General features: G+C 42.3%; 3 protein-coding genes and 3 long non-coding RNA genes across 10 annotated transcripts; 4 read left to right on the forward strand and 2 right to left on the reverse strand.

The window, feature by feature from the left end:
- Nucleotides 1–24,923: 24,923 nt before the first annotated feature.
- Nucleotides 24,924–27,456, reverse strand: LOC144992082 (uncharacterized). The gene is made up of 2 exons (XR_013655865.1): nucleotides 25,944–27,456; nucleotides 24,924–25,227 (listed from the first exon to the last, which is right to left on the reverse strand). It is a non-coding gene; the product is annotated as an uncharacterized LOC144992082 (long non-coding RNA).
- A 710-nt stretch (nucleotides 27,457–28,166) lies between these two features.
- Nucleotides 28,167–28,831, forward strand: LOC144992081 (uncharacterized). Its single transcript, XR_013655864.1, has 3 exons — nucleotides 28,167–28,294; nucleotides 28,422–28,518; nucleotides 28,681–28,831. It is a non-coding gene; the product is annotated as an uncharacterized LOC144992081 (long non-coding RNA).
- Nucleotides 28,832–44,758: 15,927 nt separating this feature from the next.
- camk1a (calcium/calmodulin-dependent protein kinase Ia) lies at nucleotides 44,759–88,342 on the forward strand. Of its 2 annotated transcripts, XM_078946743.1 has the most exons (12): nucleotides 44,759–45,538; nucleotides 53,662–53,770; nucleotides 65,957–66,088; nucleotides 67,380–67,454; nucleotides 69,523–69,661; nucleotides 69,769–69,895; nucleotides 70,113–70,188; nucleotides 70,259–70,371; nucleotides 70,446–70,524; nucleotides 71,148–71,235; nucleotides 71,901–72,066; nucleotides 86,044–88,342. In XM_078946743.1, exons 2-12 carry the CDS (start codon nucleotides 53,685–53,687, stop codon nucleotides 86,145–86,147), a joined length of 1,185 nt encoding a protein of 394 aa, XP_078802869.1. In that variant the 5' UTR covers nucleotides 44,759–45,538; nucleotides 53,662–53,684; the 3' UTR covers nucleotides 86,148–88,342. The 2 variants fall into 2 exon arrangements, with proteins under 2 accessions (XP_078802869.1, XP_078802870.1); XM_078946744.1 differs by lacking the exon at nucleotides 67,380–67,454.
- On the forward strand, nucleotides 54,948–59,185 carry LOC144992083 (uncharacterized). The gene is made up of 3 exons (XR_013655866.1): nucleotides 54,948–57,955; nucleotides 58,035–58,161; nucleotides 58,339–59,185. It is a non-coding gene; the product is annotated as an uncharacterized LOC144992083 (long non-coding RNA).
- On the forward strand, nucleotides 75,979–77,391 carry LOC144992079 (protein FAM200A-like). Its single transcript, XM_078946745.1, has 2 exons — nucleotides 75,979–76,340; nucleotides 76,428–77,391. Exons 1-2 carry the CDS (start codon nucleotides 76,131–76,133, stop codon nucleotides 77,172–77,174), a joined length of 957 nt encoding a protein of 318 aa, XP_078802871.1. The 5' UTR covers nucleotides 75,979–76,130; the 3' UTR covers nucleotides 77,175–77,391.
- An 11,518-nt stretch (nucleotides 88,343–99,860) lies between the features above and the next one.
- LOC144992080 (protein FAM3C-like) lies at nucleotides 99,861–111,636 on the reverse strand. 4 transcript variants are annotated; one of them, XM_078946747.1, is made up of 10 exons: nucleotides 111,439–111,636; nucleotides 111,254–111,364; nucleotides 111,157–111,180; nucleotides 110,931–111,051; nucleotides 110,783–110,841; nucleotides 110,608–110,658; nucleotides 110,439–110,523; nucleotides 110,233–110,359; nucleotides 109,988–110,116; nucleotides 99,861–102,276 (listed from the first exon to the last, which is right to left on the reverse strand). In XM_078946747.1, the coding sequence occupies exons 1-9, from the start codon at nucleotides 111,452–111,454 to the stop codon at nucleotides 110,018–110,020; spliced, it is 693 nt and encodes a 230-aa protein (XP_078802873.1). In that variant the 5' UTR covers nucleotides 111,455–111,636; the 3' UTR covers nucleotides 99,861–102,276; nucleotides 109,988–110,017. The 4 variants fall into 4 exon arrangements, with proteins under 4 accessions (XP_078802873.1, XP_078802874.1, XP_078802872.1 ...); XM_078946748.1 differs by lacking the exon at nucleotides 99,861–102,276 and having other exon boundaries at nucleotides 109,114–110,116; nucleotides 111,263–111,364; XM_078946746.1 differs by lacking the exon at nucleotides 99,861–102,276 and having other exon boundaries at nucleotides 109,114–110,116.
- Nucleotides 111,637–121,896: the final 10,260 nt, after the last annotated feature.

Genomic DNA, 121,896 nt, shown 5'->3' on the forward strand with positions numbered 1-121,896 from the left:
TCACTCTTTACCGTGTGAAAACCATAAAGAATGACCCCACTGACACTTCCAGAATTTGGCATCATCAGATATTGAATGAGACTCCTGTAAAAAACAGAGATCTGAATGAAACTGCTTAGCAAAAAGAAATAAAGCTTTGCGTTTAACATTGTTGCTTAGCCCCCTGGCATTAAAAGAAACAAAAGATAGAGTAAACAGATTAACTAGAACAATAAACAACACACAGAAAAAAGATTTTGTTTTATAAAAACTATAAAGTTATTTAACAAACAGTGCAATATCGAGAACAGCACCAAAATAAAATCTTAGCAGCTTTAGTACGAAAAAGAGAACTTTTTTTTTTTTAACCTCCACTTTCCTTCCCTTTCTGCCCCTTTTTCCCCCTCCCTTTGCACCCCCCCCCCCCCAAAAAAAAAAACAAGAGGGAATCATCTCAAATATAGAATTGAAAAGGGATTCGAGAGGGGGGAAAGTTCCTGAGAATGCAGAGGAGAACACACTGGACTCCTCACATGGTTGGGAAAACAAAGAAAAAAAAATCAAAAAAAGTCTCGTATTTATTTATTTTTCCTTTTTTCTTCCCTTTCTATTTTCATGGGTGAACTTCTGATCCATTAATAAATCCACGGCCTCCCACGAAGTAAGCCGCCTTTCCCTCCTCGCGTGCTTTCTTGATTTTCGGCCACAGCTTCTGCCGATTGATGAGCGACATCAACAGCATCGTGAAACTTTTCTTTTTCTGGGGCAGAACATGCTGGCAAATGTTTATCACCTCCTCGCGCACGTTTTCCTTTTCAGCCTCAGTAAGACCGTAGAGCCTCAGATTCCATCGACGACCATAAGCTTCCATATCTGCAACCCGGGCCAAGCATCTCGATGTAAATTCCTCATTTTTTTCCACACGTTTTTCCATGACCTCAACTTTGTCATTTATGAGTTTAGTTTCGGAACGGACAGTTTCAACCATTTTTTCAAGAGCATCGCTTCTTGAGTTGATTAGTTCGGCGAGCATATTGACTGCTTCATCTGACTTCATGGACCAGGGCATAGTAGGCTTTTTAGCAAGAGGAGGCTTACTTGGGGTCACTGGGAGTGAAGGAAATTCCTCCTCCGAAGTCACGGGAATGTCCATGCTGCTGCCGGAGTAGTCGTGCTCGTCGGCTAACAACAAGCTAGCGGAGCTTTGTTTGTCTTTTGAAGATTCGCTTCTTTTAGGAGGTTTGGGCATTTTGAATGGTGGGAATTTGTAAAAAGTATCCAAAAAGTACAATCCAGAACGTTCCCCGATCGTTTTCAAGAAAAAGCAAAATCTTGCTGCTTCAAAAAAGCTCAATAAAAAAGTTAGGTGCTCGGAGCTCGATAAAAACAAACCGCCATCTTGCCGGCCCCCCAGGATCATAATCTCTGGGTGCTCTGTCTTCTCATCTCTGGGTTTCCTCCTCCCTTTTTGAGCTGATTAGAGCCAAGGCTTTCATATAGGCCTCGAAAAGCTTCTTACAGAAATTCTCTGATGACTCTGTGGTTGGTGGGTGTATAAGCAATGGAGAGGAGGAAGAGTACAGGAGGCTGGTGAACGGATCTGTTGAGTGGGCTGGAGAGAATCACCTGGTGCTCAATGTGGACAAGACCAGGGAGATGGTGACTGACTTCAGAAGGAAGGAGACAGTCTTGCAGCCTCTCTGCATCCTGGGCAGGGATGTGGAAGTGGTGGAGGAGGAAAAATATCTGGGAGTGACTATAAACAGCAGACTGAGCTGGAGGAGCCACAGTACTGCTGTGTACAAGAAGGCCTGCAGCAGACACTACTTCCTAAGGAAGCTGAGGTCCTTTAATGTGTGCAGCAAGATGCTGGAGATCTTCTCCCAGTCTGTGGTGGCCAGCACTTTGTTCTCCTCTGTGGTCTGCTGGGGAAGCAGCATTGCAGTCAGTGGCGCCATCGGACTGAACAAGCTGATCAGAAAGGCGGGTTCTGTCATTGGCTGCAAACTAGAAACGTTTGAAAAGGTGATGAAGAGGAGGTCACTGAACAAGCTCTTATCCATCTTGGACAACCCAGACCATCCTCTCCACCCTGTGCTGGACAAACAGCTCCGCTCCAAAACTGTCCAGCACCGGAAATCCTTCATACCCAGCACAATAACCCTGTACAATAACTCACAATGCAACAGATAACCTTTGCACTTTTTGTTTTTTGTTGCACATCTTTTAACCTTTTTACCACCTTATTGTTTACATTTATGTTACTTTTGTTTTTATATTATTATTTTTTTCTCTTATGTTTACAATGCTGTCATTTGCTATGGTGATGAACAAATTTCCCACGTGTGGCTGAGGGGGCTGTAGAGGGTAGTGTAGTGTGCGGAGGTAGGGGTGGAGCTGTGGTTGCGTCGGTATCTTTGGACTGCTTGGGTCTGGCGCCAGGGCTGGCCTGCGGAGACGAGGATCCAGCTGGGTGGTGGGTGGCCTCGGGCCCTATGGGTCCTGGCTCCATCCTTGGTCCCCGTCTCCGTGTCCGGCACCCAGTGGCCCCAATGGCTGCCGTCCGGTACGGCAGAGCATGCCTGTCCTGTGGCCTGGGGTTCCTGACGCAGGGCTCAACTATGCCTCCCGGTGCCGGAGGGGCCCCTGTAGGGGGGCCTCCTCTGCACCTGGCTGAGTGGATGGGTGGTCCCCCCACCCGGGCTGCGTGGGTCCCGTCATTGGGGGTGTTCCTGGTGCCCTTTTCTCCTGGTCTGGCTGGTTGGGCTGGGGAGGATCTGGTTCCCCTTATGATCACGTGGTGCACTTTGGCAGCGTGCATGCAACTCCACCTCCACGTGCACACTGTCACACTGCTCCCTATCTGCTTCATCTCTCCTCCTAACCCACAGTGTATTGATGGACAGGTAACTTATCTTAGTGTCAGAATTTCATGTTTGGATGTAATATTTGTCTTTCCAGCAGATCTAGCAAAAATGTTTCACAGCTTAAAATAATCTATTCAAATTAGCAACTCGGCACTTGCATCCCCTCACTTTCTCCCCTTCTGTCTTTTTTTAATTTTTATTCTAAACCCCCTCCCCCCCACAAACACACACACACACTTTTCCCCTTTCTTTTCCACTTTCCCTATACACAGTGGTAGACAAAATTGTTTGTACCCCTCAATTAAAGAAAGAAAGTCCACAATGCTCACTGAAATGACTTGAAATGTTCAAAAGTAACAATAAATTAAAATTTATTGAAAATTAAATAATCAAAATCAGCCATTACTTTTTTTTAAAAGTATTTTGTATCGTTTTTTAAGCATAGTTTTTAACAAACACAAACATTTCTCAGCACAACATTGGTCCAGAATCATGTACAGTGTTGCAAAAGTGTATTCCAAATTAAAGTTCCATACCAATGCAGATAAAAATAAACAAAACAAGCAGCAATAACAAATATAAAGTTAGTCCACAATCACGTTGTTTAGTATGGAAGCAGTAGACAGGTCAAGTACTCCAGAGGAAAGAGTTCAATGATAAGTCTCTGCCAGTTTGCTTTGGATGGAGGTTTGTCATTGATCCATGACAGAAAAATATTTTTACGTGCGCCATATGTTAAGATGTCATACAATCTGCCAGACGTAGAGATGACTTTATCGTCCCTATAACCCAGAAGCAACGAGACTGGATTCAGGACAAGGGCTGTCCCAAATATTTTTTCCATGTCCTCCAAAATGTCTCTCCAATATGATAAAATTTTAGGGAAGAACCCAATACAGTGAGAATAAGTTCCCAGTGCTGATTTACATTTTAAGCACATTGGTGATATTTGAGGGTTCATCTGATGTCTTCTGTTTGGAGAGATTTGCAGTCTGTGAATAATTTTATATTGTAAGTGTCAAGGAAAGCCTCCTGCTGCTCAGCTGCACTCCTCCTGGAGGCCCCTCCTCCCCTCCCTGCTCTCAGGTGTTCACAGCTGGTTCTCATATGCTCCTGATTTGTGCCCTTCTTAAGTTGCTCTGAACCCTCTGTCATTGTCGCAGCGTTGTGGTTTGCTGGCTTCTCTAGCTTTGCTCTTGGCATTAAAAGCCCTTTCGAGTTATTTAGTTGTGTGTCTTTCCTGCACCTGGGTTCCTCCTTGGTTCCTCGTCACAGTAAGAGCCTAGCATGATTACAAACGGATATTTGTTTTGACTGGTTCCAAATAACATTCCATGTATCCTCATCAATAATTACACCCAGAACCGTCTGCCATTTCTCTGTTGCTTGTAGTACAGTCAATGAATTGGTCTGATTCAGAACATTACAGAAAATTCCGGGATGGTATGAAGCTGTGACGCGGATCTGTTTGAGACCTGGTGGAAAATAAAATGATGTAATCCTGGGAAACTAAAACAAGCGGTATATCTTTTTCTCCCCCCCTTATTTTTTCTTTTTTGGAATAAACACACCGTCCCAGTGTAACCCCCCCCCCCCCCCCCCCCCCCCCCCCCGGATTTACCGACGGTAAATTCCGACCGACCGGAGAGCAGCAGCAGCAGCGAGGAGGACCTGAACAGCCTGACACGCCATATCGATGAGCAATTCGAGCATTTCGATATGGGAAAAACCCCTCAGTCAGGCAAGCCAGCTGCCCCCACCAAGCGGAGCCGTCCAGAAGAATCACCGGGAGCCTCTCCACGGAAGACGAAGTTCGAATCCAACGCGTGGGATATGCTTCTTAGCATTGATGCTAAGCTATCCAGCTTCGACAGCCGTCTCTCCCTCCTGGAGGTTCTACACCGGGAATTTCAAGAAATCAAGGACGCTTTAGAATTTTCCCAAAAGCAAGTGGAAACCCTGACCGCGGAGAACTCAGCGCTGAGAGAGTCGGTAAGTTCTCTCTCTGATGGAATGAGCCGACTCTCTGAGGAAAATAAGATCAAAGAGTCCATATGGATCTTCAATCAAGATCCATGAGAGATAACCTGGTGGTCATGGAAATACCAGAAACGCCAGAAGAAAACGCAGAGGAAAAAATTGAAAGCTTTATTCAAACCCAGCTAAAGCTTCCAGAGGAAAAAAGTTAAAACCATAAACTTTCACCGTGTGCATCGCATGGGAGCAGCGAGACCGTGGAATCGCAGACCCAGACCCATCGTGGCCAAGTTCGTGCTCCACGAGGAGAAGGAAGAGGTGAAGCGCCGTGGCAGGGAGCTCCGGGGGACCGACTTCAGAATGGATGATCAGTTCCCCAAAGAAATCGTGGATCGCCGTAGGCTCCTGTTCCCCATCAGAAGGAAGTTTCTGAGTGAAGGGGCCCGCGCTGTCATCTCTGTGGACCGGCTCTACGTGAACGGACAGCTCCACCGCGACCCAAACGTCACTCCCTGGCTCTTCTAAATCAGATATGTATCCACACCCTTTACACTCTCTGCACAGGTGTGAGTTTATGCTTATATGTGACACATTGGGCATAACTCACAGGGCATAAAGGTTTTCCACTTTAGATAATATCACCACCAGTCTCCTCAGCAATTGCAAACCTGTTTCTAATAGGTTTGTCCTATTTTTACCCTCCCTGTTTTCTTAATGATCTCCCCCTCTGCACTCCTTTCCCTTTTTTCTTTTTTCGTTTTTCACACACTAGTCCCTTCCCCTCACCTAAGCTGCCACATAACTCAGACACTCTACAATAGTACTGATCTGCACAACACTCAGATACTCAACATGTCCAGCATTACATCACATGCACTGTACTTTACACATAAAGCCTCATGGCTACATTAAGCACACCATTATGTGTACATATATACTCATTTTTGCCTCAATCAATAACATACAGTTTCTAACATTCATCTAAACAGCAGCATGTCCACCCTAAGGTTAGTTACTTGGAATGTGCACGGAGCTGGAACCAGAGAGAAGAGACTGAAAATATTGACCAAATTAAAAGATCTCAAAACTGATTTTGCGTTTCTTCAAGAAACTCACATGTCTAGTTCATCAGTGAATATTCTCGCCACAGTAGATATTCCAGACGTATATTATTATAATTCTATACAGACAGGAGTAGCAATTCTGATAAATAAGGAAGTTAAATTCACAGAGGCCAACAAAGTCATAGACCCAGAAGGAAGATTTATAATAGTCACTCTTTACACTAAAAATATGCAGCTATGTTTAGCTAATGTGTACGCCCCCAATGTAGATGACCCTTCATTCTTTCATTCCTTCTTCTCTGTGCTATCTGAGCATTACCTGACTCCTCCATGCCTGACTCCTCCATGCCTGACTCCTCCATGCCTGACGACTCCAAGCCTGACGACTCCATGCCTGACGACTCCATGCCTGACGACTCCATGCCTGACGACTCCATGCCTGACGACTCCATGCCTGACGACGCCTCCACGCCTCGGCCCCCCAGCCGTCCTCCGGACCTGCCTCGCCGGACCGCTCGGCCCCCCAGCCGTCCTCCGGACCTACCTCGCCGGACCGCTCGGCCCCCCGGCCTTCCTCCGGACCTGCCTCGCCGGACCGCTCGGGATCCCGGCCATCCGCCGGACCTGCCTCGCCGGACCGCTCGGCCCCCCGGCCGTCCTCCGGACTCTTCTCTGCCTCACGGATGTGCCAAGCCTGGCCTCCCTGAACTATGTTGCCCGTCGAAGTTTGTCCTCCGGGCATCCCCCCCTCAAGTGTCTTTTTGGAACCTCGGAGCGGTTCCTTGAGGGGGGGGGTACTGTCATGGTTTTGAGTTTGTTGTCTTGTTTTTCGTCTTAGTTCTTGTTCTGTCTTGTTTTCTGTTTCCTGTTTTATTTTGAAAGGTCCTGTCTTGTCTTGTTTCTTGAGTTTTACTTTCTTTGGTCCCCTTCAGCCCTGATCGTGTCCACCTGTGTCTTGTCTGCCCTGTCTGTATTTAAGTCTTGTCTTTGCCTTCCTCCTGTGCTGGTTCATTACCTCTGTTATGGTGTTCATGTCCTGTCAAGTCCATGGTCCTGTCTCTTGCCTCGTCCACGTTTCATGCCTCGCCAAGTAAGTTTTTGTTTTTGTTTTGTGAACCTGCTCTGCAGCGCTTTTTGTTTGTTTTCTTGTATTAAACCCCCTAGTCCCTGATCCTCGTGCCTCCGCCTCTGCTTCTGGGTCCAACCGGCTCTCGAGCCACCCCCCACACATGACACTTACAGGTTTCCAATGGATTCAGACTTAAGGAAAAAGTGGATCTTAGCAATAAAAAGATCAAATCCAGATGGATAACTGTGGTACCGACTAGCAATACAGTCTGGATATGTTCAGAACATTTGTGGAAACACAGTTTGATAAGAGGCCAGACTGTTTGCTTGAAACCCGACACCATTCCATCTGTGTTATACCAAATTGATCACATGAATCAGTATAAATCTATTGTTTTTCTTTATTGTTGTAGTTGTTGCTGTTTTAGGGTAAATCTATTGTTCACTTTTGGACTTCTTTTGAATATTTATTATTATTATTATTATTATTATTAATAGACTTATTATTATTATTATTATTTATTGACTTATTATTTATTTATTGTTTGTATTGACTTACTATTGATTTGTTATTATTATTGTTATTATTATTGACTCATTGTTGGGGTTTTTCTAAATAATTTAAGTTACATGTCAAAGAGGTCTAAAACTTCTAAATGTTTAGAAATTATTTTTAAAAACTCTTTGAAATTATTTTTTTCTTCGTAAGAAGTCCTGCAACAATGCATTTCCATTAAAGTTTGAGCTTTTAAGGCTGCCTGTTTCTCTTCTTTAACAACAACAAATGATGTATCTATGTATATATTATATATATATAAATATAATATATTTACATATATGTATAAATATATATAAATGTAAAAATATATATAGTGTTATGTGTAGGCCTGACTCCTGCTCAGCTGTCCTGCATCTCTGTTGATTTTCTGTCTGCCTATTTAAGGTGTGTTTGTTTCTGTGCTCAGTGTCAGAGCGTATTCTGTTCTTGAACCTTCAAGCTTGTGTTTCCCTCTGGCATTAAAGCCCTTCTTTTGGAATTCCATCTGGTTTGAGTTGTTCCTGCCTGCGTCTGGGTTTTCTCCTCTACCTGACCGTAACATTACGCTCCGACCCTGAGCACAGAAACAAACACACCTTAAATAGGCAGACAGAAAATCAACAGAGATGCAGGACAGCTGAGCAGGAGTCAGGCCTACACATAACATAAACTACGACATAGGGAACAGAGAACTCCTGGCAGTAAAACTGGCTTTGGAGGAGTGGCGTCATTGGTTGGAGGGGGCTGCGCAGCCGTTCTTGGTCTGGACTGATCATAAGAACTTGGAGTATATCAGGACGGCCAAGCGTCTTAACCCTCGTCAAGCGAGGTGGGCCCTCTTCTTTGACAGGTTCAATTTCTGTCTGTCCTACCGTCCTGGCAGCAGGAACCTCAAGCCGGACGCTCTCTCACGCCAGTTCCAGCAGGAGGAGGAGTCTGGGTCTCCTGCTGTTCCCACCACCATCATCCCTTCCCACCTGGTGTTGGACACCACACGCTGGTCTCTGGAGCGGAGGGTTAAGGCGGCTGTTTCTGACCCCGCCACTGTACCAGCTGGCTGTCCAGATGGATGCCTGTTTGTTCCTCCTTCTCTGCGCACCTTGGTCCTAAAGTGGGGGCACTCCTCCAGACTGGCTTGTCATCCCGGTGTGACCAGGACCGGCTTTCTTGTGGCCCAGCGTTTTTGGTGGCCCTCTATGTCCTCCGACATTAGGGCTTTTGTGGCGGCTTGTCCTGTTTGTGCCAGTGTCAAGATCCCAAGGACCCCGCCTGCTGGTTTACTCCACCCTCTACCTGTGCCGTCTAGACCTTGGTCCCACGTAGCCATGGACTTTGTCACCGGTCTACCCAACTCCAGAGGTAAAACAGTCATACTCACCCTCATTGACCGTTTCTCCAAACTAGTGCATGCCATACCTCTGAGGAAACTCCCATCTGCAAAGGAACTAGCGGTACTAGGTTCCCAGCATTTGTTCCGCCTGCACGGTCTTCCTCAGAACATCACCTCAGATCGTGGGCCTCAATTCGTTGCTGCCTTCTGGAGGGAGTTTTGCTGCCTCCTCGGGATCAAGGTCTGTCTGAGTTCTGGTTTCCATCCTCAGACTAACGGCCAGGTAGAGCGGTACAACCAGGATTTGGAGACAACACTTCGAGCCTTGTGCAGCAAGAACCCCAGAACCTGGTCGTCTCAGCTCCCATGGGCTGAGTATTCCCACAACTCCCTAATCAACACTTCCGGATACTCCCCATTCCAAGCTGCCTATGGTTATCAACCTCCTTTGTTTCCCCACCAGGGACAATTGGCTGCCTCTTCTGGTCCCGCTGCCTTTTTGAGACGCTGTCGTCGCACCTGGAGCAGGTATAGGCTGAAGCTTCTGCAGAACCAGGAGCGGTTCACGGCTGTAGCCAATCGTCGGAGGTCCGCAGCTCCGGAGTACAAGGTGGGGGACAGAGTATGGCTCTCCTCAGCCAATGTTCCTTTGAAGGGAAGGTCCAGAAAGCTGCAACCCCGCTACATCGGTCCCTACACCATCTCCAAGGTCATCAATCCTGTGGCTGTGGAGCTGGAACTGCCTCGCTCCCTGAGGATCCACCAGGTGTTCCACGTTAGCAAGATTAAGCCTGCCAGGGACTCTCCCCTACAGCCTGCTCCAGCTTCTCCTCCTGGCCCTCGTATCATGGATGGTGATCCAGTTTATACGGTCAAGTCCCTCCTCGCTTCCAGACGGGTGGGTCGGGGCCTGCAGTACTTGGTCGATTGGGAGGGGTATGGACTGGCGGATCGTCAGTGGATCCCTGGCCGTTACATCGTTGATCCGTCCCTCATCTCTCGCTTCCATCGTGACTACCCTGATCAGCCTCGCCCTCGTCCGTCTGGTAGCCGGTCTTAGCGGGGGGGGGGGTTATGTTATGTGTAGGCCTGACTCCTGCTCAGCTGTCCTGCATCTCTGTTGATTTTCTGTCTGCCTATTTAAGGTGTGTTTGTTTCTGTGCTCAGTGTCGGAGCGTATTCTGTTCTTGAGCCTTCAAGCTTGTGTTTCCCTCTGGCATTAAAGCCCTTCTTTTGGAATTCCATCTGGTTTGAGTTGTTCCTGCCTGCGTCTGGGTTTTCTCCTCTACCTGACCGTAACAATATAGTATATAAAAGCTACCTAGACACCACTAAAAACAATAGAAATCATTGTCATGTGGGCGTCGTCGACCTCAACAAGATGGCGTCGCGCTCCGCCACCGTCGGCCAGGCTTCCCAAGCGGCCGTGTCTCCTCTAGTGATATAACTCATTGCATATATATACCAGCTCTTAGACCAGCTAATTCAGAATTGACAAAGCCTCTTGGATAAGAGGCGAAACGTCTTCTAACTTTAAAAAAACAAGTCCAGATGACATCCCCTAAACCTACTACAATGGAACCAACCTGGATGAATGAGAGTCTTCCTAGACACATTTCTAGAATATCAGCAATTTAAATCAGTTATAAGCACTAAATACTGCCATACCCAGATAGACCTAGACCTTCCCCTTACAGTAACACATTTCATTGATATTAAAAATCCAAAGCTCACCTCCAAAATTTACAAGTTAATATCTAACATAAATGATGCAATCTACTTACCCATGACAATCAGAATCAGAAATACTTTACTGATCCCACACATGGGAAATTTGTTTGTCACCATAGCAACTGACAGCAGAGGGGGGAAAAAAGACTTAGAATTATATAAAAAAACGAGAACAAAGAAAATGTAGCATAAATGCAAACACGGTAGAATAATTTAAAAAGCTATTTACAGAACAGTGCAGGTAAAAGATGTGCAAAAGAAATGTGCAAAATAGAAAAAAATAAATAAATAGATAATAAAAAATGTGCAAAGGTTATCTTTTGCATTGAGAGTTGTTCTACAGCGTTATTGCATTGGGTATGAATGATTTTTGGTACCGGGCAGTTTTGGAGCGGAGCTGTCTGAGCCTCCTAAAGAAGGAGCTCCGCTGTTTGTACCTGGGGTGAGATGGAGAGGTCTTCTTGGGTACAGGGACCAGACAGGAGGTCTTCCAGAGGAGGCTGACTTTCTTTTACAGTCCAGTTTCATTGTACTTAAGGGGTAAGTACCAAGTAATACTCACGTGAACATACCCAGTATTTAGTAATGAAAGTACCATGTAGTTGAGTGGAAATAGGGCTGACTTTCTTTTACAGTCCAGTTTCATTGTACTTAAGGGGTAGTTTCTGTGGTAAATTCATGGTAAATACCATGAAACATACAATGAGTGTAGACCCAAAGGTCAAGGTACTTTATTTGCACTTACCTTGTTCTTACATGTGGTAAGTTCCACAGAAGACACCTTTGCACAATATGTAAATACCCAATAAGTATATTATAAATACCACATAGGTAGGTATGAACCAAATATTACCACACAAATACACAGTAAGTACCATGTAAGTACAGAGTAGACATAAAGTAGTACCATGTAAGTACCCAGTAAGTCTCATAAAAAGTACCATGTAAATCCCCTGAAAGTACCCAGTAGTTACACAATAAGTACCATGTAAATACCACTTAAGTACACTGTAAGTACTGTACTGTAAAGGAAAGTGTTACCCTTTGGGCGTTGTCGTATTTAAAGGTTTTTCAGAAAAAAAGATTGTTCAGACGTACGGTATTTTCACGACCATAAGGTGCTTTTAAAAGTCTTACATTTTCTCCAAAATGAGCGGAGAGCCCCAAGAGGCGGTGTGCCTAATGTATTGTTGTGGGATTTCGGAAAGGAAGAGGTGTGTGTGTGTAGGTGTGTGTGTGTGGGTGTGTATGTGTGTGTGTGTATACAGTGGTGAACAAAATAGTTGGTACCCCTCAGTTAACGAAAGAAAGTCCACAATACTCACTGAAATGACTTGAAACATTCAAAAGTAACAATAAATTAAAATGTATTGAAAATTAAACATTCAAAATCAGCACTTACTTTTGAGTTGTTGATTAACAGAATTCTTCTCACTTCTTCTCCGGTTCTCGGAGAAGACGCCACGCAGGCATAGAGCAGCTACACTTCTCAACCCTATTTACAGCATAAAAGCGGGAATATTGAGAAAAGCAGTTCCTAAACATGCCACCGGAAAAAAAACTAGTGTCTGAGGAATATGAGGACTTGAGGAAGATGCTTGATTTTGTGCTGGAAGGGATCAAAGCTATGAAGATTGTTCACAGACAAATTCTGGATGCTATCGGAGAGGTGAAAGAGGTCCGGGCTCTGTAGGAGCAGTACTTTGACAGGATGAATATAATAGAAAAACGAATGGATGACCAAGAGCAGATCTCCAGATCACGTAGTGCAAGGACCCTATTGTATTTATAAGGATTATTATTAGGGCCCGAGCACGTAGTGCAAGGACCCTATTGAAATTCGAATGTTTATTATTATTAGGGCCCGAGCACGGAGTGCAAGGAACCTATTGTATCTGTTAGGTTTATTATTAGGGCCCGAGCACGGAGTGCAAGGACCCTATTGTATCTGTTAGGTTTATTATTAGGGTCCGAGCACGGAGTGCAAGGACCCTATTGTATCTGTTAGGTTTATTATTATTAGGGCCCGAGCACGTAGTGCAAGGACCCTATTGTATCTGTTAGGTTTATTATTAGGGCCCGAGCACGGAGTGCAAGGACCCTATTGTTTCTGTTATGTTTATTATTAGGGCCCGAGCACGGAGTGCAAGGACCCTATTGTATCTGTTAGGTTTATTATTAGGGCCCGAGCACGGAGTGCAAGGACCCTATTGTTTTTCGAATGTTTATTATTGTTATTAGGGCCAGAGCACGTAGTGCAAGGACCCTATTGTTTTTCGAATGTTTATCAGGGCCCGAACACGGAGTGCAAGGACCCTATTGTATCTGTAAGGATTATCATTAGGGCCCGAGCACGTAGTGCAAGGACCCTATTGTTTTTCGAATGTTTATCAGGGCCCGAGCACGGAGTGCAAGGACCCTATTGTATCTGTAAGGATTATCATTAGGGCCCGAGCACGTAGTGCAAGGACCCTATTGTTTTTCGAATGTTTATCAGGGCCCGAGCACGGAGTGCAAGGACCCTATTGTATCTGTAAGGATTATCATTAGGGCCCGAGCACGTAGTGCAAGGACCCTATTGTATTTACTCGGATTATTAGGGCCCGAGCATGGAGTGCTCGGGCCCTAATAATCCCTCAACTTCCCTGGGTAATCCGGAAAAATGTGGATGGATTTATCCTTATAGCGAAGAGGGAATTTCTGACGGGCAAGTTGTAGAATCTTTTCCTTTATGTGAAGATGGCGAATTTGCACCAGAATCGCGCGCGGGCGGCCATCCGCCGCAGGGACGCGGGCGCCCACACGGAAAGCATGATCCACTTCCACTGGCCCGCTGAGGTTATCCGCGCCCAGGAGTTCAGGTAGAAATTTGGAAACAAATTCCGCTGCGCGCCCGTTTTCGATCTTCTCCACCAGGCCAACGATTCTGATATTATGTCGTCTGGAGCGAGCTTCCAGCTCTTGTATTTTCTGATGGAGAGTCTCATTCTCTGTGCGAAGCATGGTGAGCGTTTTCTCAGCCAGTGAAAGGCGATGGTCATGATCAGAGCTAGCCTCTTCAACCTCTTGTATCCGAGCCCCGAGATTCGCAAGAGATGCTTGGGTTGCAGCAAATGACGCCTCGAGCTTGTTAAATCGTTCATTCATTGTCTTATTCATGCTCCGAATTGCTGAGAGGACGTCTGTAGGCTCTGGGTCCGGGCAGTCCGGTCCGCTAGCTGAGTCAGAGGCTAGCTCGGCGTGGTCGGCTAGCTCAGGTGGATTAGCCTCCACTCCTGGAGGTTTTAATGGCTTCTTCCATTTTTCGTTTTTAGGTTTTGTCATTTTAACAAAGAAAGTAAAAAGCTCGCTGCTGCAGCTGTAAAAAATTAGTAAAAAAAATCTGTAAATTGCAAGAATGTTCGGAGAGAGTGGAGAGCTCGGTGAAAACACGTCTACTCCATAGGCGTTCCCATTCGCCTCCCCGAAATGACATGTTTTACTTGGAGCATCACTGCTCCAAGTAGGATTAGCCGACACACCTCAAAAGGATGTCCACCTGTTAAAAACCCATTGAAGTCTACTCTGATAAAAAGCCATAACTTTCAATGCGGGGGTGTGGTCGCTCAAGATGGGCGTCTCGCCATGCACACAAAAGTTGCTCTCACGTGCACATTCCTTGTCCAATCTCACTGAAATTCGATGGAGGTGATGAGGCTTCCATTCTGAACCCATGGGTATGACAATCTTGGACGGCGCTTTCTGGCTCCTCTCTCTCTGTGTGGGGTAGGTGGTGCTGGGCCTGGGGTGTCGGCGCCTTGCGGGATGGGGTCCCTTGGCTGCGGTGGCCTGGCCCCTATGCTGGGGGGGGCTGGGGGATGGCTGTTTGACCACCGGGGGGACAGTCTACCAGCTGTCCCCAACCTACCCCCTTCCTCATATAACCTCATATTAGTGTAGCCTGGAGAAATGATGTTGCCTCACAGGACACAATGACTGGGGTTTTATACAGCAATTTATTCTTGTAAAAAAATAAGAAATGCCAGACTTGCTCTCTAGACAACACAAAAAAAACAGGTGGTTCTGTGGCAACTGGATTTGTCAAAAGATTTATACAAAACTTTTAAATGGCAACAAATAAAATACGGCAGTGGACTAGTTCTTAGCTGTACTTCACATTTAGGAACACTGAAAATGGCGCCGCCCTCTCACACGGTACACAGGTGTAATGGTGCCCTCAATACCACGACTCTCGTTCTCTTACAACATCACAGATAACTTTCTTTCTTGAAGCGCTTTTCATTCATGCAGAAAAAACAACGGAGTCAGAACGCTAAAACAGGAAGACAGGAAGCCTTGTGTTTCTTCAAAATAAATGTTCAACGGTGACTCCCGCGACACTGCCCTCTACTGGCTAAACACGTAATGGCACATGACAGCTAAGTTGCAAAAACAGTCAATAGTCACACACAAAAAACCGTTACAATATTTTAAAACTATAACAAATAGAACAACCAGAGGGAATTGGCTGGCCAACTACCACTCTACTACATTCTCCCCTGCAAATAGTCAGTGCCCACAATGACTACACAACCTCAACAGAATCAAATGCACCTTGCAATGCTTTCTCATACAACGCTGTTCCCAAACTAGTTAATACCTGCGCTATCATGTCCGTACTCACTGTAATAGCATTACAGGCTGACTTTGGCAAATGAAAAGGGTTCGAATGAGACCCTGCAGTTGTTCGCTTGCTTTTCCTAATGGCAGGAATTGGTGCTGGGCTGGCATTAGCATCCACACTATCACTCTGTCTCAGCTCCGGTTCTGGCACCCGGTTCATGGCAAGCGACTCATTGTTCTCCACAAGAAAGTCAACCCATTCAGATCTTCTTGAATGACTTTCATCTGGATTTTCTGAAACAACAGAAGCTGACCCCTCTATATCAGCACATTCCTGTGGCTGGCTGAAGCGAGGGAGAGGGTAGATATCCTCTACAACAAATTCAGGATCTTGGACCCTTGGTTCATTTTCAAACCCTGGCTGAAGACAGCTTTGCCACTCTTTCCTGGTTCTGGGTTTGGGCGCCGGCGGCACACAAGGTCTCAACTCTGACCTATGAATCCGTTTAGTGGGACCTCCCTCAACAGGTTCCACCGTGTGCGTTGTGCCTTGTATGTCCACTACCTTATAAACAGTTGGCCCCCAAGCATCTTGAATTTTGTGTCTTCCCAAAGGTCGGTGGCGCAACAGCACTAACTGACCAGTGTTTATCGCGGGACAATATACCTTCTTGTTAAGGTAAGAAATTCTTTCAGCTGCTTTTTGCTCTGTGTATTCTTTCGCCCTCACATGAGCCTGTTTAAGCCTTTCACGGTGAATGGACAACCAGTCCTGTTTGTGGTCGGTCACATGCTCACTTCCTAGTAGTGCGTCAACAGGAAGGTAGGGCTCAACTCCAAAAAGGAGGAAATAAGGTGAATAACCCGTTGTGGAATGAGGGGTGACATTATAAGCATGCACGACCTCCGGCAGGAACTCTGTCCATCGCCGTTTTTTCTCTGGTGGCAGTGTTCTCAGTAAATCATGAAGTGTTCGGTTGTATCTTTCACACTGAGCATTTCCTTGTGGCCTGTAAGGGGTAGTCCTGGATTTTTTTCACACCATACAACTTGCACAGTTCTGCAATGATCTGACTTTCAAAATTTCTTCCTTGGTCAGAATGCAGTCTTTGAGGCACACCATACTTCATAAACCACTCTCTTAAAAGAATTTTGGCTGTGGTGTCAGCTTTCTGATCCTTTGTGGGAAAGGCCTGTGTAAACTTTGTAAAAACATCAGTCACAACCAAAACGTTTTCACGGCCATCTGAAGCTGGTTCCAAGACGGTGAAATCAACAGCAATCACCTCCAACGGTCGAGATGCCATGAATGCCTTTACTGGTGCATTGATCTTTGGCTGGGGCATTTTTGACAAAAGACATCTTTCACAGTTACTGATCCATTTATCCACATCTTCATAGAGGCCAACCCAGAAACATCTGTCCTTTAACAGTTTGACAGTCCGTTCTCTACCTTGATGGCCCATATTATTATGAACACTCTCAAGAACCTGGTCCTTGAGACAAGAAGGGAGGAGCAACTGCCATACTTCTCCATGGCAAGGCTCTGACACTACCCTGTAGAACAGGCCTTCTCGCTGCTGAATGAAACTCCATTGTTTCAACAACCTTTTTACAGGTTTTGACAGTCCTGCCCTCTCTTTTGGTGTTGGTTTCCGTTTTTTATCCCAAAAGACTTTGAACTCCTGGAGGGTGAGGTCATTTCTCTGAAACTCCATTAACTGAGCTGTGGGAGTGTTGCCTTGTTCTTTTGTTCCACCAGGCCCGAGCTCCATTGCACGGATTTGCCTTATTCTGCAACACTCAAGACCTTTTTCAACCACATCCAATTCTAGTGGTGACCCTCCCCTGATCAGGTTACACAGAGGAATACAATCATCCAGGTCGGAATCAGGATCTGTTTCAGACTCCCCTGCAAACTCTTGTCTTGAAAGGGCATCTGCTGCTGCATTACCACATCCAGGGCGATATTTAACCTCAAAGTCAAAAATTGACAGTTGGGCCATCCACCTCTGCTCTATTGCACCCAACTTCGCAGTTTTGAGATGACATAATGGGTTATTGTCAGTCAGCACAACAAACTTGGAACCAAGTAAGTAGCTACTGGCTAAACACGTAATGGCACATGACAGCTAAGTTGCAAAAACAGTCAATAGTCACACACAAAAAACCGTTACAATATTTTAAAACTATAACAAATAGAACAACCAGAGGGAATTGGCTGGCCAACTACCACTCTACTACATTAGGGTGAAGGGGTGGGAGGTTTAGCCTGCGATGCGCCTTGGGGGGGGAGCTACTTGGCAGTGGTACCCCTCCCATGGTTGCCGTTTGGAGTGGGCCCCCCCTCTTTCGGTTTTATTTGCACCTTATACATGTAGGGCCCTTGGTAGGGGGGGTGCTTGGACATCACTGCCAGCAAGCAGCGGATGTCCTCCTGGTACCCTACCTGCCAATTTTAATCGCACCTTAGACATTTAGGGCCCCTTGGTGGGGAGGGTGAAGGGACATCACTGTGAGTAATCAGGAGATGTCCCCTCAGTGCCCTACCCGCCAATTTTAACTGCACCCCCCTTAGTACACACACCCCTCCCCCTCGAAATACACACTCCAACATAAAACACACACACATGCACACACACACCCTCACAAACACACATGCACACACACACATTTTGCAAGGAAGGTGGGACCTAGGACCATCTGTCCCCTACCCCTTCCCTGGTAGGGGGTACGGGTCCCTTGGCGACGGCTGCCGCGTTGCCGTGTCCCCTGGGTGCCGGTCTCCTGGGCCCGGCGGTGATCTCTCCGCGCGGGGAGGGGGTTCATATCACACCTGAGCCGGGGGTGTCCGTGTCCCTGGGGGGTGGTTTCTGGTCCTTGCCCCTGAGCGCTCGGCCCTGCCTCCCATCTCTCTGGCTCTGGGGGCCTCGCGGCGGTCCTGCTGGCCCTGGCCTGGGTGGTGGATGTGGTCGCCTGGGGGGGCGGTTGTTCCCTGCCTGCTCCCGTGTGGCGTTGGGGGGTCCCGGCTGCCACTGCTGCTGCGGCGGGGGTCTTGGTGTGGGGATGGCTGGGCACTCTCCTTCCTTCTTTACACATTCCACCATCCATTTTAGAAGAACATAAACACTCACCTGAGCACAGGTGTTAGCTCACCTTTGCACTAATAGTTTGCATGATTGAATGAATAAAATATTTCACACTAGTTGGTTTAAAGGCATAAGTATGCGTGTGTGAACATTTACTGTTTTGTGTACATGTTGACGTGTGGACATTTTTGCAGCTAGCAGGTGTGTTGATAATATTTGAGTGTGTGTGTGGACAGGCCCCGCCCTTTTTGTACTACATTTGAACCTTACCGTAATGATAAACAGCCAGTAAACTTGCTGCTCTATGCTCTTACCCCCCCCCCCCCCCTTCTTCCCTTCTTTCCTTTTCCGGCCGGTCCAACACCAAAGATTTTCAAACATGGTTGAAATTAAAGTTTGGCCTCAATTACAAAAGGGGTTTATCCAGACATACCTCTGGTTTGTCTGAAGATTAATAACCCCTCTTGTTAAAGTAAAATATGTCCAACACAAGAGGCCCCTCAGCTCTCATCTGCCTGCCCAGCTGTTGGACAGGACAAAGAGAAAAAAAAACAATATTTTCTGGTCTATTGGATGATACCACCCTGAATAAGACATTTTTTGCATGTAAATGAACTGGCATTGCACTTTTGGAAGAATACCAAAAGCAGAACTCTTACCAGAATGTTTTTATTGTCATGATCTGAACAAGGCAGACCCAGATGCTGCAACCCAGAAGGAAGAGGCAGTTAGGTGAAAGGTAAGAAATTGGTTTTGTTTTGAAGGAGCCAGAGGATCCAGGAGAAGGACGGGGCGTGGAGCTTGACGAAGATTCTTCGACCAACGGTGAGTGTGGGAATCAGTGGCGGTTCTACACTAACTTACTCCCCGGGCGAGTAACCCCACCAGCGCCCCCCCCCCCCCCCCCCCCCACACACACATACAAAATTTGACAACATCCTGCTGTGTTCCCTATCTTCTATTTAGCCATTTTACTCAAAATATGCATGAATTTTCTAGACTCGTATTACAGGGGGGTCAAACTCAGTCACACAGGGGCCTAAGTTAAAAACACGCTTAAGGTTTTGGGCCGAAGAAGATAAATGTTTACTGAACACACTAAAGCTAAACTTTTAAACCTTTTAAACTGAACTTTTTGAACATAAATATGAATAAAAACAGGAACACAAGTTAAACCTTAAATAAGTTGTAATATTTTGTTCTCCATATAAATATATTCTGTCAAAATTATACAAATATGAACATGCTGCAGGACAAAAAGCAAAGAAAGCCTGGAAATATTAATAAGAAATTATATCAAATAATTCCATTTTTTTGCTCTTTCATCATTTTTTAGAGAAATTTTTTTAGAGCTGGACTCCTGCTTCATTTTTAGCAATAATTTCTTAATGTGTGACGTCCTGTGTGTGTCTTTGTGAAGCATATCAGAGGGATTAGATCTAAAAAATAAAACTTATTGTGATTAATATGTTTAGGTCTTATAAAACATTAAAGACTAAATCTTAGAACTCATCAGTGGGATTACTCCAAAAATATTTGGCATTTCCCTAAATTTGTGCAACACCAACAGCAGAAATCCTCCAAAAAACCTCAATCCATAAAAAATGGTCTGATCTCATCCCCCCTCCCCCTCCCCCTCCCCTTCCCTCTGACACACGCGGCTCCGTCTCTATGACGGGAGGCGCAGCTGCGGCTCAGAGTTGATTGTTAGATAGAAAATGACTCCCAATCACCTGTTAGTGTGATTCAGCCAGCCACCGGCGAGCTGCGCTCCCCTCTCGAGTTTTTTTACTTATGTTCCAAAGACTACCGCAAAGAGGTGTGGCCGCAAGCGTCTTGCAGCAGAGGGCGGTGGTCACGTGCGCATCGGGTCTGCTGTGTCGGAGCAAAGAATTGTGGGAAATAATCTCCATTGCCTGCTTTTTTCGAAATTGGGTTGAGCACGGGTGTTTGTTCTGCCTATTTCCTTTTCATGTGCCTGTTTTACGTTGTTTCACTCTGAGGTATTCTTTTTTTTTTTTTTTTTTTTTTTTTTGCAGCATAAGTGTGAAGAGCAAATAGGAGGAAGACATTCTTAAGAGTCTGATGTGTCAAACTTATAGCATTAAGTGTCGGCTGCTGAAGCAATTTCAAATTAAAAGCTCCAAGCTTCCTCTTTGAATATAGTATGTAGCACATTACGTGTAACGCCTCAGGCACGGCAAATGCCGCCCCCTATGAAGTGCCGCCCTGGGCGACCGCCCACATCGCCCATATCAAAAACCGCCACTGGTGGGAACTTTACTGCGGCGTGGCTGGAGTATAAGGCTGAGGAGGGGCAGGAGTTCTTGGCGGTGGCGTGGAGGGTTTCAGCTTTTGCTCGAGGTGGAATGCGGATTCGGGTTTCTCTCGTGGAAAAAGGCAGACCTGAAGCACAGCAAAAACAAGGTAAGCGAGGCAAAAACTTGGCATAGAGGGCCAGACATGGCATAAGGTGAGGTAAGCACCATCAGGTTTAACGAACTGGCGAAGACTGCTTGTGGAGGTCCTCCTTAAATGACAGGTGAGAAGATGAGATGAGTAGAAACAGCTGTGAGTCAGGAGCAGAGCTGGGAGGGGGAGGAGTCTGACAGGCCACCATGACATTTATGACTCCACAGATAAAGAATAAATGACCCACAGTCTTAATGTGAATTAAACAAAAACTGCAATCATTCTCTTCAAATCCAAAACGAAGTCTGAAAATTTTCTTGGATGGGTAAACATCACTAATTATTTTAAATGGATGTCTTTTCCTTTTGGTAAAATACAAAGTTTTAAGAAATGCGACCTTAATTCAATCACCTCTTCTTTAGAGAAGTGTTTAGAAATGCTTCTTTTCTGATGAGATGTTTGGAAGAGTTCTTTGAAAAACAATCTGCGTATGAAGTTGTTTGGTAATTCTGTCTTTGTAACCAGCTGCCCGTCCAAAAGGAAGTTTTAATTGAACTTTGTTTGACAATAGATTTTGTGATAATTGGATCAACGACCGAGGAAGAGCTTTGATCACAGCATCATATTGTTTCCGATCAAATAATTGAAATTTACAACAAAAATTTTCAAACGACAAAATATTTCCAGAATGATCCAGTATGCAGAACAGACCATATCCCTTTAGTCAGCCAGTTATTGTAAAACCAGGATTTGTTTCTTCATAAGACATAACGGCAGTTCCAGAGAGGCTGGTGTGTGGACTAAAGTTATGCTTATAAATTAGTTTCCAGTGCAATAAAACTTGTTGATGAAAGGCAGAAAGTTTGATTGGCAGTTTTTTAGATCATAGTCACATTTAAGCACAAAGTTAATTCCACCAACATCCCTTAATATTTTAGAGAGGAATTGAAACCAGAAACCTTTTTTGTTCTTAAGAAGGATGTCAGCAAGTTGATTTTAATCGTTCCATCTAAACATTCAACATCAATAGCTTTAAGTCCTCCCTCCTCATAAACTGTTAACATCACACTTTTTCTAAAATAATGAGTTTTGTATTTCCAAATAAACTTAAAATTAATCTGATTTATGTCTTTACTTGCAGATTTAGGGAAGGATAAAGAATATGCTGGGTAGATTAATCTTGATAGAGATTCCATCTTTACTAGAAAAACTCTACCCAAAATAGAAACATCTCGATTGGACCACAAATTTAGGTTTAATTTATAATTATCTAGAGTTTTCCAAAAGTTTAGATCCTCCAATGATTTGGAGTCTTTGGTAAGGTGAATACCCAGATATTTTACTTGGGATTTAACAGGAATGTTTTGAATTGTTGTTAAAGTGGAATCTTTAATTGGCAATAATTCACATTTTTTCAGATTGAGTGTGAGAACAGAAGCTTTGGAGAAAACATTTATTAATTGTAGAATCACAGAAATCTGACTGCCGTCCTTCATAAAAATAGCTGTGTTGTCAGCAAACTGAGTGATTGCTGTTTGCTGGCCTAAAGCATTAAGTTTCTCAAATTTTGAGTTTTTTTATCCAAATGGATAACATTTCATCTGCTATGATGAAAAGTAAAGGAGAGATGGGACAGCCTTGTTTAACTCCTTTGTTAATGGACCTTTGTCAATGCTGACCTCTAGATATGGAAATTTGTCTTACTTTAGATTTAAAAAACTCCCATCTATCTCTATAAGATGTGAATTGAGCCTCCCTATTAATATTATTAGTTGTCTTAATAATGTTTTGACAGTATGTTTCATCATCAAGAAGATTAGAGTTAAATTTCCAATAGCTTTTGTTTCTGGACTGAGAATTCTGAGGTTGGATGGAAAGTCTGCCCACACTGTGATCTGTTAAAGGAGCAGCTGAAATGTTTACTTTCAGGATTTGAAATGGTTTATTTCAAGCAATCAAATAGGAATAATACACAAAAACAATACAATCATCAGTTACACATTCATACAGTAACTAATCAAACTTAGGATAATTAGACATATTAATAAATATTGCTTGAAAGGGAGTGGAAGGAAGCAAATTTATATAATCCCACCCTGTTATACCATAACCATTTTATTACATGATTTATCATTATCCGGTTCTGAACTTTTATCAGACAGAATTAAGAATCTTGCAATATCAATAAAGCACACGACAAAGCTGCAAGGCCAGCTCTGAAAATTGAAAAATTTGTTTTATTATTATTATTTTTGTATTTTTATTTATTTATTTATTTTATGATAAAGTAATGCTGTGAAGTAAAATAAGAAGGGTCCATATTCTGTCGATTGTCCAAGGTTGGCATTTCTTCTTCTGCTGATTAACAGCCGTTCTTCTGGTTTAAACAGTTTATAGTTCTCTTCGATGTTATGTCTGCAGACATTAGATATAGGTCCATATCCTTCTTCAGCTGATATCAGCGGCGCCTAAGAGTTGAGGTCAAGTTGTCTGCAGTTCAGATCTTTGCTGTTAATCAGGTCACTTCAGACTTTTGGAGAAAGTGATGAATCCAGGCGTCATATTTCTTGAAATTATTTGGGTTTTTGATTTATTATTGCATGTTGTTTCAGACGTCCGTGATGAAACACTTCTCAAAATCCTTCATGGTTTTCACAACCAGAACCTTTGACCGGACTGGTGGACCGAGTGGTTTGACGTAAATCCTGCAGCCTTTAACCCAAGTGTTCTCAATTTGCTTACGTTTCCTGAGAAACCTGGCATGTTTTGCGATTTCAGCATTCCTTCTGGTCAGATGGTCGTTCAGATAAGCAGCAGATCCCTTCAGATTCCTCCTTTGATTCATCAGAGCTAGCTTGTGTTTTTGATTCACAAACCTGATGAGGATCGCTGGTTTATCCGTCTCCTTTCTCCTGGGGAGCGGGTGGCAGGTCTCCATGGTGTTGAGATCCAGGGAAATCCCTTTAGACGTGAGAAATGATTCCACTTGGTGTTCCAGAGTCACTCCATTGCTCCCCGTTTCAGGACTACTACCGCTATTAGCATTAGCAATGCTAACTCCAGCTGCATTTAGCTTTGCCCGAGGTTTGATCGGTAATCCAGTGAGAATGACATTATTCATCCTTACTTATTGTTCCACATCGTCCAGTCTTTTCTCCAGAATGCCGACCCGGTTTTCTCATTGCTTGTTTTGAGCTCGGAATCTTTGGAAGTCTTCCATTAGATCCAAGATCGGTGTTAGCTTAGTATTCACTTGTTCCATAAAGGGATACAAAGCAGCTTGGAGATCATCAATAGACTTTTTAAGGTCTTCATAGTCAGTGTTTTTCTTTGGGGCCATGGTCAGCTCTCTTTTTTAGAGAAAATGAACTTTTTAAGTCATTTGATAGCTGTATAGCCGCAGCAAGCCACACACCCGTCCACGCTGCAACCCGGAACCGGAAGCATCATCAGAGGATGAAACTCTGATGATCTTCTGAGATTAGCCAAAAGTCTAGTCTAGATTTGGCTGTACCATCCGGTTAAGAACAGGTAAAGGCATCAGGGTTATCTCTACGCCATACATCTATTAGATGCAGCTCTGTGCAGAAATGAAGGAGTATTGGATTGTGATGGTAATTCAGAAATGCAGATGGAGATCTGTCCAGCCAATCATCTTCCACCATGTTAAAATCCCCACCAATTATTTGTATTTGAATAGGATATCTCTGTCTAAATGTGTCAATCAGCTGGGAAAACATTAATTTATTTTGAGCATTAGAATTATAGCTGTAAACATGACCTAGAGCCAAAAAAAATCCATCAAGATGAAAAACGCAAATAATTCACCGACCTGAGTCATCCCTCTTCACTGTTAACAATTTCCCTGGAAAGTTATTCAGTAGTATAGCGACCCCTGCTGACCTGTTACTGCCATGACTGAAGTAGACACTTTCACTGGAATGAGTTTCCTGCAGAAGGAAACAGAATTTCTCAGACCCCTAGTATTTGGTGTAACATAAGAACATAATGACTGTGACAAAGACAAAAAACAACAAAAATACGGATAACACAAAAGGATAGAGCTAAAGAAGCTGGAACTAGAAGTGTTGAATACGCCCCTAAAACTGCATAATCTTTGAGGACCGAAGTTTTAACCCCAAGAGAAATTTTGTCAGAACCATTACAGTAGATATGAATTATCATTAACTAGCATGAAAAATACAGATGAAGAAAAAACATTAATAAACTGAACTATTTTGAAAAATATAACCATTTTCCAGAACCTTTTTTCATCCTTTGGATTTTTTATTGAACCAGATCAGTCCACACGGACCCTGATACCATTGATGTAGCCCACTGGTCCTCTGTAGTACACGTGTTTCCACGCTGCTCTGGCTTCTTCCATTTTCAGCCAGGCTGCTGCGGATTTCATGTCAAAATGAATCAACTGGAGGCAGAATTAGGAAAAAGTACTTTTTCTGTCCGTCTGCTCCCCTTCAGTAAATCTCTCTTTGTTTTCTCAGCAGGTTTAAATCTTCCAGCTGGTTCAGAGAACAGACTGAAAGCTTTCTTCTCATGAGGCATTTCTCTGCAGGAAGACACAAACAACTCATTTAGGATGGAAAACCAAATTTTTCATAGATGGCATAAAAATGCAGAAACACAGACTGATTAGAAATCAAAAAAGCAATTCCTTAGAAAAAACTGTTGTTTTTATCTGATGTTTTCATGATGTTGTGACTTCCTCTCTGTCTGCATCTAAGCCAATATCAGTTTTAAAATAACACCAATAGTTTTTCTTTGTCAAATAATGGAATCATTTGGTTGGCATTTGATTTTATCTACCAGTCATCTCATCTGGTGTGTCAATAAGGAGATTTTGGTCTCTGGTTGTGACTTCAAACTTGGAGCATCAAACCAAATGCAGTTAAATCCATTTCAAGGCTGCTACTCCCAGAAATGTTCTGCCGAGTCGTTCTAGTATTTCTCTTTATAAGATGGTCAAGCTAGCCGTAGGTCCCAAAACATCTGCTGCTTTGGTCTGCAAAACTTTTTTACAGTTTTTATTTGAATTTACTTTGTGTTGGAGACAATTTCCAAAGTAGATGTTAAAATAAAAGAGTTTTTGTTAAATATATTCCATCATTTGACTTTTTTTTTTTAGAAAAAGTAAAAGCAGGGAGAAAAAACTAAATAATTAAAATCAAAAACCAAATTTGGAATGAAAAAAATCAGAAATGTTCTTTTCTGGCCATATCTTCCAGTTCCACTGTTGCAAAGAAATATACAATTATAAAAACGTACCACTTTAGAAGGCAGTTTCTGGAAAAGCTCGCTGACAAGTCGCCCTGAGGAATCGGTGTGGGACACGATCACTTCCAAAAGCTGCTCAAGAACCTCCTTCAGATTGCTGCCTGATGTCTAAAGTACTTTAATGCATTCCGTAGCATAATGTGCATGACCTTTTTTCTTCTTCTTCTTTTTCAACAAACTTTATTGTACATTTTTCAATTTACAGAAATTCACAGTCACTTGCACAATAAACAATTGTTAATATCAAACACACATATAAGACCGAAAAAACAAAAGAACAGTAATATTTTTAACAATGTGTGTACCTATTTTTTTTTTTTAAATGCTCATATACAAACCAAGTTAGGGTGAAGAAACGTTAAAAATGCCATATAGAAAAAAAGAAATAAAATTAAAATAATAGGCAAAGGCAAGGCAAAAACAATTCAAAATAATAATACTTTTGATATATTTTGATAAATTACAGTAGTTTTCTTGTTTTTGTTAGGAATGCATTTAAGACACTTATAATAATCAGAAAAATAATTTTAAAAAACACTAAACAAAGGGCATGTATTTTTCCATTTACATAAATGAATGAAATGTTTGCATAAAATAACAACAACATTAATGACATCAGACATTCCTGGGTCCAGATTTTCCATATAGAAAAGAACATCACATAAGGAAAAAAAGGGAATATTTAAAATTTTGAGTGACAACCAATTGTGAATATCAGACCAAAATATTTTAACCTGGTTGCAACTGTAAAAAAGATGTTCTAATGTTTCAGTTTCAGATGAACAGAATATGCATGGTTCCGAATCAAATTTGAATCTTTTATGTAAAAAATCTCCAGCAGGGTAAATTTTAGATATTATTTTAAAATGCGTTTCTTTCATTTTAGGTGGAAGTGGGTACTTTGTGTATAAAGAAAAAGATTTGTTCATTCCTAGCTTAGCCACGGTTAGACCTGCACGAGGCTGCAGCGTTCTCTCTCTTAGAATGAGCGTCACTAGAACAGATCGGTGGGTAGAACATGCAAACACATCTAGTGATAAAAATACCCACAAACTTGTCTTCATTTTTTTAAATCTGAGCAGTAAATTAGGAAATTTTCTGGATGGAATTTGCGGCCCAAACCACTCGTCAGCTTTCTAGAGAAGTTAGTTGGTGTCTAATTTAGATACTAGACGATTTTTGTTGTTGTATTCTCCACATCCTGCAAATTTCACGAGAAAATACCAGTTAGCAGGTCCAAGCAGTGAATGCTGGGACATGTTGTCATGTGACCTGTTTTGAGGAAGCTTATCCTAGTTTATTTACCGCTTTCCTAAATAGCTCGCCATAAATAGTCACATCGTGTTTAAACATTTGAGTGCAAGCACAGACACAGAAATACTAACGCTTAAAACATTTTTAAAGATAACTTACTAACGCAGCAAAATGAACAGTAAATCCCTGAGCAGCTAGCTGCTGACCGGAAGTTGATCCTGCTTTGAGTTCGTTAGGGGAGAAAGGAGCCACTAACGGAAGTGCTGCCCCCTTCAGGTTAGGGGGTCTAATACAAAAGTTTATCCACCATTACCAAGGTAAGCTTCAGCTAGCTTTAGCCATAGCCGCATCACCGGTAACTCTGTGTGTTTACGTCAACTGTAAATCCTGGTGTTATTAATTTGTAATATGAGGTATAACACATCGCAGTGAATATATTGTGTGTATGTTTAAGTGAAAAGGCACGAGATTAACATAACAACCAAAAATTTGGTGAAGCTGTACTAGTAGGTAAATAAGATAGAAATGTTAAGTTGCCCGTTTGCGTGTTCATTCTTTTTGCTGCGGTTGCGGCACTTTCTTTACTTATTAGTATTATTTTTCTGAAAGTATGGTGAGCAGAAGTCCTCTTTTCCTGGACGTGTCCTCTTTTTTATACATATATAATAAAATAACATTGAACATAGATGAAATGTAATCATATTTGCTTTATGTACGCAGCTCTGCACACCAATTACTCTCGATGAAATATCTCACAAACTCACTTCACTCCTTTTTTTTACAAACTCAAATCTGGTCACCTACTGAAAGTTATAGTTTCGTGTTACATTGATGTAGCAACATAAGTATGTCTTAATTGTAACCTATTTAATTTATTGTGTCTAGATATCACTGGATGCAGAAAGTGCCAACCTGAAAGCTTTCTTCTGCAGTTGTGCTGCTGGTAAAGGATTCTGCAATCACATAGTTGCCATCCTGTTCCAGACCGCACATTATTCACAGCTGGGTCTGCAGGCTGCTCCCCCCCCCCCCCCCCCCCCCCGGCCTGCACAAGTGGCTTGCAAAGATGGCACAGAACAAGAGCACAGGTGGGTTTGTGATCATATTGTCATTATTTTTTAAGAACGGATGTGTATCCATAACAACTCTAAATTATTATAAAAACACCCCCAGTAGTGACTACAGACTAATTGCTTTTTGCCTTTTACTTATAAGGGAATCCATCCTGAACCGGTTAGTGAGCTGGTGGTGCAAAAGCCCAAAACAGTTGGCAGAGACGGTCTGAGGTCCACACTGTACAAGACATATACAAGTGATTAACTTAACTTTTTGTTGCTTTGTGAGAGCAAGTTAAAATGTTTTTTTCTAATCTTATGACTAACCAAATTATGGTTACAGCAGATAGAATGAATTAAATTTAAATGTAGTTCTGCACTTATGTCTAACTTTTGTGTGTTGTGTTTCTGTTGTGTAGGACCACAGCCAGATCCATATATGATGGCATCTGGAAGCAAATTATGCCAGGTGCAGCCCCAACCTCTCATGGCTATGTTGGATGGGGTTTCTGAGATGGAATGAAAGAGAACTTGGATATATATTTTGGCAAATGCATACCTTAAATTACACTTATCTTGTCTTTAACAATCAGTTCAGCCTTCTGTCATTCTGTCAGATCATCAACAGTAAGTTGATGATCTGTAATGTTATTTTTTATTGTAAATCTTTGATGTTATTTGTGTTGCGATTAATCAGTTGTTCTTACGCATACCAAAAAATTAAATGAGGCAGAAATTGTTTTATTTGTTCATCTAATTTTTTTGTGAAGTCAAAGTCACATTTCAACAGAAAAATATTACGAATATAACAATTATATTTAATTAGATTTTAAGAATATGTGGAAACACTAAATTTTTCCATACTATTTGCACATTATACATTATTTACATACCAAACATTAATTCACTCTTCAAAACAAAAAAGTCCTTGATAATTTGCCAAAACACGGCAGTTAAGCCAGATCTGATTCACACTGCCCATCAGTGTGAGCGGCACGGGAGAGTCCCTGATGTGAAAGGACTTTATCCTACCGATCACTCTTTCCACTATAATTCTGAGGCGGGCAATGGCTGCGGTTTGTTCTGTTTCCTCCTTGCTGATGGAGCTGAAAGCTTAAAAGGTGGAATGATGATCTTAGATCCATTGTCAGTAAGGAGGTCTTGAACGAGGACCTCTTTGTCCGCCATGACATCGTCTCCTGGGGCTCCAGCAAAGGAACTTGGCTTCTAAGTCATGGATGTAATCCAAAGCCTCATCCAGAGCACCTGTGAAGATAAAGAAATTAAAAACTAGTCTTAACATATTTATGCTACCTTTCAACACAACACAGTAATCATGTTTCGAAAAGTGTTTTAAGTATTTAATTACAAATACATTTCATTTATTTTTGTTAAGGAAATACAAAATGACAAAATACTCAAAAGTAATTAAATACATGTAATTAAATTGGGGAGAGCGTGATCAGCTTTTATTATAAACATTCATTTGTTCAGGTAGAAATGCATTTATCCAATAACGGTACACATAGTTGACTAACGTTAACCAAACACATTATGAACAACCTTACCTGCAGGTGTGTCACGTAGTCGTGATCCATCTTTACTGCCTTAGTTTAGCCACCATGTCGCTATCTTCACAGCATAGCTGCATAGCCTGACGTTTGAGGTTCTGTCATATACTGACTCCCTTATCAAAGGAGCAGTAAAGTTGTTCCAAGGGAAAAGGCTCGGGACAACACCACTGTTCAGGCGACGAACGACGCAGCCGCACCACAATCCGGAGCGAAATGCCGGCTGCAGCAGACGGTGCTACCTGTGTTTACATTAAAACTATGCCCTTCATCTCTTCAGACTGCCTGTATCCATTTGGGTTTCAGGTTTGGATCCACAGGAAAATAATGCAATGAAAGGTAGGGCTGTTTTTGGTTAGGAGGACGAACAGCCTGGAACATAACAGAAACTGCAACTCTTCGACTCTGCCATTCTTCATATCTGCCGCTATGCTAACAGGAAGTTGTTTTACACGTCAGTGACGTATTTCCGGTCGAAAAATACGGAAGTGTGAAAAAGGTCTATTAGTTACTTAATATCATATTAAGCTGGCTTCTTCGCCTAAAGCACTTACCTTTAGCTCGTAGCATGACAACAATAGCTGTATGTCACGTTTCCCAGCATGCTTAGCGGCCAATCATTGGTCTTGTTGTTGAACCTTGGTCACAGGGACACGGTGATTGGACAATGATTGGCCGCTAAGCATGCTGGGAAACGTGACGTACTGCTATTGTTGTTATGCTACGTACAGGTCTGAACCTAGAGCACAGAACAACAGTCGTACGCCATGGAAAAATAGTGAAAAAGAAAATATTTTCATCAAATAGACTTCCATGTGCTTCCCCTGCAGAAGAGGATTAGGGCCATGGAGAAAGAAAAAGAGGGCATAGAAAATTCTGACTTTAATCTCAGAATTATGTCTTAAATCTCAGAATTCTGATTTTAATCTCAGAACTACGGAGGCCTGTGAGCTACTTCCTTCAGTTTGCTTTAGCAGCACTGTGGAGTCATACATGGCGAGTGCAAACATTTAATGAATCGTTAAACAATGTTTAACATTGTTTGTGTTGTATATTGATTGTATGTTGTAAACTGCATTGATTGTTCTTCATGTTGTATACTTGCATTTGTTCAATAAAGTTATATAAAAATAAAAATAAAAAAAAAGAGTGGAACTACCGAAAAGTTTCCTGTTGCGTGCTTGAAGTTTACCAGAGGAGGCCACTGTGTTAACAGCACAACACAAGTTGAGTAAAAAGAGATTTATATATTTGTAATTAGTTAATGAAAGGGCGACAGACTATGCTAGCATTTTGTAAAACGTCTAAACGTACGTACTGTTGAAATATTAAGGTAAGCATCTTGTGACTGACAGTCTCATGGAGTTTCATTTCAAGTTGTGCATTTCTGCACACTGACTGCATGCAGCCTGTTTTACATTCAACTACCTGATCATCTCATTTCTGGAGATTTAAAGACGCTTTTTACGTTCTGAAAATACTACTGGACTTGTTTTTATCTGGGTGACTGAATGGCCACCGATCATCTTTATTTTGACTTCACAATATTTAGCTCTCAGGGCAGGCGTCCTGTCACCTCACTTTATATCTTTTTATTGTCTTATTGGCCGACATGCAGGACGGTGTCCCGTTTAATAAGAATCTATGTCATGTTATGAGCGGAAAGATGAGACCAACTGTCGTTCTTAACACTGCTTTAATCTTTTTTTTTTTTTTTTTTTTTGGAACACTTTCTCTCTTACGTGTTTTTTTTTATTGAACGATTGCAACATACAAAACAAGAAAATACAACAATTATGCACATATAATGTACAATAGAATTCTGAATACAGAACAAACATCTTACATTCTTTAAAAAATACTAATTATTAATAACAGACACAAAAGGGAATAAAAAATAAAAAGAAACAAAAAAATAAAAAGAGAAAAGAGAAAATGCGAGAGTAAATCTATGTCAGCAGTCCAAAAGTATTACAGATGCTAATTGTTTTTTGAGCTTTTGTATTTTTTGAAGCAAAAATTAAGTTAAAATAACGCTGCAGTTCCAGTTTGAACACAAAGAAATCAGGTTTTTTATTGGCTGCTTTAATCTTAACGGCAGCTTAACCGTGTGCAGCAGGTACAGACACAATCAATGAGTTATATCACTAGAGGAGACACGCCCGCTTTAGAAGCCTGGCCGACGGTGGCGGAGCGCGACGCCATCTTGGTGAGGTCGACGACGCCCACATGACATTGATTTCTATTGATTTTAGTGGTGTCTAAGTAGCTTTTATAAACTGTATATATTTTTAGATTTAAATATATGTATACCTATATATAAATATATTATATTTTATGTATATAATATATATATATACATCATTTGTTGTTGTTAAAGAAGAGAAACAGTCAGCCTTAAAAGTTCAAACTTGAATGAAAATGCATTGTTGCAGGACTTCTTACAAATAAAAAATTATTAGAAAGAATTTTTTAAATTAATTTCTAAACATTTAGAAGTTTTAGACCTCTTTGACATGTAATTTAAATTATTTAGAAAAACCCAACAATAAGTCAATAATAATAATAATAATAATAAATCAATAGTAAGTCAATACAAACAATAAATAACAATAAATAAATAAGTCAATAAATAATAATAAAAATAATGTTATTATTATTATTATTATTATTATTATTATTATTATTATTATTATTATTATTATTATTATTATTATTATTAATAATAATAATAATATTCAAAAGAAGTCCAAAAGTGAACAACAGATTTACCCTAAAAAAAAACAGTCTGGCCTCTCATCAAAATCTGTTTCCACAAATGTTTTGAACAGCCAGACTGTGTTGCTAGTTGGTAACCACAGTGATCCATCTGGGTTAACTCTTTTGATAGATAAGGCCCACTTTTTCCCTAAGTCTGAATCCATTGGATACCTGCAAGAAAAGTTCAGTCACTGAGTCAGAAATGTATAAATCTTTATTACTATATTAGCCTAGTATGCTGTATACAGGTTTAGCAAAATAAAATGTACATTTATATTGACAGCAAAATAAATGTACATCATGCAGCATGTTGATAATAGCCCTGCAGCATCATTCATGTCAACATGTGTTCTATTAATGAAGCCCCTGCAGCCTTAAAAGAAAAAAAATTAAAATACTTACCTTTGAAATGATACACCTACCTCCTTATTGGACTCATTTATCTGATTTTGGCAGTTGAAACCAGCACAATGAACTGGCATTATGCAAAAAATGTGTTCAAATGCATTCACTGCAGCAGTAACTTCACCTCACCAAGATGGCGGTGCTCTCCTCCCATGAGGAACCACGTGATGTCTCCTCTAGTGATATAACTCATTGGACACAATAGCCTACGTGCACGATAGAACTTCCGGTTAACTTCCGTGTTTCGAGTGTGAGGCCGACAACTTCCTGTTGGTTGTGTTATTGTTGTGGGGAGTTTTGTTGAGTTGCTAGTTTTGAGTAAATAGGAGCGGATTTCGGGTAAAAGAAAGGCGTTTGTTGTTTCAACGCGTGACAAAGACATCACAACATTGTTGTGTACCCGTGTGCGAATTTGTCAAAGTACAACAGTACTAATATAAGCTTTCATAGCTTTCCAGTATATGTGTCGGTGAGAGCCGAATGGATGGTGAACACGGCGGGAGGACTTCACCCCAAGCAAGACGAGTCGTGTTTCGTATTTGCAGCAATCGGAAGGAAAATGCGTCATGTAAACACGCCGTTCGGAATACTTTGCCCCGGTCAGACTCGTTCGGATCAAAATTTCTTTCCGATCGAGATAGCTGGGTTATGCCGATCGTTGTTCATGTAAACGGTCATTCCGATCGTGTGTCACTGCTGCTCTGGTTTACGTCATGCATAGACGGTGTTTCGCTGAGAGAAAGCTAGTGAGCTCATACGGGACCGACCAGCGGCTCTGCGGACGCCCCGCGTAAAGCCCCACTCCGCTCTCGCCCCGCTGGGTCTCCCCTCTCTTTCACCCCTCACGAGGGAGATGCGGGGATGCGTGTCCACTGAGGTCTGGACCCGGCATCCGAGCTCTGCGTTCGGGCTCCGGTGCCAGTGGACCGAGTGAACCTCTCTGAGCAGAGCAGCCGGATTTATTAATGTGTTTGAGGGGAGGGTGCTTTGTTACGTGTGAGTTTTGTTATGTGTGAGAATTCGGACTGCGAGCCGAACCGCCGCTCTGGGTTAGCGGCTGCCGGACTCGCGAGGACAGAGCAGAGCACACAGTGTGTGCGAGCTTTTCAGAGCAGAAATGCCGCTCAGTCCTTAGAAACTGTTCAAAAAATCACGACACATGGAATTGTGTTTCTAATTGTGCCCCGACAAATAAAGGCTGATCATTTACGTGCAGCCAGGATGCAGATTGCAGCGTTTCCCACATGGTTTGTCCTGGATTTTGTCTCCATCAAAAGGCTAATGTTGTTAGCCCATGTTGTTAGCCTATCCTAACACTGGGTTGTTCTTCAGTTCTGTTCTTCTTCCACAAAAAAAGCACTGACCACAAGGATTCAATATAAAATGATGAGCGAACAGGCACTTCATAATATTCATAAAATTAATAAAAGCACGTTTGGAAGATCGCCTCGTGTATTACCGAGCTGCTGCATAAATATGTGACAGCACAGGTTTGTTTACAACGGGACACATTTCCTTTCGGTATTTTCGACACTATATATTTTCGACACGATATTTTGCCCATGTAACCACGCACTGGTCGACAATCCTGTAGATGTCGTTCACGTCGATTTTCAGGAGACCTTGTAGAAAACGGGTGAAATATGCCATCTTTCGCAATCAAAATCTGCCGTGTCGCTGCTATAGAAGTCGCAAGCCGGAAATGGTCGGCCTCACACTCAAGGCGGCGGAAGTAGAACTCCTTACTTTCGTGCACGGAGCCTATTCTTCTGCATAAAACATTCAACGTCTGACCCCTAGTGGTCAGTCCTCCACAGGTATGGTAAGTGCAGGGGATCAAATCTCACTACATCTCCCCTCTTAGAAAATAGAACATTTTGCACTATCTTGGCAATAACAATAATGGCTTTAGGTTCTAGCTTCTTTCTTTTCCATATGCAAATATAAAATAAACTATTTTTTTTCTTCATGCATTGCACAATAACCATATAAAATAAACATTTTCTATTCTTCTTTTCCTTGTACATGTACACCTTAGTAACCTGTTTTTTTTTTTACAACGTGGATCATAAGAGGACATCACAGGGGTAGACTGCCCTCCCTCCTAAAAGGGGTTTATTTTGCCCTTTTAATACTAGTCTCTAAATCTCTGAGGCACTTTGATCTCACGGCCCCTGTAGGTCATCTTCACTGGAGTAGCAGGCTGGATGGAAGGACCTGGAGAAAGACTGATTGAAGGTTGGCTCTGCAGCAACTCTGGTGGAACCGCTACAGCACTGCTGTTGTCCTTCTGTGGTGCAGTAGGGTCGATCTGAGGTTGATCCACAGAGTTTTCTGTCACTGGAACAGCCTGGAGATGTCGTCTGTTCCGACGGGCTATGTTTCCGTTGTCCATCTCCACGATGTAAGATCTCGGCTCCTTGGACTTACTGATGACCTTAGCAGGAGTTGTCCATCCTTTCTCCCCATCAAGCTTCACTCTAACATCTTGACCTGGGTGAAGTTCTGAAAGTGGTTGGGCTGAGTGTCTGCGGTTGTAGAAGAATTGATAGGAATCTTTGGGTGTTATGTCCTTCAGGCGGACAGGATTTGGATTTATTGGGCTTGGCAGTAAAGTCTTTTCCAACACAGGAACGGTGGTTCGGATTTGTCTACCAGTCATGAGCTGTGCTGGACTGCACCAGTCGCTGCGATTGGAGTAGACTGGTAACGCATGAGTGCTAAGCAAGGATCTGGCTGTTTTAAAATGTACTTCGCAGTTTGAACAGCCCTCTCCGCACTCTCTTGGACTGTGGGTAATGGGGGCTCGCTCACATGAGCGAACCCATACCTCTGTTTGAAGTCTTGGAACTCAGAGGACGTAAACTGCGTCCCATTGTCACTTACTAGTTCTAACGGAATCCCCCATCTCACAAATATGTGCTTGAGCTTGTTGATTACTTGCTTACTGGTGATAGAGGTGAGAGAACTAATCTCGATGTCTCTGGAAAAATAATCAACTGCAACCAGATACATTTTATCTTCTAGCTCAAACAGGTCGACTGCAATCCTCTGCCATGGACCACTGGGGAGGGGAGTCGTAATCAGTGGTTCACGTCTCTGTGTAGGCCTATGTTCTCTGCAAAAGTTACATGACTTTACTTTGCTGGTGATTTGTGCTCCGATGTTAGGCCACCACACCATTAGTTTGGCTCGCTCTCGACATTTAGTAAGGCCCAGACTGATGCAAGACACTCCTTCTCTATCTGTGAGTTCTCCGCATCAGTGAGAGTGCGCGAAGCAAAGGCAACAGGCATTAACTCTCCATTGTGGTCCTGTAACAACGTAGCGCCCAGACCATAGCTGCTGGCATCAGTGCTGACCACTGAAGGCTTGTTAACATCATAGTAGTGGAGTGCAGGTGCAGCCACCAACATTGTCTTTGCTTTCTTAAATGCTCGTTCCTATGGACCCATGCAGTCCCTTTTCTGAGCAGAGAGGTGAGTGGATGTAACACTGTCGACAGGCCAGGTAGGAATTTTCCAACATAGTTTATGAGTCCGAGCACCTGACGCAGCTGCTCCACGTTTGATGGGCTGGACATCTTCGCGATGGCTTCCACTTTGCCCTCATCTGGCTTCACACCATCCGCTCCAATGATGTGGCCAAAGAACTGCAGTTCAGTTTTTCCAAAGTGGCACTTAGCCCTGTTAAGTTTGAGTCCAGATGCTTTGACTGTTTGTAGGACAGCTTTGAGACGGTTGTCATGCTCCTCCTTGTTCGATCCGTAAACCAGAATGTCATCCATGACAACAACTGTCCCCTCCAAGTCTCTCAATAAGTTGCTCATGAGCCGCTGGAAAATTTCAGGGGTGGAGGTTATGCCAAATGGCAGGCGTCTGAAACAAAACCTGCCCATAGGAGTGATGAAAGTGGTTAATTTTTGGCAACTTGGGTCCAGTGGAATTTGCCAAAATCCACTGGAAGCGTCCAGAGTGGAGAAGACTTTGGCACCGGCCAGTTTGGGTGTTATGTCATCCAGTGTGGGCAAAATGTAACGTTCGCGCTTTATTCCCTTGTTCAAGCGTTTCAGGTCGACACACACTCTGACCTCGTCTTTGTTGCGTTTTGGTGAAGGCACCATTGGGACACACCAGTCTGTTGGTTCCGTAACCTCCTCTATGATCCTGAGGTTCAGCATGCGTTTTTTCCACCTTTGGAAGGAGTGGAAATGGGACTGGTCGTGGCGTACTGACACTGTAAGGCACTGCATCATCAGTCAGCTCTATTTTGACAGGCTCACAGTTCAGCAATCCTATTTCCCCAAACACGCCATCTGGAGGATCGCTTTTCACCTCATTGACTCTTGTGACTAGTCCCATGCGCTTTGCCACCAACCTGCCCAGTAAATTACTGGCATATTGTCATTTTATGACTGTAATCCAATACTTGTATTTTTGTTTTTTATAAGTGGTAGTGGCGAGGAATTTACCAATGCATCTGACCTGTAACAGATTCCTCATCGGAATCTGTTACAGCCTCTGCTCTAACTTCCTTCAGCATCTTTGTTTTGCACACTCCAGCAAAATGTCCCATCTTGTTGCATTTTCGACATCTTTTATCACGAGCAGGGCAATTTCCTCCTTTCCCGTGATCCCTGTCGCATCTTTGACACTTGCTTGTTGTCACCGTGTTTTTGTGCATAAACATGTGCTTTCTGTTTGTCATAGCTCCGCCTTGCGCTGTAATATCTTCTCTGCTTCACCTCGTTCACTGCTGTTTCCCCGTGCTCCGTGCTTTGCTGTTTCACCTGCTCACTTTGGCGGGCGAGTTGAATGGCTCTCTCTAGCGTCAGGTCTGCCTCGAGCTGCAGCTTCTGCGACACATCTTTATGCAGCAGACCAATAACTATCCGGTCCCGGATCTGCTCGTCCCCGGCCCTTTAGCTCCTCTTGTGAAAACAGGCGCGATCGTGAATAACGTTCCTTTTTGGAATAAAATGCTCATCAAACTTCGCCATTACGAGTGAAAAGTCAAATTCTGGATGTGGCCTGGCCTCAGAAGCAGCAGGAAACACAAACGAGCCGTAGATTGGTTCAGAATCCCTCCCCATCGGGTACAAAAGCGAGTTAACTTGCACCTCACCGGTCTCTTTATCCAGCTTTGAGGCAATTCTGAACCGGGAGAACCTCTGCCGCCATGTGGGCCACTCCGTCGGTGGGAAAAATCAAACTGCTCCGGAGGTCCAAACTTTGCCATTTTTCTTTTCAAAGTTGGCGTGAAGTCCTTAATTCTGACACCATGTCATGTTATGAGCGGAAAAATGAGACCAACTGTCGTTCATAACACTGCTTTAATCTTAACGGCAGCTTAACCGTGTGCAGCAGGTACAGACACAATTCTTCTGCATAAAACATTCAACGTCTGACCCCTAGTGGTCAGTCCTCCACAGGTATGGTAAGTGCAGGGGATCAAATCTCACAACAATCTATTTTCACATTATTTAATACCAGACCACACAGATGTGCTTTCTTTACATTTGCGTGAGTGTAAAGGAGGCGCAGGTGGCAGAAGTCACATGACACTTCGGAGTGGCGTTGCGTATCCAAAGCAACCGTCATCTCTTCCTCGGAGAGTACAGACAGAAAAAACAGCCGTGTGTTGATTATTTTTAACACCCACATTTACGGAGCTAACATCACGTCTATCAATTCTGCTACAATGTTTACAGAGAATATGCTTTCATTTTTTGACAGGTGTATTTTTGACAGTTAGGGACAGTTTCAATGTGACGTCATCAGGTAGTTCTCCAAAATAAATCAGATAATTGGCTCAATGTAGATCAGGATTTTCTAAGAATGCATTTTCAGTCTATTTGGATGCACCTGATTTCTCCCAGGTGTCAAATGTTGTCAAAGGTTTACACACAGACATATGGAAGCTCCATGTTGGTGAAAGTTCTCGTTTATCCAGGTGATTTCTTGGCATCTGGATTTCAAATCTTTCATAAAAAAAAGATGGAACTCCACATGCCAAGACTTAATTTGAAGACAAAGAAGATCGTTATTTTCTTGTATTTTCACTGTGACATCAAATAAAACACATTCACTTTTTAAAATTATTATTATTATTAATTAATTTTTCTCTTGTGCAGATTGACCTTGATGCCATCAGTTTGGAGGATGATGCCGCTCTGGGACAGAGACAACACACACAATCACCAGTCACACACTTTACATTAATCAACTATAATGATGACGTTCTTTGGACTGATGGAAGAAGCTGCAGAAAACCCACTCATGCATGCAGGAGAACATGCTAACTCCACGCAGAAAGGAGCCTTTTGGGATTTGGACCAGAGCCCTCTTGCTATGAGGCACGCCTGCTAACCAGTACGTCATTATGCAGCTGTGAGAAGTTTATTTTGAAAATAAGACCATTCTCAGTTAAAAAACATTATTAGAAACATTATTAATTTGAGTTTATTGTTTCAGCATTGGAACATACTTCCTTCAACACAGGAACAGCACATATATAAAGAAACAAAAATAAGTCACAATCTGTGAGTATACATCCTTGTATCTTACTTTTCATCATACAAACTAAACAGTTAATGCTTGGAATGGGAAGGGAAGATGCAAACTTATTTAATCCCTTCCCTATTATAATATGCATAACTTAACAATGATAAATGGCTGCTATGTTATAAATTATAAACTGTAATGTTTCTGTAAAAATGTACGAATAAAGTTTTTTCTTCTGAAATTTTTTTTGTATGAATTTATGGAACCATAACACCTTTTTTACCATATGGGGGGGGGGTTAAATAAGAGTTGCCAACATTATTAACAAGGTCAAAACAAACACATGTAATGCAAGTGACTGAATGTTTCAAAAGGATTTAAATAAATCATAATGAAAATTTAGTTGATTTAATACTTTTGATCTTAGGTTACTATCATTTGATGCATCTGTTATGGAAATACTGAAAATGAAAAGTAAGTAACAAAATAATGAGAAAAACTGTGTTTAATTATACATATTTCTTTAAATTTCACAGAAGAAAATAAGAGGCAGGGATAGGCTCCAGCAGCCCCGTGAACCCAAAAGGGACAAAACGGGTTCAGAAGTTGAATTAAAAAACAAAAAAACAAAGTCAAATTAGAAGGAAAATGTATGTCAGTTATCTGCAGGTATTCTCAGATATGTACTATCGCACATATAAATAAGAAAAAAAACGAAATTAAATAAATAAGATGACTTGATAGCAGTTATAGCAACAAAAAAAACAAACAAAGTTAGATCAAATGTATAAAACAGAACAGAATGAAATAAAACTTGATTGATTCCATAACAGTTAAATTATCTTGTTACCATAGCTCCAATAAAAACGACAGATAAATAAATGTGCTAAAAAATAATACCAAGAACAAGTGTCCAGTGTCTAAGAGACAATGTGGAGTCTTGCATCTGATGGGAAGAAATCCCAGCAAAAGGAATTCTTTTCTGCAATGATGTGTTGCAGACTCCCCTGGAAGGGATGTGAAGTGTCATTTCTGGATCCTCCAAAGCGATGACATCACTGTCAATCTGCACAAAAGAAAAATAAATGAGTTTTAAAAAGTAATAAATGAGTTTTATTTGATGTCACGGGGAACATATAGGAAAAAAAACAAGTCCAGTATTATTTTCAGAAGCGTAAATAATAAAAAAGTGATAAATGGAGCTTCTTTCTTTCTTGTTGTGTGCAAACATTTGACATACATGTACTTGGTGGCCATTTATAAGCCCACTAATACTGGACAAACGTGGTTAATCAGGTGAATCCGAACGGACTATGCAGCTGAGAGAAAAAATGCTAGATAAAAAGTCAATCCTCTGAATCGGCAGTACATAATGACGTAACGTTCAAGCTTCCCGGTGTTTCAAAAAAACCCGCCCTGTTATAAAAGAATAAACTGTACCCTGTAAAGTTTGTAACGGTGCCGATAGCTTCGCTAATGTGCTTTGAAAATAGTAAACACATTGCTGCAGTTCTCTGTTCCACGAAGAAGAAACGGTGGTTGCCGTGGATACGCAACGCTACTCTGACGTGACTTCCACCTCCAGAGCTTTATTTAAACTCGCGCAGATACAAAATAACACATTTGTGTTGTATTAAATGTAATGAAAGGTTATGATTCAGTAACGGGGGACCGTCGTATGCAGAGTGTGTGTTTGACAATGACATAATAAAAAGAGAGAAGGTGTCACGTAGAAATAAAATAGAATCGACAAAATATCGCGATATTTCATTTGGCGAGACTCACATAGATTCAGAATGCTGTCAGGACCAATGAGTTATATCTGTATTTTCTTGTTTTGTATGTTGCAATTGTTTAATTAAAAAAAAACAAAAAAAAGCAATGAGTTATATCACTAAAGGAGACATCACGTGGTTCCCCATGGGAGGAGAGAACCGCTATCTTGGTGAGGTGAAGTTACTACTGCAGTGCATGCATGTGAACACATTTTTTGCATAATACCAGTTCATTGCGCGGGTTTCAACTGCCAAAATCAGAGAACTGAGTCCATGAAGTAGGAAGGTATATCATTTCACAGGTAAGTGCTATAATTTTTTTTCTTTTGATGCTGCAGGGGCTTCATTAATCATTCACATGTTGACATGCATGATGCTGCAGGGCTGTTATCAACATGCTGCATGATGTACGGATAATTTGTTTTCGACATAAATATACATTTTATTTTGCTAAACCTGTATAAAACATACTAGGCTATTATAGTAATCTAGATTTATACATTTCTGACTCAGTGACTGAACATTTCTTGCAGGTTTCCAATGGATTCAGACTTAAGGAAAAAGTGGGCCTTAGCAATTAAAAGATCTAACCCAGATGGATCACTGTGGTACCAACATTTTGTGGAAACGGATTTTGATGAGAGGCCAGACTGTTCCATTGAAACCCGGCACCATACCATCTGTGTTACACAAATTGATCACTCACATGAATCAGTAGGGTAAATCTATAGTTTTTTTTAAGGGTAAATCTGTTGTTAACTTTTGGACTTCTTGTTGACTTATTATTGATTTATTATTATTATTTATTATCATTGACTTATAATTGATTTATTGTTATGATTTATTATTATTTTTGACTTACTATTGATTTATTATTATTTTTATTGATTCATTAGTATTATTATTATTATTGACTTACTATTGACTTATCATTGGGCTTTTCTAAATAATTTAAATTACATGTCAAAGAGGTCTAAAACTTCGACATGTTTAAAAATTATTCTTAAAAATTCTTTGTAATTTTTATTTTATTGGTAAGAAGTCCTGCAACAATTAATTTTTCATTAAAGTTTGAGCTTTAAAGGTTGACTGTTTCTATTATTTAACAACAACAACAAATGATGTATATATATATATATATATATATATAAAATGATAGGACGTGTTTTACTGTGTATTTTAGTGTTTAGGACATGGACTAAGGTAGATGTTCAGAAAAAAGCTATAGAAAGTATCATTTCTTACAAAGCAGCCGTGGATCCGTTTGTGCAGGACAGACCTCCCACTTGTATAAACATGATCAGACTCGGATGGCTGGTGCAGGCAGCCTTTCCTTTTTTTTTTTTTGTTCACTCTCCCTGCTCATAAAAAGTTTGATTGCAGCCTTCTGACCCCACTTATCAGGTCCCTGCATTTCTGCTTGTAAATCAGGATTGACCCCTTAAAAGCATTCCTGAGGATCTCTGGTTCCCTAACTCGCCTCTTTCGAAGTTTCAACTCTCAGGGCAATAAGTGCGGTAAAACTAAACTCCAGCTGGCCCAAGCAAAGGTTAAAATTTTGGGACATTTAGTTTCTGTTTCTAGCAAAATTATTTCTCTCCCTGGACCTCACCACCTTATCTGATCACCCCCCCACCTCTACTCATTTGCGCGGATGATAGTTGAAACAATGTCACCTGTGATTCTCTTGTGCGAATTCTCCAGAATCACATGCAGTATGCTCCACTCCCTTCCATCCAAACTTTCCCATTACTCAAACTGTTATCAGCCTGTTCATGCTGCTGTTAAAATGAGATGCAGTTCTTGTCTGTTTCACTTTCAATGTGTTTTTTCACAATTTTTATTTTTTAATTTTTATTTTATTTATTTATTTTTTCCTGATTTTTTTCTACTCTCATGCCTGGCTCTACTGACACCATTGATGATTTACATGATTGTTTGAAGAAAGCTGTGAGAACAAAGGAAACATTGAGTCTGCCTCCAGCTCTCTCCTCCCCACAGACTCTGCGTCCCGACCAGAAGGCCTCTGTCGGTGACCTGCTTTACCTGCAGACATTTAACTGATTTATCACACCCGAGGTGGACAGGACCCTTCAAGGTTCTCCTCGCTATGCCAACTGCAGTACACATTGCTGACTGACCCTCCTGGATTCACGTAAGCCACTGTAAATTGCTGAGAGCCTATCAGACTGACATTTTGAGACACATCCCTGGTTGACGTCCAACTACGAAGCCGCTGCAGTGTGACACTACTCCTGGCGAGGGGCGCTCCCTGGTGTGTTTCCTCTAGCACTGCTCTCTTCCAGCTACAGTGAGCTTCGAACCAGCTGACATGGGTCCAGCTGTTGCTCGTGGTTTCTTCTTGTACTTTTATTCCCTCTTCCTCTGGAGATCTCACTCACATCATCAGTGAGGTCAAGGCCCTTAAATCACACATTTCTTCTTAGATGACTGACGCCTACTGGTCTGGGTCCCCACTTTATTGGTTTACTTCTGGTGGAGTGTACTGATAAAACTAGTCACTCCGGTCCTCTGTGTGTTGTTTTTCTTTTTTCTTTTCGTCACCTGTTTGATTCCATGTGTCAAATGAATGATGCTGTCAGGCCTCTACCGACTCTATCAGCATTATGCCAACAATTAACCTAATTCGCATCCGCTCGTGGTTGAACCTGGTCTTTACAGATTTATTTTATTGTTTTTCTTTTGTTTGAGTTGATTTTTTTTATTTTTTTTATTTTCTTTATTTATTAATTTGTTTCTTGTTCTATGTAACTTTAATTAAGGATTTTGTGCCGAGGTTTGGACTGGTGATGCATGCGTATCCTTAGTGGTGGCTGCTGAGGGGCACAGAGTCGTTGATGAGTTTTGCCCTCCCTGATCGCTCACTGAATGTTTCACACAGATGGTATAAGTTTAGCCCTGGAGGTTTTCGCATCAACACTCATGTATCACCTACCACCTCTGATATACTCATTTATTCACGTTGATTTTATGTTTTCTGTTGTGTTTGTATTTACATGTACCTATTCACTTTTTTTTTTTCGATGCAGAGCCAATATGCTGCCTATACTGACAATATTCGTGAAATGGTATATGGTTGATGATGACAGGAGTTCTGCTGACTATCCATGTATAATTTTGATATGACAAACAGGGGGGTATGTGAAGAATAGTTAGAAACTGCCTTTAACTTTTATTACACTAATGGTTTAAACTTAATTCACTGAGCATGTATTGTCATCTCAAAATTATATTACATTTGAAGAAAGCACAGCCAAACTATTGTTCTAACAGTTTCTTCCCATACTCCCTCTTTTCTGTGCATGTTTTCTGCTGAGCAGGCCTCAGACTTATCTTCACTTTAGCCTTGGAGCTTCTCTCCACCAGTAACCTGTGGGCGTGTTTTTCACACGAGGTCCATCGGACGATCTTCTGAATATGCAAATGCAGGGTTTTTATACCAAGCCCATCCCTGAACTCTTTGGTTCGGACTTTGAATGTACCATGTTCATGTCTGTCCCCTTCGTGTTTGTGCGAAGTAAAACCTCCACAAAAGCTAAGTTTTGTCTCTGAGTCGTTATTCATTATTTCTGTGTGTAAGAAACTGACGGGGTTACGAACTAAAATTTAATACAGTCCTTTCTAGAAATTCCAGTTTCTTCACACTTTGTTTGTCCTGTATTATCATAAAAAGTGAGACTATCTCCTGATAACTCCATCTGAAGAAAGAAGCTATGCTTCTATAAGCTTTGGAGCAAAATGGAGCTTTCAAGTTAAAAAGTGAGGTTTTAAATTGGGCATTCTCATCAAATGTCTGTTGTCTTTTCTATTGTGATTGCCCCATCATGTCATGATGCAACCACAATGCAATCAAATGCCGGCATTTGTCCCCAGTAAACATTTTATAATATGATGTTCTATGCAAAGTGGCATTTTGTTCCACTCTGAAAATGTCCGGAAAGACGCTGCGCGCGCGCACGCGGCATTTTTTCCTCCTTTTCGCTTGAAGGAGCTGCTAGAAAACTAGAGGCAGCTAGAGAATTCACCTGGTTTGTTTCAAAAGAAATTAGCTGGACCAGCTGATTCTTTGGTCACGCTGTCGAGTGAACAGTGGTTGATTTTTCTGCTACACTCTGTCTGCATATATCTGCTTGTCTTGACGTCAGGAGAGGTCTGAGCGCACCCAGCGCTGCGCACCAGCACAGCAACCACATCACTCCCAGAGGAAAGCCAAGCAGAGCGCAGCTACAGACCGCCATTTAGGTACGTTCCTTTTAAATGACATCTTTATTCAATCCAACCATAGCAAATAACAGCATTGATCTGCTGCGAGCTCCTATCGCCGTTCGGCTGCCCGGTGATTGAAACGATAGATGCTGCCGTTCGGCTGCCATTCACCCTTGAGCGATGCATTTACAGTCTGCACATCTTCTTCTGCAGCAGCAGATGTGTCCTTATTTGCTAAAGATGTCACTCAGCATCAGGACCATGTTGTTAGAACATAAGCCACATATGCAAACTCCATTTTCATGGCATTAAGGCGTTGCAAGCTCTCCACAGTGGAATTTAGTTTCCACTTGACTTGAGCTCTTTACATTTGTTGTTTGCATTGTTTATTTTTTGCCATTTAGTCCAGGCTTGTTGTAAGTATAGCGCAGTCCCCGTAGCTGCTAGGCCTCCAAAAACAACGCTTTTATTTTTTGTGACGGCAGCAGTCCTTTTCCTGGGATGTTGGCCCTATTGTAACCCTTGTGCTATCCTAGGCACTTTAACATTGGGAGTTGGGTCATTTAGACCCACTAGACAGTGCTCTGAACCTTTTTTCTTCAATGATTTGTGATCTTCACTGTCCATGGATTACATGAAATCTTTCCACCTTTATCCACCTTTGTCATATGGAAGCGATTCTGTAGCATAAATAAAAAGCAAAGTCAAAACCAGAAATGCTTTTTCATTTCCTTTCTCAACACAGCTTATTCTGTCACTTAATTAAAATTAAAATTGTATTTGACATTTCATTTTCAAGACGTTCTCTGGTAAATGTGTAGCATAATTCATCTAGAAATGTCTAATTTGACATTTAAAATGGATTAATAGAAATGCTTTTTCATTTTCAAAATGAAGCTGCATTTTTTGACTCAAAATTAAAAAGAAAAAGCAATACTTCAAAATGCTTTTTCATTTCCTTCCTCAGCACAGGTTTTTCTGTCATTTTATTAAAATGATAAAGAAAATTGTATTTGACATTTCATTTTCTAAAAGTTCTCTGGTAAATGTGTAGCATAATTCATCTAAAAATGTCTAATTTGACATTTAAAATGGATTAGTAGAAATGCTTTTTCATTTTCACAATGAAGCTGCATCAAATGACTCAAAATTCAAATGAAAAATCAATACTTCAAAATGCTTTTTCATTTTATACTTAAAACCGCTTATTCTGTGTCATAATTAAAACCAAAATGCAAAGAGGGGATTGCATTTACATTTTCACATCCACCCTGGGAAATTTGTAGCAAAATTCTTTCTCAGTGAGCATTAGCAGAGGGGAGGCGGGGCGATGACGTCACTGCTTTCTCCGTGTGTCCGGCTGCTAACAGACACAGACACACGCACCACGAGCAGTGGAGCTTTGTGTTAGCGACAGAGAAGACGGCTTTGTGATGGTTGTGAACTTCTGATGAGTTTCCACAGCTTCTCAGGACTACATAGCAGCATGTCCGCCTTCTGCGGTCCTCCTGACACACTGACAAGCTTTTTTCTTCGGACCGCCAGCTGCCTTCGCATAGCGGAGTGCGAAGCTCCCGATGATCGCTGAAGGCGGAAATGCTGCTACGATCTGAGAAACCATCTTATGAATTTGTGTTTCCAGTGGTGTCCAGAACAAAGTAAAGACTGATGTAATTCCCACATATTTACAAATTTATTTGCAGCCTTTACCGGAGAAAGGTAGTTTGCCATCTCTCGGTCGGTGGAGTGTCCTTGCCCCAGGTGGAGGAGTTTAAATACCTTGGGGTCTTGTTCACGAGTGAGGGAAGATCGGAGCGTGAGATTGACAGGCGGATCGGAGCGGCGTCCGTAGTTATGCGGTCGCTCTATCGGTCCGTTGTGGTGAAGAGAGAGCTGAGCCGAAAAGCAAAGCTCTCAATTTACCGGTCGATCTACGTTCCAATACTCACCTATGGTCATGAGCTATGGGTCATGACCGAAAGAACGAGGTCCCGAATACAAGCGGCTGAAATGAGCTTCCTCCGTAGGGGGGCTGGGCGCTCCCTTAGAGATAGGGTGAGAAGCTCGGTCACCCGCGGGGAGCTCGGAGTAGAACCGCTTCTCCTCCACATCGAAAGGAGCCAGCTGAGGTGGCTCGGGCATCTAGTCCGGATGCCCCCTGGACGCCTCCCTGGAGAGGTGTTCCGGGCATGTCCCACTGGGCGGAGGCCCCGGGGAAGACCCAGGACACGCTGGAGAGACTACGTCTCTCGGCTGGCCTGGGAACGCCTCGGGGTCCCCCCAGAGGAGCTGGAGGAAGTGGCTGGGGTGAGGGAAGTCTGGGCATCTCTGCTCAGTCTGCTGCCCCCGCGACCCGGTCCCGGATAAGCGGAGGAAGATGGATGGATGGATGGATATTTGCAGCCTTGCGCTGAATTTGCTGTTTGATGACAGCTAGAGCTCCATCAACAGATAGCAGATTTCTCCATGCTAAACATTTGCTGGTTGGACCAACACTCACTCAGCGCGAAGCTGCAGGAGACTATCTTCATAATGTGCTTTTATTACAGTTATGATTATATGTAAGGGCCTGCTCGATCATATGTTTTTAAATCCGTGCGGTCAGACGACGCTGAAGTTGGCTTGCGATTCACAGCTTCTGATTTGCAAGGCAGTAAAAGAACATTCCGCTGCATTCCTGTTCACAAACCGCTGGACCTGGACTGCTCAAACCTGGATTCCTGAATATTAATAAAGCAAACAGCAAATTCAGCGCGAAGCTGCAAATAAATTTGTAAATATGTGGGAATTACATCAGTCTTTACTTTGTTCTGGACACCACTGGAAACACAAATTCATAAGATGGTTTCTCAGATCGTAGCAGCATTTCCTCCTTCAGCGATCATCGGGAGCTTCGCGCTCCGCTATGCGAAGGCAGCTGGCGGTCCGAAGAAAAAAAGCTTGTCCACGGTGTGTCAGGAGGACCGCAGAAGGCGGACATGCTGCTATGTAGTCCTGAGAAACTGTGTAAACTCATCAGAAGTTCACAACCAACTCAAAGCCGTCTTCTCTGCCGCTAACATAGTCTGCTCCTAGTCTGTCTGTGTCTGTCAGCGGCCGGACACGCGGAGAAAGCAGTGACGTCATCGCCCCGCCTCCTCGCTGGAAATGCTTTTTCTAAATGAATAAATCTTTTTCGCAAAAACCGGAAATACGTCATCAGAGTGTAAACCTAGTTACGGCTTGTGCTTCGCTGGCGGAGGAATGGCAGAGCCTCGAGTGTTTTCGAAGAGCCTGAGTTGTGTTCCGAAGTTCACCAGCACCGATGTGATGAAGAGTGTGAAGATGCATTTGGCCACTAAAAGAAACAAATTGGACAATGGATATAAATTCGACCACGAGGAGTTTATCCACCATTACCAAGGTAAGCTTCAGCTAGCTTTAGCCATAGCCGCATCACCGGTAACTCTGTGTGTTTACGTCAACTGTAAATCCTGGTGTTATTAATTTGTAATATGAGGTATAACACATCGCAGTGAATATATTGTGTGTATGTTTAAGTGAAAAGGCACGAGATTAACATAACAACCAAAAATTTGGTGAAGCTGTACTAGTAGGTAAATAAGATAGAAACGTTAAGTTGCCCGTTTGCGTGTTCATTCTTTTTGCGGCACTTTCTTTACTTATTAGTATTATTTTTCTGAAAGTATGGTGAGCAGAAGTCCTCTTTTCCTGGACGTGTCCTCTTTTTTATACATATATAATAAAATAACATTGAACATAGATGAAATGTAATCATATTTGCTTTATGTACGCAGCTCTGCACACCAATTACTCTCGATGAAATATCTCACAAACTCACTTCACTCCTCTTTTTTACAAACTCAAATCTGGTCACCTACTGAAAGTTATAGTTTCGTGTTACATTGATGTAGCAACATAAGTATGTCTTAATTGTAACCTATTTAATTTATTGTGTCTAGATATCACTGGATGCAGAAAGTGCCAACCTGAAAGCTTTCTCCTGCAGTTGTGCTGCTGGTAAAGGATTCTGCAATCACATAGTTGCCATCCTGTTCCAGACCGCACATTATTCACAGCTGGGTCTGCAGGCTGCTCCCCCCCCCCCCCCCCCCCCGGCCTGCACAAGTGGCTTGCAAAGATGGCACAGAACAAGAGCACAGGTGGGTTTGTGATCATATTGTCATTATTTTTTAAGAACGGATGTGTATCCATAACAACTCTAAATTATTATAAAAACACCCCCAGTAGTGACTACAGACTAATTGCTTTTTGCCTTTTACTTATAAGGGAATCCATCCTGAACCGGTTAGTGAGCTGGTGGTGCAAAAGCCCAAAACAGTTGGCAGAGACGGTCTGAGGTCCACACTGTACAAGACATATACAAGTGATTAACTTAACTTTTTGTTGCTTTGTGAGAGCAAGTTAAAATGTTTTTTTCTAATCTTATGACTAACCAAATTATGGTTACAGCAGATAGAATGAATTAAATTTAAATGTAGTTCTGCACTTATGTCTAACTTTTGTGTGTTGTGTTTCTCTTGTGTAGGACCACAGCCAGATCCATATATGATGGCATCTGGAAGCAAATTATGCCAGGTGCAGCCCCAACCTCTCATGGCTATGTTGGATGGGGTTTCTGAGATGGAATGAAAGAGAACTTGGATATATATTTTGGCAAATGCATACCTTAAATTACACTTATCTTGTCTTTAACAATCAGTTCAGCCTTCTGTCATTCTGTCAGAATTTTTTTATTGTAAATCTTTGATGTTATTTGTGTTGTGATTAATCAGTTGTTCTTACGCATACCAAAAAATTAAATGAGGCAGAATTTTGACCAAAATTGTTTTATTTGTTCATCTAATTTTTTTGTTAAGTCAAAGTCACATTTCAACAGAAAAATATTAAGAATATAACAATTATATTTAATTAGATTTTAAGAATATGTGGAAACACTAAATTTTTCCATACTATTTGCACATTATACATTATTTACATATCAAACATTAATTCACTCTTCAAAACAAAACTTCCTTGATAATTTGCCAAAACACGGCAGTTAAGCCAGATCTGATTCACACTGCCCATCAGTGTGAGCGGCACGGGAGAGTCCCTGATGTGAAAGGACTTTATCCTACCGATCACTCTTTCCACTATAATTCTGAGGCGGGCAATGGCTGCGGTTTGTTCTGTTTCCTCCTTGCTGATGGAGCTGAAAGCTTAAAAGGTGGAATGATGATCTTAGATCCATTGTCAGTAAGGAGGTCTTGAACGAGGACCTCTTTGTCCGCCATGACATCGTCTCCTGGCTCCAGCAAAGGAACTTGGCTTCTAAGTCATGGATGTAATCCAAAGCCTCATCCAGAGCACCTGTGAAGATAAAGAAATTAAAAACTAGTCTTAACATATTTATGCTACCTTTCAACACAACACAGTAATCATGTTTCGAAAAGTGTTTTAAGTATTTAATTACAAATACATTTCATTTATTTTTGTTAAGGAAATACAAAATGACAAAATACTCAAAAGTAATTAAATACATGTAATTAAATTGGGGAGAGCGTGAACAGCTTTTATTATAAACATTCATTTGTTCAGGTAGAAATGCATTTATCCAATAACGGTACACATAGTTGACTAACGTTAACCAAACACATTATGAACAACCTTACCTGCAGGTGGGTGTGTCACGTAGATCCATCTTTACTGCCTTAGCTTAGCTTAGCCACCGTGTCGCTAGCTTCACAGCATAGCTGCATAGCCTGACGTTTGAGGTTCTGTCATATACTGACTCCCTTATCAAAGGAGCAGTAAAGTTGTTCCAAGGGAAAAGGCTCGGGACAACACCACTGTTCAGGCGACGAACGACGCAGCCGCACCACAATCCGGAGCGAAATGCCGGCTGCAGCAGACGGTGCTACCTGTGTTTACATTAAAACTATGCCCTTCATCTCTTCAGACTGCCTGTATCCATTTGGGTTTCAGGTTTGGATCCACAGGAAAATAATGCAATGAAAGGTAGGGCTGTTTTTGGTTAGGAGGACGAACAGCCTGGAACATAACAGAAACTGCAACTCTTCGACTCTGCCATTCTTCATATCTGCCGCTATGCTAACAGGAAGTTGTTTTACACGTTAGTGAATTATTTCCGGTCGAAAAATACGGAAGTGTGGAAAAGGTCTATATTGAGACAATGTTCCCAGGGTAAATGTGAAAATGCAAATGCAATCCCCTCTTTGCATTTTCGTTTTAATTATGACACACAATAAGCAGTTTTAAGTATAAAATGAAAAAGCATTTTGGTGGATTGCTTTCTCATTTTCTTTTTGAGTCAAAAAGTGCAGCTTCATTTTGAAAATGAAAAAGCATTTCTGGTTTTGACTTTGCTTTTTATTTATGCCACAGAATCGCTTCCATATTGTCATGGTAGGGAGAACACATCAATGTAAGGGTGGGGGGGGGGGGGGGGTCTTCTAAGATAGCACAAGGAGAAAAATCATTTTATTCATCTGTTACTCTGAGGACATGAAATAGGTGCCCAAAAATATCTGTGTCCTGTTTTTGCTATGATTTATTTCCAAAAATTTTAAATTACATATATATAAATATATATAGTGCATCATTTCTTTCTATTTAACCTTTATTCAAAAATGTCCAATGACGATAAAGAATCTCTTTTCAAGGGAGTCCTGGCCAGGAGCAAACAATAAATTACATTTACCATAAAAATGTAAACAGTTAAAACATAAAATAAATAAAAATGAGAGATTCTGTAAAACAGGTACAGGATAAAGAAAAGGATAAAGAACCCCCAAGCTGAAGGAGAGGCTACAACAGATACCTGGAAAGACCTCAGACCTATCAGTCCAGAAAAGCGCAGTGCTAGGAACAGCTAAGATACTGCAGGACCCTCAAGCTCCCATCCATCCATCCATCCATCCATCCATCCATCCATCCATCCATCCATCCATCCATCCATCCATCCATCCATCCATCCATCCATCCATCCCGCGCCATTACAATATATTAAGTTAGTATCTATAAAAAGTGAAGTAACCTAAAATTGTATGTTTTAACAAGAAGCAAAGAAAAAAGCAATATAAATCCATTTTTCAACAAATAAATCAACTTTCAACAAATATTAACTTTATTTAGCCACAGAAACCCTGTTATAGTCTAAAACAGAAAAGAAGCTTAAAGTGCCTGAAATAAAAAATCTGTCAGTCTTTATTTAAACTAGAAAAATTTTGACCAACTGAACCATTTGATGCAGAGAAAATAATTCAATCAATAAATTATATTAAATGTAAATTGATTTGAAACATTAACACAGCAGCACCAATATATTTAACATTTTTAATCTGAAGAAATAGATAAAAAACATTCTGTTGATTTTTTTTACTAAATGATGGATTGTTTATTTATGATTTCATAAAGTTCAGCTGTTTTCCTGCATTACCTGCAATCTGTATGTCAAATACTGACACCAACTAAACCACAGGCAGACGAAAAGAATACTTTTATGGAAAATAAAGACACGTCATCAGAGTTAATAAAGAATGACATTATTAGCATGAGCTGAGTCATCTTAAGGCATGTGATGATCCTGGTGTTGCGCAACAGGCAGGGTTTGCAGCTCTCCGTGTCCCCCGTTCCACCTGCAGCCTGAGCCCCCTCCCCCTCCCCTTCCTTCTCACACACGTGTGTGACAGGAGACAGGAGCAGCTGCAGGGACGGCAGTTCACAGTTTCAGGCTGTTACAAACTCTGTAATAGAACAGATAACAGGAAACCAATAGTGACACAGATTTTTTTCCAAGCACTGAACTGCTGTCCCCCCCCCCCCCCCATTAAATTTGCGCCCCGGACAATTGCCTGTATTACTTTTGCCCAAAACCGCCACTACTGCGTGCCCCCCCAGGCATCGCATCCCACTATTTGAGAAGCACTGGCCTATATGTATATAGGTAAATATATGAATATAGACAGATTTGTTTAAGCAGATAAAGTTTCTAAACTTGTCAAGGATACCCTTTTTCTGCATTTCAAAAGCTTCTCCAAAATGTTCTATTGAGGTCCAAACAAATCTTGACTGATGTTCTTTGTAGCTCAAAGCTTCATTCTAACTATTTTGTTTGTTCGCTTTTTGCTCTTTAGCTGAATTCCAACCGTATTCCAGGATGCCTCTTGGAGATAATGAAAATGGATGGAAAAAGAAGACATCAGAAATCAAAGATCATTATGACTTTAAAGAAGTGCTGGGAACGTAAGTCACTTTTATATTTTACTCTGCTGTCTGCAGCCCCTCACTGCTACATTCTGCAGAACTTGGGACAGGCAGATCTTTTATTGCTAGCTTCAATGCACCACATGAAGTAAAGCAAATATTTCATTTTGTATTAGTTGTCTAAGTTTGTTGACTTCTGCTCTGCATGTTTTATATGAACAGTTTAGTTTAGACCACGGCTCGGCAACTTTTATGACATGAAGTGCACTTTGCATCATCAACTATATTGTGAACTCTAATACAAAGAAATACTAAACATTTCCAAAAAGATCTGAGATTTTCTTTCATTCACAAACAGCAGGTCAAACAGCTTTTTTAAACACATTTTGGCATTAACTCAAAAATATGCTTTCACAACAACATTGTACCAGGAAAATAGGTCACAGTTGAAACAGTATTGGAGCTATGTTTGTTTAAAACCAAAAGTACTCCATTTGTGGTACATCAGGGGGGTATTCCAGAAAGCAGGTTTTGCTAATTACCACAGTAAGTTTGAGGCTAAGGAAGTGGATAACCTCAGCTTTCTGTTCCAAAAACGGAGGTATGTTTCAGGGTTTATGTGTTATGTTTAGTTCCCATAGCAACTCATGCTCTGAACATAACCTGGTCTGGAGCAGGTTTAGTTGAAGGTTAGTTTGTTTACAGAGAGGTGAAGCAGCATGGCGTGTCCATTTGAAGATGATTTAGTGGATGAAGAAGCTCAGATAATACTTTTTCCACCGTGAGAGGGTGATAAGACCACATATGGATGTTGGAAAGAGTAACTTTTTACTTTGATCTAACGTAATTATTTGCTTCAGTTAAGATAAATCAATTCTTTTTTAGTTAAGTCACCTTAAAAATAACACATAGTTATCAGACAGTTATTTTACTTTCATTCAAATTAATTCAATTAAGTAGGTGTAACTTTGGTGCTGCTGTTGGTCGGAAGCGCAAGGGATTGTGGGATACCATTCCTTTTGCCTGTCTGGACGGATTTGGGTTAAAATGTGGGTTTTTGACCAAATGTCTTTAGTTGTACACATGAAATCTTGTATTACATGAAATCTTTCCACCTTTATCCACTTTTGTCATGGTAGAGAGAACCCGTCAATGTAAGGGTGGGGTCATCTAAGATAGCACAAGGGTTACACTTGCTTTCTGGAATACCCCTCAGGAATCTGGTTCCTTCTGTATTGATCTGCGCTGTTCTGGAGAAGATCCTCTCAGCGTTCCGGACAGGTTGGTTGTGGAGCTGCTTTTATATGGAATGATTCTCCTGCAGACTCTACTCTCTTATGATCTTTTATTATCAATAAAAGTCAAATAATTCCATGTTTTGCTTCTTTTCCCAGTTCTGTCTCTCACTCTCTTTACTTTATCTTCGCGCTCTCTCTCCCTTGGTGCATGTGCTGCTGCACCCCCCCCTTTCCCTGGTGACCAACACATCACTAGTGGAGATAATCATGATCATAGAGCCAATTGTACATCCAACGACAATATTACTATCCAACACATTTGCCACATCAAATAGTTGTCTGACCATTATCCAGATAGAATGACAATTACACACCATTGAACAAACATTTTCTAAAAAGACAAACATCGACTGAGCTTTAAAATCTTCAGGTTTTGACTGCATGTGCGCTCAGATGTATTAATAACAAACAACCAGCAGACGTCACTCTTTCTAACTGAAAGGATCTGAGCAGAGTGTTGAAGTGAGTCAGTGCTTCATGAGACATTGATTCAGCCATCCCTAGGAGGTGTTTAAAACCATTCGCAACTATTTTTTAACAAACACATAGAGGCTTGAGAGGATGATCAAGGGCCGGTTTAGAGAAGAGGCAAACAAACGGGGCAAGGACGAGGCAGCGCGAAGTCAAGGCAGGCAAAGGTCAAAAGGCACAAAGGGCAGAACAGAGATGACGATCAGACTGTAAAAACAAGACCTCACACCGAGCTAAGCCCGCTGCCTGATTACTGAATCCAGAACAGCTGGTGGAAGGGCTGGAAAAGTGAGCAATGACTGATGGGAGATGTAGTGAAGACCGAGAAACCAAGTCAAAATTCAGTAGATGGCTCCCTCTGGTGGTTGGAAGGGGAGACAGAAACTTATATCAATTTACCTCAACTGGACAACGTCAGTATTCCTTTTTTTCACCGCTTCTAGATAGAGTGGTGATCAGCTGTAGTATTCATTTAAGATAACATAAAGATACTTCATTGATCCCCACTTGGGAAATTTGGTTGTTGCAGCGACTGGCTACAGGCTCAAAAGGAAACAAACAAGTCAACATTTCACATTGACAGTTGTCAGAACAAAAAGAAAGTCTGGGTTTGATCTGACCTTGCTTGGTTATTCTTCAAAAAACTGAACTTATAACTTCATAAATATCAACTGCTGCAACGCAAAAAACATGACCAAATAAAACAGCAGTGCAGTCAAACGTATGCAGAAGCAGTGAAAACGATCGCAAATCGCTGGGAAAAGCGGCGTTAAAGAATAGCGAATTGTCTGTCAGAAACACCACTTTTCACTTGGAAATGTAGCACCTAATTTATGCTTTTATTCTTTTTCTGTTGCTTTGTTTTTGATGACCAATACACCCTTCTTTACGCCACTTTTTCTAGCAATTTGTGAAACCCGTTCGCTTGCCATTGTTTTCCAACTCATGCACGCGCTCCTGTCCACCTGTCAGGGGAATTATGAGAGAATTTTCCTTTCACCGTGGTTGTCACAAGAACAGGCAGATGGCTGGATCCAAATGCAGCAGGTTTGTTAGCTCAGCTAAAAGTCCACAGAGCTAATTCAGGGTCAGGCAGGGAGGAGCTGATAACAGGCATAAGAGAAGCAACAGGATTAGGCAGGATCCAGGCGAGAGTCAGGGCAGGCAGCAGGCAAATGTAACGCTCAGTAATGAAGTGGCACAAACAATACTTCGCACTGACCTCAGCTCAGTGCAGACCTTAAGAATCCTGTGGTTGATTGAGCGAAATGAGAGTCAGGTGTGGGGTTGCTGGGAGATGTACCCTGTGTCCGAATTACTGCCTTCATCCCTATATAGTGCACTATATAGTGCGGTTGCCATTTTGTAGGGGTGTCCGAATCTACAATTCCAAAATCCAGTGGAAATTTCCCAGAAGTCTCAGCAGTGTGGATCGATGCTCACTCGACTGGCGAATATAGACCACAATGCATTGCGTATGGGCCACAATGCATTGCATTTGAATTATTCGAAAATGGCGGATGGTTGCGCAAGGAAGATGACTTAAAAATGTAAGTATATTAAGAAGTATCAAGTATCTGTTGTAAAATGTATTTGTAAATATGTAATAAGACATCTTAATATGTTATATTCCTCAAACGACAACCTAAATTGTTTTGAAGCTCATCAATTTCGGTAATGCTAAAGCTAACCCTAATGCGAATTAGCGTCGAAGGCTAAAAACAAACGCTGTAGATATTACATAAAAAAGGAGTGAGTTCTAACTGTAGTCATAAGTTATTAACACGTTTTTTAAATGTGTTTATACATGCTGGGACAGACGAGGATGAGGAAAATCTGATCCATCTGCGGATGGAGAAAGAGCCTGTTTGTTTTTAGGCAAGCTCGTGTCGGATGGGAGTAAGATGAGATCCCACTTGATCAGATTTGTATTTATTTATGATTAAACTGTTAATTGTTGTCATATTGGGGTAAAGGTTTTTGTTGAAAGAGTTAGAAGAGAGGAGGGAAGAGCAAGAAGGGAGGAAAAGCGACAGGAGAGTCTGTTAAGCTTACCTGAGTTGAAAATATTGTTCAAAATATGTAACGTCGCTGTTGTTTTTTGCAATTTGTTTAATAAATGTATTAACAAAAATGAATGTATTATTTAAATCTGAGCCATTTTTAATATTCTCAAAAGGATTTTCATATAAATATCAAATGTACATATTTACAATTTCGTTTTATATGTTAACATTTATTTTATACATCTTAACAATAATCCTGGTCTTCTAGAGTCATGTGTGTCACAGTTGGAGCTGAAAGGAAACCAGAAATTTGTCCTCGCAGACGGATGCCACTTTGCTTGTCCTGCTGGTTCCCGGTGTGGCTTAACATCTGTGGCTCCCAGCAGTCCCCTTCACTGATGCACAGATTGTGCAGGATGGCGCTGCAGCCAATGATTTTCATTGCAAAGGTTGGTTTTACTTCCAGTGCCCCCATAAATATTGCTCTCCTCCTCATCTTCATCATGCCAAATGCTCTATCCACCACAGAGCGTGTGGCCCTGGTTGTAACGGGCCTCAACCACATTCCTCAGGGGTTCCCTGTAGGGTGTCAGCAGCGTGATGGGATGAGCAATGCAGGGATACCCACCATCACCCAAAAGGATGTATCCTTAAGGTGAGTAAGTTTGATTTACATAAATTGGGCTTTTACGTAAAACCTGTGAATTTAGGACTGATCCTTGATTCCCAACAAAAATATCTATAAATGTGGCATAACAGTCACATACAGCCTGCATTTGAATGGAAAAAAAAAGCTTCCTGTTAAAATAGGGCCTTTATTCTTTTGTGGCAGCCATCGATGCTCCCCACGACCTTTTGGAAGGCAGAAGACCCAGCGAGCTGCTCAAAACCAGAGGCGACTTATGGTAGTTCATACACACTGGGGAACCGGATGACCCTGCTCATCAGCTGGAGGATGCGGTCTGCCGTCCTGTGGACAACATCTCTCACGGTGGACCATGGCGTGTCACCATGGCTACCACACCGTAAGATGTGCCACATGCCAGCCAGAAAAGGAAGACCAGGACCTCAGTCTCCTGTGCCCCCCCAGAGTGTGAGGAACCCGAAGCTGCTCCACCAGATGCTCGATGGTCCTGCAGGTCAACTCCGGTCTTGTGTCGGACTGACCATCAGCATAGAGGGCCAGGACAGACGCCTTTATTTTGGCAAAGCAGTAGAGACGTAAAAGACCCTGTAAAATGGAACAATAATTATTTCATTGAGGAAATCAAATCTCATTTTTTGAATGTTCTATTTATTTTGATGTCTTGCATTTTAGTTTATGAAGTATTTATGAATGCTGGAAAATCTCATGTTAATTTTTTTGGCTGGGTTTTTGGATTTTCACATACATTTTTAAAAATGAAAGTATTTTTGTTTAAAACAAGTGTTCTGTAAATCTTTTTTCTAAATAAACTGATATAGGACCCTTTGTGTTGAAGGCTGATATTGTTTGACTCTGAAGAAGGAATGCAAAAACCTTCTCTGAACTCACAAGAGTGTTAAACATATTTAGACTAAACAACTCATACTCCAGTGTTGAAAACAAATGATAAACTCTTACCCAGCAGACTGTGTAACTTTGAGCACAATTAGTAACAAATGCTTAAATTGAACTAATAAAAAAACTTTAAGTTTAACTCACAAGTTGTTCATGTCTGGCCAGAGCATCCAGAGGAAATCTTCTGAGACGTCTGCTTCTCCTTGCCGCCCTGCGATGCTGCATATCTGCTCGTTTTCGGTTTGATCTCACGAAAAACGATTGAATTATTGCCAGGAACACGAACAGATTCATATTCAAAGCCATTTTCAGTAAAGTAGAAGAGAAAACTACAGAAAAAAAGGCCTCCTCGCACAAGCCTGTAAACTGCTCAGCGGCACGAAAATAAAAACTAAACATTGCCATGGACGGTTTATTTCTGAACAAATATATTAAATCTACACCAATGTGTTTGCATTTTTATTATTTATAAATCAGCCACATTTTTCATGATCATAACACAGCAGATTAATAAATACTCTTCGTAAAATGTTCATATATTAGGTTTTTAATTTGGAAAATAGGTGTCATAATCTGCATTAAAAAGAAGTTGTTCGCCTCCAGACCAGATGGTGGCGGTAATGCGCCACTTTGTTTTCTTGTCAAACGCCATATGAATAACACCCGAAAGAGAAAAGTAGTGAGAATTGTGTCCGAATTGCTTTTAAAATCCAGAGAACTGTATAGTGCGGCACTATATTGGGTTCTAGTAGTTTGGGATTAGGGTGGGATTTCAGACATCTCCAGAACTCTGAACCATCTCCAGAACTCTGGAGATGGTCCCCACTGGTGACCACAGAGGGGGAGACAGAGTTTACCACTGTCAGAAGTAAGAACTCTGTTTTTTTTTCCCTACGGTGCATACAAATTTAACCCTTGTGCTATCCTAGGCACTTTACCATTGGGAGTTGGGTCATCTAGACCCACTAGACAGTGCTCTGAACCTTTTTTCTTCAATGATTTGTGATCTTCACTGGTGTCCATGGATTACATGAAATCCTCTTCACCTTTATCCACCTTTGTCATGGTAGGGAGAACACGTCAATGGAAGGGGGGGGGTCATCTAAGATAGCACAAGGGTTATTAAATTGACCTGTTCATGAAAGCTGACGTGGAAAAGTGGAACTATTTATACAGGTGGGCGGGGTCATAGTAACAGCACTGCATGAGTGGACCCTTTCCTTATGATCCCATAGGGGGAAGAAGCTCGTTGTTGTAACAAGGAGCTTTCCTTGTAACAAGGATCCTCCTGTTGTAACAGGAGGATCTATGTGCATTACTTTATTGAGGACACATGGAGAGATAGGCGGCTCGTAGACATGGGTCAGAGAAAGTAGAGAGTACTCGAATACTCGAATTTTAGGACAGAGACAAATACTAAATGCTGCTGGGAGTGATTACTGATGGGAAACAGCTGTTCAAAAGTTTAGCGGCTCGTTGGAACGCCGTGGCGGTCAAACGGAGGAAGTCACTTGCCGGTGGCCCGGCTGTACGCAGTAGAGACACAGGTGCATTGGTGCAGGGTATGCGGTTTGGGAGGGTTGGAGTATGAGTGGTGTGTGGATGCCTGGAACGCATCAGGTGGTTCACTCGTTTGCATGACGGCAAAACTGCTTCCATATCCAAAGCCTTGTCATGACATGCCAGCTCCTTCTGCATCTACTCTGAGAGTCCGCTGAAAGAGCCTCCTGGCTGAGGTACGGTCAGTTTTTGCTGCCAGGGTTCAGAACCTCAGATCAAATGCTGGAACAGGGTTATTTCCAGCAGGATCTCCAGGATCCCCGCCGTCAGCCGTGTGCGCACTTCTTTGAGCTCCTGATGCATCCACCTGCAGACAAATGGATCCATGTACGTCTTCATCTTCCTCGTCTGCTGGTGTCTGACTCAAAACCGTATGGCTGGCTAGCTCCAATATTGCTCGTCATTTCTTTTTCACCGCTGATGTTTGGTTGGGGTTGCGAGAGGCTGTAAGGTAGCAGGAGAGCAAGTAAACAGATGGATGATGGGACATGTGGGCAGGCATACAGCATGCCAACAGTCCCGCCCACAACTCAGAGGGGAATTTCAGATGAACTCCTGCTGCTCTGCAGAAACTATATCCTAGAAAATGACACAGGGATTTTTAATTTAGGCTAAAAACAGCATATTCATAATAAAAAAACAAAACTGGAATGCTTTTACGAGATATGAAAAGTTAACTGAAGTGGTTCTTTAACTTACCCTCCCTAACTGGTAAAGTAACTGTGACTGTGCATAGTTTTAGTCATGTGATATCTTTAGGTGAACTGTTTTGTGCTATTGATAATTTTGAATAGTCTCCATTTCAAATAATTATTATTATTTTTAAAGATTTGAATTTTGGTAGTCCATAGTTGTAATTTTTGTAACTTGGCTATAAATGAGGAAGGGTCCTTATGCTAACAGCTGGGCTTACGGCAGATACAAGTGACCCCAGCACAAGTTCACCTGTGATGACACAAGAGCGCCAGATGTGGGGAGGCTGCCCCCCTCCCCCCAAATTACACCTGCTTCCCAAGTGAGCCAACAATATTAATCACTGCAGAACTCTGGCCCACTTCCAGGAGCAGTTGGCAGGTGAGGATGCAGTTATCTCCAAATGCTGAGAGAGGACAGCAGCCAGACTCCCAGTGTCCGTCTCAAACTGCACAGGCTCTGCCCCACGCAAAATGTCCAGCAAGCTGGACGCTTTCTGACTGACTAATGGCCATTATAAATTTGCCATTCTTTTAAAATAATTTAACTTACAGTAAGATTCAAAAGTCTTTGTACATGAAATTCGCATGACAGATCCTATCATCGTCTTGTGATGGCTTTCTTTTCATTTTATTACGGTATTGATTGAATTATAAATAATGGCTTATTTTAATTTTTCTTGCCAAATCGCCATATAAATTTGTGTATTTGTCCTGGAGGAGCTTCTTTTTGTTTATTTGATTGAATGCTACAAAAGCATTTAACCCATTGTTTTCCTGTTTTTGTTACTTTTTTATAGTATCTTCCGCCATTTTTTGGGTTAGGGTTACTAGGGTTACCAAGTTAAAAAAAAACAGGAGCGACTCACTTAAGCCTCTCCTGACGCTACAGCTTCACATCTGCAGAAACAAATGGAACATTTGGATGGATTCAATCATACGCCCCCTTCACACTATGTCACATGGTAGAAAAAGAAAACTCTTCTATCATTTAGGGAATCCTAACCACAAACGGCAAACCCACAAAAATAAAATAGAAAAACTTAATTTAGCCATGTAGAAGCCACTCAAATGAAAGGTGGAACATCTTTAAACAAAATTTGTGAGAACTTTTCATTTTAACACGACCTGGATGACTGAAAATCTAAGCCCACATTCAATTTAATGTTTTTGTCTAAATGGGCTAAAAAAGGGATTTCTTTAGTTTTATGTTTTCTGCTCACATCAGCCTCAGTAAATGTTGGATTAGTTAATAAAAGCGGCTGGGTAGCTCGGTTGGTAAGGTGGAAGGCCACCATACCATTACCATTGTTGTTTCCCCCGTGAATCAACAATGGTAATGGTAATGGGCCAATTGCCATATCAATGGCGAGCAATTAACATCACCCAGTGGGGGTCCGTGGGCGAGACCCTTAACGCCACTGCCTCCCGAGCGCGGTTCGGCTGGAGCTCACCGCTCCCCCACGGGATGGGTCAAATGTGGAGAACAAATTTCCCATTGTGAGATACATACAGTATAATAAAATAAAAGGAACCGAAGAAAAAACAAAGTTATTGTACAGAGCAGGACAGTCAATGACAGATTGTTAAAGGATTTTTGGTCTCCTAACTAGTTCATGAGAACAGTCTGACCTGAAGAGGATTGTGGGCAGAGGTAGAACTCTGAGGATTAGTTGGATCAGAACAGAATATTTCAACACAAATCAATTAACTTCACGCTCTGTATTCCTGAATAAAGCTCCTCTATAATCTTTTCTCTGAACATAAGGAGCTTTCCATCTGCACATTATTTCTGCCTGGTCATAAGAGCTAAGGCGACGGCAGCTTTTTCCTGCATCATAGTGGTTCCCTTGCCTCCTCTAAAGAACGAAAGTTCCACTTTCTGTCACACACCTAGGTCTGCCAAATTGTCTCAGTATATCTTTATTCAAATCATTGGGAATAAGGGATAGATGAAAAAATGCTGTTGGAAAAGGCTTGTAGGTGTGATGTCAAAGCTATGGCAAGCCAAAGTCTCCCTGCTCGGCTCCATTCTGATGAATCACTGTCAGACATATAGATCCATGTTTTCGTGGTCTGAGCTGGAATCTGGATCTAAACTGTATAGATGGATCGCTCTGATACTGCTGCCATTTCTGTTCCATTTCCGCTAATGTTAGGTTGGGGGTGTGGGGCTGTAAGCTAGCAGGAGAGAGTGTCAACAGATGAATGATGGGAAGTGGGGGTAGGCTGACTCCCCTCCAACAGTCCTGCCCACAACTCAGAGGTGAATTCCTAATGAACTTCTGCTACTCCTGGAAAACCACTCAGGTTGGAATTTGACCAAAAGCGTCACAATCCTAATCAAAAGACGCCTGCTAACGCTTTTACGATGGATCAAAAGACGATCGTTTGGGACTTTAACCCCTGAGGTTTATATTGGAAAATTTTGATACAAATACGTGTGAAATGGAAATGATTTTGAACATGTTTACAGTAGTACCTTCACTAACATGATAAGCACAAAGATAGTGAGTGTTTTTATTAGCAGCAGCTTGTTTAGCTAGAGTTATTCTCCGGTGTTATCTGTTGTTTTCCCATTGCTCTTGGAATGGGAAAACCTGATCAATCTCAATGTGCTGCCCCCGGAACTCCTGATGGCTGATGTTACTCTAAAAATGAGCCTACCCCTACTATGTCTCCAAGGAAAAGGAAGTAATTGGACGGTTAATTACAATGTGTCTCACAGCAACAGGAAACGATGTGTGCTTTTGTTTCTGTATAATTACAGACGCAGACCAACACACTGGGATCTCGTCTAAACATGAGATGCCAACAACTGTTCTGTGACGTAAAAGGATCTGTTTGAAAATGTGTCAAGTATGAAGCTGAAGCACTCTAGCTTAGGATTAAAGTTAAAAGTAGATCAGAAAAAATTTCCTTAAGGTTAGGATGAACGGAGTTCTCTTTTTCAGCAACTGATGAAAACAAGGTGTTCTCTTGAGCCATGTGCCTTTTTCCCCCTAAACATTTTGAAGTATGATTTTGTCTATAGTACCTCAGCTTGAGATACTGGATCATATAGTCTGCGTGCAGATCAGTTTTCCAGTTTAGTGAACTTTGAAACCCATTTACAAGGAGCAAGCAGAGTCCCCAGAGGAGGAAACGCTTTAGTTGAGAACAATTACACAACCATTTTCTGAAAATGAACCTTAATATTACAAAGTTACATGTATTATATTAAATAAAATGGGTCTGGGGCTTACATTGCCTCGGACATTTCAAGCAAATCAAAGTTCTTTTAAAACAATTTATTCATTGGTTTTCAATGTTCTTCCTCTTTTAACTGAAGCTGTTGGAAATGTTATCATTTTGTGCTGTAGTCACAATTGCCCTTCTGGGTATTTCAGACCAGAAAACAGACCTTCCTGAAAGCAAAACTAAGAAAATTACAGCAAAACTACAACTTTCATGAAGTTTTTGCTCTGGAGTCGTCTCTAGGTTAAGTTTTTACTCAGTTCAGGGCAACTTATTGACAGTACGTTTTTTAATATTTCACTTTCAAGGTTGCGAGGTTTTGTTTCTGGTCTGGTCCGTTTACTTTCTAATTCTGTAAAGCAAAAAAAGGACCGGCTGGCAAATACAATGTACTGCTCTAGCTGTAAAGCAATTATAAAATAAATTCCTCGGCTGTTAACTCAATAAAATGCTTTCAGGGGCCAATGAAAACTTTCGGGTTAGGGTTTGTGTTTAAGCTGAGATTCTTTTAAAAAACATAACTGTGCATTTCAGGGAGATTCAGCTCCTCGAGCTGCAGCAGTATCTTAAAAGATGTGACCATTGTTATTGGAAAGAGCCCATCGTTATGGTTACTGCAGATTCATGCCGAGCATTTCATGTGGGAGATTCCCTCTGACTAGCACACCGTCTTTGTTGACGTCCTTAAAATGGCTAGATGGTTAAAACGACCTTTCTTATTGTTTATGCATAGAAAGACAAATGCATTTCACTTCAGACAACAGATGTTTATCTATATATTTGCATTCTGAGGAGAGCATTTTTTCACCTACCGTAGGTGTTGACCGTCTAATGTGCTTGTCAGTGCTGTTCCTTCCACATGGACAGAGTCCCTGCAGTTACTTTCAATGCTAGTTGCATTCAGGCCTCCTCCTGAGCTCCTTCCCACGCGGTTGTGGGTAGACAGTAAATACCCACCTTTCTCCCTCTGTTCATTACCAGACCATAATCCCTAATGCAGTCTAGTCACTCAGATGCTCCATTATCTGGATTGATCATTGAATAGAATACAAATAGTTGTTTTCTCCCGAAAACGTCTCTGTTGCTTCAAGTCAAAAGTTATTTTGCCTCTAAACTATCAAGTAAAGTCACCATTTTGAATTATTCATTTGAGTACTGCTCACATGCATGAGAACACTAACACCCATTCACATGCACACACTTTATGTTGCACAAGCCCAATGCAGTTAATACGTTGATGACATGTGTTGCCAAAATGCAGCTTTCGTCAGCAATAGAACACGGCTTTTCTCATGGAAACCATTGAGCGGGCTTTGGGTTGAAGGGAGATTGAAATGATTCTGTTTTGTCCTTTGTCCAGATCCTGGAAACAGCCAGGCACTTCTCATTATGTCCTGTGTTTGCATGCATGTGTCTTTCAGGGGGGCTTTTTCCGAGGTGGTTCTAGCAGAGGAGAAAAGGAGCCAGAGGCTAGTAGCCATCAAATGCATCCCCAAGAAAGCTTTAGAGGGAAAGGAGAACAACATTGAAAATGAGATTGCAGTGCTACACAGGTGAGGTGACCACAGTTGCTTGCGATGCATCAGCTGCCATCTTTGTATCCTGTAGGAGGAATCAGCCAGCGCCTTACAGTGCATGTGCAGATGCTGCAGGGGGGGTCATCTGTAGGGATGACTAAACGCACGGTGTCAGGAAAAACTGTGAGATTGTACACGAGAAATGTCAGGAGTAAAGAAGATGGTCCTATTTATAGTGTTCCTGTTGCCAGGGAAACAGCCCACTGAGACGGGGATGGTGTGGAGTTTCCCGCAGCAGTGTACTCAAGAAAGAAAAAGAGACAAAGAGGGAGGGAAGCGGGGGGGACGAAGATTTGGGGAAATGGAGTTTGGATAAATATTTAAAGTAGCAATAAAATAAATAAAAGAGTGGAAGATAGAAACGTCAGAGAAAAGTCAGGCTGTTATCCTTAAAGGGCCTATGCCATGCAGAATCCATTTTTTAGCTCTTAAGTGTTTTATTATGTTCATTCCTCATAAAAAACAACCCAAATCTGTATCTTGATCCGTTCATGCATTTCTGAATTTTCCACTAAATACCTGTTTTCTGGGCACCAGCCCCTCCCAACCCACGGAAACGAGTGGGTCTTAACATTGTGACATCACAAAGTGAGAACCGCCCCTTCCAGGAAAAGTCTGCACTGCCAGCAACACACCACCCCCCGGCAAAAACGCTTTCCTCTTATGTGCACAATATGCAGATCCGTGCTAACAAAAGTTTGGATGTTGTTTGTTTTCGTAGGTGAGATGCAGACACGCTGCTGAGGCCGGCTCTAGGACGACATCATGAAATGGCCGTGTCGCCCATTTCATGATGTCGTCCTAGAGCCAGGTGCGAAAAGTGGAGCCTCAGAGATCGAGATGTCTTACTTCTGGGTCGGATAATGAGTTGCGAAAACTAATATTTCATAAAAATAGTGTTCCTTTGTGTGCCAAATGTAATTTGTTATCATATATAAGGAGATAGTTTACTATAAAAGGCTCAAGTGTAGCAGGGTATTGGCCCTTTAAAGTCACAGTAGTTCTTCTCGGCTGTTGTGTTCTTGATGGCTCATATGCTCTCAGCGTCACTTGTGAGCCAAGAGAGCCGTTCATCCATCTGCTGGCTGATTACTAAATGTCTTTTTTTCTCCTGGTGCGAGAGACACCAGTTGTAGCTGTAGTTTTAGCACAACACTTTGAGGATGAGGAAATATCACCTTAACAAGAATGAACTGTGCAGCAAGAATGCCATCTGGTGACCAGTAGAAGTTGCTGCTCATCTGGTTTTTGTGCTTTTCTTCCTCAGAATCAAACACCCCAACATTGTTTCTCTGGAGGACATCTTTGAAAGCACATCCCACCTTTATCTTGTCATGCAACTGTAAGCTTTTACCCTTTTCAAATATCTTCTAACGCTTAGTCACAACTGCCCCTATGGTGGATACAGGCTATTTGAGGGGGGGTAAAAGGGCAAATCTGTATGGAGCATGGAGGTGAAAGGAATATCTCGATCGTAGGCTGTACGGGAAAATGCACATTTTTTCTATGAGCATGCTGCTGGAGAAAGGTTGTAAAGACACTTACACAGTAATTGTAAGGGTGAAGTAGGTGAGATGCAGACACGTTGTATGGATTTTTCATTATTTATACCCCCCAAACCCTGAAATGAGAAATGAAAAACGCAGACACACTGCAGTTTGTGTGGACATTCCACTCACCCGTGTAGACCTCGTGCACGTGGTACGTAAGTGTGCACGCCTCACTAACAACTGGAGTGCTGCATACGCCATACGGCAGTAGCACCCCTGCATCATGTGTGTAACTTACATTATCCTGCTTCACTACACACTTACCAGACACACAACAATGGTTCATTTCATTTGCATGACATCACATGACAACCCATGCTCTCCTTAAAGATGCAGACGCTCCTCTTTATCACCCTGTATGGCCCAAACAACCCAAAACCCCACAGCACCCATACCGGTCCACCCCCCCACACGGGTGCTTGTGACTAAGGCATAAAATACCAACACAATATTGTATTCTCTAATGAGCATCTGCTGTTCAAGCAACTATTTCAACTGTGTTTTGGTTTTGTGATCCAACATAAGATGTTGTATAACAACTTGAAGGCTGATGTTATTTGCACAACTTTTTCAATTTTCAATTCAATTCAATTCAATTTTATTTGTATAGCCCAAAATCACAACAACAGTCGTCTCGATGGGCTTCGAAGTAAAACATGAACTCAAAAGGATCATGAATACAAAGAGTTCAATAGAAAAATACTAAAATGAACTAACAAACTGACTAAGCTATACTGGCATCCCTGCCCTTAGACCCCCCTTCGCGGTAAGGAAAAACTCCCAAAAAAACCGGATTCCGGAAAAAACGAAGAAACCTCAGGGGTGCCCACATGAAGGAGGGATCCTCCCCCAGGACGGACAGGCGATTTACCAGAACTCTTAGAGAAGAATTAACTTATCTAAATCTACAACTACATATTTCAAGTCCAGCAGACAAGCTTCATCCAGCCGTGGTTGTGGGGACAGTCAAAGGCGCGAGTCGAGCCGGAGACAGGAACCACAGCCAGGTGTAGGAGCAGGAGCAGAGACGAGGTACTCGGTCAGGTACAGAGCAGAGACGAGCCAGAGATGAGCCAGAGACAGGAACCACAGCCAGGTGTAGGAGCAGGAGCAAAGGCGAGGTAAACTTTTAAGTGTGACCAAGCACAAAAACTGATACAACTTTATGCTGACCACTCCTAACATGATGCATATTGTGTCATTGTCTGCACACATTTAGAGGGCATCAATAGCTACTTGTTATTTTAAAGGGTATTTTAAGAGGTAATTGTAAAAACAGGAATGGTTACCAAGTGGCACAGCAAATGTTTTAAGTGTGGCTATATTAGGCATCGTATTTTCAGTGCGGCCGTGAAAAAAATTAAGCGCTGGCCACACATATTTTAGAAAGTATGAGGGAATTGTCTTGAAAGTAAAGTTAAATCATTAAAGTTACATTTCTATTCAATTCCTAAACATACTTCTTTCATGCCATGGGGTTACAGAAATGTGCAGCTGGTAGGGTAACCTACTTGTAGAGAACTTTGTCTGCTATGACACAGGATTTACATTTATCGCTGATGTTCTTTCACTTTTGCGTTTCTTGTGTGTCTCTTTGCTGACTATGGCCTTGCTCTCTGTGCAAGCTTGTCTCCTCCTCCTCCTCCTCCTCTTCCTCCTCCTTTCTGTGACCTGGAAAATTATGTCAGCAAATTTTTAGCTTTAATTTGGATTTCTCAGTGCCCAAAGCAAAAAGGCCTTAATTTTTGAGCGTTCTTGTTGAATTGCACAAGTCTTTCCTTTTGCTTCAATGGATTCATCCGCCTGAAAAGACCCAATATTTTTCATAAAGAATGCTTTTCTTTGGTTTGGTCTTTTCAGGGTGTCTGGTGGAGAACTGTTTGACAGGATCGTGGAAAAAGGTTTCTACACAGAGAGAGATGCCAGCCAGCTCATCCGCCAGATCCTGGATGCAGTCAAATATCTTCATGATATGGGGATTGTCCACAGGGACTTAAAGGTATTGCAGCTTAGCCAACACAAAAATACCTCCAGCTAGCGTGAGTTTGGAGCTGCTCCCTCCCTTCCCCGAAGCGCCGGCTTTGATCCCCCTTTTTGTCGTTTTAGCCTGAGAATCTGCTGTATTACAGTATGGATGAGGACTCCAAGATAATGATCAGTGACTTTGGGCTGTCAAAGATTGAGGGAGCGGGCAGTGTCATGTCCACCGCCTGCGGCACTCCTGGATATGTAGGTAAGGAGCGGATGGTTTTCTGGCTTCCATGAGAGCTGCTTCAGCTGACATGTCCTCTTTATGGAACATGAGAGGCGCTTTTATCCACCACTCAGTCAATAGCTTCACAAGTGCTCTCTGCTGTTTAATATGACCTGCCAGATCCTACGGTTTTGCTAAGAGGTCAAGATTTCCATTTCCCTGTTAAGTGTGATTGTGCTCTGTCCACTTCTTTCAGCTCCAGAGGTGCTCGCTCAGAAGCCATACAGTAAAGCGGTGGATTGTTGGTCTATAGGAGTCATTTCTTACATTTTGTAAGTTTTCCTTTCTGATGAACCTATAAAAGCAATATTTTTTCGTAATGAATGTCTTTCGCCCCCTCAGGCTTTGTGGATACCCCCCTTTTTATGATGAACACGACGCCAAGCTGTTTGAGCAGATTTTGAAAGCTGAATATGAATTTGACTCTCCGTACTGGGATGACATCTCAGATTCAGGTGCTGCTGAAATGTCTACAGCATAGAGAATGATGAAAAGTGTTCAATTAATACATTCATATATCTTTTGGCAGCCAAAGACTTTATCTGCCACATGATGGAAAAAGACTCACTAAAAAGATACACGTGTGAGCAGGCTCTCCAACATCCATGGTAGGAACATTTATGTTATAGATTAGAAACAGATTTCATTTAAAGGGCAATCAGGTCATAAAACCTCAGTAAATTGGAAAATCTTGTTAAACCACCTTTCCAGCTGTTGACTTAAATAACTGTTTGCTGTGTAATCTTCACAGACTACCACACTGTTTCTGTGGCATGTTCGTCTTTAAAGACCCACTCAAATGAATATGGTGTTTTTACAGTTTTTAGCATGTTTTGTAGCATATAAAGACATTTAAGCTTAACATCGTATTATTGAGTATTTTTTTCATTTGAATTGTAGTCAAACAGAAGCAGACTTCGCTTGAAAAAGGTCAAATTTATTACGTAGCAAATACACTGGGTGGGCCACCAGCTCCCTGCTCTGACCTCTAAGTGACAGGGGAGAAAGAGGGGGCGGGGTTGCTCCGCTCCAACAGTTCTGCCCAGAACTTGGAGGTAAATGAATGAATAGCCACTCTGCAGAAACTAAATCCAAGCAACAGCAAATGACAGGCAAATACCAGTGGCAACGCCTTGTAAACAGATCCAAAGATGATCGGCGTGGGTCTTTAAAGCTTTGCGGTGAACTTGACTGTAAGCCTACAGTTCTGTCATTTCTCTGTGGCTTGCAGGATTTGTGGTGATACAGCTTTGGACAAGAATATCCATGAATCTGTCAGTGCACAGATCAAGAAGAATTTTGCCAAAAGTAAATGGAAGGTCAGTGAGGATCCTGCTGCTGAAAGAGGAGTAAACCTGTCTTTCTTTTTTCATGGAGCCATCATACTTCCAGTTCCACACTGTAGTTCCACTCAAAGCAGTTCCTTAAACGGTTAAGTGGACTTGGCATCTCATTGAAGTTGTACTTTGGATCAGAAGCTGCTGGTGGACAGAAATAAAGTTTTATCTGCTTATAGTAGAGATGTCCTTTGTTTGCTTTTTCTTGACATGGATTTGACTCGTATGATCAGCTCACATCCAGTGTTTAAAAAATAGAAGTCCATATAGTATAATCTGATAACACATTATATATTCATCTTTTTGACTGATCGTCCACTAATACTAATGTGTTTAAAGTATTTGAACCACGTGGATGTCTGAAGTCCTTAAGCTTACACTTAAACTATATAGTTCAAAGCAGTTTGACTTCTTCACAAGCAGCAAAACAGTCCGTTTAGTAATGCTACTGACTCTAGAATGATTAGCAGATATGCTTATTTGACTTAGTCCTTTTATTTTACATCTCCAAAACAAAGCAGTTTGTCTTCATTATTGAGTTTTTATGGAGATTTATTTTCTTTTCCTGACATTTTCACTATCTGTTCACATGTGAGCATTTTTTTCACACCTCCAGTCCAAACCCTCCTCCATTCTTCCCCCTGCAGCAAGCATTTAATGCCACAGCAGTGGTGCGCCACATGCGGAGGTTGCAGCTGGGCACTAGTCTTGAGGGACCCAGTCAGATTACTCCCACCAGCCCCTGCCATGGACATCTGCTTCCAGAGGAAGAGGAGGAGGAGGAGGAGCTTGGAAATGAGGAGGAGGAAAGCTGTAAGTAAGAAACGTGACTTTATAGATTACTGTACGTGCTGACAGGAGGCGGATAACAGCAATAGACCAGAAAAGTTATTTGAAGATATCGTAGATGGTTTCACAATATATCTTTGATCTTTAAAGAATCTCTTAGAAATAAATACCCAAACTAGGAATGCAGTGTTAAACAGATATTTAATGCAATGTTTAAGGGCAAAACTGTGAATGTTGAGTCCCTGTTTCAGTGGGTATTATAAAAAGGCCAGGGTACTGGAGAGGAGAGTCCGTCCGATAGTTGAAAGCCTCGGAGTCCCCCCAGAGGAGCTGGAGGAAGTGGCCAGGGTGATAGAAGTCTCATATGCCAGTTTCAGAGTCAATAAAGAAGAAAATGTTGTCTGGAAACAGACGTGTAAAAATGATACAAGGTTTAACCCTTGTTCTATCTTAGATGACCCCCCCCCCCCCCCCCTTCCATTGACGTGTTCTCCCCACCATGACAAAGGTGGATGAAGGTGGAAAGATTTCATGTAATCCATGGACACCAGTGAAGATCACAAATCATTGAAGAAAAAAGGTTCAGAGCACTGTCTAGTGGGTCTAGATGACCCAACTCCCAATGTTAAAGTGCCTAGGATAGCACAAGGGTTAAAATGAAGAATTTTCTTGCAGTCATGAGTTTTTCTTTTCTTTTTAAGGTTCAGACTTTGTTCATGGGTGTCCACCTTTTTAAATATGAAAATCTTTTCCGTGTACCATCAAAAGGCCATGACTGTATTCACACTGCCCTTAGCAACGCACGTTCAAGCGACCACTTCCAATGAAATGTCTATGTAAACGCTCGTATATGGAGGTTTTGACCTCCCACGTTCAAAGCTCACGCGTTCACACATCGCTACTCAAGTTTCAGACTCAAAGCCACTGAACGTGCGTTGAAAGTTAAGCTAGGTCGGACTTTAACCAGTCAGGGACTCGGATTTGGTAGTGACGTATGGATGGCGTACTTTTTACTTCCCGGAAGTGCCAACCGCTTGAAAATTGACTGTGGAAGAGAAATTAACAAGTGCGGTTTGTGCCTGGCTGGAATCCTACAACACCAAGTCTCTTATATATCGGAATAGAGATGTGAAAGAAAAATCCTGGAGCAGGATTCACCTTCGAGATTTCACGCCAAGCCTCTTCCAACCGTAGGTGACAGGCATGCACTAGAAATCAGTAGAAAAAGGAGAAGAAGCCCCTCCCTGCTCGCGCAGAGTGAACACCATAGGCTAAAGACGTTTAGCACACTCAAGGACATATGACCTGACCGCTGTGAACGTAACATCAGGAAAAAGAGGCAGCTGGACTTCTGTAATATAACTTAAGTACTTTAACCTGTAGTAGTCTGTGTCCTGTTTGATCTTTTATTCATTTATGTTTTAAACTGATTTTTGTGATGGTGCTTCATATCCATCTTTTTAGTACAACCCCAGCTTTTTTTTTTTACTGATATTTATTTCATTATATTATCCAATCATTTCACTTTGAACCTGAAACTGTCCAAAAAACTCAAATCCAAGTAGGAACTTTTGTCATTTTTTGCAGCAAAACACACAAAAATACATTACATTTTGAATGAAAAGAAAGCTAATGGACGAGGCTGGGGGTGTCAGTTTCATCCCTGCGTCATTGTAAACAGTTGATGTGATTGGCAAACACACCGTTGAGTTCTGGGTAACCCTAAAGATAAAAAGAGACCGCTATGAAATAAACAAATTTACAAATGTACTCTTCGATTTTGTCACTTAGTGATGGGTCAGACTGACTGTATGTTACGAGTCTTTAGTCTTATTTGTTCATTTTGGGACAAGAGTTTGTGGGATAAAAAAATCAGTTAAGGAGGATCAACAAATTTAAATTAATAATAGAACGAAATGGAAGGTTTGATTGGTCTTTAATTCCTTTGTAAATCACTTTTCATTTTACTAGAGGGAGGAAACTCTTAGCTAAAGTCAACAGACTTTGTCTGTGAGAAAAATCCTGCAGTTTTAGAAGATTAGCATTTGAGATTGGATGACAAAATAACACACAGTACAAACCTTCACTGTTAGGGAAGAGAAGGAGGAGAATATCCAGCACTTTTAACTTGGAGTTTCTGACCTTTTTGCTTGTCTGTCAGAGGGATTTCCTTGTTGCCACAGTCAGAGAGTGTCAACAATTTAGGTCATGTTAAAAAGATTTATTAATATAAAAAAGAAAGAGAAAAACACAAAAAGTAGTATTATAAAATTTAGAAATGCAGGAGAGACCCTGTCAACAATTATTGTACATACTGGATTAAACCACTGAGGAGAAAAAATGTTTTAATTTAAATGACTAAATATGTAGTAGGTTAAAAAAGCATTCAGAATATAAGACACAATCACATGGAAAAGACAATTGTGTCCTATGATTTAAAAAAAGACAAGATAGGACAAACTGACTGCCGACCACATCTGCTCCCTTCTGGAAGTGTGTGTGAACACCACATCTGTCCAGATCAGAAACCACATCTAAAGACAAAGACGAGGCTGTGCCACGAAGGGAGTGGAAAGAGGAGTTTTAGACACAGAACCAGGCATGTTCTGATCATAGAGATACATAAAAGGACCCTAACCCACCAGGAACAAAGAAGAAGTGAGCGCATTTGACTCTTTGGCGTTAACATGTCTGTGGAACGGAGTTAGGAAAGTGTCAGTAGGTCTCCTGTTACCTCAGGGAGTAAACTGCCGTCAAACAAACCGGACGAAGAAAAAAACATTTGTAGTCCTTAGCAGGATCAGACGGGCTTCAACGTTCTTTTCCTTAAGTTTTTTTTTCAACAGTAAAGAAAACTTTTTCATTTCATTTCATTGTTCTTAACATCTGAAGAAATGCCCTGGTAACCCTTGTGCTATCCTAGGCACTTTACCATTGGGAGTTGGGTCATCTAGACCAGTGATTCTTAACCATGGGGCCGCGGCCCAATCTCGGTCCGCGAGCGCCAAAAAAAAATCTGTTCTGAACCTGTGGGCCGCGACGGCCGCCACCTGAATGCCGCTTCCTACCACTTGGTGACAGTGAGACATCAGTCAGGCTTTGTGGTATGCGCCCATAGAGCCTCGGCCAAATAAGTTAATTGGTCAGCCTCGGGCCGGGTCGGGCTTTAATACCAGGGGCTGGATTTTTTAAGCCCCATCTTACCTAGTGTGTGTGTGTGTGTGGCCGGTGGAGGGGTTGGGGCAACGGCGTGGTGTGTGTGTGTGTGTGTGTGTGTGTGTTTGGGGGGCACGAGCGTCACTGATTGCTGACGCACCACGTCTCGCGCTGCTGCAGTTTCCCGGGCAAACGCTAGGAGATCCAATTGATGGTAAGATGTACTAATGTTCTCTCTGTTAATAACGTTAACTTTATAACGATCTATTTAGGTCAAAACTTAATGAAAGAGTAACTTAAACATATTATAACAACCCTGAATTAAATCACGACTGCAGGTGGCCTGCGTCCCTCTCGTTCTGTCAGTTGCTGGACTAGAGGTAAGATCGGGACTAATACAGAGTTTAAAAAAGAGCCTTTGGACAACCGCAAGACCATGTTCTTTCTTGGACTCCAACTTGTCTTGGAGTCTTACCGCAGACTGATGGCACAATGTCCGTTTTATTTGTGTTAAAACTGTCGAAGATTTTTATTTTCTGTCCTCTGACTGGCAGCACAGTGTCGTTGACATTCTAGTGTGGTAATTGTTCTCTGATGCTACTTTTTATAGAATAAACGGAGATCCTGATTACAAGAGTAAAGAAAACAGTTGCAGAAAACATGGAGAAGTTTTTAAAACGAAAAAATGAAGTACAAAGTTATGCCAGTCCCTCTTCAAAGGCGAAATTTATACGAAAATACAACCCCGATTTTATAAAGTTCGGCTTTGTGAACGGAGACAGTGAGGCAGAGCCCAGTGTGTTGAGTGTGGGCTAACATTATCCAATAAAGCACTAAAACCGTCAAAATTAAAGCACCATCTGGAAACCAAACATCCGAAGCTCATTGGAAAGCCAGTGGATTATTTCAAAAGAAAGGATGATGGGCTTTAGATGCAGAGGGGGTCTATCGTGTCACTGACTGGCGACGTTAAGTGTGCGTTAAAGGCCAGCTACCTCGTAGCCAGACGTGTGGCGCAGAGTAAGAAAGCGTTCACCATAGCGGAGGAACTGGTTCTGCCTGCCGCTGTGGACTTGTGCCGTGAAATGATTGGTGAGGCTGCAGCAAAGAAGCTCAAGACCATCCCGCTGTCGAATGACATTGTGAGTCACCGTATTGCTGACATGGCCTCAGACATTGAGCAGCAGCTTCTGGGGAGAATAAGAAAGAGCCCCTTTTTCTCTTTGCAGCTGGACGAGTCGACTGACGTCACAAATGCTGCGCTGCTGTTGGTTTTTGTTCGCTACCGGTGGGATAGCTCTTTGCAAGAAGACATTCTGTTTTGTGGAGAACTTCCAACTCGGGCTACAGCTGAGGAATGTTTCCGCTGCATGGATAACTACTTCACTGAGAATGGCCTTGACTGGCAGAACTGTGTTGGAGTGTGCAGTGATGGCGCAGCGTCAATGACTGGCAGGCATCGCGGTGTCATCAAGCAGATACTTGCGCCAGAAGCTAAATGGACCCATTGTTTTCTCCACCGTGAAAACCTCGCAGCAAAAAAAATGTCACCGGAGTTCCATGAGGTGATGGATGTCACTGTGAAAACCATCAACTTCATTAAAAGTAATGCTGTGAACTCCAGATGTTTTGCTCAACTTTGTGAGGGCATGGAAGCAGATCATGTCCAGCTGCTCTACCATAGTGAGGTGAGATGGCTCTCAAGAGGGCTTGTTCTCACACGGATCTTTGAGCTTAGGAAGGAAGTTTTCTCCTTTCTCACTGATAAGAAATCTCCTCTTGCACATCATTACACCAACGCCACATTCATAGCTAAACTTGCCTACCTCTTTGACATTTTTTCACTTCTGAACCAGCTGAACATCTCACTTCAAGGGAGAAATAGCAACATATTTTTTGTTGCAAAGTTCAAGCTTTCCAGAGAAAACTTTCTTTGTGGAGTAAGAGAGACTGGACATGTTTCCACTTTTGTCTGACATTTTGGAAAGCTCACCTCAGGTGAAGATCAGTCATTCAGTCTCTCAGCATCTCTCACAACTGGCAGAGAAATTTGCTGAATACTTTCCTGAGGATCCCAGGGAGGGACACATGTGGGTTGTGGACCCATTTTCAGTTGATCCCACTGAAAATGATGTTGCTTTGCCCTCACATCTGGAATCACAGCTTCTGGAAGTTTCCACTGACAGCACTATAAAAGGGCAGTGGGGCAAACTGGACCTAGGTTCCTTCTGGATTGTGGTCTCATAGGAGGACCCACTTCTAGCACTGAGGGCTGTTAAAGTCCCTCTTCCTTTCACAACCACATACCTGTGTGAATCAGGATTCTCAACTATGGCCACAACTAAGTCCAAGGCTCGCAGCAGACTCAAAGCATCACTGGAGGCTACCCTTAGAGTGAGCCTTTCCCCCATTCCACCCAGACTGGATTTGATTATGTCTAAGAGACAGGCCCAAGTCTCGCATTGAGAGGTTAATATGAAATGTGATTTGTAGCATGTTAAAAAACAGACTGTTGTGGCTGTTGTTAATTTGTCACAGATTTGGAGAGTAACTACTAATTTGCCAAGTTCATCAGCATTTTGTAAGGTAATATTTTAATAAGCACTTTATTTAAGTGTCATTTACAGTTTATTTCATTTCAATATTATTTTTAAGTGTGCTTGCCTTATAAATGTTTTTGGAATTCTAATTTGTGCTAAGCATGACAACTGTGGTTTACCTGTTCAGTGTGAAAATAAATGTCTTTGAGATGATCATATTGTAGCATTTTTCCCACAAGATTTTACTTTAATAAACCAAAAAATGACTTGATTCAATTATTAAACACAAATCGTTTTATTATCGTTACTTCTTTTCATCTTTTAAGTATTTATTATATTCTTTTCGTATCTGGTCTAATGGAAAAAACTTTTGTTGCTACCTCACATGTGTTACTTCAAATTAATTTGACATTTTCACACATACAGATGAGGAAAAAGTGCAAAGTTGTGGAAAAAAAGCCTAAATTGTCAGCTCACAGGTGCCGCCATATTGGCTAGAGTTAACTCAGCATAACTTAGACCAGGGATGTCAAAGTCAAATGCACTGAGGGCCAAAAAAACAAATTGGCTATAAGCCAAGGGCCGGACTGGTTCAATGTTTATTAAAACATATTGAAATGGTTGCACGTAGCTTATTGAACCAAGACCTAACATAGTGTATCATTTAATGATTAGATGAATAATCGGGAAAACATTTTTCAGCAGGCACACAGACAAGAACAAACTGCCTTCAAAGAAAAATCACATGTCCTGTATATTAAATGAATAAAGTAATATTTTCTTATGGCTCTGTCAGTAAGTTAAAGAGAAAACATTTTCAACAGGCAAACAGCAAAAAAGCAATTTTCCTTCAAAAACAAAATATGTTCCTTATATCAAGATAAATGCATAAATGTTCGGGGTAAGGCTCTGAGCTGAGGAAATCCTCAGGATTGAGTGAAGGTGCTGATCAGAGTATGAAGGCTCCTGTGTGATGTTTTGTTTTGCTTCATCAAAGAGAACAGTCGTTCACACAGGTATGTGCCGCCAAACATAGAGAGCGTCTGAGCAGATTGGATCCGCAGCTCGGCCATTGTGTCGGGGATGAATGAATGATGAAGCCGAGGTTCGCTTGCTGCGCTGCAGTGAGTACGCTGGTTACAGTTGCATTGTGGGAAATGTAGTATTGGTGCGTGCAAAACACCAGCGGGCGGCTACAGCCTGCGGGCCGGTTCTAATACTAATCAAATATCATCCCGGGGGCCATAGATAACTCATTCGCGGGCCGGATTCTGCCCGCGGGCCTTGACTTTGACATATGTGACTTAGACGTTTCAAATATGGGGAAAGGGGGCGGGGCCGTATGATGTCGTATTTTCCTTTTGTTTCCGTCCACGCCCAGATTTACAGGGCTCCGCGCCCCTCCATGCTAATGCTAAGCACTTTAGCTCCAGTCTCCAGCGGTGGGCGAATATTTGCATCATGAATGTTTATCGGTAAGTGTTTGCTGTTTTTTTCACATGCCAGTAGGGATGGGTATCGTTAAGGTTTTAACGGTACTACTACTCTTATCGATACTGCTTATCGATCCGGTATTTTAACGGTACTCTTATCGATACTTTTTGAGGACAAAAAATAAATAAATAACAAATTAAGAACATAAAGGGTTTTATTTCCTCATTATGCAACACTTTTTTTTAATCAAAAAATTTTACTTTATACATGAGAATGTTCCAGACAGGATATTCATTTAAATTATTTAATTTAATTATTTGTATTCTTTATGAGAGTGATGTTTCCTTTGATCTTTTGTCCATTTTCCACAACCTTGAATAGACTTTTTTTGTCTGTAAAACACCAGAGTTAGGATTGAGTGAGATGATGGAAACAAATTCACTTTGATGCAGACTCCTTTTTATTCATTTATTTTTGTTTAAATCCAGTAAACCCAATAAATTATATTAATTTTACGGATGACAACTATCATTAGTCATTAATTATTATTAAGTATTAGGAATCAGCTGATAGTTTGTCACGGGTCTGGCATCATAATCGGTGAATCTAAGCCCCGCCTCTCTACCTGTTTGTTGTGTGTAGAACACGCCGCCCCAGCGTGTTCTACACAAAACAGCGCAACAAACGTTCATCGTAGCAGCAAGGTGGCGGCATGGTAGGGGCTCCTTGATGCAAACTTCATTAATTTTACGCAGAAACGTGTGTTCTTAGTCCAGGGCGCTCACGTGTCCCCTACGAGATCGCCACTGACTGTGTGTGCGCTGCCTTGTCTTGTGTGTGTGCGAGCGCGGCGCGTGCCGTCTGAACAACAGCCCCGCCCCCCGTGCACACAAATAGGCAGACAGAGCTCTCCGCTTCAACGAGAATACCGAAATTAATTCATTAATTAACGGAAAATTGACTGACTTGGTGAGTGAAATATGGCAGAAAACGGTTGTGGGACACAAAAAGAAAAAGTAACTTCTCCAGTACTGATAGCAGAACCGTTCAGGTCAGATCTTAACGATACTGCGGTCTTGAAGAATGTGGCCCCGGGGCTGGTTCAATACCGGGGCTCGGTACCCATCCCTACATGCCAGTGTGTAAAGCTTTTATACTCCAGGGGGGTATTCCAGGAAGCATGTTTAAACTAGCCTGACTTTGAGCCTGAACTCTGGCTGAAATCCGCCTGATTTTGCTTACTCTGGGTATGTCGGTTCCAAAAGACCGGATATGAGTTGGCGTAATTACGCTCGACTTGGTAACCCTGGGTTAACGCACGGTACATAAAGACATTCTCAATAGATCGCCGATTTCTGGAGTCACCATGGAAACGCGTGGAGAAAAAAAAGAAAGCGCGACACTTGAGACGGAAGTGAGACGGAGTCTGAGATTTTAATGACGGCGGTTAAAAATTATAAGTCCATCAAAAAAGTAACACGGCTGAAAAAAATTTAAATAATTTAGTTAAATTTATTCAAACTCAATAATTGTTTATACAACTCAAATTTACGTATTTATCTAACTAAATGTCACATTACTCCATTAATCTTTTTTCCATCTTAATTACTTAAATTTGTTGAACTTTCATATGTCTAAGTTTGAGCCGGCAGATATGCTCATTTTTACAACAATAAAAAGAACGGAAAAAAAATGCACCGAGTGCAAAAACTCACTAAAGAACTTTCCGTCACTGTCATAACAGCACTTAGCTGTAGGGGTGCTATATAAACTCATCATCCTATCCTTTACTCTCACTCATGGTGCAGAGACGTAAGCATAGTAAGACAAAATAGCTCGGCCAAACACGGTGAAACACAGTAAAACAGCTATACAACTAAACACATTTAGTAAAAAACTCACACTTAAACCCAAATCCGTCCAGACAGGCAAAGGGAATGATATCCCAGAATCCCTTGCGGTGCCGATCTAACAGCAGCATCAAAGTTACACCTGCTTAATTGAATTAATTTGAACGAAAGGAAAATAACTGTCTGAAAACTACGTGTAATTTTTAACAAAAAAATTCCTAACAAAAAAAATGATTTATCTTAACTGAAGCAAATAATTACGTTAGATCAAAGTAAAAAAGTTTATCTTTCCAACATCCATATGTGGTCTTATCACCCTCTCATGGTGGAAAAAGTATTATCTGAGCTTTTTCATCCACTAAATCATCTTCAAATGGACACGCCATGCTGCTTCACCTCTCTGTAAACAAACTAAGCTTCAACTAAACCTGCTCCGGACCAGGTTATGTTCAGAGCATGAGTTGCCATGGTAACTTGACCTACCCGGAAACATACCTCCATTTCTGGAACCGAAAGCTGAGGTTATCAACTTTCTTAGCCTCAAACTTATCGTGGGAGCTAGCATAACCTGCTTTCTGGAATACCCCCCAGCAGTGCAAGTGACATTTAGACAAACAATAAAGGTGTTTCCCCGTATTTTGGATGGAAACCGTCCTCCAACTCATAAGTTTGAATATTTATTTCCGCGGCCCTGATATGTCATATATCAAAATATACACATTTTTAAAACAATCATAAAAGTAAAAGATGAATGTGTAAAACGTCTTTATTTTTTTCTCATGTTGATATACACTGACCAAAAATATAAACGCAACACTTTTGTTATTGCTCCCATTTTTTTATGGTATGAACTCAAAGATGTGAAACATTTTCCACGCACAAAATAACCAGTTCTCTGAAATATTGTTCACAAGTCTGTCTAAATCTGTGATAGTGAGCACTTCTCCTTTGCCAAGACAGTCCATCCCACCTCACAGGTGTGCCATATCAAGATGCTGATTAGACAGCATGATTATTGCACAGGTGTGCCTTAGACTGGCCACAAGAAAAGGCCACTCTGAAATCTTCAGTTGTATCACACAGCACAATACCACAGATGTTGCAAGTTTTGAGGGAGCGTGCAATTGGCATGCTGATAGCAGGAATGTCCACCAGAGCTGTTGCTAGGGAATTGAATGTCCATTTCTCCACCATTGTAAGGATTCAGTGGTTTGGTTTTCTTTGTCATGTTTGAGGTTTCCTTCTTGTCAGGGACTCCAGTTTCAGGTTCATGATCCAGAACTGTCTTCAGTCCAGTTGATTGCCCTCAGCCTACTTAAGTGTCTTGGTTTCTGTTCATCCTGGTCAGGTCATCTGCTCTGTTTTGTCACCAGTTTGTTTCTCCCCATAGTTTTGTCATGTTTCAGTTTGTTTATTAGATGTTTTATTTTCTGTCACCAAGCTTGGTCTCCTGCATTTTGGGTCCTCCACCACCAGTTCCTGACAACCATAAGCCGTCTACACAGCCCAAGACCTCCACATCCAGCATGTCCACCTCCAAGATCGTCTGAGACCAGCCACTCGGACAGCTGCTGAAACAATCGGTTTGCATAACCACAGATTTTCTGCACAAACTGTCAGAAACCGTCTCAGGGAAGCTCATCTGCATGCTCGTCGTCCTCATCGAGGTCTCGACCTCACTCCAGTTCGTCGTCGTAACCGACTTGAGTGGGCAAATGCTCACATGCGATTGCGTCTGGATGAATCCCGGTTTACACTGTTCAGGGCAGATGGCAGACAGCGTGTGTGGCGTCGTGTGGGTGAGGGGTTTTCTGATGTCAATGTTGTGGAACGAGTTGCCCATGGTGGTGGTGGAGTTATGGTATGGGCAGGTGTATGTTATGGGCGAAGAGCACAGGTGCATTTCATTGATGGCATTTTGAATCCACAGAGATACCGTGACGAGATCCTGGGGGCCATTGTTGTGCCGTACATCCAACAACATCACCTCATGTTGCAGCATGATAATGCACGGCCCCATGTTGCAAGGATCTGGACACAATTCTTGTAAGCTGAAAACATCCCAGTTCTTGCATGGCCAGCATACTCACCGGACATGTCACCCATTGAGGATGTTTGGGATGCTCTAGATCGGCGTATACGACAGCGTGTTCCAGTTCCTGCCAATATCCAGCAACTTCGCACAGCCATTGAAGAAGAGTGGACCAACATTCCACAGGCCACAATAGACAACCTGATCAACTCTATGCCAAGGAGATGTGTCGCACTTCATGAGGCAAATGGTGGTCACACCAGATACTGACTGGTTGTCTGAGTCCCCTGACCCCCTCAATAAAACAAAACTGAAGATTTCAGAGTGGCCTTTTCTTGTGGCCAGTCTAAGGCACACCTGTGCAATAATCATGCTGTCTAATCAGCATCTTGATATGGCACACCTGTGAGGTGGGATGGACTGTCTTGGCAAAGGAGAAGTGCTCACTATCACAGATTTAGACAGATTTGTGAACAATATTTCAGAGAACTGGTTATTTTGTGCGTGGAAAATGTTTCACATCTTTGAGTTCATACCATAAAAATGGGAGCAATAACAAAAGTGTGTGTGTTTCTTCGGTCATTAACCTCTTTGGACCTGAGCTCATATTTCAGCTAAACTACACAGACAGGAGCACAGAATGAACTGCAGTGGTAACAGAACCCAGAATGTGACGTTCATGTATGTGAATGCAGGTCTGAAGAGGTTAAACATGACTGATGCTGCTCTGCTGCTGCAGACAGTCTAAAAGTAAATACTGAAATGTTCTTTTAAAAACAAACTTTGTTTTGAAAGATTTTGTTATAAGGTATTTACAAAGGAATCTTGAGCGTAAACAAGATTAAAGATTTTCCATTGGGTCTCCATCTTTGCAAAAAGAAATATTTGAGTAAAATCTGTTTTATTTTCCTTCCAGTTGCGGTCTGGATGTGAACTGGTCAAGTCTGTCAGGAAGTGCAGCTTATCAAAACCATCACAGCCTCTTTGACTTGCAGGTGTCCACGTCTGCCAGGGCGGACGGTGGTACACCGGATGAAAGACGACGTCCAGCAGCGGCGCGGTGCTCTTCCCGGCACAGAAAGTCTTATTCTGAAATTATGTCTGAAATAATTTATTCGGTTCTTAAAATGTCCAAATCAGACAGAGTTTTCACAGATGATGTTTTGTAACCTTGACGTTGTTCACAAAAAGCTTTTCCTCTTTTCTCATTTTCAATTCTTTTTAACTCGACACTCCTTTGCTCTGTGGCAGACAGCCATGTCAGCTGTTTAACCCTTGTGCTATGCTAGGCACTTTAACTTTGGGAGTTGGGTCATCTAGACCCACTAGACAGTGCTCTGAACCTTTTTTCTTCAATGATTTGTGATCTTCACTGGTGTTCATGGATGACATAAAATCTTTCCACCTTTATCCACCTTTGTCATGGTAGGGAGAACACGTCAATGGAATCTAAGATAGCACAGGGGTAGACTGGATCATATGTGTGATGTCAGTCACTTTGCAATCAGAGACGTTGTTTCTGTTGCATATCTGAATCCTGCCCTTATAGACATTGATAAAGAAAACAAATCCAAGAGGTCCACCTCTAGTGGACCAGACTGTTCAGTACACCTCCACCTGAAGGACACAAACCATTAATTGAAAGACACTTACGTTAACATCTTAGTCAGACAGAAAAGATGGTTTGAAGTGAGGTACAGAAGAAGCTGGTTTTGTTGGAAAAAATAAACATATCCTCAATAGAAATGGTGGATTCAGGTCCAGTCTAAGAGACTTACAAACGTAAGTCTCTTGAACGTTTTTGCTAACCAATTGATGGCTAAACCAATAAACGAATGTGGCTTTTTCCCTGAGAGCATAGAAACTATCTCTTGTACCGCTCCACTTCAATATTAAAAAAGCTTCATGGAGAAAAAGTTGCAAGTTTTTTTAGAAGAAAGTTCCACTTTCTCTCACACACCTAGGTGTGCGAAATTTGTTCTCCGCATTTGACCCATCACCTGGGGGAGCGGTGAGCACGTTTTGGGGGAAGCCCGGTCTCATGCGGAGAGACTGTCCATCCCACTCGGGACGGTGCCGCTCTTCTTTCTAGAAACATTTCTGCTAGCCTTAGTCGGTCAACTTGACAACCCAGAGACGAGACCCGGGCGCAGAGCAGCAGTGTAAAACACTCCTCTGAGCCTCCTTTAGGGTTAGTGCTGGTGCAAAACCCATGCAGGGAAAGTCAAGCAGGTCCGAGCTTTAGCTTATGTGCTGAAAGACAAGTGAAAGGAGGGCATCATAACCCTAAAGTGACAGACAGCAGTACTCACAAGCAGAATTATGATGTCAGTAACCCCTGTGGACCCCTGCTGGACTTACAATATGTAATTGTAGATTTAGATAAGTTAATTCTTCTCTATGAGTTCTGGTAAATCGCCTGTCCGTCCTGGGGGAGGATCCCTCCTTCATGTGGACACCCCTGAGGTGTTTTTCCTTACCGCGAAGCGGGGTCTAAGGGCAGGGATGTCCAGTTTAGTTTAGTCTGTTTGTTAGTTCAAATTAGTATTTTCGTATTAAATTCTATGTATTCATGATCCTTTTGATTTTATGTTTTACTTTTTCAATTACCGATACGAAGCCCATTGAGACGACTGTTGTTGTGAATTTGGGCTATACAAATAAAATTGAATTGAATTGAATTGAAACACACGTCCATGTATGAAGAGTTTTATTACAGAGCTCCATATGATCTTTGAATATCAGTACAAACGCATTTTGGTCCAAAAACATTGTAATCTATGCATTGGCACTAGCATGTGAGTGTCACTCAAAGCATCGATGCTGACACATCTAAGAAATGCAGATTGTAACTTTAGGTTCCGTGTGAAACCATTTCTGTATAACCTCAGACATCTGGATGGTCAAACTTCTTGGTGTTGTTACAAATATAAATGTCATACCTGGAGCTAAATGTCTGTTTTTGCATTTGTTGCTCTCGAACATTCAGTGTCCCATTATGAAGACGGCCGTCGAGGAAGCACAGAGGGTAGCGCCGACCACGACAGCCTGAGAAGCTGCACATACTGCTGCAGGCCAACCAGCCGCATCTGAACATAACCCCCGTCGTCATGGTGATACTGTATCCCTGGATCGCCTGGATCCCATCCTCCCAGTCTGGCCAGGAACTCAGAGTCCAGAGTACATCTGCACCCTGCAGGTCCTTCTACAACAAGAACAAAACATGATGAAGAAAACCGCCCAGCGGAGTCACGGCTTCTCTCTTTTTTGCTGAAGGGCATGCTCAGTTGTTCCAGAAGGATAACGGTAATTTGAAATGGTCTGACTGTATGTTTGTCCCTATTGAGCCTCTCCCCGTACTAAACATGGAGCTGATCTTTGATCACTGATTTCAGATTAGTGCTGTTTGTCAGTGGGTGCAGTACAGTCTAGTATTGAAGTTGCTGGAGTTTTGAAGCTTCATTTCTTTAAATACTTGTCCCCTTCTCTATGTCACATCTACCTCTAAGCACAGCTACTGTCTGCATCCAAGCTGCCCACACACTTTACTGGCAGCCTTCTGCAAGGGTTTAGTCAGACGGTGCCCACAGAAAACATGTTGCTTTGGGAGAAATTACCCAGACTGTCACTGCAGGGATAGTTCCTCACCATTTCCCTCACAAGGAGAGCTTTGTGTGGCCAAATGAACCTGCCATTCTGTCTGTTGAATCATTTTTGAAACATTCGGTCATTCTGTGTTTCTGTCTGTTTAGATGAGTTCATCATCCTTTACTTCTGATTCTTTTAGAAGTGAGGGGATTCTGGGGTTTACGAACTCTAAATTCTAGCTCAGACTGGACTTGTTGGAGGGTTTTTGCATGCCTCTTTCTGGGGAAACACGGAAAAGCATATTTACCAAAAAAAGAACACTTTTGAAAATTTGTTTGTTTGTTTTCTGTTTGTTCTGTTATCAGAGGCTCAGACTGGGATCCCCATAGGTCTGCATATGCACAGGCTCATGCTGTGTCAGGAAAACTGTTTGTAAAACCCAATTCAGTAAAAAAAACAATATTCTCCAGCTGTCAGTCTGGGGATCTGGCTCAGGTCCGGCTCCTGGTCCGGCTCTTGGTCCTGCTTTGGTCCGGCTCTGGTCCAGCTCCTGGTCCGGCTCCTGGATCTCAGTCTGGGGCTCTGCCTGCTGTGTGCTGTGCACCTCTAGTGGAAGAAGTTTTGATCTACTGTTTGCATGATCTGGTTAAATATATTACATGAATGATTATGAATTAATATAAACACACATAATAATTAATATGCTGTTGTACTGAATAATGATGTAATTCTGTAATTTTGAGCTATATAATGTGAAGTCATACCAGAAGTACTGTTGGCAAAATGCAAAACAGAGAATTTACAATCCGCAGTCGATGGTGAAGTCTCTGTTCTATCCTCTTATGACCCATTCCGTTTGTTTGTGTCATGATCTTTCATTATTTTATGCCCGGATAGTAGAAAACTCTTATATTGGTAAGATTTGTCAAACAGGGTAACTTTTCTGTCTGAGGACTCCTTTTACATTAAATCCTCCAGAGCACAACATCCACTCTGAAAGCCATAAATCCAAATGAAGCTGCTTCTCAATTGATTCTAACTCAGCAGTTTTTTTTAGGATTCAGCGGAAGAAAAGCTGGAAGATTATGTTGTAAGAACAACTCTTCTCAAGAACAAATCACAAATTCTCTTATCTTGATATGAATCATATTATGTCATGATTTAATGCAGAATACCTCAGCATCTTGTTATTTTGGAAACCTTTAAAAATGTGCATTTCCCTCATGAACTTAAATGTTTTCCTTTGTCCCATTTGTCACTGATGCATGCAGTACAGGAAAAGAAAACAGTAACTCTGGACTTAAAATACTTAAATTGTGGAAAATATGCAAACTGTGTATGAAGGGCTTCAGGTTTACTGTATAATAGCCAGTGTCGATGACTTGGATAACCTGGCTATTATGTGTTTCGTAACGACTCTGTTCATCTTTTCCTGGTTTCCTTTCAGCTGTGTTTTTTAGAAGCATCTATGATCTTGTCCAGACACACCTAAATACATAAAGAAACACATGTATATTATATAAATATATTTAAAATATAAGTATATATATATTGTATATCCTTTTTTGTAAAAGCTGTTTTGAGCTACAGTTGTATGGATGCAATGCATCATGGGTAGGTGAAAATGATGTGAGAAAAAAAAGATTTGTACCCACTGAGACACGACTGCAGGAAACGGAATAAAACGTCCTTGATATGCATTGTGTGTGCGTCATTGCACATTAACGAAACTTTGTCTGCATCCTTTACTTTTTGTGTTTCATCTGATGATCACACTCATCTTCCGGCGTTCATTTATGCCCAGCACACTGGGTAGCAGTTTGAGCAGAGATGGCCCGACTGATTTCTCTACAGAAACCTACTCCAGTTCTGCTGAACGGACCCCAGTGAGAGATAAAAGTCCCTCCAGCTTGTTCTAGGTCTTTCTCCCAACAGGACATGCCCAGAGGACGTCCCCCAGGGTACATCAGAAAGAGATCACTGAGCGTCTCCCAAGGGGAAGGAGCTCTCAGTACTCTGAGATCCTCCCGAGTGACAGATCTCATTCTTTCTCAGGGAGGGTCTTCAATTCAGCAAAATGTATTCAAGATCTTATCCTTTGAGTCCTGAGCCAAAGCTCACCACCGAAGGGGGGGTTGGAAAAGAGTTTAAACATAGTGTAATGTCTGTTCTTGTCTTACAGACATAAAATAGAATGCGGGACACTCTGCAGGTTCAAACTGTTAGACTTTTTATTCCTCCGTTGCTCTCTGAAATACATTGCAGTTCCAGTAGTTCATCAACTCCTTTTTTTTTATTTTTTTTTTACTTGTCCTGTCCAACAGCTGGGCAGACAGATGAGAGTTGAAGGCCTCTTGTGTTGGACATATTTTATTTTAAAAACAGAGGTTATGAATCTTCAGACAAACCAGAGGTATGTCTGAATAAACCCCTTTTGTTATCGAGACCAAACTTTATTCATTTGAATTATATTTGAAACTTTTTTGTGTTGGACCGGATGGAAAAGGAAAGGAGGGAAGAAGAGAGAGGGATATAAGAGGGGGGGATAGGAGGGTGATTATAAAGGGGGGTGGGGGGTGGGGGGGTAAAACCATGAAGCAGCATAAAGCAACACGTTTCTGGATGGTTATACCCATTACAGTGAGGTTCAGATGTAATACAGGTCTACAAAGGCGGGGCCTGTCCACACACGCATTCATATGTTATAACATAACTGTTGGCGCCGAAAAATATTCCCATGACAACATGTACACAATCCAAATAATATTCATACACGCATACTTATGCATTCACACCAACTAGTGTGAGATATTTCATTCAATCACGCAAACTTTTTATATAAAGGTGAGCTAAAACCTGTGCTCAAGCGAGTGTTTATGTCCTTCTAAAGTGGATGATGGAATGTAAACAGAAGGAGGGAGAGTGCCCAGTCATCCCCACACCAAGACCCCCGCCGCAGCAGTAGCAACAGCCAGAACCCCCCAACGCCCAGGGATCCCTCTCCCCGTCTTGAGAGAGCACTGCCGGGCCCAGGAGACCAGCACCCCGGGGACATGGCCGCCGTCGCCAAGGGCCCAGTACCCCCTACCAGGGATGGGGTAGGGGACAGATGGTCCAAGGTCCCACCTTCCTTGCGAAATGCGTGTGTGTTTGTGAGGGTGTGTGTGTGCATGCATGTGTGTATATGTTGGAATGTATATTTTGAGGAGTAAAGGGTGTGTGTACTAAGGGGGTGCAGTTAAAATTGGCGGTTAGGGCACTGAGGGAACATCTCCTGATTACTCACAGTGATGTCCCATCACCCCCCCTACCAAGGGCCCTACATGTCTAAGGTGCAAATAAAACCGAGAGAGGGGGGGCCCATTCCAAACGGAAACCATAGGAGGGGGACCACTGCCAAGTAGCTCGTCCCCCCAAAGTGCATCGCAGGCTAAACCCCCCACCCCCTCACCCTAATATGAGATTATATGAGGAAGGGGGTAAGTCGGGGACAGCTGGTAGACTGTTCCCAAGTGGTCAAACGGCCCCCCCCAGCCGCCCCCCCCCCCCAGCATTGGGCCCAGGTCCCCTCAGCCCAGGGGCCCCACCCCCGAAGCGGCCCCACCCCCGAAGCGGCAACCCCCCAGGCCCCACACCACCCACCCCACACAGAGAGAGAGGAGCTAGAAAGCACCGCCCCCCCAGAGCAGGTCCAGGCCCTCGCCCCCAGGTGCCACCCATTCATCAACTCCTTCATCGTGCTCTTTGCACATCAATACCCTCATGCCCAACTTACCAGTGCCCTCGACTGGTCATTTCTAACATTACATCTCCCCCTTCAAGTAACAATGTTTTGGAAAACTTAGTGAAACTAATAACTAATAAATAATAACTAATTGCCTTATAAAAATTCTAGGCTTCATACTATTACATTAAATTAAACATTCTTCCTTATTCTAGGCTTAAACTTATTATATAAAATTAACATTCTTCCTTTAACTCATTACCTGAGATGAACATTTTTCCTTTTTCTCTTACCCTCCTTTTCTTTCAAAACAGCTCCAAGAAAATGGCTTAACTAATGGAAACAGTTGCTGAAATACATCAACAAAGAAAGCATACATATTTCAGAGTTTTCTAATCTTCTCTGCTAATCTTCCCGCAAAAGTCCGAAATCATCAATCTAGTCTGACTGGGGCGTTGCTTACTCTGCCTGAGCGAGTGACGGTACCTGTCCCTGGGGAAGTTGTAGGAGTTTGTTGCTTTTCCCCTTCCTGCGTGTCTTCTAGAATGTGCTGGTTGGTGGTCTCACTGACAGGCTTAGGTGATGATGGGATGAACTGCAGGTGTCCTCTGTTTCTTCTGTAGCGCTCTTCTCGTTCTGTTTCCACGACGTAGGACCTTGGAGTAGACCACAGCTGATGTTGTCCATCCTTTCTGTCCGTCCAGTTTGGTGAGCACTGGGTCTCCCGGCTGCAGTGGACGTAAAAGTCTTACTCCATTTCTGCTTTTGTAGTAGTGAGCTTGCTTTTGCTTGGCAGCTCCTCCTCTGTGGCCCATCCCGGTTTCAGGTTTTTATGCAAGGTGGGTAGTGTTGTTCTTATTTTCTGGCCCATCAGCAGTTCCGCTGGACTGACACCTGTGGAGGAATAAGGTGTGGCTCTGTACAACATTAAGGCAAGAAATGGGTCATCCTGTCTCAAAATACTTTTAGCTGTCTGAACTGCCCGCTCAGTCTGACCATTACTCTGTGGGTAGTAAGGGCTTGGCGTGACATGAACAAAGTCATATTCCTGACTAAACTCTCTCATCTCTGCAGAAACTAGCTGGGGCCCATTATCACTCATCAGCACCTCCGGGATGCCAAAACATGCAAATGTGGCTTTCAGCTTAGCTACAACCTGACTGCTGGTAGTTGTGGGCTGGTTCAGTATATCAAGATATCTGGAGTAATGGTCTGATAACCCTAAATAGTGTTTCTTCCTAAACTCCAACAAATTTATGGCAACCTTTTGCCACAGCTCACTAGGGATCAATGGCTCCTTTCTCTTCGATAATTTGTTTTCCCTACAGAATGCACACATTTGCATAGTTGTCACAATCTCCTCAGACATTCTGGGCCACCACACAGACTGATTAGCTTTTTCCCTGCATTTAACCACGCCTTGATGTCCATCATGTATTCTCCTCAATATAATTCCTCTCATTTCTGTGGGAACAACAATGCGTCCTGCCTCTGATGAATAACCCATCAACCTCTGACAGTTCTCCTCTGACATGATAGAATTCCCTGACTGACTCCGGTACCATGTTTACATACTCAGGCCACCCATTTCTGATGAAACCTATGACTGCCTGTAGCTGACTGTCATTTTCTGTGTGTTCTCTTAACTCTATCATCCTGTATGTTGTGCCTGGGACCTGACTCATGACCACCTCAATATGTGTTGCCCCATCCTCATGACTAGCCTCATCACCATAACGCTGTTCAGGGCTCCCAGAGAGAGCGTCTGCTACCGCTAAGGTCCTGCCTGGGGCATACTCTGCTATGGCATTAAAATGCATGAATCTCATCAGTAACCTCTGGCACCTAACTGGTACACAGTCCAGGTCTTTGTTGTTCATCAGAGGTACTAGTGGTTTATGATTTGTAACAAACCTAAAAAATTCCAGTCCATACAAGTACTTGTCAAAGTGTTCGCACGCCCATACGCTAGCCAAACACTCCTTTTCGATCTGTGCGGATCTTCTTTCTGCATCGCTGAGGCGTCTGGAACAGTAAGCTACAGGTTTCCAGTGGTCCCTGTGTTGCTGAAGGAGGACGCCCCCTAGCCCATAGCTGCTAGCATCTGCTGACACAAGGGTGGGTTTGCTGGCGTCGTAGAAGGCGAGTATTGGAGAGGTAATCAGCGCCGTCTTCACCTTTCGGAACGCCTCACACTGTGCAGGTCCCCATGTCCACTCCATATTTCCTTTCAGTAGCTCATACAATGGGTGACCCACAGTTGACAGTTCTGGTAAGAACTTGGCTAAATAATTAACCATCCCCAAGAACCTTTTGAGTTCAGTTACATTTTGCGGCTGTGGAAAGTTCTCTATACCAGTCACTTTGTGTGGGTCTGCTCTGACGCCAGCCTCCTCGATTATGTGACCAAGAAAACAAACTTCTCTTTGTTTGAACTTGCACTTTGCTCTGTTCAGCTTGAGGCCTGCTGCTTCTATGACTTTCAGAACCTTGGCCAGACGTTGGTCGTGTTGTTTCTCCGTCTCTGCATGGATCAAAACATCATCCATAAAGATCTCTACACCGTCCAGGTTGGCAAGAGTCTCCGTCATTTTTCTTTTAAAAATTGCTGGAGCACTTGTTATGCCGAATGGAAGACGGCGGAAGGCGTATCTACCAAATGGAGTAATGAAGGTTGTCAAAATCTTTCTCTCTTCATGCAGGGGAATCTGGTAAAATCTGCTTGCTGCATTCAGTGATGTGAACACTTTTGATCCTGTGAGTTTCTGCAGAATCTCCTCCACTGTGGGCATGATGTACTTCTCCCTCTTTACAGCTTTATTCAGTTTCCAGAGATCTGCACAAATACGAACCTCCTTTTTATTGGGTTTGAGGACTGGCACCATTGCAGCACACCATTCTGTTGGCTGTGTGACCTTTTCAATTATGCCTTTCGTCTCCATGTGCTGAAGTTCCTTTTTCACCAGTGGCACCAGTGGTAAAGCTATCCGTCTGGCTGCATGCACCGCATATGGTTGGGCGTCTTCACGCAGGGCAATTTTTCTGGTACCGTTTTAAGCAGTCCTCCAGCTCCAAACATCCTCGAGCCTCTTCAATAAGCCCCCCCCCCCGAAAAGACAGTGAGAACATTTAGGACATTAAAATACAGCTGGAACTTCAAACATAAGTAGATGAAAGTACTGAAGGGCAGAGATGAAGGTCATATCTCAGCCGAGAAAGAGAAAAAAAAAAGACCAAAGAGATGAGATGAGATTTCCCAATGAATGAGGGAAAAAAAAGATGACATCTGGATAATCTGGTGAAAATACAAAACAAAAGAGACGGGGGGGGTCTGTATACCCCTGGAGTTGGGGGGGGGGCCCTGGTCGTACAGGGTGGAACGTGAATGACAAAAATGACTCCCCCTGGTGGCCCAAGACCAAAAGCTGAAATGGACTCCAATGGACATCACTGTACCCCATTTTTTATTTCTGGGGAAGACACGACAAAACAAAAATGGAGAAATGGCGACCCCCGGTGGACGAGGACAGAAAAGAAAAAATAGGGTTTTGGTGACCCCTGGTGGCCGGGGGCAGAAGATTATCTCCAAAACATACAAAAATAAATAAATAAACAGAGAAAAGGGAGCTACTTCGATTGTCAGGGACAAAACCAAAGGGTGGACGAGTGTTAATGACACCCCCGTCCCTTCATCCACACTTTTTTCTTTTTCTTTCCTCCCTTGAATAGCACAAGGGTTATCAAAAGGCTACTCTTAGTTTTTACCAACTAAATCCAATAAAAGAAGCTATAAACGTACTTCTTATTGTCCTGAAGTATTTGTCTGTCTTCTCTTTCTCCTTCTCTCATGTAAAACACTAACAGTTTTAGTGATCAGGTGGTTTATGTGGGGTCACACTCATACAAACACACGTAAAATAGATATCTAAATGTATTAAAATTGCAATCTAGATGTCTGTAAAACACTAACAGAGACGACACTAGTTAGTGCTGCACTGGAAGGAGGGAAATTGTTGTGGTGACAGCAGGAGCTGAGATGTGTAACCCAGTGACTCACACTGACAGAGGCCAGAGTGAGGCAGGTAAAACCAACGAGCAGTTTCATGTCTACAGGGAGATTGTTTAGTGACAGCTACATTTATCAATCTCTTGTCACTGAGGATCTTATAAGATTCCCCCCAGGGAAAACAGGTAAGGATCACCTGTGCTTAGTGCTAATAGGACACTAACCACGCCTTCCCGCTGTGACCGACTCACACAAACCTGTTTGGACTGAAGAATTGCTCAATGTATTTTGTCATGTAGTCATGTTCAATTAAGCCAAAACAGCTAGCATGTTGCTCAGATGTTAGCAAAATCCCAAATTAGTGTAAAACACCTTTTTATATGTAAAATGAGCTAGCATAATGCTAATATCACAGCCAAGAGTAGTGTGGAAAACTAAAGAAGTTTAATTAGCCCAAAAGGCTAGAATGATGCTAGCGTTTTGGTAATTTAGTTCAATAAAGTCATACAAACTAAATTTAGTTCAGAAATTGTGTAATTAAGTAAATGTACTTAAAAAAAGGCGATACATGTTCAATCAAAATATCAAATTGAGCTCAGGAAGCTGCCAGTGTTGTGATCGTTGCTATGGAGACAACCTTTGGGCAGCTGGGGGGGGGGGGGGGCAGAAAAATCCTTTTTAATGCTAGCGATCCAGTGAACATCGATGCTCGTGAATATAGACCACGATGCACTGTGTTTAAACAATTTTTTTCAAGGGAAATGGATTTAAATGTATTTTTTAAGTAAAAATATCCGCATTTTCATCTTCAGAACTCAGTGGATTCATAAATAATCGTTGCAAAACACTCACAACAAAGAGATTTTAACTTCATGAAATCGAGGATGTCATATTGGTCGTAAAAAAAAAAAAAGGAAAGCATGGTGTCCAAATTTATTTTGGAATCCAGGGCACTAAAAAAGTTTTTTACTAGTTAGGGCGGGAATTCAGACACAGCCAGGGTTTTATTGTTTTGACTGAGGCCAGCAGCCCGGAGTTTTCTGTCACTCCGGGCAGCTCCCCTCTTTCCTCTGCCTTGGCTAAGGCAAACTGACGCTAACTTTAAAGTTTCATCCTGGATAGTGGCTTTCACTCTCACTAGTCTTCGGCCTCCTTACTTGCGGCTAGCATACAGTCTCAAGGCCCGTACACACTGGGACGAATATTCGCCAGGCGTTATTCGCCAGCGTTTTTCACCACGTTTTTTGTGTTCACACCCAGGCGATTTTCGCTGACGATGAGCCGAGCGAACATGCAATTTCATTCCCTGACATTAGATGGCGCTTAATGTAAAACAGAAATACTCCTGTACACAAGGTGGCGCTGCGCAACTTTACGCTTTTTGAAGTCGCTTTTCACTCAGAAGAAGAGAGCAAGTATTTACGCGCTTGTCAGAATCAAACAAAGAAAACGTGAATATTTCAAGCACCAGTAGTTCCAACTGGTGCTTGGTTCGGGGATATTTTAAAATGTCCGTCATTATTTCTTCGCGGCAGTGTAGACGCTACTTGGCGTCTATCTTCTTCGCTGGTATGTGTGCTCAGCAAGGCAGTTTTGTGTTTGAGCGCCCCCAAGTTGTGTTTAACTGTAACTTCAGAAGCTCCAGACACGTGTGTAAAAGCGCCGTTCTCATTGGTCGAATAGATTTCGACCCGACGCGTCAAACCAATAAAACGAACCCAAGGCGTTTTTTCGCGTCGGTGTGCACACTCACATTGGTGCCCTTTGTTTAGTCACGAGGCGTTAAACGTCGGCGAAAATCGCGGGCGAAATTCGTCCCGATGTGTACGGGCCTTCAGGGTGCTGGATTTGGGGTGGAACCCTCCATGCATGATGAGGAGCTTTCGTGTTTTAACATCCGTGGTCTGTATCTCTGTCATGACTAGAACGCGGAGGAAGACCCAGATGCTGAAAACCCAGAAGGCAGAGGCAGGTGAGTGAAGAAGTAAATAAGAGGTTTTTATTTTCCTAATGTTACTTGCGGTTGTTGATGGTGTAGTGGGTAATCGTGGCTGTGGCTCTCGAGTGTAGAACCAGAATTTCCAGAGCGGGAGCGAGACAATGTTCGTGGGCAGGATCTTGAACCCTGGTGTGGCGTGGTGATCTTGATAAGCGTGGACGCTCGGTGGACCCGTGGCGTGGCCGTGGTCTAGATGAGGACAGCGGCTGTGGCTCTCAGTGGCAGGAAACGTCAGCGGTGGAAGGCTGAGGCTGTAGCTGCTCCGGATGGTGAACTCAGGTGACTCTCGTGGCGTGATAAGGTAACCTGAGTGCAGAGGACAAGACAAGGTTAACTTAGTGCAGAGACTAAGGGGCCAGACGTAGAGCTTCAGGAGACAAGGGCACCGTCAGGGTTAACGAACTGGCGAAGACTGAAGAAGCTGGGTCTCCTTAAGTAGCAGGTGGTTTGATGAGAAGAGTAGTCACAGCTGAGGGAGATGAGCAGCAGAGCAGGAGGGGGAGGAGTCTGACAGGCCACCATGACAATCTCTTCCTTTTTGCCCTCTTATTATTCCTGCAGGGTATCTGATAACTGGCAGTGCGTAGCTGTTTATTGCTCGGGTCTTATTTTTTCCATTGAGCTGGCTTCTCAGGACTTGCCTTACTCGTTGGAGGTATTTAGCCGTTGCAGCTTTCCTTGTTGCCTGCTCCAGGTTGCCATTTGCCTGGGGAATCCCAAGGTACTTGTAGCTGTCCTCGATGTCTGCTATTGTTCCTTCTGGGAGTGAGACCCCTCCTGTGTGGACTACCTTGCCTCTCTTTGTCACCATCCGGCTGCATTTCTCGAGCCCGAATGACATCCCAATGTCAATACTGTAGATCCTGGTGGTGTGGATCAGGGAGTCAATGTCATGCTCGCTCTTAGCATAAAGTTTGATATCATCCATGTAAAGAAAGTGACTGATGTTTATATATATATATATATATATATAAATAACTTCACTTTGCCAATGTGAAACTATGTAGATGTTAAAGGATGGACTTATTTGAGCAAAAACATTAGAGGTTTCTGAAATAAACGCAATATACTTAAGTACAAACCAATTAAATAAGCATTAACGCACCTTAAGTCTTCTTCCAGCATTCTCGTCTGAACAGACGCTGCCAAGGGCCTGGTTCCCCCCGCCAGGGATGGGGTAGGGGACAGAAGATCAGAAGTCCCTCCTTCCTTATGTAATGTATGTGTGTATGTTTGACCATTGATCTGGACAATGAGTCAGAAAAAGACGGTTGGATGATAGAAAAAGCAGTGATTGATTGTTATGTTGTTTGGACGCAGTGTCATGACAAATGATGTGGTTAATATTTCGTCGAAATGATGAGCCTCAAATTTTTGGAAAACTTGTGGGGACAAATCTAAAAAACTCAAGTTGATGGAAAGGCAAAAGTTTTTCCATGGAAGACCAGAACTTTATTGAGTCTGATGTAAACGTTCCCGCTCACCTAACCCTTGTGCTATCTTAGGCACTTTAAAATTGGTAGTTGGGTCATCTAGACCCCACTAGACAGTGCTCTGAACCTTTTTCCTTTAATGATTTGTGATCTTCACTGGTGTCCATGGATTACATGAGATCCTCTCCACATTTATCCACCTTTGTCATGGTAGGGAGAACACGTCAATGGTCATCTTGACCCCATAGGATAGCGCAAGGGTTAAGCAAAAATGTTAGTGAGACGGACAAGTACGCACTAGGACGCTAGGTCATCAGGTGGAAGACAGCAGGAGTCGTGTGTCATTAAATTACAGAAAATGCCTGAGATTTTAGATGAAATTAGAGTGGTGCAGAATGAGAATGGAGGTGAGCAGAGGACAAAACCCTGTTAACACCTCCCACACTGACAAACGCCTCAGGGGGGTACCGTACTTCACCAGGTGACTCAATTCCTGCACTAACTAGGACACACAAGTTCCCATAGACAGACAACATTTAAGCCGGTTAAACTTGCCAGTGAAGTTAATATAGGTCAGGCATCCTAAAAAGAAACGGACAGTTTTACAATGAGCATTACAATCTGCTATGTTAAAAGAGAAATAAGATCCATTTCTGCACATTTCCTTCTGGTAAACAACTAGATGAACTGCTGCAAGCCTTCTAATGACAACATCATCGCCAGTGGATGAAGTGGGAGTCCTGTTGTTCAGCCGGTCTAACACAAAGAACATTGTGTGGGGAAGAATTAATAGGACATGACAGGATAAAGAGTCTCCAAGGCTCCCTGTTCAATGGGCATCTTTTCAGCTGGATAAAAACCCTCTTTTTGGTTTGAGAATTCATATCCTTAAGGGAGCGAGTATGTGTTAAAGGTTAAAAAACGGGAACTCTTCAGCTCTGGGGAACAAAAGCAAATGCTACATAGAACATGCTGGGTGTGGGATCATCACGGTACAGACATATGGAAGGAAAAACTAGATGTGAATATTCAAATCCTTTGGAAAACATTATAAACCTATGAGGCACAGATGCCTCTGCTGGATAGTCTGTACGTTTTAGGTGAATTCACATTGTATGTTTTCTGAAGGAAAAAAAAGGAGTTATTAGGCTTCCTCAGCATGAATCCATGAAGCAGTTTCTCCTTAATTCATACTGAAGCCGAATCCTTTTAAATTAAATTCAGAGGAAACTAAATCAATTTAAATGATCATATGCTACATTTGGCACACAAAAGAAAAACCTATTTATGAAATATGAGTTATCTTTCTGAACCCTTTTCCGACTCGGAAGTGAAATGACATCTGTGGCTCCGCCTTTCACTCCTTGTGGATGGTTACATCATCCTAGAGATGGCCACGGCAGCGTGTCTGCGTTTCTCCCACGAAAACAAACAACATTCAAACTTTAACAAAGATGGACGTGGGTACCGTATATCTGTCTATATTTAGTAGCCCTGGCGTTTATATCATCACAGATAGAACAGTAATAAGTAACATTTTGCAGTGAAATTCTGTTTCAAAATGCAGACACTACCACCAGATGAACAATTCAGGATTGGTTGAAATGATAAGAACATGCTACGTTACGTTTCTTGTCTCTTTGAATCATCATCAACCTCGATATCAAAAATCCTCTTTGCTTTCATGCGGATCGCTTTGCTGGAGACACGCCCACATTTCCGTCTCTGCTCAATAATCTGTGTTCAAGCCATAAACTGTAAAAACAACGGATAAATCGAGGTGTGACGTCACCCATGGAAAAGGCTTTATCTCTAGTTCTCGTGACACCAGGCCAAATCTGTCACTATTACTTCCTGATAGGGGCACCGCCATATTAAAACCAGTGGACAGTGATTGGTCTGAGTCCCTCTGAGTCATCGCATCTACGGCAACGACTGTCGCCAAACAGGAGTGAGCTTATTGAGAGTCCCCACCTCTTTCCACACCTCTACTTATTGTAGCCGGTTCCTCCGCAGGTGCGTGCCACGACGGCAGAAACAAGAGCGAAGACAATAGAAAGGTTCAAGCCCTTTTATTTTTATATTGCCATACCAAAGCAGTGGCACTGCAACCAAAAGATGATGACATCCAATAATGTGATACACACAAATATATTTAAAGAAACAGGTGAAACATGAAACACAATAAATATATGAATGTGAAAACAAACACATACCATAAACAGCAACCCCACGACACGACACACCGCAAAACTGGAAACGGCCAAGTGTTACATCCCACACACACACCTGTTCTCCTTATATACTGTATCACGCCCCTGAACCAAATCCCCATTGGTCACATTATTGAACACTAAAATAGGATTTGTAATTTGCCTCATGGAAACATATCCTTAAAAAAAAAATCGCATTTATTGATAAAAACTTTTTGCTCTTGGAGGAGGTAGTTTTAGGCAAAACTGCAAAGTAAGCACTTTTTTACTTTTACTCTAATTAAATGAGTCACATGACCAACCACTCTGCACAGGAAGACAGTGTCCATCCATTTTCTTCAAACTTGAGTTGCTGGATCCCGTTCCCGCTACTGTTGGGCGAAGGAGGGATACAGCCTGGACATGTTGCTCCGCCGGATCCCACCGGATCCCAGTGGATCCCGGATCTGTGAACATTCTCCGTGTCTTCCATGCATTGGAATGAGAGAAACGCAGACAGAAATGTGAATGTTGGTTTGTGTTTATTCACAGAATTATGATTCAATGGAAACAGTGAAATTGTGTTTTTTGACATTTCTGCAATTTCAATAAAGTTTTGAGCATTCGTGTCATGGAAACGCAGACTGTTCAGCTTTCCTTTCTACAGACAATAACACGGATGAGGAGAATTGTAAAAGCTGTTGAGAGAGAACTCTTCCAACATTTGAATCTGCAAATGTTTTATTTGTTAACCTTTATTCTTATTTTTAGAGTTTTTTCTCCTGCTTCATCCACGTCAAACCCAAGAGACACGGTTAAGTCTTTGGTTTTACTTTTTAACACTTAAAAGGATTGCAAAATGAGAAGAAAAAGGCCTTCATGGATGAAGTCTGCTGCCATTGGCTACTCAAAAGTCAATCAAACGCCTCACACATTCAATGTCAGACCCACATGCTTTTACTAAGATATCTGATTGGTCAGTTCATAACTAGGGTAACATGCGAAAAAGAAAAAAACATCTTTTTAAAATAATTGGGATTGGAAAGAAGATGTTAGGAATAAGGTATCAGAGCAAGAATCCTTATTTTGACAAATAAAATGATGGAAAAATAATCCAATAGTGCCTATGGGAGTTTGGATTCTTGGAACCAGCTGAACTTCCCATTTGGGAACTTGAGAAGGGGACGGGGGGGACGGGTTCATAGTTTTTACTGCCTATGGTTCAAACCAGTTCTTCCTTGCTCTCCTTTGCATCTTCACCAGGAAATATTTAAATCCTTTTTCTGCAGCGTCTTCTTAATATCATCCATCTGCTAGCATCGTTCTCAGAAACGTTCAGGATCCAGCCCTGAATGTGGTGCAGATTCCTCACTAGAATGATCTTTTGTTCGCCACAGCAAGAAATGGAAACACTAAAGGTAAAGTTTTTGCATCATTTCCGAAATTAAGGGTATTTCCTCTACATTACGGCTGGCTGGCAAGTGCAAAACTGCGGAGCCCGTGTCCTGACATTAAGATATAAAAATATATCTTGTTCCCACAGATTAATATCTTGTTCCAACAGATTATTATCTCGTTCGCACAGAAATACTATTCCGTTCCCACAAGATACTATTGCGTTCCCTTAAAATACTATTCCGTTCCCTCGAAATGATTAACTCGTGCGAACGCAATAATTATGTCGTTCGAACGCAATAATTAATCCGTTCGAAAGCAATAATTATTCACGTCATAAGTCATTCACGCGGATATGCTCTCTGTACGCCGGAAAAAGCCGCTTTCAGCGGTAACTTCCGTGTCTCTGTGACCCATATTCGTTCAAAAAAGGAACATGAAAAACAAAAATGATCACTTTATTACCATCTCAATGAATATAAGAAAAATATCAAAAGATTTATGATACCTAGGCTGCTTTGTCATATGATAGCTCCTGGCTAGGCTACTACTAGCGCCGCCGCAGAGCTCTTCGATGTATGCCGGCATTTGGGCAACTGGCTGGTCGGTTGACAGACAGTTGATACTGTAGTTTAGGGTCGAATAGGAATAATAATATTCAGGACTTGTCTTTTATTAACTTTAGCAGTCAGTCGCTTTACATTTGAAGGCTATAGACCTTTTTCGCAAAAACCGGAAACACGTCATCAGAGTGTAAACCTAGTTACGGCTTGTGCTTCGCTGGCGGAGGAATGGCAGAGTCTTGAGTGTTTTCGAAGAGCCTGAGTTGTGTTCCGAGGTTCATCAGCGCCGATGGGGTGAAGAGTGTGAAGATGCATTTGGCCACTAAAAGAAAAAAATTGGACAATGGATATAAATTAGTCCACGAAGAGTTTATCCACCATTACCAAGGTAAGCTTCAGCTAGCTTTAGCCATAGCCGCATCACCGGTAACTCTGTGTGTTTACGTCAACTGTAAATCCTGGTGTTATTAATTTGTAATATAAGGTATAACACATCGCAGTGAATATATTGTGTGTATGTTTAAGTGAAAAGGCACGAGATTAACATAACAACCAAAAATTTGGTGAAGCTGTACTAGTAGGTAAATAAGATAGAAATGTTAAGTTGCCCGTTTGCGTGTTCATTCTTTTTGCTGCGGTTGCGGCACTTTCTTTACTTATTAGTATTATTTTTCTGAAAGTATGGTGAGCAGAAGTCCTCTTTTCCTGGACATGTCCTCTTTTTTATACATATATAATAAAATAACATTGAACATAGATGAAATGTAATCATATTTGCTTTATGTACGCAGCTCTGCACACCAATTACTCTCGATGAAATATCTCACAAACTCACTTCACTCCTCTTTTTTACAAACTCAAATCTGGTCACCTACTGAAAGTTATAGTTTCGTGTTACATTGATGTAGCAACATAAGTATGTCTTAATTGTAACCTATTTAATTTATTGTGTCTAGATATCACTGGATGCAGAAAGTGCCAACCTGAAAGCTTTCTTCTGCAGTTGTGCTGCTGGTAAAGGATTCTGCAATCACATAGTTGCCATCCTGTTCCAGACCGCACATTATTCACAGCTGGGTCTGCAGGCTGCTCCCCCCCCCCCCCCCCCCCCGGCCTGCACAAGTGGCTTGCAAAGATGGCACAGAACAAGAGCACAGGTGGGTTTGTGATCATATTGTCATTATTTTTTAAGAACGGATGTGTATCCATAACAACTCTAAATTATTATAAAAACACCCCCAGTAGTGACTACAGACTAATTGCTTTTTGCCTTTTACTTATAAGGGAATCCATCCTGAACCGGTTAGTGAGCTGGTGGTGCAAAAGCCCAAAACAGTTGGCAGAGACGGTCTGAGGTCCACACTGTACAAGACATATACAAGTGATTAACTTAACTTTTTGTTGCTTTGTGAGAGCAAGTTAAAATGTTTTTTTCTAATCTTATGACTAACCAAATTATGGTTACAGCAGATAGAATGAATTAAATTTAAATGTAGTTATGCACTTATGTCTAACTTTTGTGTGTGACCAATAATCTTGTGTTTCTCTTGTGTAGGTCCACTGCCAGATCCATATATGATGGCATCTGGAAGCAAATTATGCCAGGTTGGACAGGACAAGTAGAAAAAAAAAAAAAAAAAAAGAATTTTGACCAAAATTGTTTTATTTGTTCAACTAATTTTTTTGTTAAGTCAAAGTCACATTTCAACAGAAAAATATTAAGAATATAACAATTATATTTAATTAGATTTTAAGAATATGTGGAAACACTAAATTTTTCCATACTATTTGCACATTATACATTATTTACATATCAAACATTAATTCACTCTTCAAAACAAAACTTCCTTGATAATTTGCCAAAACACGGCAGTTAAGCCAGATCTGATTCACACTGCCCATCAGTGTGAGCGGCACGGGAGAGTCCCTGATGTGAAAGGACTTTATCCTACCGATCACTCTTTCCACTATAATTCTGAGGCGGGCAATGGCTGCGGTTTGTTCTGTTTCCTCCTTGCTGATGGAGCTGAAAGCTTAAAAGGTGGAATGATGATCTTAGATCCATTGTCAGTAAGGAGGTCTTGAACGAGGACCTCTTTGTCCGCCATGACATCGTCTCCTGGCTCCAGCAAAGGAACTTGGCTTCTAAGTCATGGATGTAATCCAAAGCCTCATCCAGAGCACCTGTGAAGATAAAGAAATTAAAAACTAGTCTTAACATATTTATGCTACCTTTCAACACAACACAGTAATCATGTTTCGAAAAGTGTTTTAAGTATTTAATTACAAATACATTTCATTTATTTTTGTTAAGGAAATACAAAATGACAAAATACTCAAAAGTAATTAAATACATGTAATTAAATTGGGGAGAGCGTGAACAGCTTTTATTATAAACATTCATTTGTTCAGGTAGAAATGCATTTATCCAATAACGGTACACATAGTTGACTAACGTTAACCAAACACATTATGAACAACCTTACCTGCAGGTGTGTCACGTAGTCGTGATCCATCTTTACTGCCTTAGTTTAGCTTAGCCACCGTGTCGCTAGCTTCACAGCATAGCTGCATAGCCTGACGTTTGAGGTTCTGTCATATACTGACTCCCTTATCAAAGGAGCAGTAAAGTTGTTCCAAGGGAAAAGGCTCGGGACAACACCACTGTTCAGGCGACGAACGACGCAGCCGCACCACAATCCGGAGCGAAATGCCGGCTGCAGCAGACGGTGCTACCTGTGTTTACATTAAAACTATGCCCTTCATCTCTTCAGACTGCCTGTATCCATTTGGGTTTCAGGTTTGGATCCACAGGAAAATAATGCAATGAAAGGTAGGGCTGTTTTTGGTTAGGAGGACGAACAGCCTGGAACATAACAGAAACTGCAACTCTTCGACTCTGCCATTCTTCATATCTGCCGCTATGCTAACAGGAAGTTGTTTTACACGTCAGTGACGTATTTCCGGTCGAAAAATACGGAAGTGTGAAAAAGGTCTATTAGTTACTTAATATCATATTAAGCTGGCTTCTTCGCCTAAAGCACTTACCTTTAGCTCGTAGCATGACAACAATAGCTGTACGTCACGTTTCCCAGCATGCTTAGCGGCCAATCATTGGTCTTGTTGTTGAACCTTGGTCACAGGGACACGGTGATTGGACAATGATTGGCCGCTAAGCATGCTGGGAAACGTGACGTACTGCTATTGTTGTTATGCTACGTGCTAAAGGTAAGTGCTTTAGGCGAAGCAGCCAAATTAATATGATATTTTTCAGATTTTCATCGAGACAATAACAGATCGACCATTCTTGCTTTTATTTTTACCCCTATTGCAGAGGTGGGCACTGAGGGCCGCATTCCTGCATGTTTTCCAGCATACCCTGCTCTGGCATGTTCTGATTGGCTGGACACACCTGAACCAGGTAATCAGCCATGAGTAGGGCAAGGATGTCTGGAAATCATGCAGACACACCGGCCCTCGAGGCCTGGAATTGCCCACCCCTGCCCTATTGAATGCTCACAGTGACACGGAAGTAGTGGCAGGAAGCGGCTTTTGCAGCAAGATGACGGAGGGCGTACCAGATGATGTGAACGTGAATACGAATGGATGCTTCTGTGCTTTTTAAAATAAATAAATCTGTACAAAACAGACAGCGAACAATGGAGAAAAAATTAACAAAAGCGAGCAGCTGCTAACGGGAATACCCGTAAAAAAAACAATACTAAATAAATGTGTAAAATCATACAAGGTTAGCTTTATATCATGCCATCTCCAGGATTCTGGATGTTCCCTTTGCGTCAGAAGCCACGCCTCTGCTTTTGCTGTCGTGTTTCAGGATTTGTTAGTTTGGACTGGGATTTGTTGTTGTTGTATCTTAAATGCAAACGTTTCTGGCACCTCTCGGCCACCGTAGAATGGGCCCTTTAAATTTTAGCTTAGAACTTAAGATAAATATTCAAGTTCAAATTTTCCAAGGGTGTATTCAGACTGGGAAAACTGTTCGGTCCGGACCCAGTCTGCTAATTTGGTCCAGAGTAAGTCCTGAACCTTGCGTTTGGTCTGTATTTAGTCTGCCGTCAAGCGGCCTTTCCTGATTCTAACCAAAGCTGGTAAACAAAACCCTGTGACTAAAAAACTCTTCACTCATTGGTTAGGAATAACTAGGGCGGGGCAAAGCAACCAGAGGCAGAAGTAATGGATGTCCTGCGCTTTGCAGTCCTTCTCGGGGTAGTTTATTCAAACTTTACATAAGAACCATGCCTCAGTAGATGCTGATTAGCTGATTGAATCCGCCCACGTTTCAGATTGACTGAAAACCCCTGATCCAGGTGAGGAACAGGGCTGATGACCCCTGATCACAGTCTCTAACTGAGGCACAAAAATTTGAAGTTGCAGCTGTTTTTCCTAAAAGTTGAATAAAAAGTAATAAAATGTTTAATTAAATTAGTTGAAAATTTGTCCAGGTCCTTGTTTTTCCTAAAAGTTTATGAAAAGACGCTGCAACGTGTGTCACGTTAAAAGTTGTTTTGATGAGCCTGCATTCATCCAATAGCTTTTCAGTTTCTGTGTCTCATCGTCGTGGTTTTATGGGATTGTTTTGAGAGAATTCTGTTAAGCAACTATAAGGGAGCTTTAGGATGATGTCACAGCAGCGTGTGCTGCGTAACGAGACACAGAAAATCATTTAAAACATGTTTTCTTCTGTGTCGTTTTTTTTTTTTTTTTTTTTTAACTTGTCCTGTCCAACAGCTGGGCAGGCAGATGAGAGCTGAGGGCCTCTTGTGTTGGACATATTTTACTTTAACAATAGGGGTTATTAATCTTCAGACAAACCAGAGGTATGTCTGGATAAACCCCTTTTGTAATTGAGGCCAAACTTTATTAATTTCAACCATGTTTGAAAATCTTGGGTGTTGGACCGGACGGAAAAAGAAAGAAGGGAAGAAGAGGGAGGGATGTTAAAGAGGGGGGTGGGGGGGTGGGGGTGGGGGTTAGGAGGGTGATAATAGGAGGGGAGGGGGGATAAGACCATGAAGCAGCATAACGCAACAAGTTTACTGGTTGTTTATCATTACGGTAAGGTTCAAATGTAGTACAAAAAGGGCGGGGCCTGTCCACACACACACTCAAATGTTATCAACACACCTGTTAGCTGCAAAAATGTCCACATGTCGACATGTACACAAAACAGATAGTGTTCACACACGCATACTTATGCCTTAAAACCAACTAGTGTGAAATATTTCAGTCATTCAATCATGCAAACTGTTAGTGCAAAGGTGAGCTAACACCAGTGCTCAGGTGAGTGTTTATGTCCTTCTAAAATGGATGGTGGAACGTGAAAAGAAGGAGGGAGAGTGCCCAGCCATCCCCACCCCAAGACCCCCGCCGCAGCAGCAGCGGCAGCCGGAATCCCCCCAACGCCACACGGGAACAGGCAGGGAACAACCGCCCCCCGGGCGACCAAGACCGCCACCCAGGCCAGGGCCAGCAGGACCGCCGCGAGGCCCCCAGAGCCAGAGAGCAGGGAAGCACAGAGGGAAAGAGAACGCCGCCCCAGCCCAACCAGGAGAGCAGCCCCCCCACCACGCCGGGAGAGCCCAACGCAGGGCCCCACCGGAGAAGGACGCCCACAGCCCCAGACGAGCACCCCATCACCACCCAGGAGTTCCGGGCATCCCCCCGCCCCAACCCCAGGTACGAGCCAGGACCCCCCAAGGGAGACCCGCTCCGCACTCCAGGCAGCCACCCACCCGGCCCACGGTTGGTCAAGGGAGGAGCAAGGCAGGGGCCCGCCGCCCCCACCCAGGAAGGGGGAACCCCGGGAAAAAAAAAGGGGGCCCACAAGGGCTGTTGTAAATATGGCCCGACCAGGCTCAGTCACAGTTGGAGATTTGGCGGGGCCCAGCACTCAGGGGCAAGGACCAGGGCCCACCCCCCAGGAACACGAACACCCCCGGCTCAGGTGTAATGTGAACCCCCCCAACGCGCGGAGAGAGCACCGCCGGGCCCAGGGAACCGGCACCCAGGGGACACGGCCGCCGTTGCCAAGGGGCCCGCACCCCCCACCAGGGAAGGGGTAGGGGACAGATGGTCCTAGGTCCCACCTTCCTTGCAAAATGTGTGTGCGTGTATGTGTGTTTGAGAGGGTGTGTGTGTGCATGTGTGTGTGTTTATGTTGGAATGTATATATTGAGGGGGGAGGGGTGTGTGAACTAAGGGGGGTGCAGTTAAAATTGGCGGGTAGGGCACTAAGGGGACATCTCCTGATTACTCACAGTGACGTCCCCTCACCCTCCCCACCAAGGGGCCCTAAATGTCTAAGGTGAGGTTAAAATTGGCGGGTAGGGTGCTAGGAAGACATCTGCTGCTTGCTGGCAGTGATCTCCAAGCACCCCCCCTACCAAGGACCCTACATGTCTAAGGTGCAAATAAAACCGTAAGAGGGGGGGCCCACTCCATACGGCAACCATGTTTTCTTCTGTGTTGAAATAAACAAGTAAGGACCCTTTTTTCCTCTTTGATTACGACAATTGTTGCTTTATTTTTTGTCCTCGGCTCCTCTGTTGCTACATTGTGTTTTGATCATGTGACCACTGGCTACGGTGGCGCTCCGTGGACGGATTGTAGCCAGACTGAGGAATCTCAGAGTGAACCGGAGCTCAGTCTGACTGGAAACGAACCGAGACCACATCCAAAGACGGGTCCCAGAGCGGTTCCCAGGGTCCTTGGAGATATTCTGACTAAAATTTGTGCTGGGTCATCGGGAAAACAAACTCTGTTTCACTGCAACCCTTGTGCTATCCTAGGCACTTTAACATTGGGAGTTGGGTCATCTAGACCCACTAGAAAGTGCTCTGAACCTTTTATCTTCAATGATTTGTGATCTTCACTGGTGTCCATGGATTACATGAAATCTTTCCACCTTTATCCACCTTTGTCATGGTAGGGAGAACACGTCAATGGAAGGGGGGGGGTCATCTAAGATAGCACAAAGGTTAAGCGGACTAAACATGTCCAGTCTGAATCCAGCCTAAATCTTTAAATCTGTTTTGAAATCAGTAGAAGAGTGTCATCAGAGCTTCTTATCCCACTGAGAAAGCATTAGGTGGTAACACTTATATAGGAAAAGATAAATGTTCATACAAATATCCCAGGAAACATTTTTATGCTTTATTTTTATTCCATCATAACAATATTCACACTTGTGAAGCTTCTGTACACAATGTCCAGGTATGCTGGTTCATCACTTCACTCTGAGCCAATAGCTGACGCGCTCACTTTCCTCACAGCCAATCACCTTTAAATGCCTGCCTTTAAATTCATTCAACTTTCTTTATCCACATTCCAGACATTTTGCTGGCCCGTTCTCCCTCTGGCTCTTGGATTGGGCGCTGTCTGGCCTTCACCGCCATCAGCGTCCGCGCTCTGGGGTCTCTTTACTTGGTTAGAGGCATCAGTGAGGTAGGTTTTCTGCAGCCCTGAACCAAACAGCCAAACACCTTTGACTGCTCAAGCTTCATTATGAAATCTGTCAATCACACTCTCAAGAGCTGTCCTTATAGAAATCATGTTTTTGTACAAAGAAAACATTCAAATCTAACTAACCATCAAACAGAAAAATACCAAGAACTCCCAAAGTTTGTGTTTTAGGACTGGAGTGGCCTTCTGTTGGTATCATTTCACAAAGTCTTTACAGACAGTCAGAGTAGGCATGTCCAAAGTCTGGCCTGTGGGCCAAATGCTGCCCGTAGGCTCCCGTTATGAACTTAGATCTTAATTTCTTGATTGTGATTGGTTAAATTCAGAGGATGTTTGAAGTGAGCAGTTAATCATAAACCCAGACTGAATATTGGTTAAACCTTTTTTCTTCTTCATTTGATTTCTTCAAACACAAAATTCCCAGTTATTTTCCCCGAATGTTTTTAAACGTATTTCTGTTCTATGTAAGGAAATGAAACGGATCCCGTTTTCATTCGTATTAAATGTCTTCATGAGGGTTGACAGAGTGCAGGCCGGACGGCGGGCCTCACCAAAGCTGCCCAAACGTTTGGACGCTCCTGTTATTGTGTGGCGTTTGGGGTTCTGGGGAAACATCCGGCCACCTCCACCATGTTTGGCCATGTCTCATAAGCGTTCGTTTTCTCGTCGTTAACAGCTTGCTGACATGTGAAAGGGAAAAAAACATTCCTTTGATTAATCGTATGTGTTTTACATCCCTTGGTCCCTTCGGACACAAATAGAACAAAAACAGCGACGCATGAAGAACCTCACTAACCTTCTCGAAGGCGCTTTTGGTTTTTGTCGCAGCTCTCCCGACAAACACCCAGTTGTCTTTGAGTTTCAGAGAAGTGATGAAAGAGCTTCCCATTCCCACAAATGTCTCCTTAATTTCGTTTGTCAATCTGGCACAACAAAGCAGACGGGGTCAGCGTTTCTTCTGTGGGGCTTTTTCAGCCGTTAATAGAAGGTTTTTGGGCTTACAGCGTCGCAACATCATTGAAAGACGCCACCAGCACGATCCTCCCGGGTTTGATCTCTTTCAGGTATGCCAGGATGTCTTCTCTGTCTTTTGTCAAAGTAGAAAAAAATAAAAGCTTGTACTTCAATGTAATGAATAAAGTCTGAAGCCTCAAAAAAGCCAAACCCATACTTCCAATATCCATGTTAAGGAAGCCGCATTTTTCTACAACTCCCTTTTCACCTGATGGGAAGTAAAAGTGTTTGTTAGTTTGTTACAACCACAGAGAAAAGGACAGTTTACCTTGAAACAGATGTTTAAATATCCAACAACAACCAGTGAAATGTGCGTGGGTTTTTTTTCTCACCATCCACCACCACAATGTTCAGTCCTTGCCTCACATTGTTTAATACACTATTCATGACACTATGGAGACACACATGAAGAAAAGCAGCCACTGTCTTTGCTTCTGGAACATTGAGACGTCCTTTATACCCACGTGAACGGATTCGTACATTTTACCGTTGAAACAGATGTGCGGCCCGACTATATCACCAGCCCCGCTCCTGACGCTCACAGCAAAATGACCAGGCGGGCAATCTCTGGAGAGGTTGCACTTATGTGCACGTTTGATTTCTAATGGAAGTACACACGCATAAGTTCTGGGTTATGATTTTATAATTTTAAGAAAAAAAGGTATAAAAGAGGATTCATTTAGAAAGTGTTGATCCTTTGACTCACCTGCTAGGATTTCTCCCTCATCACCTGTAAGACATAAAAAAAGATGATGGTCCGCTTTAAGGCGATAGGAGATGAATTTTATTGAAATATATCTTACTCAAAATACTTTTAGCTTTTGTCCGTTGGAAGTTCTGGGCATCAAATGAGTTCTTAAAAACTTCTTGTGCAACAAGAAGAAGAATGATGACTGCAGCAAAGAGCAGAACAGCTGCCAGCAGAACAGAGAGAGGATCAGCGTCTGTCACAGCAGACCTACGATCCTGACAAAAGGAAAAAGCTTACCTTGACATTTCATCATTTCAAATTCCAACGTTTTCCGCTGCTTTCAGAGCAAGAGTCTTTTCAGCTGTACTTCTCCAGAAAAGCATATTTCAGGAGCGGCAGCGTCTGATAACATCTCACCTGGACCTCATGCTTGTAACAACCACATGTTATTTGGATTTGCAAAGGTCAGGTGTCTGTGCTGAATAAAAACCAGGATGTGGCAGAAAAAAGAGACACACACCCTTTCTGAACTTGAAGATCAAGTTTATGTGGTGACAAATAAACGAAATTGAGAATGATGGCTCCTGAGCAACAAGGAAGTGGATAATGTTCACCTGCTGCACCCGAAAAGTGAGGCACAATCTAGTTTTTTTAAATGAAAGCGTAAATGAAAAAACAAGGGGTTAAAGAATCATTGTACCGATTGTCAGAGTTTCTATTTGTATGTAAATGTGAGCAAAGCTCATCTCTGCATAAAGCAGCTCCCAGAAAAAAGCCAGGGACCAAGAAAGAAAACAATCAAAGGATTAAGCTTCAACTATGAAAAACATTTTCTGATTAACCCCCCCCCCAAGAAAAAAACAACATTAAATCAGACAAGAAATCAACACACGAAACCCAGAAACCTAGCAGACAAAAAGCAGAAACTACAATTATTAGAGCAAAGACAGCATGAATGTGGTTCTGCATGATCCTGGAGTGGAAGCATTGTTGGCATGTAGCTCTGCGTGCACAGGAACTTGTCATCAATCACCTGTCAGTAGCCAAAAATGTCCCAATCCTTTAAGAGCAGAGGTCAATGCTGCGTGTCAACAAGAATCCACCCGTTGACGTGGGACTCTGAAGGAAAACCTGAGGGGATTTCACTGAACTGCAGAAATATGTTCTCATTTCTGCAATTCCATTACCTAAACTAACATAGCCGGTTTAGTCAAAGGAGTACAGAATAACTATATAATAACAGCGTCGTAGAAGTCTGTGATGGGAATGAAACTTCCAAATGTTGCTTTAAAGAGCCATGATTAGTGCAATCCTCGATTAAATACGGCGTGTGTACTTATGCTGTTTGCTGTTCGCCTCTGATTGGTGTGAAGGGAAACGTTTGGGAACATTTTTATCAGAGTTTAAGTCAAGATAAATGCATTTCAGTAAAAAGCCTGTTGTGCAGCAAAAGGACAACTAAAAAATAAATAAACATTTAAAGTAAACCACAGATATTTATAGGCTCCAAGTCAACATGATTTCATATTTGAATCCACATTCACAGGATGTGAATATTCTGTTAAAAAACAATAACATTCACAATCATCTGTTTACCAGTTTGCTTAAAATCAGGGAATCATAGAAATACCAGAAAAAGTTCATTTTCTTCTTTGATTTTAACTTCTTCTGTCAAACAAGTGAGCAAGCAGATGAGCGCTGAAGGCCTTTTGTGTTGAACAGGTTTGACTTTTACAAAAAAAGGTTATGAAACTTCAGATAGCCAGGGGGTAAATTTCTATGAACCCCTTTTGATTTTTTGATTTTTATTTATTTATTTGTACATTTTATGTTTTAAGTATATATACATATTATTTTTATTAAAGGGGAGGGAGAGGGGAAAAGTGTGTGTGTGTGTGTGTGGGGGGGGTTGAAGAAAAAGAAATGAAGAGGGAGGGGGAGAAAGTGAGGGGATGCAAGTGCCGAGTTGCTAAATTGAATAGGTTATTATTTTAAGCTGTGAAACATTTATGCTAGATCTGCTGGAAAGACAAATATTACATCCAAACATGAAATTCTGACACTAAGATAAGTCATCTGTCCATCAATACACTGTGGGTTAGGAGGAGAGATGAAGCAGACCGGGAGCAGTGTGACAGTGTGCACGTGGAGGTGGAGTTACATGCACGCTGCCGTAGTGAACCATGTGAGCATAAGGGGAACCAGATCCTCCCCAGACCAACCCCAGACCAGGACAGGGGGGGGACACCTCTGGACCAGGAAAAACCCCAATGACGGGACCCACGCATCCCGAGCGGGGGGGGGGGGGGGGGGACCACCCATCCACCCAGTCAGGTGCAGAGGAGGCCCCCCTACGGGGTTCCCCCTTGCACCGGGAGGCATAGGCGATTCTGTTGTCAGAAGCCCCAGGACACAGGACAGGCGCGCTCCATCGTACCAGAAGTACCGGAAAAAGTTCATTTTCATTTGACACCCTTTCGAAGGTACAACAATTCTCCCCTTACAGCTCTTTCTGTTTGAAGTTTGATTGAACTAGAAAAATAGTGCCACAAACATCTCCCTCAGTAATAAGGAGCCTGCTCTGAGGGCGTTTCTTTTTTAATGAATATCTCAGGCTTTGTGTGACCTCAACAAGCCATACTCCTCTCATCAGTGGTGACGTTTGCAAATAAAGCTTTCATTATCTGTGCACAAACACGACACAACTTTCAGCTTTATTGCAGGACCTTCATTGTCCTGATTCCAGTGATTTGTAATACCAAAACAGACCAGCAGGGGGCCTGTGTGCACCACCACAAACTGATCAGAGGGAAACAAACCACTGATTTTTAAAAAGCAGGTATTTAAGATTAGTGTCAGGTTAGAACATTATAAAGTCAGAAACATACAGCAAACGCAAAGTGTATTTGAAAGGGTTTTTTATTATTAAAAACAAAAATGTGATGATGATGAACTAAATGAGGACAATCACAACAAAATTAGAGAGACAGGAATCTATTTTATGTCCATTTATTTCTTAAAATGCATCATGGACATACAATATAGACGCCCCAAATACTGTTCATGTCATTGACAAGAACAGCTGTTTTGATTACATACAGTATAAAAATAGAAAGACAGAAACACAACAGTTGTGTTTGCTTGCAGCTTCCAACCGAGTGCTTCTTTATTTTCTTTTTGTGCTAAAGAGTCAGAAACATCAGCAGCATCTCTCAACCTCAGTCCCTTTAAAAGTCAATGGAGTCTGAGCTCCACAGCAAATTGATCCTAAGCGGGTTCATGTTAGCATGAAAGGGGAATCATTTCAAAGGGAAAGCAGCAACTCAGAGTCTGAGTCTTACCGCGGCTATTCTGAGCTTCAAATCCATCCGATTGTTTCAAATGATATAGCGTTTATCTTTCCGACGACCTTCCACTGCTGGATCTTTCAGACGTGGTCGGCAGCTCCCTCATTGGGGCAGCAGCCCGTTATTCCTCTATACATGTACATTTATGAAGGATGTGTGGCTGATTAAAGACATTTATTACACTGTCAGGATATAAAACATTCAGTTTTTGATTTATTCACTTCAGCATTGTTATGGGACAACTTTTGCTTTACTACAATTTAGATATAAAAATATACATTTATACATTGCACTAAAGAAGCTGGAGTGGGTCTCTTTGAAAAGCCTTTTCAACGATCGCCCGGGGGGCAGTTGTTCTCTATTCTCTAACATGTGGGTGTTGGGGGGTTCTGGCTGCTGCTGCTGCTGCGGCGGGGGTCTTGGTGTGGGGATGGCTGGACACCCTCCCTCCTTCTTTTTACATTCCATCGTCCATTTTAAAAGAACAGAAGAACTCACTCGGAGGCCTGCAGCACAGAACCGGAGGTTCAAGCCCCTTTATCCACCGAATAACAGCAGTAAAGAGGCAGGCTAGCAGCATTCTGGCTGTGATGCTGTCTTCATTTTCAGAGCTGATCTCACGCAAAACAAGGACATATTTGTGAGCTACACGTTCATACATCTTTGTACTTATTTACTACTCTTTTTTTAAATTGGAGACTTCAAAAGTTTGTTTTTCCACATTATAGTTTAGTTTAAAATAAATACATTTCAGTCAGACAACTCATGCAGTAAAGAAGATTTATTTCCATATTTCTTTTAGTTTGGCATAAGGCTCCGTTCAGATACATATTATAAAGATCTCCATAGAAAACTTTAGGTATTAAACTGCCCCTGACTGAGCTCACAGGTGGAAGCCGGGGAGGAGGGTGGGGGGAGGTGACGAACGCAGAGCTCGAGGAAATGGAAGAAAAGGGATTGGACCGCACACCTGGAAGGACGCTGAACAGGTGAGTTAATTAGACTGAACCGCCCGCAGGGAGGAGTAACCAGCTGTGTGCCTGCCCAGCCTGCCCGAAATACTCCCAGGGTCGTTCATTTGTGACTTTGACAACTGCAATTATCAGTTTCAACTTATCAATTTCTGCTTCCTGATCAATTTTTTTTTTTTTTTTTTTTTAACTTGTCCTGTCCAACAGCTAGGCAGGCAGATGAGAACTGAGGGCCTCTTGTGTTGGACATATTTAACTTTAACAAGAGGGGTTATTAATCTTCAGACAAACCAAAGGTATGTCTGAATAAACCCCTTTTGTAATTGAGGCCAAACTTTATTCATTTCAACCATGATTGAAAATCTTTGGTGTTGGACCGGACGGAAAAGGAAAGAAGGGAAGAAGAGGGAGGGATGTCAGAGGGGGGGGGGTGATAGTGAGAGGGGGGGGGGGGGGGTAAGACCATGAAGCAGCATAGAGCAGACAGGTTTACTGGTTGTTTATCGTTACGGTACAGTTCCAATGTAGTACAAAAAGGGCGGGGCCTGTTCACACACACTCAAATATTATCAACACACCTGCTAGCTGCAAAAATGTCCACATGTCAACATGCACACAAAACAGATAGTGTTCACACACGCATACCTATGCCTTTAAACCAACAAGTGTGAAATCTTTCATTCATTCAATCATGCAAACTATAAGTGCAAAGGTGAGCTAACACCTGTGCTCAGGTGAGTGTTTATGTTCTTCTAAAATGGATGGTGGAACGTGAAAAGAAGGAGGAGGAGCGCCCAGCCATCCCCACCCCAAGACCCCCTCCGCAGCAGCAGCGGCAGCCGGAATCCTGATTCCTGATCAATTTTCAAAAGGTTAACACTTTCGTGAATGAAAAGGGATGCATGCCATCCACACATCACAACCAAATCCGAGTCCCTGATTGGTCAAAGTTTACCTGGTTAGACCTTCAGAGCACATTTAATGTTTTTGTAAATAGAGTCTGAAAATGGTTTTAGAAACGTCAGTAGTGAGCGTGAGAATCTGAACACAGAAGCCTGAAATACGAATTTACATCAACTTTTCATTGGGAAGCGGCTAATCAGATGTGTGTTGTCGAGGGCGCTGTGTGTGTGGACAGAGCTTTCTTTGCAGGTTTCTTTGCATTCCTGCATACAAGTTAAACTGGAACTGAAGGTTATGAATACATGTGTGTTCTCGTCAGGTATGTTTGAGCTCAACTTATCGGACTGAAGGATAAAAGCAGCAGAGCTTATTATGTACGTGACAAATGCAGAGTAACATTCTGGCGGAACGTTGAACTGATGGAGCAGAAGGCACTGGAGGTGCAGAAAGAAATCCAACATCTATTGACCTGAGTTCCATAAAAATCAAGGAAAAAAGCTTGTGTTTGTTGGTTTCACCTCTATAGGCGACAAATCTTTTCTGTTTGTCCAACGTCTCTGGATGTTTTTTAGACCGTAGCAAATTTTTTAATGTGCTGAGGGAGAGTAAGGAAATAAGTCAACAAAACAGAAAAGAAAAGAAAAAACAGTCAGTTAGAGCCACAAAATCCAACAGTATTGAACACTCAGACACTCCTGCAGCATTCTGTCAGGAGAAAGGAGGGAGCTGCGTGTCATGAGGGACGTACCACTGCGTCAACTAGTGCAGGGAGACAGAGGAAAGGGGAAGGCAGAGTACAGGAAGCCGCTGACCTCGTCTGACTCCTCCCCCTTTGTCAAGAGCCCAGGTCGCCATTTTCCTCCATCGCCACTGACTGCGGCTCCTCCGGTCGCCTCGGCAGTGTGGATCTGTACGCCTCACACTGGAACAAGGTCACGTGGCGGATCAAGCTGATGACTTTTTCCGGCACTAATGCTGTAAAATAATCTGGTTACGGCTCAGTCATCAAGTCATCAAGCTTGCTCACTTGACTGGGAAACAGTATTTTCAGATTATCAGTACGGCAGCAGCCACTGACAAAGATCCCTGATGCAATAATGCCAATCCAAAAAGACAAATCAGAATCAGAATCTTTTATTGTCATTATGCAGTGCCCAATGAAATTGTTTCCAGCTGCTCTTGTTTTTCAATGGGTGGCAGTTTAGCTCAGGCGGTACAGCAGGTCGTCTAATAACCGAAGGCTTGGAAGACCGATCCCCGCTCTCCCCAGCCAGCCGTCGCCCCCCAAGCACGGCTAGTCTGCAGCTCACCGCTCCGCCCAGGGGGATGGGTGAAAGTGCGGAGTACAATTTCCCCATTGTGGGATAAATACAAGTACTTTTAAAATAAATAATTAACAATATTAAGAATAGATAATACCAAAAACAGTGCAGGAAAAAAAGTTGAATATTGCACCCATGAAATGAGTATTGCATACTCATGGTTGCATAAAAGTGCAACCAGAGCATAGTCAACTGTCGACTGTGTAGTGACAAATTAGTGGCTTATGTTGAGACTCTGGGGGGGGACTCACAGCTCTGGGGAAGAAGCTGTTTCTCAGACTGTTCGTGTGGGTCCTGTTTGGTGCTGGACCTCCTCTCTGTAGTAGGTCTCATCGTTGTTGGATATGATACCCACTACGATGGTGTCATCAGCAAACTTTACAACCAGGTTTGTGGGATGAATATTGGAGCAATTAATGGGTGAACAGAGTAAAGAGGACGGGGCTGAGGACACACCCCTGTGGTGTTCCTGTGCTCAGCATCAGTGTGGATGATGTTGAGTCCCCAATTCTCACCACTTGAGGCCTGTTGGTGAGAACGCCCTGATCCAGAGACACACAGAGGTAGGCAGTCCCAGGTTGTGAAGCTTCAGCGTCAGCTTGTCTGGGATCACAGTGTTAAAGGCTAAGCTGAGGTCTACAAACAGCATCCTGAGGTACGTGTTGGTGTGCTCCAGGAGGGACAGGGCGGCGTGCAGGGCTAACAAAACTGCGTCCTCTGTCAATAGGTTCTCCCTGTAGGCCAACTGATGACCTTCCAGAGTAGCAGCGATGATGTCCTTGATGTGGCTCAGGACGATCCTCTCGAAGCACTTCATGATCACCAGAGCAGAGAGCGCTTCCCGTGTTCTCCCCATGTTCTCCCCGTGTTCGCCCTGTGTTCTCAACGTGTTCTCCCCATGTTCTCCCTATGTTCTTCCCGTTCAAGCGTGGGTTTCCTCTAGCTTCATCCCACCGTCCACAGACATGCCTCATAGGTTAAAGCAGGGGTCACCAACCTTTTTGAGAATGAGGGCTATTTAATGGGCACTAAGTGGTGTGAAGGGCGCACAGGACCTGTTTACTAAAAAGCTCCTAGCCCCCCCCAAAACACAATTTGAGGACGTCCTTTTGTGTGCTCTATATTTATTTGCTCATTTTACACACAAAAACATGCATGAATTTTCTAGACTCGTAATACAGGCTGGGGTCAAACTCAGTTGCAGAGGGGGCCTAAATCCAAAACACACTTTAGGTTGGAAACTTTAACTTAACTTTAACTTTTTAAACATAAATGTGAATAAAAACATACAGGAATATTAATCCAAAATAATAAATATATTCTGTCAAAATTATGCAAATATGAACAAACAAATACAGGAAATATTAATAATTACAAATAATAAATCAAATTATTCAATTTTCTTTGCTCTTTTGTCATTTTCTTAGAGCTGAACTCCGGACAACATTTTTAGCAATAAGTTCATTTCTGCTTGGCGTGTGATGTTCAGTGAGAGTCTCTGGTTCTGTGTGTGTCTCTGGTCCTGTGTGAGTCTTTGTTCCTGTGTGTGTCTTTGGTTTTGTGTGTTTCTTTGGTCTTGTGTGTGTCTTTGGTCCTGTGTGTGTCTTTGGCCCTGTGTGTGATAACCTGTGTGTGTCTTTGGTCCTGTGTGTGTCTTTGGTCCTGTGTGTGTCTCTGGTCCTGTGTGTGATAACCTGTGTGTGTCTTTGGTCCTGTGTGTGTCTTTGGTCCTGTGTGTGTCTTTGGTCCCGTGTGTGTCACACACACACGCCTCTTTCTCAAAGATGGGAGCGCCTTTGCGCCACAGCAAGTTTCAGGCCGTTCCATACTCAACCATGTATTTCACGATAGCAGAACTAAATTGCCACATTTACTAATAGCAAGCACTGAATCACCACCCTCTACTATCCAGGCAAGAACCGTTGTGGCCGAGTCTTAATTCACTATGTAGCCAAAAAAGTATTTAAAATAAGGAATTGACATTATGATTAAATTCTGTGTCAAAAACATTTGTTCCCATGACACTGTAAAGTCCTATTTCCGATTTCCTCAGGAAATGTCATTCAGAAATGTGTTGTTATTCTTTTGTTTTTTTGTATTAAGGACACGTCAGCTGTAAGTCATGTGACTGACGGTACCGGGGACTGATTTGATAAAGGGGACCAAAGTAAGGGGGGAGGGGCAGTGCATCCTGTCGTGACGGGGGAAAAACTTCAGGGAGTCTACGAGAGACCTGAGGAGAAAAAGAAAAAAGAAGCGCATCTAACGCCCGAGGCATCGGATTCCGTTTTGGGGAATTATTTCTGTTTGGACAAACTTGGACAGTCAACCCTTGGGTGAGAGGATTCCTTTTTTTCGTTTGGATATCGTTTCATTGGGAAGAATGCCTACGTGTCTGGAGTGGGAGTGACCGTGAACTTTGGAAAGGAAGACGCCACAGCACGGACATTAATGGGACATTTAAAGAAAACAAATCGGTTTTGAGAGACTAAGGATTATTATATTATTTGGGTTTTTCTATTGTTTGGTTTACTTGTGTTATATAAAAGAATCTGAATAACAAAGAGGAAAAACTGTTGTGTGTAAATATATCAATTTAAAGAATCTAATTACCCTAAAAAACGTAATGAGCACTATAAATAAATAGATGATCGTTACATATGGTGGCCAGTATGGGGACAGATTTTTTTTGATATATGTACATGTTTTGTTAAAAAATCATGGAAAGTAGAACAAGTGCGGGTTTGAGTGGCTTGTACAATCCAGATGCTTTGAAAGATCATGAGTCTGTTGATCCGGATTTTACTGTTGGTCAATTTGTAACCGTAAGAGAGAAATCTCCAAGTGAAATAACATCTATGTTGGGTTCATTATATTTAGATGATGAAGAGGATGAAAATGAATGTATCGCTCCTGAATACATCAGACACCGGAAAGCTAAACTACTAACCAATGTTGAGGTTGTTCATGTTAATGCGGATGATGATGGTGCTAATGCAGTGGCTAAAATGTTGAAAGATGGCATAATTGAACCATCACAATCAGCCTGGTCCTCTCCTGTAGTCCTTGTAGACAAGCCTGATGGATCCTATAGGTTTTGTGTTGACTACAGAAGAGTAAATGCCAAGACCTTGCCTGATGCTTATCCCATGCCCCTCATTCATGACCTCTTGGAATCTATGGATGGTGCATCCTGGTTCAGCACTTTGGATTTGCAATCAGAATATTGGCAGGTGGCTATGGATGAACAGAGTAAGCCACAAACAGCTTTTATAACTTCTATTGGACTTTTCCAGTTCAAATGCATGCCATTTGGATTACGTAATGCGGCAGCCACTTTCCAACGGCTTATGGAAAAAGTGTTAGGAGAACTAAAAGGGAAGTTGTGTTTTGTGTATATTGATGACATCATTGTTTATTCTAAAACACAAGAAGACCACCTGAAAGACTTGGCAGAAGTGTTTCACAGACTCCATAGGGCCAACCTCAGTCTCAACATGGAGAAATGTCATTTCTTTAAAAAACAGTTAAGATTTCTTGGTCATGTTGTTTCAGGAGAAGGAGTAGCAGCCGATCCAGCGAAAACTCAAGAATCATAAGAATGCCCAAACATTGTGTAATTGATTTGATCTATTTAAACTTTTGCAATAGACCCTTATTTTTAATGATTATTTTTTAAGTTATATTTGTTTTCATATTTGTTTTTGTGTCTACCTTTATCTTAGAATTGATATTAATGTCATTGACAGACATGCCTTGATTGTTTTGTTTGTTACCTGCTGGCGCCACAAGGGGTGCTCGCGGGCACCCGCAAGCACAGGGTTGTGACCCCTGGGTTAAAGTGATTCCCCTGGTCCGTATGTGTGTGTACGCTGCATTGACAGAAAAACAAACGTTAATCCGAGGAATGCATTGCCTTTGTCATGTCTGCGACTGTGACTGTCTGCAGTCATAAAGAGTCTGTCCAACAGCAACTGTTTGCTACGTGACAAAAGATGAAGAGCCACAGGAACAATTCTTTCTCTAGAGAACCTTTTGCAGTTGATCTGTCCCATCTCTCCCCTCAGCAGCAGGAAATGATAAAACCACTGTTTGATCCAGAACTTTTTCAGGAGACTCCAGGATTCACATCTTTGGTCCAGCACCAGATCAAACTGAAGACAGATGCTGCTAGCCGACAACAGAGCTACCGGATACCCGAGCGAGGAACTT

The sequence above is a fragment of the Oryzias latipes genome, chromosome 5, assembly GCF_053564925.1.
Source record: "Oryzias latipes strain Hd-rR chromosome 5, Olatipes_Hd-rR_3.1".
Taxonomy (NCBI): Eukaryota; Metazoa; Chordata; class Actinopteri; order Beloniformes; family Adrianichthyidae; genus Oryzias; species Oryzias latipes.

What these genes read in the sequence shown, in the direction of transcription:
- camk1a (XM_078946743.1), top strand. Translation starts at nt 53,685, where the DNA reads ATGCCTCTTGGAGATAATGAAAATGGATGGAAAAAGAAGACATCAGAA. An exon ending in CTTTATCTTGTCATGCAACT is followed by an intron (nt 67,455 to 69,522) that starts GTAAGCTTTTAC and finishes TGGTCTTTTCAG; the next exon opens with GGTGTCTGGTGGAGAACTGT. An exon ending in TTGTCCACAGGGACTTAAAG is followed by an intron (nt 69,662 to 69,768) that starts GTATTGCAGCTT and finishes TTGTCGTTTTAG; the next exon opens with CCTGAGAATCTGCTGTATTA.
- LOC144992079 (XM_078946745.1), top strand. Translation starts at nt 76,131, where the DNA reads ATGCAGAGGGGGTCTATCGTGTCACTGACTGGCGACGTTAAGTGTGCG. An exon ending in TCCCGCTGTCGAATGACATT is followed by an intron (nt 76,341 to 76,427) that starts GTGAGTCACCGT and finishes TTCTCTTTGCAG; the next exon opens with CTGGACGAGTCGACTGACGT.
- LOC144992080 (XM_078946747.1), bottom strand. An exon ending in AAAAGCTAAAAGTATTTTGA is followed by an intron (nt 111,181 to 111,253) that starts GTAAGATATATT and finishes TATGTCTTACAG; the next exon opens with GTGATGAGGGAGAAATCCTA. An exon ending in ATCTGTTTCAACGGTAAAAT is followed by an intron (nt 110,842 to 110,930) that starts GTACGAATCCGT and finishes GTGTCTCCATAG; the next exon opens with TGTCATGAATAGTGTATTAA.